This window comes from Cryptomeria japonica, chromosome 5, assembly GCF_030272615.1.
Source record: "Cryptomeria japonica chromosome 5, Sugi_1.0, whole genome shotgun sequence".
Lineage (NCBI taxonomy): Eukaryota > Viridiplantae > Streptophyta > Pinopsida > Cupressales > Cupressaceae > Cryptomeria > Cryptomeria japonica.
This window is the reverse complement of record NC_081409.1, coordinates 408,731,402-408,875,580: the sequence shown is the minus strand read 5'-3', so window position 1 is coordinate 408,875,580 and position 144,179 is coordinate 408,731,402. Positions and strand designations below refer to the sequence as shown.

The 144,179-nt window shown below is 36.6% G+C and overlaps 1 protein-coding gene across 1 annotated transcript; it reads right to left on the bottom strand.

The window, feature by feature from the left end:
* Window positions 1-56,929: 56,929 nt before the first annotated feature.
* On the bottom strand, window positions 56,930-120,223 carry LOC131076476 (auxin response factor 4). Its single transcript, XM_058013683.2, has 12 exons — window positions 119,085-120,223; window positions 118,908-118,964; window positions 118,045-118,203; window positions 117,556-117,640; window positions 117,052-117,142; window positions 116,680-116,844; window positions 82,015-82,134; window positions 81,813-81,888; window positions 59,300-59,462; window positions 57,930-59,206; window positions 57,615-57,805; window positions 56,930-57,456 (listed from the first exon to the last, which is right to left on the bottom strand). Exons 1-12 carry the CDS (start codon window positions 119,373-119,375, stop codon window positions 57,279-57,281), a joined length of 2,853 nt encoding a protein of 950 aa, XP_057869666.2. The 5' UTR covers window positions 119,376-120,223; the 3' UTR covers window positions 56,930-57,278.
* Between the last annotated feature and the right edge of the window lie 23,956 nt (window positions 120,224-144,179).

Sequence of the window (144,179 nt, the reverse complement as noted above, 5' to 3'; positions counted from 1 at the left end):
TAAGCATATGCCAATACTGTCGGTAAAGTACAAGGAAACAAGATTGAAAGACTTTTACCACGTCAAGGAGGCAAGATGCGCCAAGCCCCTAGTGGACTTAGGATCTTACAACTCTGATTGAAAAAGTAAAAGGGAAGATCAAGAAGGGGAGAACCATCACTACAAGTAGCAAAGTTCCCTTCACTATGAGTCATGAAAGCAAGGATACAAAAGATTACAAAGCAAAACAAAGTTCACTAAGTAAATATAAGTATCACAAGAAGGAAAATATGAGCGGAGTGTATGCCCCCATGTTAAAGCGATCACACGCACCTTATCAGGAGTGATTTATTTAAGGTAGGATACACCCAAGAGAGAGAGAAGAAAGGGAGCACGTTATCACAAGGATTTAACCCCCAATCGAGGAATAAACCCAAGGATAATGAACACAAAACTCGAGGTAGTGTTGCTTTCCTTGGGGTCAGTATGTTGTATGATAACTCATGTATATCATGTATGTATATGCATATAATAATCATCATTCCCCAAAGAGGACACTACCTTAGAATAAAGGGAAGAGAGGATGTCTTTTGAGTCAACATGAAAGAGACCAAGAAAAGATATCAATGCTTTGCATCATCCCCAAGTAGACATTAAGAGAATGTTTATGACCTCCTAAGCGAGAATTTATGGAATGGACTAAGGTGTCATGCATGTGGGAGATTGCAAGTTATCGAGCTAGGGAATTGATGCCCTATCTCATGGGCGGTCGTGCTTGTTGGTGCATCGGGGGAGGGCAGTGGAGGCTTGTGCAAGGAAAGGAATAGTTGAGGGTGTTGGGGGTTGAGTGGTGGTGTGCGGGAAGGGGGTTGTGTTGCATGCGGCTGGGGTTCAGGATTCTCTATGGACCTGTGGTTTGCCAATGGATAAGGGGGTTGCGGTTGGCTCTGCCTCTCGGTGGTGTTTGGGAGGGGTGGGGTCTTGGGTGTTGTGCTTTCTTGCTTGCCCCTTTGGGGTGTGGGTTTTTAATTTTTTGTGAGGTCCAATGTTAAGTATTGGTAGAGAGGCCTCGAAGGCACCTCCCGCCATGGATTTTTGTGTTGCGGTGGGTTCAAAATCCCCATCTCAAAGTATGAAGACTTTTAATAATAATATTTTTTCCTCAGATTCAGGGTCTAGTAGTGTTGGTGGCTCTCGGATTATGAAGATTAATGGCTATCTGGAGAGATGCGGTGAGAGGCTGAGGCTGGTTATTCCTCTAGAGATGATAGTCGAAGATGTTGAATACTTTTCAAAACACTCGCTATATTGCAAGTTTTTGGGAATGAGGGTTTCTTTGCGGTTTTTGGAAAATTGGGTGCAAAGGACTTGGGCATTGGAAGGGGAAATGGAGATTATGTTGCTGGCAAACAACTACTTCATGGTTACTTTCAACTACATGGAGGATCACAATAAGGTTTTTGAAGGAGGCTCGTATTTTTACAACCAGGTGGGGTTGTTCATCAAACCTTGGCATGCGAGGTTTAACCCTTCTAAGGAGCTCCCGAATAGGGTTCCAGTGTGGGTTTGTTTACCGCATTTTCTGGTGGAATGTTGTCGAGAGGATGTGCTGCGGATGCTTTCCTCACTGCTAGGGAAGCCAGTGGGATATTCAACGCAAACCCTAAGGAGAAAGGTAATGACTTTTTCTCGTATCTGTGTCAAAATTGATCTTAGTAAACCTTTGCTAGATGTTATACATATGTGTGCGGGTTCTTATTCTTGGGTTCAGCAGTTAGATTATGAGACTTTACCATTTCGGTGTCGTTTGTGTCATGAGTAAGGTCATTTATAGTGCAAGTGCCCTAGATATAAACTGGTGGTGCACCAACCTCAGTAGCCAGCCCATAACCTAGATAAGGGCTGATAAAGGAAAAGCTTCTATGCCAGACGAGGTAGTGGGTGTTGATGGTTTTGTCTCAGTTAAGACAAAGAATAGGAATCAAGGACAAAAGAGGTCCTTGCAAAAGAGATGGGAGGAGGATACCTTTAACAGATTCGAAGCCTTGGATGACCTTAGCCAATAGGAAGTGAATCTGAGGTTAATCCCTTTGGATCAAGGTGCATCAAGGGTGGTTCCGGAAAGAGTGATCGGGGACTCTACCCAGGCTCTGCAAGTGGTTGGAAGCCAACAAATGGAGATGGATCAGCCAGTAGTGGTCCACTTGGGATTCCCTTCTGGTGTAGAAGTGAATTTGGATGGGGGGAGGGTTCTCCGATAGCTCTGAAATTGGAACCGGCTAGGGTCAAAAGCAATAAGACCTCTGTACACCTAGGTCTTCATCAAAAAGATATTAAGAAAAGTGCTTAAGAGAAGAATTTGAATGTTGGCAAAATGAAGGATTTGGATAAGATCAAATTGATGGGGGATAATTTGGTTGAGTCAGGGTTAGTAAAGACTCTAGATTCTCACTTTTCCAATCCTCTGAAATGATTGTGCTATCATGGAATGTGAGGGGCTTGAACAGTGACCCTAGAAAAAAAATTGTTCGGGAATTGATTAGGAATCATTCACCTGATGTCCTGTTCTTGCAGGAAACTAAACTTTTTATGGAGAGTATGATGGGTGTGGTGTCAAAGCTTTGGGGGCGAGGTGAGTGTCAGTGTATTGGGGCAGCTGGCTCCTCTGGAGGGGTGGCCTGCCTTTGGAACCCCTTGAGGATTCATCCTATTTGGTGGGTTACTTCCAGATCTTCTTTGTTCGGGGTTGCCTCTAGTCTTGAGACTGGGGAATATATCTTGTTTACTAACATTTATACCCCCACTGATCTTTAGGGGAAGCAGAATTTATGGTCTCACATTTCTTTTACGCGAGGGCTATTCCCTTTTCATCCCTAGATTATGGTGGAAGATTTCAATGCCATTTTAGAGTTGTGTGAGAAGAAGGGTGATGTTATGTGTTTGGAACCTTCTTCTTTCCTTCTTTGGGATAGTATATCTTCATTGCATCTTGTTGACATTAAGCCTGGTAATGGTTTGTTCACTTGGAACAATAGGGGGGTAGGGGAGCATTGGATTGCAGAGAGGTTGGACCACTTTCTGGTTTCTAGTTTTTGGGTTGGTGGGGGGTGGTCCACATGTTCAGAGATTCTTGATTGGAGAGGATCAGACCACTAGCCCATAAATTTGGTGTGTTCTTCTGCTCGATTCGCTCGCGCTCCTTCATAGAAATTCTAGCTTATGTGGTTGCGTGATCCATCTTTGCAGGATCTTGTTGTGGGGTGGTGGAGGAAAGGGAGGCCAGCTTTTGGCACTGCTATGTACACTTTTGCCAAGCAGCTGCAATTTGTTAAGGCTCATCTTTAATGCTGGAACCACTAGTGTTTCGGGAATATTTTTCATGCTAAGAAAGTTGCTCAAATAGCATTGAATGACATTATCAGGGTTATAAGAGAGCATGGTTTGTCTAAAGCCTTGCTTAGGGAGGAAGACAAGGTTGTCAAGGATTTAGGAGAATGGGAGCTTAGAGAGGAAATCTATTGGAAACAGAGAGCTCGTATTGATTGGCTTCAAGTGGGGGACAAGAATATTGTGTTCTTCTTCAATTCAATGAAAGAAAGAAGACATGATAATTCTATTCCTATGTTGGTCAATGATAGAGGTGAGTAGTGTTTATCCTTGCAGTAGATCTCTAGGGAGGCTTTACATTATTTTTGGTCCCTCTTTAGCGAGGATTCAGAAGAGGAGAATCAGGTTCTTTCTTGTATTCATTCTCTAGTTACTAGGGAGATGAATGAGTAGCTTATGGGTCCTATTTTGTTGGAAGAACTTGAGAGGATTGTTTTTCTCATGAAGAAAGGAAAAGCCTCTGGTCCAGATGGGTTCCCAATTGAGTTCTTTCAAGATTTATGGGATATTATCAAATTGGACATATTGGAGGTGGTCTAGGAGTCTCAAAGGAATAAGCAGATGCTTTGGGCTTTGAATGCAAATTTCATTGCACTAATCCCGAAGTGTTAGGGGGTTGATCGGTTAGGCTAGTTCCACCCTATCTCTCTCTATAATGTGATCTATAAGATCATTTCTAAGTCAATAGTGGAGAGGTTGAAGAATTGGCTTGGGGATTTCATCTCAGAGGAGCATAGTGGGTTTGTGGAAGGTCGTCAAATCCTAAATGGTGTGGTCATTGCTACTGGGGCCATTCATTCTATGGTGGCTTCAAAGGAAAAAGCTATGTTTATTAAGTTGGATATGGCTAAGGCTTATGATAGAGTTCATTGGTCCTTTCTCCAAAAGATCCTTAGTGCCTTTGGCTTTGTTGATGAATGAATTCAGTGGGTAATGAGTTGTACTATGTCTACCTCCTTCTCTGTGCTAATTAATGGAGATCATACAAAGTTGTTTGGTGCTTCTAGGGGTCTTCGCCAAGGGGGCCCCCTCTCCCCATACTTATTCATTCTTCTGGCTGAGGTTCTGGGGGGGTTGATTAAACATAATCTAGGTATGGGTATTATTCAAGGTTGGAATTGGGGAAATGACCTGCATCCTTAATCCCATTTGCAGTTTGTTGATGACATGACCCTGATGGGACTAGCTCGGATTAGAGAAGCCTCGAATCTACACAAAGTCTTGGATGTTTATCTTGTCACTTCGGGCTAGTTGATCAATGAGGATAAATCTTCCATTATCTTCATCAACACACCAGGAAATATTCAGAGGAGGTTTTCTCATATCCTAAGGTTCCAAGTCGGTTGTCTTCCCTTGACTTACCTGGGTATACCTATCTCTACTAGTAACCCTCCCAAGGATTTGTGGCAGGGTATCTTGGACAAATTTTGCATGAAGGTTGAACATTGGACACACAGATGGTTATCCTTTGCTGGGAGGGTTCAACTGATCCATTCGATGGTTCAGGCTCTATCGATTTATCGGTGTATGCTCCAACTAGCCCCTAAGTGATTCCTGAAGGGCTTGGATTCTCTGGCAAGGCAGTTCTTGTGGGCAAGAAACCTGCCCTCCTACAAATGGTGTCTTGTCAATTGGGACTTGGTGTGTAGCCCGAAGCAGTCAGGTGGGCTCGTCTTAAGGTAGTCTATTTTATTTGGAGAGGCTTTGGCAGCTAAATTGTACTAAAGGTGGTGTGTTGAACAGGATTGAGGTTGGGCTAGGATTTTGGCCTGCAAATACATGTAGAGGATCCCGAAGGAGGAAATCCCAAGATATCTACTTGAGGGGAAAGGTTCTTCGATTTGGAGTACTCTCAAGAAAGGGGCTTCTCTTATAAAGGAAGGACTCTTTTGGATATGTAAGAGGGGGGAAGATGTTCTTTTCTGGCTCAACTCTTGGGATGGGTATCCCCCCATCCTTGATCAGTTTCCCAACCTTGGGAACCTTTTCCAGAGGTTCCTAGAGTTAGGGTGGTCTAGGGTGAGTGACTTTAAGGTTTTTTATAGGTGTGGGCATTTGGAGTTGGAGCAGTGGAAGGCTCCTAATGAATGGCCGATTGCTGGTATGGATGAAGAGTGTACTGAGTTGTATGGCATTTTGGTAAGTAGACATTATAGCTCCCTTAAGGGTAGGGATAGACTTTCTTGGTCCCTGAATCCTAAGGGCATTTTCACTATTGCTAGTATTTACCAGGAGTTGTTTTCCCGAAGATTGGAGGGGAGGGAGGTGCTTTGGTGGAAACATTTGTGGAATAATTTTTCTTCGACGAAGTGTAACTGTTTCACTTGGACTTTGGCTTTGAATAGATGTCTAACTTGGGACAACATTTGTAAGAGGGGTTTCCTTGGGCCTTCCATCTATGTTTTGTGTGGTAATGGGGAGGAGGATTCCTCACACCTATTCTTTAGATGCCCTTTCTTGCCGTTAATTTGGCATTACTGGTGGGGAGTGTGGAAGCATCCTTGTGTTCACCCAGATTCTTTGGTGGAGTTTTGGAGCAGTTCGGGCGAGCCTCCTATCTTGTCCTCTTTTCTCCAGACTATTTGGCATATTGGGTCCATTTTCATACTCTAGCAGATCTGGGTGGAGAGGAATAAGAGGATCTTTAGGGAGGTCATATTGTTAGTTTAACAAGTGTGGAATAGAATCATTGGTATGATTCGGGAGACGGTGGAAGCTAAATGTGTAGTAAATTTTCCTCTGGATAGAGGAGAGGCTGCTATTGTGAGTAGGTTGGGTCTACAAGAGATGTCACCCGCCTCAATGTGTGTCGAGAGAGGTAAACATGCTATGAAGGTTCAAAGGATAGGAAGGTGGATGCCCCCTCAGGATGAGTCCATCAAGATTAACACCAATGGCTCCTCTAGGGATAATCTGGGCCCTGCTGAGATTAGTCATGTTGGTAGGGATAGTAGGGAAGAGGTGGTTTTCTTCTTCTTGGTGCATAAAGGGTGGAAGTCTAATAACTTTATGGAGAGATTAGAAATTTTGTATTCTATGGAGCGGGCCTTGGAGTTGGGGTGGCAGAAGGTTATCTGCGAATCGGATTCATAGATTATTGTTAACTTGTTGATTAAGAAGAAGGTGAGTGGAGTTCATTGGCAGTTGGCAGGTATTGTTCACCAGATTCTTGAAATTAGTTCTATGATGGAGAAGGTGTCTTTTATCCACATTCCTCATCAATGGAATAGACTAGCTTATTGTTTGGCTAAGTGGGCCTCGAAACATGATGATGATTGGAAAGTTGAAGGTTGGGAGCAACTCTCCCTGGATTACGGTCAGGACCTGCATAATATATTTGTTGAGGATATGGATAGTTACGAAGCTGGCTGATCTTGGGTTGGGCTTGTGGTTCCCCCCTGGGGCCTTGAGACTCTGGTTCTCTCTTCGGTTGGGCTTGTGGTTCCCTCATGGGGCTTTGAGACTCTAGGTCTCTCTAGTAATCCTTGGTTATGTTCTTTAATAAAGTTTTTACCCCTTTATTCAAAAAAAAAAATAGACATTAAGGGAACAATAGAAGAACGGGGATACAGATAGAAGAATGGTCACAAAAGAGAAAGAAAGGAGAGAGAGAAAGATATGCAGTGCTAATATTGATAATCTAGCATGACATCCACCTCTTGATCTTGTTGATCACTATTTTGTGAAGGTGAGCAACATGCCAGAGGAGTGATATCAAGCACATCAAATGGAGCTATCACAAGATCCAAACAAGGACTATGCTCATGTTGTAAGTCACTTTGTTCGATTCTAGGAACTAGGAACTGGGTTTGTGAAAACTCATCTGATAAATGCTTGTCCACGTTAAGATACTCATACTCACTATAGGAAGCATTAGGAGTTGTATTGTCATTATGAATAACATTTTCACCTATTTCTTCATCAAAGTTTAGAGAAAGAGAAGCAAGAACACGAATAGGAGTAAAACTATCACATGTTTTATGCAACTTATGATGTGGAGATGTTGGTTGAACATCTTGCTTAGGAAAAAAGGGAATAATGTCATTTGTTAGAGTCTGAGGAGATTGAGTATTTTGAGGGATAGCTTCATGAGCTCGAACACGGTGTCTTCCTCAGCGTTCTCTTGCACAATGATTCTGTCGAGTCTTAGTGGAAGGCTGAGAAGAAGGAGGATCACTTGAAAAAGTAGGAATATTTATCTCCTTGATAGTGGAAGGTTTAGGTTGACGTCTTTTTGGTTGAACAATAGGAGAAACGGGCCTCTTCTCTCAATAAGAGGAAGGAGGTGGAATTGCACCATAGAAACGAGGAATATTAGGTGTGGGAAGGAGACCAGATCCATCATGAGGAGGAGGTATAGGTCTAACCTTAGGAAGGATATTGTTGTTCTCCTTAAGAGAAGGTAAAGTCACATCCATAGGTATAGGTGGACGATATTCCTTAAGAGGGAGATTAGTTCCATCCGAGAGGGGAAGAACCTCATCTTGAAGAATAATAGGAATGTCAAGTGTTGGAGATCTATATTGACTTAAGGATAATATCATATAATTCTTCCATTTTTGATAAGGTTGAAAAAGAGCATCGCTCCTTAATGGAAGAGATTGAAATTGTTTAGGCCAAAAGAAATCAATGGGAATAACATGGCTTCTTTCGGATGGAGGAAATAAGCTATGGTTCATGGTTATGATTTCTCCATTGTGAGGAAATTTCAAGCACTTGTGGATTGGAGAAGCAATAGCCTTCATGGAAGATAGCCAAGGATAGCCCAACTTCACACGGAATTTCTTAGAAGAAGGTATGATAACAAAGTCAACATCCAAGGATTTAGTAGGAACTTCAATCAGAAGAATGATAGAGCCAATGGTAGGACAAGAGAAGCCATCAAATAACTTCACAGCCACATTAGAAGCATAATATAGTGGTTTATGGAATCATAAAGTGAAAAGATACTCTTATGTTATGACATTGACCATGCAAGAGGGATCAATCAGGGCACCATGGCAAGGGATGTCCTTAACCTTTGCAACTATGTATAAAGGGCCATTAGGTGCTCTAATGGTCTCACTAGTGTTTAATGTAATACAAGGATCCTTAGGCATATCTTGTGTTTCTACCATATTAACCAAGTTTGGAGCCATAGAGGTGAATTCTTTAGAAGAGAGAGAATTAGGCACAATCTCAATAATGTTAGAGGTATGAGATGGCAAGGGATCAATGAAAATCTTAAGATTTTGATTAGGAGGAGCTACTGATTTATTCCCTTTATCATTCACACCTGCCACAGATATAGTATTATTATCAATCAAGTCTTGAATCTTATTCTTCAATACAAAACATTTCTCAGTATCATGACCAGGTTGACAATGAAATTGACAAAAGGAATTGTTAGCAAAATAAAGGGATGCAAGTTTAGAAGGATAAATTTGTTTTATAGGGGAGAGTTCGATAGCATTTATGTGCAAAAACTGACACATAATACTATGTAAAGATTAATTTGAGGAAGTAAATTGTCTTTCTCTTTGGAATAATTTTGAAATAGAAAGCACACCTGTTGTAACATTCACATTGTTGTTGTTGATTGTATCATTGAACTTGATGAAGCTTTTTGCTGGTTTGAACTTCACAAACAGTTGTTGAACACTCTCCCCCTTATCACTCAGAGCCATAGGAGTGGATTGCCCCATTTGACTCACAACCAGTTGATAATTGTGGAGTGTTGCACACAACTGTGGAAAGGAAGTAAACTCAGACAAAAGAATCTTTTCCCTGATATCTTTTTGCAAATTAGAAATGAAATTTCTTTGAATATCATTATCACGTACATGAAAAGAAATTTGAGCACACAAATGCTTATATCAACCAATGAAATCAGTCATTTTTCTTTAACGCCTTGTTTACAATGCATTAAATCAGTCAAAGTGATTTTAGGACCAATGTTGTTTTGAAATTGTTGGATGAAAGCATTTGCCAATTGTTGAAAAGAAGTGATACAATAAGAAGGCAAAGAGCAATATCATTGTAAAGTTGTATCTCTTAGAGTTCTTGTAAACACGTTTGCAAGCAATCTTTGATCATAAGAAAAATCAATACACAAGGTTTGGAATGTTTTGACATGGGTAAGAGGATCACCTTTTTCAATATAGAGTTCCAATTGAGGGATCTCAACATGTTTAAGTGGCACGGCTTTAACAATATCAAGAGAAAGTGGGCTTGCAACGTCAAAGGTGAGCACACTAAACTTGGGTTGACTCATGGAAGCAATTTGTTGTTGTAAGGAAGGCACTGTTTAAGCAAGATTGTTAATTGTCATTTCAGTAGAAGTATTTATGTTAGACATAGGTGATTGAGAAGGCGGTGTGATGTTATTGAAAGAAGGCATGGACTGTGAATAAGGCGGTGGGACATTATGATAAGTAGTCATTGGTGATGATTGGGTAGAAAAAGGGACACTTAAAGGAGGAATAAAGTTGTTGAAGAAATTTCCCCCTTGTGTCACATTGATTGATTGAGGAATAGTAGGAATATTCATGGAAGACATAGGTAATGATGGAGGATTAAATGAAGAGGGTTTTCCCCCATGACCAATTTTTGTAGGGATGACATTTTGAGTTGAAGTAGCCAATGATGTTGGATTTGAAAGTAGGAATACTAGTCATAGGAGTAGTAAAAGGAATTGAAGGATTGACTTGTGTTGAAGGTTGTGAATAACCTAGGGTTTCGGCACAACTCTTGATAGGAATGACATTAGAATCAACAATATGTGCAATGCCATGCAAAATATCAATTCCCTTCTTATCACTTTGAATCATGCACTTAAGGCCTTCAATTAATGGAAGACCTTCACTATTAGGGTATTCTTGGGACATCCATTGTTGAAAGTTATCAAATTGATTGTCCAATGTGGAAAATTGATCTAAAGAAACCCTAGTTAAACCCTAGTTAAAGCTTCTTCTTCATAATGGGATTCATTAATGGGGTGAATGGGCACATGATTAGGATGAGAAGAATTAGTAGGATCCTCATTAAAGAAGTCACCCAAATTAGGCTCCATCTCCTCGGTAATTAAACCTTGGGAAGCCTTAATTCTAATGCTTCATCTAATGGGGATAGGATAGGTAGGAATAATAGTGGTAAAACTCATGCACTAGAGGAAAAATTTGAATTTTGAATTGTGGAACAAAGCTTACAAAATTGAGTAATGCAAAATTTAAGAAAATAATGATTACACAATTTGAACTTTGTTGGAAGAAGGGAATGACACAATTTCCAAAAATGAAAGGAAATTGAAATTTTAAAATTAGGGCCAAGGGAATACCACTAAATTTTAAAATCATAATTTTTAAAATCAAGGTAGACTATAATTAACCCCTTAATTTTAAAAAATTCTTGAAATTTGAAATGTTGAATTTTGGAGGTATTTCCGATTCTAGAGGGATCAAAGATCGACAAAATCAGCCAATCTTCTGGATTTAGGCTATTAAATACAGTCATAACAATCTCCCAAAATTTCGGGAAAAAATTCGAGGACCGTGGCGGGAACACACATGGTCCAACCTAATTTTTCAAAATTTTCAGGGATGAATATTATGATTATTTCAAGGCTAAACCCAAAAATTGACAAATTTTACGACCTCTAGATGGGCGAAATGAAGGCACCAATGTAAAGATAGGACCCTATTAGGGTTTTTAAGAAAAAGAGGAATTGAATTGCAATTTTGAAAAAGGTCAAACCTAATGGATAGGGACACCTTGGAAAATGTTTAGAAATCTGAATTGGAATGAAATTGATTTGAAGTTCGCACAAAATCCAATTAATTTTGAAAATTAGGGTTTTATGACCTAACCACTTAATTTTAAAATTTGAATTTTGGGAAAAAGGGGAAATTGAAAATTTGAATTGTAGGAATGAAGACAAATTTGAGAACAATCAGAAATCTGAAAATCAAATGGAAATCCAACTTTTGCACAAGTTCAGGATGATTTTTGAAAATTAAGGTTTTAACAAGTAACCTCTTAATTTTATAAATTTTATTTGCAAATTGAATTTCACAAATAGAGCAATTTTTAGATCTAAGATTACAACAAGCAATTTTTACAAATTACAAGTTCAATTTTAAAATGAAAAACTAGGGTTTTTTAATGATTTAACCACTAAGTTTGCAAAAATTTGAAACTTGTAAATGAAAAAGATGCAATTTTGTTCAAAGGAAAGCATGCAAGACGTCGAGTTCACCAAAATGTAATGGTGGAAAAATGGTGAATGATAGATCAAGAGAAAAATTACCCTTTCCCTCAAAGAGAGATGAGAGTTTCACTATTGATTACCATTCAAACACTTTTCACCATGTTACATTAGGAAGAGAGGATAATTCACTAGATTCAATCTCTCCACATGCAGATGGTAGATTGAATTCTAAAGGAATTGGGAATGATAAGCCGATCCCCTCTTCCTTGTTTGAAATGGAAAGGAATTGATTGATTTATGTAGTGCAAAAGTGACAAAGAACTCATTATAACTTGAGATCGTAATATGGGATGAAGTTGTGCACCTGGATCTAGCAGTAATACGTCAAGATGAAGTCGCCCTGTGAATTTGAAGAAAAGATGCTTGGATAGTGGCGGGAATGTACACAGTCCTCCGAAAAATCCGCGAAATGAAAAGGGTTTTTCTGCCTCTGCAAATGAAGCCCATATCCGAAAGTACAGGTGTGCACCTGCAACCTACACATAGATAAAAGAGGAAATTGGGTTGGGATTGGGGGTTTTCCTTTAGTTCAAACCCCAGATTTGGAATTAACCAAGTAATGAAAGAAAGTACTTGCAAGTAGATGTAAATGAAAGACTGAATTGTAAATCACCTTAAGAGAGATTGTGGTAGCAATGTTGATAGAAATGCTTGTGTGCAATTGAATGTTGAAAACAATCTCCTCTGTAATGGTTGAATCCTTAACTTGAATGCAACACCTAGCCTTGAAGGGAGACTTGAGAATGCTCAATGCTGGAAAAGAATGCTTGAATGCTCTTGAATGCTTGATCGCTTATGCAACTTGATCCACTCCAATCTCATCCAACTTCAACTTATGCAAATGAGAGGATGGATGCCCCTTAAATACATGTTAGTGGACTTGATTTTTGTCATAGGCCAACATTGGGGGAGTTTCCCGCTTGATTCACAACCAACAATGCAACCCTAGGAAGGGTCCTACCCCAAAATAGGGTAGGGATAGGGGTGTCATGCCCCTATCCTACCTCTTTCTTCAGGGCAGAGTGTGGACGGGATGATGCAGATGCCAAGGAAGAAGTTGTTTCTAAGGGTTGAGCAATCTCCGATCTCCGATCAGGCTAGAGGATTCGATATCGCGTGCGTGAAGACCCTAATGCAGTCAAAAATTGCTAGGGTCACAATTTTATGACACTACACACCTATCACTTTTGCAAACACAGCAGACACTAATTTGTGAACCTCTTAAATTATTCTAAGTGAAACTACTCTAAGAAGACAAGAGATGCGAAAAAAAATTATTTTTCTGTATGTTGTAGATTAACTGCCTAATTAAACTATGTGAAACAAAATAATTAAATTACAACCCCTACTAATCTAGAATCCTAAATGCATATAAAAAAATACCTACAAAACCACGAGTTAGTAGTTTTCCATTTTCAGTTTTTGACGGTCGAAAGTACCTGTTTCAAATTTGTGAGTCAGGCTAACTCTACAACTATGTTTTTGGCAAATGTGCTAACCTATTGTGCAAATGTGCTAAACTAACAAATGTGCTAACCTATCGTGCAAAAACACCATTTTGATTCATGAATGCGCTATTTTATATAATAAATGCACTACAAAAAGGCACAAAAGCAGTAAAATCTTATGAAGACGCTATAATGATATGTAAAAGTGCTAACCTAATAAACAAAAATGTTGTTGCAATTAATAAAGTGCTAAATAAATGAATGAAGACACTAAACATTGAACAAAAATGCCAAACCGCTAAACAAAAAAGAAAATTTGGAACAAAGGCACAACTTTGCAAAACTTAAACTTGCACGCATGAACAACATGAAAAATCAGAAAAAGTGAGGCAAGAGCCCCATGGTGGGCACCCAAATGTGTAACCTAGAAAATAAAAAATGAAATTTGCAAGCTCCTAGTGTTGTGCTCTGTGAAGTACCTGTATCTACAAACACAATGCACTCAATAAATCATTACAAGCAATGGTTAGTGAATTAAAACAATGAAAGACAAAACCATAGCTAATCGACTTATTGCCTCCTAGTAAATGCGAGTATGAAAATGCTCTCAGATCTGAATATGCATACTCCAGTGACTTGACTACACTTAGATGGAGGATTTGAATGATGGAAATGCATGATCTAGCAAGAATAGCATGATTAACCTATATGAGTTCATGATTGATCTAGAAAATAAGCTAAAATGAAGATGCAATTAAGCTAAATTTGAGCATGATAACATTGCTTGAAATGATAAACTAGAAGCTAGATGCCTATAGTAATAATGCATAAGATGAGAATGAGATGGGACCCATATTGCTCAAATTGAGGTCTATTTATAGGATTTTCAAGGCTAGGGGTGAGGTGGCAGGAATCAATGGTCAAGATTGATCTGAAGATATCAATGGTTAAATTGGAGGAGGATGGCAAAGGGGGTTGGATTAAAGGGAACATTTGTCATCTCTATGGTGACAAGTGTCAAGAGGCTTCTAGAAGAGTTGGTTGAAAGGGAACACTTAGTGACAAATGTCACAAAGGTTCTAGAAGATGTTGGATGAAAGGGAACATGGTGGTAGGTAGAATGGATTAGGTTTAGGAGTGGTATAAGTTAGGAGAATTTGAATTTAAAAATTCAAATAATATGAAAAGGCTCAATAATTTAAACAACTCATAATTGATTTGTTTTAATTAATTAAAGGATTAGAAGATGATTTTGGATGAAGGGAATTAATTAATTAAAGGGGTGAAATGAAATGAATCTATTTAATAAATCCTTGGATTTATTAATAAGTAGATGAAAAGGAAGGATTTAATCAAATAACTTAGTGAATTCAATTAAATTGGGGAGAGAGATTAATTAAATAATTGCTTATTTAATTAATTATCTTCAGACCATTTTTTAGGTGTATACATTTTGCCCCTCTTTGAAGCGAGGTGTGATGACGCGTTGATTCAAAGAATAATCTCATTTTGATGTCGATATTGATTTGATAGGATGCCCCAGCTCTTGATTGCTAAATTCTGGTACGATGATGCCCCCTTGGGATATCAATTGAGATAATTGATTTTTGGAGTTTTGCGAGATTGATATCCTGATAGATTTGATTTGATTTATGCAATGGTGTTTGATGAAAATGCGAGTTCTTCAATTATCTTGATTGTTTATATGGTAATATTGAAAAATCTTGATTGATTAGATTCATAAGATCAAAATTCAGTCTGGTTTTAGGAAGGATTCATCATGTATAAGACAATGATGATCAAAGCATCTGGTGCTGGTAATATTGCATTATAACAGACAATGAAAGATTGTTGGCATTTCATAAGGATATTGAGAAGGTTGTTGATGATTATGGATATAAATGATTAAAGATGTTTACTATCTTGATATTATTATTTTGTCATTGATGTCAAGAAATTGATTTTCTAATTCAGTATGATGTTGCCATATCTTGAGAAGTATGATATGAAGATTATAAAGATGTCGGTAAAAGACACAGGAAAGAATATGATTAATAAGGTATTCAATGGGCAACTAGTACCGAGTCAGATAATGATGAGATCATGATGTTTTAGATTATTTTAACATCATACATATGTTGTAAAATGTAAAGGTTAATACTATACTATGTTATCAAGCAAAGAACCTAGTCAGTAAACCCTAAGGAACCTAGTCGATAAACCCTAAGGTTATCGCTATTGGTTAATGAAGGTGGAATGTCTACCGAGTGAATTTTAGTATTGACCAAGTTGTTACCGAGTTGTAACCGAGCTATAACAGAATGCATTAAATATTTTGCATGTGTTATTTAATGGAGGAAGCTGATGAGCTAGAACTGATTAAATGATTGGTGAGTCGTGGAAGAAGTTTGTTAACAAATCTAAGGCAATGAAAAGTTGGCATGAAGATCTACAGCTTAGATTGAACCACAATACCCTAGCACAAGTTCCAAGACTAATATGCAAGTTCCAAGGCGGGGTAAAACATTTTCAGATCGAAAGATGCATTGAACCTGGACAAGATCGAAGATCTGATGGCTATGATTGATCATGGGAAATGTGATCAAGGAGATTAAGCGATTACCTAATTGTTTATAAATAGGAAACTATTGATAAACAATGTATGCGGGCAAGTGTATGCACAAGGATGCTACATAGTGATTACCGAGCACAGAAGCTTGAAGACTTGTTAGAATAATAGAGTATAGAAGCCCAGCAGATAGACAAGATTAGTTCTATGTCTAGATTGTATTGAACAAATAGGAATCTGCTTTAGCATTTTAGATGTGAAGTTGCAGATAGATTTTATTACTGTTATTTTGTGAAAGTGACATAAAATCTTTTAACCGAGTGGACTTAACAGTCTTATTTGTAAAACGCTCTAACAAGGTGACATTCTGATTGAGTGTTTGAAATCCTTTAACAAGGTCACTTCTAACAAAGTGAAGATCCTAACAGATCTGAGGGAAATCCCTTAACCAGGTCACATCTAGAAATGTGTTTGTAATCTTTAACAGAATTTTCTTTTAACTGAACATACTCTAGAAGAGTATATTTCTTAGTGGGTCCGAAATCCCATAGTGGTTTTTCCCTATTTGGGTTTCCACGTTAAATCTGGTGTTATGAGGTTTATGATGTTTATACGCTTTTGAGTTTGCATGTTTAACAGTTTTGGTTATATTACTGAAATATATGTTACCGAGGTTGAATCTGATGTTTTTATGGATGATTAAGTTTGTATGATTCACTCGCCGCCTCTCATCTTGTTGGTTATTGGATCTGTACTTATATTAAGTATCAGAACTATCAATTGGTATCAGAGATTTAGACTCCGAAAGGAAAGTTTAAAGGCACTTGAGTTAAAGATCCAAAGATGTATAAGAGGGATGCACTGAAGTTGATCAAGTCATGTTTCTCTACATGGCAGAAAAGGATGAAGCTACATCTATCAGGAGTTGGAGAATATGTTGTATACTATCTGGAGAATGATTTTGTCACACCGAGCACCTATCCATTGACTATGGAAGAGATCAAGGCAAAGCAAGAACATATTCAAGCAATGATTGAAATAACATCTGCATTGATCGACTCAGAGTTTAATGATCTAGAAGGCTGCAATGATGCAAAGGCAATGTGGGATAAGCTCATATCAGTATATGGAGGAGATGAACATGTTCAAAGAGAAAAAGTAGATAGTCTAAGAGGACAACTTGAATCTATGAGGATGAATGAAGGTGAGAACATAACTCAGTACAGTACAAGACTAAAGAAAATTGTCAATCAAATCAAAGGAGCAAGTCGAACTATTGAAGAAAAGGATATAACAAGTAAGTTGCAATCCGAGTCTCTACAATCAATGAATTGAGGTTTGTACCTAATATGTCAGTTTCTTTAGATGCTACTATTGGTAAGCTGCATGCATTTGAGTTAAGTAATTTTGATAACAGTGGATCTTTGGTAAATAAAGTTGAATCTACATTTAGTTCTTTTCATCTTGATGAATCTAATGATTTCAATGAAAGAAAGTATAAGTACTCTGAAGGAGATCACAGTGGAGCAAGTGAAAGATTTCGTAAGAACATGGAGGCAGTACACAAACTGTATGAGAAAATTAGAAAGCAAGAAGAGTTTGAAGCGCTATTAGCCAAAAGATTACCTAGAGGCAAAGGTAAGTATAAAGGAAAGTTACCTTTGAAATGTTTCAATTGTGATAAAATAGGACATATGGCTTCTAACTGTCCTGACAAAGATTTTACTAAAAAGAGAGATTACCGAGATGATAGACAGAAAGATAATCATTACAGAGGAATCTAATGATGATAAATCAGATGACACTGATACAAAGGAGGTAGTTTATGTGGCTATCAAAGATGGATCAGATGAAGAAAGGTATGAAGAAAAGGCCCTTATATCTCACATAAACACTAACGATTCTTGGATTATAGATAGTGGATGCTCACATCATATGATAGGAGATAAACACAAGTTTGTTATATTAGAAGCTTATGATGGAGGCTATGTCAGATTTGGTAATGATGCACCATGTCCGGTGAGATGTAAAGGATCTATAACACTTCCTTATAATGCAAGATGCAATGATGTTTCTTGGGATGAAGGTTTGAAATACAATTTGTTGAGTATAGCACAGCTAAACAACACAAGTTACCGAATAGAATGTCCGAAGGGAATTGTCAAAGTTCATGACAAGAATGGAAAGTTAGCTGCTACCGGGACACAAACAAAAGGTAACACATTTCACCTTGACTCAACTCGGAATAAGTGTTTTCTTGCAAAATTAGATGATACCTGGTTATGGCATAAAAGGTTTTGTCATGTCAATTTTGATAATCTGATCAAAATAAGCAAGAAGCACCGAGTAAGAGGTCTACCGAGTCTTGAAAAACCTGAGAATGCTATGTGTCGAGGATGCCAGATGGATAAGATGACAAGATCAAGCTTTACAGGTAAGTCTTACACTTCTAAGGGGATTTTAGATCTAGTGCACACTGATCTTTGTGGTCCTATGAAAGTTCAAAGTTATTATGGTGATAAATATTTCATATTATTTGTGGATGACTATTCAAGGATGATGTCAGTAATGTTTCTAAAAGAAAAATCAGAAGCTTTTCAAATGTTTAAATGGTACAAGGCAAGAGTTGAAAATGAAACAGGAAGACAACTAAAATGTCTTAGATTAGATAGAGGAGGAGAGTTTACATCTGATGAGTTCAACTTATTTTGCAATGATCATGGTATTAAAAGACAAGTCTCTACACCGAGAACTCCACAACAGAATGGAATAGCTGAGAGAAGAAACAGATCTATTGTGGATTGTGCTAGAACATTGATGATTGAAAAGAAGGTGCCACAAACATTTTGGAGGGAAGCGATAAGCACAACAGTTTACACCTTGAACCGAGTTCAATTGAAGAAAGGTACTTTGAAGACACCATATGAAATCTAGTATGATAAGAAACCTAATGTAAGTTATTTTAAAATCTTTGGAAGTAGATGCTATGTTCACAAAGATGATAGAAATGGCAAATTTGATCAGAAAAGTGAAGAAGGAACATTTCTAGGTTATTCTTCTAGAAGCAAAGCATTTAAATGTCTAATCAAATCATCTAACAAAATAGTAGAAAGTGCAAATGTGAAAATTGATGAATTTGCAGAAAGAAATGATGAAGGAAATTCCAAGGAACCAGAAGACTATGATGAATTTGTCTATGTTCAACCGATAAGTCTTACCGAGAAGACTGTTGAAGAAAATGAAGAGAATATCCAATTACCGAGTGATGAAGAAGATCATACAGAGCCTACCAAGCCTGTATTAGCCAAGTATGTCAGAAGACATCATGCACCAAGTCAGATTATAGGAGATAAGGATGATCCAGTGATGACAAGGAACAAACTAAGACAGAACACATGTTTGATATCTGAATTTGAACCGAGAATAGTGAAAGAGGAATTTAACAGTGAAGATTGGATAAATGCTATGACAGAAGAGATTGATCAAATCAAGAAGAATGACACTTGGACACTAATCCCAAGACCAAAGGACAAAAATGTAATTGGTACAAAGTGGATTTTCAGAAACAATCTAAATGAAAAAGGAGAGGTCATTCAAAACAAAGCAAGACTAGTTTACAAAGGTTATGCTCAAGAAGAAGGAATTGATTATGGTGAAACTTTTGCACATGTTGCTAGACTTGAAGGAGTAAGAACATTGTTGGCATATGCTGCTTTCAAAAACTTCAAGATGATGACAAATATGCATTTCTAAATGGAGTATTGGAAGAAGAAGTTTTTATTGAACAACCTGAAGGATTTGTTGAAGACAATAATAAAGATCAGGTATGTAAATTGAACAAAGCTTTATATGGTTTGAAACAAGCACCAAGAGCATGGTATGAAAGATTGCACTCTTATTTGATTAAGATTGGTTTTATAAGGACAAGTGAGAACAGCAACATGTACATGAAGAATGATGAAAATGGAATACTAATCTCAGCCATATTTGTTGATGATATTATATTTTGTGGCAATGACTCTTTATGCAAGAACTTTGGAAATGAAATGAGAAAAGAATTTGAGATGTCATTAATCGGTGAGATAAAGTATTTTATAGGTTTATAGATACTACAAATGGAAAATGATATTTTCATTACTCAATCCAAGTACATAAAGGAAATCTTGAAGAAATTTGGAATGCAGGATTCAAAACCAGTAAGTACTCCTATGAATATCAACTATAAATTATCAAAGAATGATGAATCTGCATCTGTTGATGAGACACTTTACCGATCCATGATTGGAAAGCTACAATATGTTGTTCACAGCAGACCAAATATAGCACATGCAGTAGGTATAGTTGCATGATTCTCTGCAGATCGTAAGGAAACACACATGATAGCAATCAAAAGAATTTTTAGATACTTGAAAGGGACAAAGGATTATGGCTTAGTATATCAGAAACGAAATGATTTTGATTTAAAATTTTATACTGATGTTGATTGGGCAGGCAACATTGATGACAGAAAAAGCACAAGTGGAGGATCTTTCTTTTTAGGAGAAAGACTAGTGAGTTGGCTTAGCAAGAAACAAGGATGTGTTTCACAGTCAACAGCAGAAGTTGAATATGTTGTTGCAGCATTGAATTGTACCATCATTGCATGGATCAAAAAACTGTTGGAAGGTATAAATGAGAAAGTTATCGAGCGAGTAACTATATTCTATGACAATACTAGTGCCATTGATATTTCTAAGAATCATGTTATGCACTCTAAGACAAAGCACATATCTATCAAATATCATTATCTTAGAGAAGAAGCTCAAGAGAAGAAAGTGGTGTTGGAGTATGTTAGCACAAAGGAACAAATAGCTGATATCTTCAGCAAGCCACTACCAAGGGACACTTTTGAATATCTCAGAAGTAAGTTAGGGGTCCTACCCCTATCTTCTACTCACTAACTGAGTTCGGTGAAAGCATCAATCCGATGACTCTATCGAATATCTTTTGGGAGTTGATGCTGATTTATACACTTTAGTATGTTTTCTAAAGGTGTACAGGAAATATTACAAGGAACAGGAATTGAAGACAAATGCTCTGACCGAGACTCAATTGATACACAACAACAGGAAATCACTTCTTACAAAAAGTAATTATGTTTTAGTTCCTTACTTTTTGGCATTGTTGTCAAAGGGGGAGAAGACCTACAAAGGAGGAGAAGACCTATCAGGGGAGAAGACTAAAAGACAACTGAGCAGACTACAGATTGGAAAGAAGACTGAAAACAGGAGAAGTCTAATGTATGGGGGAGAGCATTTCAGAATCATAGCAATCTGAATCTTTTAAGGTCAAATCAATTGGTTTTGCCATTAATGCCAAAGGGGGAGATTGTTGGCAATATTGCATTATAACAGACAATGAAAGATTGTTGGCATTTCATAAGGATATTGAGAAGGTTGTTGATGATTATGGATATAACTGATTAAAGATGTTTACTGTCTTGATATTATTATTTTGTCATTGATGTCAAGAAATTGATTTCTACTTCAGTATGATGTTGCCATATCTTGAGAAGTATGATATGAAGATTATAAAGATGTCGGTAAAAGACACAGGAAAGAATATGATGAATAAGGTATTCAATGGGCAACTAGTATCAAGTCAGACAATGATGAGATCATGATGTTTTGGATTGTTTTAACATCATACATATGTTGTAAAATGTAAAGGTTAATACTATATTATGTTATCAAGCAAAGAACCTAGTCGATAAACCCTAAGGAACCTAGTCGGTAAACCCTAAGGTTATCGCTATTGGTTAATGAAGGCGGAATGTCTACCGAGTGAAGTTTAGTATTCACCGAGTTGTTACCGAGTTGTAACCGAGCTATAATAGAATGCATTAAATGTTTTGCATGTGTTATTTAATGAAGGTTGCTAATGAGCTGGAACTGATTAAATGATTGGTGAGCTGTGGAAGAAGTTTGTTAACAAATCTAAGGCAAGGAAAAGTCGGCATGAAGATCTACAGCTCAGATTGAACCGCAATACCTTGGCACAAGTTCCAAGGTGGGGTAAAACATTTTCAGATCGAAAGATGCATTGAACCTGGACAAGATCAAAGATCTGATGGCTATGATTAATCAAGGGAAATGTGATCAAGGAGATTAAGCGGTTACCTAATTGTTTATAAATAGGAAACTATTGACAAACAATGTATGCGGGCAAGTGTATGCACGGGGATGCTACATAGTGATTATCGAGCACAGAAGCTCGAAGACTTGTTAGAATAACAGAGTATAGAAGCCCAGCAGATAGACAAGATTAGTTCTATGTCTAGATTGTATTGAACAAATAGGAATCTGCTTTAGCATTTTAGATGTGAAGTTGCAGATAGATTTTATTACTATTATTTTGTGAAAGTGACATAAAATCTCTTAATCGAGTGGACTTAACAGTCTTATTTGTAAAACCCTCTAGCAAGGTGACATTCTAATTGAGTGTTTGAAATCCTTTAACAAGGTCACTTCTAACAAAGTGAAGATCCTAACAGATCTGAGGGAAATCCCTTAACCGGGTCACATCTAGCAATGTGTTTGTAATCTTTAACAGGATTTTCTTTTAACCAAGCATACTCTAGAAGAGTATATTTCTTAGTGGGTTTGAAATCCCACAATGGTTTTTCCCTATTTGGGTTTCCACGTTAAATCTGGTGTTATGAGGTTTATGATGTTTATACACTTTTGAGTTTGCATGTTTAACAGTTTTGGTTATATTACTGAAATATATGTTACCGAGGTTGAATCTGATGTTTTTATGGATGATTAAGTTTGTATGATTCACCTCCCCCCCCCCCCCCCCCGCCTCTCATCTTGTTGGTTATTGGATTTGTACTTATATTAAGTATCAAAACTATCATCTGGTTTCAGGAAGGATTCATCCTGTATATGACATGATCAGAACGTCTGGTTTCAGGAAGGATACATCCTGTATAAGACATGAATCAGAATCAGATCGTCTGGTTTCAAGAAGGATTCATCCTATATAAGACATGATCATAATCAATTAGGTTTTGAATGACTGATTTGATTTGATAAGGCTGATAGATAAAGAACTAACAGTTTGTTGATATCAAGTTGCTGAAATTTGTGGATATACTAATGTTGATTCTGTTGAGAGAGATAGCATAAGATTTTCGTTGGGTCGACAATATCTGAAGAGATATGAGTCATTCGTCTGATGGCGTTGTAAAGCGGAAAATCGCGGTCGAACCCTAGTTGGTCTCCCCTCTTCTAACTCCAAGGAGAGAGAAGGGAGGTTCGCTAGGATTCGATGGGTTTTCACTTAGGGGGAAGATTTTACATTCAAAAGAGGGGTTGAAACTCATAAGATCCAATCCCACACAATGTAAGATTGGATGCTAAATGAATTTCAAGGGTTAGGAAAGCAAGGCTACCCTCTTTTGTAAAGAATGTTGATTAAGGAAATTAAGCTAAGGATGCATAGAAAGTCATAAAGATTCGCTTATAAACTGAGTTTAGGTTATAGGATGAAGCTGCGGACCTGGAATTAGTAGTATAATGTCGATACGGCGCTGTCCTACAAATTAGAGCAAAAGTTGTCGGGACGATGGCACCCGGCGCCACGGTCCTCCGACAAATCCGTGAAACGAAGGGGGATCTGTTCATCTCTGCACAAGGATTCCAGATCTTCAATTTCAGCCGCGTACCTGCAACCTACACACAGAAAAGTGAAGACGATTGGCGGGTTAGGGATTAGGGGTTTGCCTTTAGGTCAAACCCCAGTTTTGGAATTAACCAAGAAATGAGCAAGTGCTGTAAATGTAAATGACTGTAATGTAAAACAAGTACTAATACCTTGTTCTAAGGATGTTTGTATCCTTATGTGCAAAGGTTTAGATGTTGTATGTTGTAGTATGTAGCATGTAATAAGTGATCTCCTCTTCAATGGTTGAATCCTTGACTTGAATGCAACACTTAGCCTTGAATGGAGACTTGGAATGATCAATTGCTTGAATGCTTGAATGCTTGAGTATAGTTTCCATGCTTTTCACATATGTCCTTTTCATCTATCTCAAATGAGAGAGAAAAATGTAGTTTATATACTTGTCAATTAGGGCTGATAGACTGATTTTCCCGACCTTAGGCCGACCAGGGAAGTATATTTCCAAATTGCAATCAAAAAGACCCGATATCACTTAGGAAACCGGGCCCAAAATAGGACCCAGGGACCAGGGCGCTGGGCGCCATGGTCCTGGAGGACCAGGGCGCTGGGCGCCCTGGTCCTCAGGGACCAGGGCGCTAGGCGCTCTGGTCCCACCTCCGGGACAGCGGGGTGCAAGGAGGTTCAGGCCAATGGTGCTTGAAAAATGCAGTTTTCAGTGTCGTGAGCAAGTTTTGGGGTCTCCATTCAGGTTGCATGTTGCGTCGCCATCGTGAAGACCGAAATGCAGTCGAAATTGCAAGTGTCGCAATTTTAGGATGCTACATTTAGCCCCCACTTTAGCGGGAGTATGTATGCTCATACTTCCGGTAAAGTACAAGGAAACAACGTTGAAAGACTTTCACCACGTCAAGGAGGCAAGATACACCAAGCCCCCAGTGGACTAAGGATCTTACGACTTCGATTGACAAAGTAAAAGGGAAGATCACGAGGGAGAACCATGACTGTCAGTAGTAAGGTTCCCTCACTATGAGTCATGCAAAAGAAATACCAAAAATCTTCAAGACAAAGCTAAGTTTGCCAAGAAATTTTCAAGTATCTTTGAAAGGATAGACAGGGTGTATGCCCCCCTACGTTAAAGCGATCGCACACGCCTCAACGGGGGTGATTGTTTTAACGTAGTGATACACATAAGAAATGAGAAAGGAAAAGGAGCACGTTATCGCAAAGATTTAGCCCCCAAGTGTGAGATAAACCCAAGGATAATAGACACAAAACACAAAGCACGAGGTGACTTCACTTTCCTCGGGGTCAGTATGCTGTATGATAAGTCATGTATATATATCATATGTATGTATGCATAATTGTTCTTCATTCCCCAATCAAGGAAGGTCACCTAGAAGAAGGGAACACATGTGTCTTTTAAGTCAACATGAGAGAGACCAAAGAGATCTCAATGCTTTGCATCGTCCTCAAGTAGACAACACTAAGGACGACAAATAGAAGAATGAGAATAACATATAGAAGAAGTAACAAAAGGGAGGGGGAGAGAATCTGCCATGCTAATGTAACTAGTCTAGCACGTCATCTACCCACCGATCTTGCTGATCAATGTTTCGGGAAGGCAGGGAACACGCTAGAGGAGGAACATCCAACACAGCAGATGGAGCTATCACAAGATCCAAACAAGGGCTATGTTCATGTTCCAAGCCACATTGTTCTTGTCTAGGAGCTAGGATAAGTGCTTTAGAAAATTCATTAGATAAATGGTTATCAACATCAACAAGTTCATATTCACTATCAGAAGCAAGAGGAGTAACATTTTTATCATGCATAACATTTTCACCTATATCATCATCAAGATTTATAAAAATAGGATCTTTAACTCGCACAGGATCAAGACCATCATGCATCTTATGTTTAGGAGATTTAGGCTCAATATCCGGTTGAGGAGAAAATGGAATAATGCTTGTTGAAGGTGTTTTTGGAGATTGTGAAGTTTGAGAAGCAGCTGCTTGAGCCCTAAGACGACGCTTTCGTCGGCGTTCACGTGCAGAACGATTTCATCTAGTCTTAGTAGGAAGTGTAGAAGATAGAGGAGGAGGAATGTTCTCATCCCTATCACTTGGGTGTTTAGGTTGTGGTCTCTTAGGCTGGATAATAGGAGAAGAAGAAGGTCTCTTCTCTCTATAAAAGGCAGGAGGAGGAACTGCTCCATATAAGGGAAGAATTTTTGGTTTAGGAAGAAGACCAAGTCCATCATGACGAGGAGGTATAGGTCTATTTTTAGAAGATTTATTAGGCATAGACATAGTTACATCCATAGGAACGGGTTGGGAATCTTCTTGAGGAAAGACATTAGTTTTGTCTTTCAAAGGAAGAATTTCCTTCTCAAGAATGATAGGAATGTCAAGTTTAGGTGTTCTAGGTTCACTTAGAGATAGGATCATATCTATTTTCCACTTTTGATAAGATTTAAAAAGATGATCACTTCACGGAGGAAGAGACTGGAATTGTTTGGGCCAAAAGTAATCAATAGGAACACTAGAGGTTCTTTCGGCTGGTTTAAAGAGACTATGATTGACAGTAACAACTTCACCATTATGGGGAAATTTCAAACACTTATGAATAGGAGAAGCAATAGCTTTCATGGAAGATAGCCAAGGATAGCCAAGCTTCACACGAAATTGTTCGGAAGATGGAATAATAGCAAAGTTCACATCAAGAGATTTATTATGGACCTCAATAGGCAATGTAATAGAACCAATTGCAGGAGAAGAAAATGCATCAAATAGTTTCACAATCACATCTGTTTTGTCATAGATCACTTGATTCAATTGCAAAGTAAAAAGGAATTCTTCAGTAATGACATTAACCATACAAGAAGGATCAACAAGCACTCCACGGCAAGGTGTCTTTTTGACTTTTGCAACTATATATAAAGGACCATCAGGAGCCCTGATAGTTTCACTGGAATCAAATGTGATGGAAGGTTCTTTAGGGATTTCTTGCTGCTCTACAAAGTTAATCACATTCGGAGTCATAGACACAAGACCATCAGATGAGAAAGAGGAATCATTAGCCTCAATCGCATTAGAGGTATGAGAGGTATGAGAAGGTAATGGATCAGTAAAAATCTGAAGATTTTGGTTAGGAGGAGCTACAGATGTGTTGCCTTTATCATTCACTCCAGAAATAGAAATAGTATTATTATCAATCAAATCTTGAATTTTACCCTTTAAAGAAAAACATTTTTCAGTATCATGCCCAGGCTGACGATGAAAGTGACAAAAAGATTTGTGATCAAAATAAGGTGAAGTAATCTTTGCAGGATCAATTTGTCTTATAGGAGGAAGAGTAAGCACATTTTGTCCCAATAACTTATTCATAATATCATGCAATGATTCATTCAAAGGAGTATACTTTCTTTCTTTCCTGAAAAATTTAGAAATAGGAGGCACACCTGATGCTGCATTCACATTGTTGTTGATGATGTTTTCATTGAATTTGATGGAATCTCTATTCGGTTTAAACTTCCCAAATGGTTGTTGACTGCTATCACCCTTATCACTCGGAGCCATAGGATGTGATTGTTCCATTTGACTCACAGTCAGTTGATAATTGTGAAGAGTGGCACACAACTGTTGGAAAGAAGTAAACTCAGAAAACAGAAGTTTGTTTCAAATATCTTTTTGCAAATTAGAAATAAAGATTCTTTGAATATCATTATCAGGCACTGGAAAAGAAATTTGAGCATACAAATGCTTATATCTACCAATGAAATCAGTCACTTTTTCTTTAACACCTTGTTTACAATGCATTAAATCAATCAAAGTAACTTTAGGACTTATATTGTTTTGAAATTGTTGAATGAAAGCATTTGCAAGTTGTTCGAAAGAAGTAATAGAATAAGAAGGCAACGAGCAATACCATTGTAGGGCTTTGTCTCTTAATGTTCTGGTGAATAGTTTTGCAAGCAACCTTTGGTCATAAGCAAAATCAGTACATATTGTTTGAAAAGTCTTAACATGTGTTAGAGGATCTCCTTTACCATTATAAAGCTCCAAATGCGGGATTTCAACATGCTTAGGAGGAATAGCTCGAACAATGTCAAGAGAAAGTGGGCTTGCAACATCAAATGTGGGCACACTAAACTTAGATTGATTCATAGAGGCAATTTGTTGCTGTAAAGAAGAGACAGTTTGTGCAAGATTATTAATGGTAGCTTCAGTCGAAGAGTTCATATTAGGTGTGTTAGATTGAGATGGAGGTGTGATGTTATTGAAAGAAGGTAAAGAGTAAGGTGGTGGGACCCTATGATAGTCAACCATAGGGGATGATTGGATAGGAGGAACACTACAAGGAGGAATGGAATGGTTAAATGAATTGCCCCCTTGCGTCATGTTCATTTGTGAAGATGTAATAGGAACACTTATTGAAGGAATGAATGAAGAAATCGGATTGAATGAAGGAATAGGGTTAATTGAAGAAGGAGGATTGCCCCCATGACTAGTGATCACAGGAGGAATGTCTTGTATAGAGGTAGCCATGATGTTTGATGTAAAGGTAGGTAAACTAGCAATAGAAGTGGTCAAAGGAATAGAATGATTGTCTTGTGTAGGAGGTTGTGTATAACCTAAAGATTCAGCACAACTCTTCATAGGCATCACATTCGAATCAACAATGTGTGCGATACCACGTAAAACATCAATTCCATTCTTATCACTTTGAAGCATGCGTTTTAGACCCTCAATTAAAGGAAGAGCTTGACTATCGGGATACTCATGAGACATCCATTGGTGAAAATCGTCAAATTGGTTATCCAATTTGGAAATTTGTTCAACAGAAACTTCATGGGGAGCTTCTTCATCATTAGGAGGATTAGAGGAATTACCCATGTCCTCGTTAAAAAGGCTACTCAAATTAGGTTCCATCTCCTTGGTAGTTAAACCTCGGAAGGACTTAATTCTACGGCTTCGTCTAACGGGAATAGTGTAAGTAGGGCTTACTGTTGTAAAACTCATGCACTAGAGAAGGAGAGAAAATTTTGAATTTAGAGGTAGCAATTTTCAGTAAGATCAACCAATTTTCTGGATTTAAGCTGTTAAATGCAATCACAACAGTCTCCCAAAATTTCGGAAAAAATGTCCGGGACCGTGGCGCCCGGAGTGCAACACGGTCCCTGCAACTTTTTTCGAAATTTGCAGGGATGAAAGGTATGATGATTTTAGAGCTAATCTGAAAAAATTGAGTGATTTTACGATCTGTAGATAGGCCAAATTAAAGTTGTAATCTCAAAATTGAACCCTATCAAGATTGTCGAAAAATGCAAAATTTGAATTTTGAAAAAGAGAGGGAAACTGAAATTTTGAATTTTATGATTTTAAAGGGAATGTCAAAAGCAATGCAAATTTTGAAATTCAAAAATTGACTCAATTTCACGCAAAATTCAATTTTGAAAGCGGAAATCGAAGTTGTTGTAATTAAGCACTTAATTTCAAAAGTCACAAAATGCAAGAATTTGAATAAAGCACTGAAATTTCGAATGACTACAAACACAATTTTCAGATTTATGATAATAAAAACGCAATTCTAACACAAAATTTTAATTTCAATGACTTTTGAATGATTAGAAGCCTTAGACCAAGCAATCGCAAGACCAACTTTGACTGTAATTTTGCAAGTGTTATAATTGACAAAATCAGCCAAAATTCTGGATTTTAGCAGGAAAATACAGCAAGATCTCGCTCCCGAAATTTTGGAAAAAATGTCGGGGACGATGGCGCTCGGAGTGCAACACGGTCCTCGCAACTTTTTTCCAAATTTTCAGGGATGCAAGATATTGTGATTTTATTACAGAATCCAAAGTTACAGCTGATTTGGAGATGTTTTGATCGGTCAAATGGTCAAACAAAGGTTGAATTAAGAGGGTTTCAAAAATTAGGGTTTTGACATTTAACCACTTAATTTTTAGAATTAAAGCACAGATATGAATTGATAATTTATAATAGAAAAGCAGATCTGAAGCAAGCATTAATAATTAAACATTTCGCAAGTTCAATGTTCAAAAAAAGAAAATTTAGGGTTTTTATGCAATCACCTCTAAAATTTTGCAAAAGATCAAACATGGAAATGTAATCAAGGAATCAATTTTCAGATCTAATCATGAATAATCAGAAAGGATGTTCACGTCGGGTTCACCAAAATGTAAAGCAGAAAATCGCGGTCGAACCCTAGTTGGTCTCCCCTCTTCTAACTCTGAGGAGAGAGAAGGGAGGTTCGCTAGGATTCGATGGGTTTTCACTTAGGGGGAAGACTTTACATTCAAAAGAGGGGTTGAAACTCATAAGATCCAATCCCACACAATGTAAGATTGGATGCTAAATGAATTTCAAGGGTTAGGAAAGCAAGGCTACCCTCTTTTGTAAAGAATATTGATTAAGGAAATTAAGCTAAGGATGCATAGAAAGTCATAAAGATTCGCTTATAAACTAAGTTTAGGTTATAGGATGAAGTTGCAGACCTGGAATTAGCAGTAAAATGTCGATACGGCGCTGTCCTGCAAATTTGAGCAAAAGTTGTCGGGACGATGGCGCCCGGCGCCACGGTCCTCCGACAAATCCGCGAAACGAAGGGGGATCTGTTCGTCTCTGCACAAGGATTCCAGATCTTCAATTTCAGCTGCGTACCTGCAACCTACACACAGAAAAGCGAAGACGATTGGGGGGTTAGGGATTAGGGGTTTGCCTTTAGGTCAAACCCCGGTTTTGGAATTAACCAAGAAATGAGCAAGTGCTGTAAATGTAAATGACTGTAATGTAAAACAAGTACTAATACCTTGTTCTAAGGATGTTTGTATCCTTATGTGCAAAGGTTTAGATGTTGTATGTTGTAGTATGTAGCATGTAATAAGTGATCTCCTCTTCAATGGTTGAATCCTTGACTTGAATGCAACACTTAGCCTTGAATGGAGACTTGGAATGATCAATTGCTTGAATGCTTGAATGCTTGAGTATAGTTTCCATGCTTTTCACATATGTCCTTTTCATCTATCTCAAATGAGAGAGAAAAATGTAGTTTATATACTTGTCAATTAGGGCTGATAGACTGATTTTCCCGACCTTAGGCCGACCAGGGAAGTATATTTCCAAATTGCAATCAAAAAGACCCGATATCACTTAGGAAACCGGGCCCAAAATAGGACCCAGGGACCAGGGCGCTGGGCGCCATGGTCCTGGAGGACCAGGGCGCTGGGCGCCATGGTCCTGGAGGACCAGGGCGCTGGGTGCCCTGGTCATGAGGGACCAGGGCACTGGGTGCTCTGGTCGCACCTCCAGGACAGCGGGGTGCAAGGAGGTTCAGGCCAATGGTGCTTGAAAAATGCAGTTTTCAGTGTCGTGAGCAAGTTTTGGGGTCTCCATTCAGGTTGCGTGTTGCGTCGCCATCGTGAAGACCGAAATGCAGTCGAAATTGCAAGTGTCGCAATTTTAGGATGCTACAGGCGTATACCCTTGTGATGATACTTTGATGATTCTTGCGATAGATTTAACCTTGGATCAAAGGATCTTGTAGGATCCCATGCAAGAATGAAATGCAAGCTAAAATGCAAATGAAAATGCAATGCTATGACCGGACTAGTCACTAGATTATTTTGCATTTTTGTCATCATTGAGCTTTTGAAATGTGGGAAGTGAGTGCAAACATCGATGGTATAATTAAACCATGATGAATCAAGCACTTCTTTCCTGGATTTTGATATACCAAGTTAGCACAAGCATCTAGGTATAATTGAACCAAGATGACCTGAGTGTTGCTTGTGTAAACAGACAGTATTAATCATTTCAATACGCAAAGTGGATATGTCTTCAATGATATTCTGATGATCATGTCCCGAGACAAATTTGCACATATTAATGATTAATTTTCAGACATCAGACAAGAAAAAAGTCATGTTTCTTCCTTGTTCCTCTAGTCAAAGACATCCTGGAGTCACTCAGAAATCATGATAGCAAAAAGCAATTATAGAAAAGTTGAACAATCATGTTAAAATCATTATCAAAAAAATATTATCCACTAAAAAGTGTGTGATGTGCTTAGATTGACTTTGTGATGGATTGATAGTTGATAGTTTGATCTCGTGTTCAACATTGGATATGTCTCAGTTTTCACTTGATAAGGGTTGTCTAACTATTGTTCTACCTGTTTGATTAAGCTCAAAATGATTCAGAGTTTTGCCCCTAGCTAAGTGTAGAGTTTTTTTTTTGCCCCAAGCCTAGAAACAAAGTTGTTATGATATATCCAATGATCCAAACCATGGTGAGAGAGCAGATGCGATGTCTGTGTATGTACAAATGCTTATGATGTATATGAATAGCTCTGATGGAAAATGAATGCAAGCGGAAAGAATACATGAACTAATAGACGGAAGAGCTAGCTGACAAATAGCGCCTATTTGCCAGGTTTTCACCGTCTGTTTTTATTGCACTTTTTTTGATATTTTATTTTTTATTTTATTTTTAGAATTTTTTTGCTTTTTCACTGTTTTTTATTTTTCTCTAATTTTTCATTGTTTTTTATTTTTCTAATTTTTCACTATTTTTTATTTTTTCTGATTTTTTCACTATTTTTTATTTTTTTGATTTTTCAGACATAGAATGTCTTCAGGTACATGCTATTGATAGGTTCCTCAAGTTGATCGTCGTCCTGTGTTGATAGTTGGTATGCTCCTGATCCAAATACTGTTGTGACCACAAATGGACCTAACCAATTTGGTTCAAACTTCCCTTTCTTTTCTCGATTTGCCCAGTTGCGTGGATTTTCTTTTAGCACTAATTCTCCCACTTGAAAGATTTGTGGTTTAACCTTATGATTATAGCTCTGGCACATGCTTTGTTGATATACCTTTAAATGATCAAAGGCATTTTGTCTTCGTTCATGAATTAGTTCTAACTCTTGCAATCTAGATACTCGTTGTTCTTCATCTGGGATGAGACCTTTTAGTCACACACGTAGAGAGGGTATCTCTACTTCAATTGGCAATATGGCTTCTGATCCATATACAAGAGAGAAAGGTGTGTCACCTGTCGGTGTGCAAATACTGGTGCGGTAGGCCCAGAGAGAAGGATTCAGTTGAATATGCCAATCTCTTCCAGCATCATTCACTGTCTTTTTGATGATTTTCAGAATAGTTTTGTTAGATGCTTTTGCCTGCCCATTTCCCTGTGGATAATATGGTGTGGATAATTTGTGCTAGATTTTGAATTTCTCACATAGCTCTTGTACATCTTGATTCTTGAATTGTCACCCATTATCAGTGATAATGGTCATTGGTATTCCATAGCGACAGATGATATAGTTCAAGATAAATGCAGAAATTTGTTTTCCTATGATGTTGATGAGAGGTACTGCCTCAATCCATTTTGTAAAATATTATGTTGCTACCAGGATAAATTTGTGACCGTTAGATGAAGAAGGATTTATCTTTCCTACCAGATCAAGACCCCATTGGCAAAAAGGCCAAGATGTTGCTAAAGCATGAAGTTCTTGTACTGGTGCATGAATAAAATTCCCATGGATTTGACATTGTTTGCATGTTCTTGCTATTTTAAAAGAATCTCGTTCCATAGTCGGCCAATAATAGCCCAAGCGTATGAGTTTTTTTGAAAGGGTAAGACCACTTGAATCAGTGCCACAAATGTCATTATGGACTTCATGTAAGGCCTTCTCAGATTCTTCTTGTTTGAGACATCTTAAGATAGTACCATCTAGACCTCATTTAAACAAGGTATCTGCGATGAGAATAAAATGGGATGACTGGTGAATAAAGTTTCTCTTTTGGTTTTTCGATAAGTCAGGAGGTAAGATGTTATCTTTCAAGTATGTGTAAGTTTTGTCATAGAGGGAGGAATCATGTCCAATAAGTTGATAGATGGTTTGGGAATCAGAACAATTAAAGGCGGGATGAAACAACTCTTCAACCAAGAATTCATAACGCTGTTGATTTTCCTGTGTCTGCAACAGAGAAACAAGTGTAGCCACAACGTCTTCTGCTTTGTTGTAATTTCTTGGAATCTGTTCAAAAGTTATTTCTACAAAGTACTTCTTGATATCATCCACCATCTTTTTGTAAGGCATTAGTTTGTCACCCTTTGTTTGATAGTCATCATTGATTTGATTAATGACAAGTTGAGAGTCTCCAAAGACTTGAAGTTGTGTAATATTCCATTCTACAGCCATTTTGATACATGTAACTAATGCTTCATACTCTGCTATATTGTTTGTACACAAAAAGCTTAATTTGTATGCTTTCGGGATTGTATGACCTTGTGGTGTGATGAGTAGAATACCTGCTCCTGATCCGTGTTGTGTTCTATTATTGATGTCTGTTCCTAGACTGATATTTGGGTGATGTATTGTAAGATATGGATCGAACCTAGGAATGTTTGTATATGACCAAGTAAATTGATTTGCCTCCTTTTGAATGGTTTCAATTATTTTTGTCTTGCTAGTTCTGATAGAGAGATTGTTGGATGTAGATCAGTTGTACCAATGATAATTGCCTTTGCTAGTTCTATTAGGATAGATAGCTTCTCTTGATTAGATTCAGGTAAGGTGTTAAATTTCCCATCTTTCGGCACCTCGAGAAGGTTTTCACCATTAGATGTGTCCTTTGTTTTTACTTTTTCTTGGTCTAATGTTGCCAAGAAATGGTTTTCAGCATTAGACCTGATATTGTTTTCTTGATTTTCACTTTTGCGACTAGGAGATTTAGCACCCACTTGATTGGAAGATGTGTTGTTGAAATTCCTAGTGAAATTTGTTACAGGTTTGATTGCGTTAAGGTATATGGATATGGCATGGTCATTAGGTAAGGTATCAATGTTAGTATGTTCTTCATTTTCCCAGTCGATAGGTTCAGGATAGCTTAAGGATAAAGGATCTTCAGGTTGAATAGTTTCAAAGATATTAGGGGTCATGATAGAGATGTCAGAGATTTTAGTATGTATTTCCATGTCTAGAATGATACTCTCATCAGAATGACCTCGTATAAGAAAATCTTGATCGTCATCGGTTAAGTCCATGTCAATCGCATGTGATTCTGATTCAACTAGGCAAGTTCCTAACGTTTGTTCTGCATACGTGTGAACTACATCAACTTCTAGATCTGCTTCTTCTCTTTCAATTTCAAGTTGCTCTTGTATGTTTGTCCATGATAGCAAATATTCTCTAGCCCCTTGATCTCTTAGTTGTATTTGTTCTTCCATGTTTGACAAAATTGATGCAAATGAATGTTCCTTGGATTGTGTGCTTGAAGCTGCTACCTCTCTGTTATGTGAAACAATGACCTCTTGAGCTGATTTTAGATTATTACAACACTACAATGGATTTGAGTCTGTTGATATTGTGATTTCTTGTCCATTGTATGGAAATTTCAGGCACTGATGACATTTTGATGTAATAGCTTGTATGTCTTGTATCCATGGTCTCCCCAAGAGTATATTATATGGTAGGTCCAAGTCTAAAACTTGGCATGTTGTATCTTTTTGCAAGGGTCCCACTCTGATAGGTAATATCACAATTCCTTTGGAGTAATGTTCTTCTTCACCAGATGCTTTGATTTTTATCCTTTTCTAGGGATCGGCTCCATCTTCTAAATAGCCTAGAGCGCGGACAAGACTCAAAGAGCAAATGTTCAAGCTAGCTCCACCATCTATTAGAACACATTTAAGATGCGTTCTATGAATGACTTCAATTTGCAAGAAAGTGTTACGGGGATTTTGCAATGAATTAATGCTTGGATATGAAGGAGATGAGATTTGAACAGGATCCTCTGAAATAGGTTTGATGGCAATATTGTTTGGTGAGGATGCTATGGAAGGTTCTTGCAAGCTTTCAAGAGATGTAGGAATAGATGCCTTTGGAGAGTCAATTTGCTTATGGATGGATGGATCATTGTTAGACATGCATGGACGATTTTGATCTTCTTTAGCCAAATCCTTTAGGGATCTCTTTAAGAGGTGCATAAAAGAACCACTTTTCTTTTGAGATGTATTTAAATCCTTGTGAGGTTTTAACATAATTTGATTTTGAACTTGTTTGATTTCTCTTATATGTTGGTTTGTCATGTTTTCTTCTTGTGTTTTGCTTTGGTATGTCATGCTGATATGATTTTCAGCTATTGCAAATGTTTTTGTTTCCGTTTCAGGGGTTTGATTGTCTAAAAGTTGTTTTGATAAGTGATCAACGGTCAATGTAGATGTGATAGCGTGATATGACACTAAAAGATGGTTCAAGTGTTTAAAGGTTTGCAAGTTTGTTGATCTTCGATTTAGGAGTGCAATGATGGTGATTTGATAAGAACTGAGTCTAGGAGGAATGATATATCCTACGATGTGGGACAAGATTATCTTGACCAAACGTTTCAGTTTCGTGATAAAGCATGATTGATCCTGATGAGAAACTATGTTTGAGTGATCAGTTTACCAAAGAGGGTGATAATGCACTTTGAGATGTTTAGATCTTGAACTTGTTGGGGGTGAGCACTTTGAAAATATTAAGGTGTTTATCTTCTAAAGTTTGATTTTGATGGATGATAACTTGACCAAGTGAACCAAGAAGACAATTTAAGCGTGGATTGAAAGATAACAGGTGTTTATGCTTATTGCAAATTGATCGGACAGAAATGATAAATCTGATACAGGCATGTAGGACACAGCTCTAGACTGATAGATGCAGAGTTTTCATATGACATAATATTTAGCTTAGGATGACACAAGATACAGAGTCATACGACAGAACAGAGTTTTTCTTATAAACAACAGCAACTCGTACAACTTGGGACTATAGACCATACGACAAAACACCTACCTCGTACGACACAAGATAGCAGATAGTACGACAAATGATTTTATGCAAGTTAACTTGTCTAACAGAGATTATGACTCGTGTTACAGAGAATTACAGATCGTACAACAGGTTGCAGAGAATGGTAAAAAGTGTTTGTTTTTGCTGATTTTGATCTTTGAATTCTGATGATGTTTAGCTGATGTTTTCCAATTTTTAGGTGTCTGATTTTCTCATTTAGGGATGAATACACAGCAAACACATGATGTGATAAGTGACTCCAATCAAGCTAAAACCCTAAGGAAGTTGGTTGAGAATGAAAACCTTTGCTTACTGACTTAGGTACACACCCAATAGCTAATCAGAATATGGCCACTGAGTCTCACGCAATGGATTCTCAACGTCATATTATCCGACTCCAAACGCTAATGGGGGAATGATATGGAAAGTGTCTTGGGAGAGTTACTATCTCTCTTGCACAAATATTATCACCCTTTCGGAGGTGAATCAAGTAGCTTCTATTTTAACCGGCACTAGTAAGGGATCTGTTTGGCGCGTCGGGGTATAAACTCAACTAAGAGGTCTCCTAGCCTTGAAAACCAAAGTTTGATATACCCGAAGGTATGGAGGAGAGCTATTCCTAAGCATTTTTGTTGCTTTGATTTTAATCAAAAACACATTTATTTTATAGTGGGTTGGATTACTTGGCGTTAACCATTCCCACTTAGCTCATTCCCCTCTCACTAGCCTTAAGGGCTAAGAGTTAATAACTCCTCGGGAGGGAAGGCCTGCTAAAGAGATGCACTAATGAAAGCAAAAGATGAGTCTAGCTTTCTGATCACCTAAGAAAGGTGAGAGCATACTCGCCTATCATCAAAGACACATAAGACATAGTTGTTCATTTCCTTAAGCCCAAAATGAAGTGTGCCTAAAAATCTTAAAGAATACACAAAGTTTTTGTTGAATCCTTAGGCAACTTGAAAAATAGATCCAATAGTAGTCATGATTGTGTTTTGAATTTGTCTTTGACAAGCGTATCTTTAACAAGCGTCTTGCAGAAAAGAGTTAGGCTGCAAAATTCTCATAAACAGAACAGGGTTAGCATTAGAAAATCTCGGATTTAAAATCAAAAAAACCCTAAAATGCAGTTTGTTAAAAATCACAGAGCCAGAGACTCGTACAACACAGATTTCTAGTTAGTACAACAGAACTTTAGATTTCGTACAGTATCCAAAACAGGCTCGTACGATACAGAAGTATGGTTAGTACGAGTAAAGAATTTGCAAGAAATAGACTCGTACGACACAGCTTTAGACCTAGTATGAATAAAGAATTTGCAACATAAAAGCTCGTACGATACAGAATTATACCTAATACGAGTCAGGATAAGGTGTCGTCCTAGACTGAAAGGAAATTTGTATGATCTAAAAAGGCAACTCGTATGAATATATGAACCAGAGCCGAATAGAGATGAATTTTGCTGAATATTAAGAGGACAAAAGTGATGATTCAGGCCCCATGGTGGGCGCCAAAATGTCATGCTCTGTGAAATGTACCTGTATCTGCAAACACAATGCACTCAATAAATCATTACAAGCAATGGTTAGTGAATTAAAACAATGAAAGACAAAACCATAGCTAATCGACTTATTGCCTCCTAGTAAATGCAAGTATGAAAATGCTCTCAGATCTGAATATGCATACTCCAGTGACTTGACTACACTTAGATGGAGGATTTGAATGATTGAAATCCATGATCTAGCAAGAATAGCATGATTAAGCTATATGAGCTCATGATTGATCTAGAAAATAAGCTAAAATGAAGATGCAATTAAGCTAAAATTGAGCATGATAACATTGCTTGAAATGATAAACTAGAAGCTAGATGCCTATAGTAATAATGCATAAGATAAGAATGAGATGGGATCCATATTGCTCAAAATGAGGTCTATTTATAGGATTTTCAAGGCTAGGGGTGAGGTGGCAGGAATCAATGGTCAAAGTTGATCTGAAGATATCAATGGTTAAATTGGAGGAGGATGGCAAAGGGGGTTGGATTAAAGGGAACATTTGTCATCTCTATGGTGACAAGTGTCAAGAGGCTTCTAGAAGAGTTGGATGAAAGGGAACACTTAGTGAGAAATGTCACAAAGGTTCTAGAAGATGTTGGATGAAAGGGAACATGGTGGTAGGTAGAATGGGTTAGGTTTAGGAGTGGTATAAGTTAGGGGAATTTGAATTTAAAAATTCAAATAATATGAAAAGGTTAATTCATTTCAACAACTCATAATTTATTTGTTTTAATTAATTAAAGGATTAGAAGAAATGATTTTGGATGAAGGGAATTGATTAATTTGAATTAATTAATTAAAGGGGTGAAATGAAATGAACCTATTTAATAAATCATTGGATTTATTAATAAGTAGATGAAAAGGAAGGATTTAATCAAATAACTTAGTGAATTCAATTAAATTGGGGAGAGAGATTAATTAAATAATTGCTTATTTAATTAATTATCTTCAGACCATTTTTTAGGTGTATACACCTAGATTACTAATGAAACAAATACAAGAATGAATTCAAAAGAAATAAACTTCCCTTTGTTGTCCCATTGTGTCTTATCACCTTCTGCTCTTGAATCAAATGATTTGATTGCTCTCAGATTGCACTGGTAGTGGTCTTCAAGATGACAAAGACGAATTGATAGTAGCCTCTTATTGCTACATGTAAGTTAAGTATTCAAATGATACTGTAAAACCATATGGTATCTAAGCTAAGCCGAAGGCACACTATGAAAAATACTCAAATGTTCTAATTGCTCCAAAATGACCTGAGTGCAAGATTACGATTAGTCTCAAACTACTGGAAAAATGCACCTTTTATAGAATTTGCATGAGCAAAATCCCATGTGGCAAAGATCAATGGTTGGGAGTAAATCTTGATAGGTTGATGGATATGATTTGATTGGTTAGGATGTGAGAGAAAAAGGTGGAAGATGTTCCTCCTACACATGCAGGATAGAGGAAAAAGTGAAAGAAAGATCCAAGTGGCAACTTGCTAGGGTTGACCAAAGTTAGAAACCCCAGGAATATAGGATAGTTAGAGATAATCTAGGGAATGTAGGACAAGTGGAGCTTTACCAAGATGATGTGGACACAACCTCCGCCAAAGATGTAGGAGTAGTGGAGAGAATATAGGAAGTGGGAGTTGGAGATAATGTAGCTATTTAAAAATATGAAAAATGAGTTGGCGGGATAATATGATGTGGAAAGAGAATGATTTGAAAAAGCTAAATTATTTCAAATTATTTAATGAAGAAGACCTTTAGAAGATAATTAATTAAATAACAAATATTGACTTAATTAATTGAAAATAGAGGAATAGAATTAATGAATTAAATAAATAAACTTTTCAATTTATTTATTAAATAGAAGAATAATCATTAAATAAATAATAAATATTTATTTAATAAATCATAGCCATTTTTAGGTGTATACACCCACAAACACATACAAACTTATGGCTAGTAAATGTATGAGAAAGTTCAAAGAATAGCCAAAAGAATAGATAAGTCAAGGAAAATATAGCAATGATTTACCAAGAAAAAACCATCACTTTGAAGTGACCAAAAGTAGGACTTATAGGATGAAAAACAAGTGCAACCAACTAAAATAAAACAAAGAAAGAAGGAAGTGGCAATGGGGGAAGGAGCAGTAAGCGGCAATGGGGGAATTCAAAATTCAAATTCTCTGCAAGGCGGGAACTCTGGTTCCAATGATGGGAGCGGTCAGATTGTAGTTGGCCCCATAGGAGAGAAGGATAAGCCTCCGGACTATCCGGAAGCTGCTGCTATTTAGCAGACTGGTGGTACTCTGCCAGAGAAGACAATGGGTTCCTCTGGGCCCTTGGGGGAAGGGACCAGTGGGGGGCCCATCCCACGTGACGGTTCCGGGGAGAGCGGAAAAGAATTAAAAAAATGGTCTTCCCTTTTTGGAACTAGACCAACTAGTAAATCCTCTTTTCCTCCTGTCAAGAATATGTCTAATCCTTCAGGAGGTAAGTTCACTATTTCTATCCCTGATTTGGTTTTGGACCATAATATTAATAGTATGTCGAACTCCTTGGTAGGCAAATTTATGGGACTGCGTCCTAACATTGAAGTTGTTAGGGCCTATGTCAAACAAAAATGGGCCCTTAAGGGTAATGTTGAAATTTTGGCCTTACCCAAAGGCCTTTTGTCCTTTTCTTTCTCTTGCGAAGAAGATAAATGCTTGATTCTTTGTGGAAGCCCCTAGTTAGTAGGAAAGACAGCCTTGGTTCTTCGTAAATGGCAACCGAATCTGAATATGAATGACTCTCTCTTGACAAAAGTTCCAATTTGGGTTAAGTCGTTAGGCTTGCCTCTGGAATATTGGGCAGAAAGTATCTTCTCTGGAATTGCAAACTCTTTTGGTGAACTGCTTTCTATAGACCCAGTAACAACTTCAAAAAGAAGACTCACTCATGCTAGGTTTTGCGTAGGGATAGCCCATGATGTAGATATGTCAGAACAGATAGATCTAGTATCAAAGTTGGGAACATGGAAGCAACATATTGAATATGAGTCTATTCCCTTTGTCTACTTCCATTGTAAAAAAGCAGGGCACTGGGCGAAATCATGTCCCATCAAACCCAAGGCAGAATCTAGGCAGCCTAAGCCCCATTCTGAGAACCAAAGGGCACCAGAAAAAATGGTATGGCAAGTCAAAAACTCAGAAGGTAAAGAAGAAAACTCAAACCATTTTAATCCCTTGGGGGAGAAGAAGGAAGTGCCCTTAGTCTCTATCTCCAATCCTGCAACCCAGGAAGCTCTGAGAAATGATTCAACCATTGTCAACCTTCCAATTACTGCTCAAACAGGGAAGCAGAAAGATCAGACTGATTACCCAAATGATACAGTTGAAGTGGTGGTTGATACTTGTGAAGGAAATGAACTGCAAGAGAAAAATGATCAACCAGAGGAAGGAGAAATCCCTGCCTCCCAAGAAGAAAAGATTGATTCCTCTCTGCTCATGTCTAGTCTTGAAATTCAAGAAACCCAAAAATGTTCAATTTTGGGCCTAAACCTCTCAGACTTAGAATGGAGTTCAAAATCAGCTAATAGTGATTTAAATGATTCAAATGCTTCCAGAACCCCTAATTGGGGAAACGAAGAAGAAATTTCCAAAATCCTAAGCAACCCGGTAGCGGCTCCTAAGATAGATGCTGAGTGGAAAATACCAAAGCAAAGGAATAAGAAAGGAACTACTCCCTCGACTTCTCTTCTAAGGAAATATAGTATAATAGCTCAAGTGGATGTCGGGTATACCTCCTCCTCCCCAAGTCGTCCCTCTAATCACACAGTCAGAAACAAAGAGGCCAGCAAGAACATTGCAGATGGAACCCAGAAGACTCTTAAGGAGTTAGGTATTGGTAAGTAACTATGAAGATTATGTTTTGGAATATTAGGGGACTTAATAACCTCCATAAGCATGAAATTATCACGAACATGATAAGGGATAGTAAACCTAATATATTTCTAATTCAAGAAACCAAAATGAGTAAATAAAAAGTCGAATCATTGAAGTTTTTCAAAAACGGAAGTGTCAATGGTGGCAGTTCTAAAGGTGCTTCAAGAGGTATAGTTGTTGGTGTAAATAAATATTCATTATGGATATTATTACACTTTACTTAAGTTAACTTAGGATAATACATTTCTTCGTAGTTTGGATTTGAGACACTTAGGGAAGTGTGCACATAGGGATAGAGCTTGTAGGAGAAATTTCACCATTTGTGGTCTTGTTTTGTTGTTACACTCCACATTTGGTGGGTCATCCACCTCTTGTGGAATATTATAGTATTTCTCCTACCTACCCCTAGTATTTCTTACCTACCCTTGTTTCTCATTGAACCACATGTCATGATTGTGTGCTCGTACATTCATATGGCCTTGCCTATATAAGCAGGCCAATATTCATTGTATTGGAGAATCCAGTTGATCATTTTCATATTGATGAGAATACAGTTTATTCTTGTCATTCTTTTGTCTCTATTTTTATACTTTTCATTGTGCCCTTGATCTTGGCAAAATCTCACATGGTATCAGAGCCATTGGGGCTTCATTGATTGGTTTTTGTAGACATTGTGGAAGGCTTCTATTTTCAGATCTGAGGGACTGCATTTTTTTGGAGGCATCTTGGAGTGTTTTCGACCTCACCATTGCATCCGAGAGGCCATTTCCATAAAAATCGAGTATAAATTCGACCTATTTTGGCTAAAATCAATTTTTGGGTGTGGAGGAAATTTTCTACCCAATTCAGGGGGTACGGTACGGAATTTTTGGATTTTTTTCAAAAAAAAAATTATTTTTTTCTGAAAATTATTTTCCAGTTTGAAATTTTTTTTGAAAAAAAAAAATTGAAAATTATTTTTGGGATCCGTACCTTCTACCCAGTCAGTGGCGCACAATCAGTGCCTAGACAACAGCACCCAGTCAGCACCCAATCAGCATTTTCTTTGGAAATTTTTAGACCCCTCTCCGTTGAGCAGTTTGCATTTTTGGGTCAACTTTGGAGGCCCATAACTTGCTCAATTTTGCTCCTTTTTGGGTGCAATTGTTTTTTGATTTGGGCCAATTTTTTGTGCTCTTTGCAGTGGTGTGATTATTTTCTAGTTTCGGTGCACAGGTTTTTCGGAATTTTCAGATTATCTCAGCTGCACCTGTCCAATCCTCAATTCTGCAACTTCAAAGGCCTCGTTTGAGCTCATGCGACCTCCTTTTCAGGTGCTGTTTTTTTTGAAAGTGCATGTTTTTTCATCTACTTTCATAATCTATGATCGGATTTCAAATATTTTAAGTAGAAATTGTACTTTCAGATATTGGTCTTATTTGGCCTATTTGGTACTTGTAAATTGTTTGGATCTTAGTTTAGATCTCTTGCATTATTAATTTGAGTCTCTTTTGGCCTTATTGAAGTAGTTGTAAAATTGAAATCAGAAGTCCACTTTGTCATTTTTTGCAAGTGGCCCATTGTACATGCACTAAGTATAAAGTGTCAAATCATCACTTTTGGGGGGATTCTTTGATTGAGTGAATTTGGGGGGGTGTCTTGTGTGATTGTGCCTCTCTTTCCTTGTTCTGTTTCATTTTTGTTGCATTGAGTCCTCATAAATTTCCACCTTTAACTCCACATAATTATGCATCATAGAAAATTAAAGTATGGAGCAAATTAATGGAAAAAGGTCTCACGCATTACATAGATGGAACAATAGCAGCACCACCTAATCCTAAGGCTGATCCTAATGCTCAATTAGAATGGCTCACTAAGAATTGCATGGCTCTTGGAACTTTGCGTAAGTATGTATCAGATGACCTCATCTTTCATATTGAAAAGTGTACTACAATCAAAGATGCTTGGGATATGTTTCAGAAATTGTATGGTCAAGTTGATGAAATTAGAGGTTATAAGATTGACAATGAGCTCACCAACTTGGATCCCAAGAGTTTTGATACAATCCAAGATTATGTCACCAAAGCAAATGAGCTAAGAGCAAAGCTTAAGGATTGTGGAATTGACAAAAAGGATGCTCAGTTGATATTCAACTTGTTGGACAAGCTTGCACCAGAATATGCAGCATTTGTGTCTAGCTTCCAAACTCATCGTTTGATAGTGGGGAATTCCTATGTTATGTCTTCATTTGATGCTTTCACAGAAATTTTGATATTGGAACAATCTAAGTTGTTGAACATGGGGTTTTTCAAGTCTTCAAAGTCCAAGGCTTTGGTGGCTAATCAAGGGAATCAAGGAAGTCAAGGCAAAGATTCCAACAAGAAGAAGAAGCAATCTAAGTCACAGCCACAACAGGAAAAAGGACAATCATCCTCTCCATCACAAGGCGATTTTTCACTAGGTTCACTAGGTGTCATTCCGATCCGAATGTCTACATTTTGCGACAGGATGACTCTCACTTGATACTTGTGCTCTATGTTGATGACTTGATCATTATAGGGAGTACTGCATCCATCATTAGTAGGGTCAAATCTGCTTTGCATGACAGATTTGCTATGACTGACTTGGGTCCTTTGCACTACTTTCTCGGGATAGAGATTTCACAGACACCTTCCGGGATTACACTATCGCTGCCCAAGTATGCTCTTGATCTACTTGCACGCTTTCATATGGCTGATTGTAAGTCTGCCCCGACTCCCTTTCTTTCATGAGTCAAGCTTGAGGCTCATTGTTCTTCTCCACTAGTTGATGCCACTTTGTATCATTAGCTTGTGGGTAATCTCATCTACTTGACCCATACACGCCCTGATATTTCATTTGCAGTTGGCATGGTTTCCCGCTTCATGCAGGAACCACATGAGCTTCATTGGAAAGCCGCCAAACACATCCTTCATTACATCCAGGGTACACATCACTATGGGATTCACTATGCAGCAGGCACAGGACTTCACCTAGTTGGTTACACAGACTCCGATTGGACTGGCGTTCTTGATGATCGTAAGTCTACTTCCGGATACAGTTTTCACCTTGGTTCAGGCCCCATTTGTTGGCAGAGCAAGAAGCAACATGCTATTGCTCTTTCTTCAACTGAGGCTAAGTATCGAGGCACTATTAATGCAGCGACTGAGACCATTTGGCTCCGGCAGATTCTCACAGAGTTTGGGTTCACCACTCCACAGTCGACAGTTCTACATTGCGACAATCAGAGTGCTATTGCAATCTCGAAGAACCCGGTCCAGCACCAGTGGACAAAACACATCGAGATTCATATGCACTATATCTGAGAGCTCATTCAGAAATAGGTCATTGGTTTGCAGTATTGTCCTACAGCAGAGCACGTTGTTGACATATTCACCAAACCTTTCACTGAGAGTAAGTTCCAGCAGTTGCGAGCTCTCTTGGGGGTGCAAGATGTGTCATTAGGGGGGGTCAGCTGACTTCTCCTTCCTCTCTTATGGGGGGGACTTTTTCCTCTTTGAGGTTTTGTTCTTCTTCTTTGAGAGTCTTTTGTACTTTCATCTCTCTTTTAGGGGGGAGTTTTTTCCCACTGGGTTTTCTCCTTTTCTCCATTTGTGAGAGATTGCATTGCCTGGTTTTGCTTGCATTTGCATATTGTACATGGGTACCTATCATGGACTAGTAATCGGGACCCATCTTGCATTGTTGACTTGAGTCTTCATTCCCCTAAGTTGCACTTAAGGGGGGGTGTTGGTGTAAATAAATATTCATTATGGATATTATTACACTTTACTTAAGTTAACTTAGGATAATGCATTTCTTCGTAGTTTGGATTTGAGACACTTAGGGAAGTATGCACATAGGGATAGAGCTTGTAGGAGAAATTCCACCTTTTGTGGTTTTGTTTTGTTGTTACACTCCACATTTGGTGGGTCATCCACCTCTTGTGGAATATTATATTATTTCTCCTACCTACCCCTAGTATTTCTTACCTACCCTTGTTTGTCATTGAGCCACATGTCATGATTGTGTGCTCGTACATCCATATGGCCTTGCCTATATAAGCAGACCTATATTCATTGTATTGGAGAATCCAGTTGATCATTTTCATATTGATGAGAATACAGTTTGTTCTTGTCATTCTTTTGTCTCTATTTTTATACTTTTCATTGTGCCCTTGATCTTGGCAAAATCTCACAATAGCTACCATTTGGAATCTTAATTCTGTCAAAGGGCATGTTATCATTCAGGACAATAATTTCTCTTGTATCAAATTTGAGCACCTAAAAGATGGTACTTCATGGGTCCTCACCAACATTTATGCTCCCAACACCTGAAGGCTAGAAATTCCTTCTGGAAAAAACTTATTCAAGCTAAGGACAACTTCAGGAATCTTAGCTGGCTGGTTATGGGAGACTTCAATACTCCTTTGAGAGAGGAGGAAAAATATGGAGGAAGCCCCCCTCAGCTGGAAAGTAGGTTGGCCCTTATGGATTTCATTAACTCTCAGGCTCTCAATGACTTGGAAATACAGGGATGTAATTATACTTGGACTAACAGGAGAAATGGTACTGATCTTATCCAAGTTCGTCTTGATAGGACCCTCATTTCCGATGACTGGTTTAGTCATTACTTTTGTTCACTATCGGCCCACATTCGGGTTGGTTCAGATCATTTTCCCATCACCTTTATTGCTGATTCCATCAACAGAAGGAGAAACTTCCCCTTTAGATTTGAAAAAATATGGATCCTCCACCCAGACATCAAAAGTAATATCCAGAAATGGTGGAGCATTCAAGTTGAGGGAACTACCATGTATAGAGTTGTTAAGAAGCTTAAGAGTGTTAAGGACAACATAAGAACCTGGAATAAATCCAGCTTTGGGAACATTTTTGAGGCCAAAAGTAAAGTCTAGGAAGACCTCAAATAAATTCAAACTCAAATCCAGAAAGATGGTTTCAGAACTATATTCATTGCGGATGAAAATGAGACTCTCAAAAAATATCATGATATCATTGCCAAAGATGAATCCTTTTGGAAGCAGAGATCAAGATGCATCTAGCTTAAGGAAGGAGATAGGAACACAAGATTCTTCCACATGTCGACTATGAAGCATAAAGCAACTAACAGGGTTACCAAACTTGTGGTGGATAAAGGGGAAATTATCAAGGAGGAGGAAATTAGAAAGGAAGCTAAAAGGTTTTTTTCGGAACTGCTAACGAGGGATAATAGATTGGATGTTGAAGCTCAATCTTCTTTTCTTCTTAACATCCCTCATCTCATTGACGATCATAAGAATGCTTCCCTTTCTTCCATTCCTTCTATTCAGCATATCAAAAATGTTGTTTTCTCCTTTGATGGTAACAAAGCATTGGGCCCGGATGGTTTTCCAATGTTCTTTTTTCAAGATTTCTGGGACATTGTTGGGAAAGATGTTACCAATGGAGTCAGGGAATTTTTCGGGGCTAGGAAACTTTTGAAAGAAATCAATGGCACATTTCTGGCTCTCATTCCCAAATCTCAAGGCGCTGAATCTATGGACAAATTTAGACCTATCAATCTTTGCAATTCCTTTTATAAGATTATCTCTAAGGTCCTTACTTCCAGATTGCTTTCTGTCCTTCCCGCTCTTATTAATCACCAGCAAAATGGTTTTGTCCCTGGTTGTCAAATTCTTGACTCTATTATTATTGTCCATGAGAACATCCACTCTCTTGTTAAAGATAAGAAGTAGGGTCTCATCCTTAAGCTTGATCTCTCTGAAGCCTATGATAGGGTTGACTGGTATTTCCTCTTGAAGGTTCTAATGTCTTTTGGTTTCTCACCCAGAGTTTTGGATCTCATCACCCAACTTATCACCTCTGATTCTTTTGTTGTTATTATCATTGGATCACCTTCTCCTTTTTTCCAAGCCTCTAGAGGTCTTAGGCAAGGGGATCCTATTCCCCCCATCCTCTTCATTATTATCGCAGAATGTTTTGGAAGGAGTATGGAAAATTTGGTTTTGCAAGGCTCCTTTAAGGGTCTCCACCCCTCCTCTATGGATCTTGTTTGTTCTCATCAACAATTTGTCGATGATACTATTATCATGGGGGAATCTAGTATTTCTGAAGCTAAAACTTTGAAGAGTACTCTTTGTAAGTTTGCCTCTGCTTCGGGTCAGCTTATCAATTGGACTAAAAGTGAAGTTTTTTTCATCAATACCCCGGAGAGAAGACAACAGAGAATCAGTAGAATCCTGGAGTGTAGGATTGCTGACCTTCCTGCAAACTACCTTGGTCTCCCTATGGGTACTGCTCCTCCTGACTCCTTCTAGAGTTCTCTTGTGGACAAATTCCAGAAAAAGTTAGCTGGATGGAAAGGATCCCTCCTAAGTCAGGCTGGAAAGCTCCAACTTCTAAAAGCTTCTCTTCTAAGTATTCTGATATATGCTCTTAGCCTTTTCAGAATCCCAGTTAAGTATGTTGATGCTATCGAGAAAATCCAAAGAAGATTCCTTTGGTTTGGGGTTGAGGACAAGAAAAGAATGTCCTTGGTGGCTTGGGACCAAGTTTGTAAACTGAAGAGCCATGGAGGTCTAGGCCTGAGGAGGATCCGAAGCCTAAATGAAGCTCTTCTATCCAAACAAGTCTGGAGAATGTTTCATCTTGACACTAAATGGTGTAAAATTTGGCGAAGTAAGTACTCTCTTAAGTCCTCTTCCCTTTCTTCTTTTATCAATTCAGATATTAGTATCAATGGCTCCCACATATGGAATTATGCCTCTAAATGTAAAGAAAGTATAGCTAAAGGAGTGATCTAGAAAGTTGGAAATGGGAGGAAAGTTAAATTCTGGGAGGATCCCTGGCTTTTTGATAAACCTTTGATAGAAATCAATGAATGGGCCCCATATGCTCCCTCTTGTATTAGATCTTTTGGCTCCTTAGTTGTCGATTACTGGATTGGTAATGAATCACAGAATATTGAAAGCATCCACCCAAGCCTCTCTAAGCTCAAGATCCATTTGTCTGCGGTATGGTTGAACAAAGAGGTTGACTCCCTAATCTGGAAACATGATCCCAAAGGTACCCTTACTGTTTCCTCTATGTATTGTGTTTTGTCCCCTAATCCTTTAGGTAATCCCTTCTGGTCTAAAGTCTGGATTAGAGGCTTAACCCCCAAGATCAATTTCTTCTTCTGGACCGTCCTCCATAATAAATTATTGACCCTTGACAACCTGAAATGCAAAGGCTTTGCTATCCCTAATAGATGTGCTCTATGCCTTCAGGAAGAAGAATCTATGGACCACTTTGCCATTCACTGCCCCTTCTCAGCCTCAATATGGGAAAGATTTCTCAATATTTTTAGCATTGCCTGGGTGTTTCCCAACACCATCACAGACTTGTTTTCCTCCTGGAACATAAAATGGACTAACTCTTTTTTGAGATCTTTGTGGCAGCTCTCGCTTCCTCACATCCTATGGGGTCTATGGAAAGAAGAAATAATCGAATCTTCAGGGATATTTCCCTCAATCAAGATATTGTGTTCCAGAAAATCCAATAGGCGATTCAGGAAAATATAGAGATCATTGAGGGTCCTTGTTTTTTGAACAATACACTGGAAGCAAATATTTTAAGGGTGTAGAATATGAAGAGCACCGATAGTCCAAACCTCACTCATAACAAAAGGCTTGAAGTTAAATGGCAAACCCCCCCTCATGGTTGGTTCAAAGTTAATTTTGATGGTGCTGCCAAAGGTAACCTGGGTCCTTCAGGTTGTGGAGTTGTTCTAAGAGATGACAAAGGAATGTGTAAGGAAATGGTTGTTGTCCCTATTGGAATTCAAACTAATCATAAAGCCGAAGCGATGGCTGCCCTCCAAGGTATCCTCCTAGCAAAAAAATGGAATTGTCCCCACCTTTGGATTGAAGGGGACTCAAACAATATTATTAACTATCTTAAGGGGGTCTCAAAACCTTCATGGTCGATCAACAACATTATCATCTCTACTAGACCTTATTAGCACCTTTACAAAAAGCTACATATCCCACATTTACCAGGAGGCTAATGGCTCTGTTGACTGGGCTGCCACTGCAGCGGTTAACAAGGAAGCAATTACCACGTGGACGGGAGAACAAGGACTCCCCGAAGATGTCAGGAAAATCATTTGCTATGATCGTTATAGAAGTACTCCCAAGATACTTGATGGACAGGATAATTATGAAAACAACTGACTTGAGTACTTCGAGTCATTATAATAATGAGATACTCATTTATTATATTATCAATGCCATAAGTTCCCACGCTTTCTGGGTGACTTTGATAGTTCTGAAAAGCTCACTGACTAATCTACTCTGCAAGTTTCAAAATTTGGTGTTGAACAACGACAATATGGGTGGTAATAGGAGGCGATATGAACCAAGTAGTTGTAAAGAATGGAAACAGAAGGAGGAGGTTTGGGGTATTCTGCAGAAGGGTGGCTTCTCAAAATTTATGGAGAGACTCCACAGCCGCGACAGTATGATCACCAGTTTTTTCTGTAAAAATTAGAAAAAGGGCATTGCTGAAAATGGGAGACCAAACTGTAGAAATCGATGAAGATTTAATTGCTCAAGCTACGGGCCTCACAAGAGAAGGGTGCAACTTCTACAGAGATAGGAAATTCAGTAGGAAAGCAATTGAAAGATACCCGAACACCAAGAAAGAGAAGAAGCGACTAGTAAAGTTGAGCAAAACCTACTACCCGCCCAGAGATTTTGCCAAACCCTGGCGGGAAGTCCTCTTTGTTTTAATGCGATACATCACTCTAGATGGTAGGTTCACTAAAGTTTATGGTTATCACTTTGTTCTACTGAATCACTTTAGGCACAATGATAAGGTTAACTTCCCTTATTTTTTGCTATGTTCAATGAATGCATCCCTCAAGGCCTACAAAGAGAACCCACGAGGTGATACGGCCATGCACCAAGGCCTTATGGTTATAATCTATGACCATCTTAAGGCCAACCAAATTGCTCGGATGCAGCCCTCTGCGGATTTTGAGGATGAGGGGTCTGACCTTGCCTTCTTAGAGGAAGAGGACTCTAAAAGTGACCCCTCGACTGATACTGAGGACAGCATGGATGTCTCGAATTATGAAAGTGGGAAGAAGAGAAAATACATCAAAACCAGACCCACATCCTCTAAGGGCAAAAAGCCTAAAGGTAGACCCCTGATTAGCATTTCTTCGGAAGAGGAGACTTCGGACGACTCTGAGGAGGAATACCCTCAAGGGTGGCTGAAGAAGAAGACTAAAGCTCACACCCAAGCAAGGAAAATGCACAAGAAGAAAGAGGAGATTGTTAAGGAACCAAAAGCCCACAAGTAGGTAAGGGCCCTGGAAGATGATCAGAATCTAGAAAAGGAGACCATGGACGAAGTTCTTAGGGCTATTGACACAACCATCCAGCACACCCCTAAAGAGGAAAAGGCAACCCCTGGAAAAGTTGACCCCCCCTCTAACCCTCCCCCCGAGGGTTTGCAAGGTTTCATGGAAACTATGGAGTGGCTCATCAATGGTTACAAGAAAGTTGTGGACGAAAATTAAAAACTCTATAACAGAATCTTGATCCTGGAAACCATCAATACAAGGGAAGGGAAGACCATGGCCAACTTTATAGAGGACCTGAAAAGTACCATCGCCAAAGCTGAAGACATAAGAGATGCTTTCAACCCCATGTTCGAAAAAATTGAGAAGGATTTGCTGGAAAGAAAGAATCTTGCTGACACTAACGACCACAATCTCACGAAAACTGTCAGCAAAATTGGTAAAATTGTGGAGTGCCTGAAGAACATTGTTGAACAGAGCCTTAGCATCCTGAAGATTTCAGCCAACAACACCAACACTCTCATCAGTAAACTGAATGATGAAAAGGAAATCCTGGACATTGACCCAGAAACGGAAGGAACAGGGGAAGCTCAAGGCCCCAGAACCCGCACCAGAGGCAAAAAGAAGGACAAAAAACCTAACAAGGATCTTGAAGACCTTAAAGCTATCGGGACTTCTTACGATGAGTTGGTGACTAAGGCGGAGGACTTGTTGAAGAAAATTTCTATGTAGTGCCTTCTCAGTTTCTTTGTTGTTGTTAGTTTTGTTGTCCTTTCTGTTCACTGGCTTTTTGCCAATCCTTTTGTATGCGGCTCTTTAGCTCTGATCTTTTTGGTGTCTTTTCTTAATATCTGATGTAAAGGTTTCGGGTTCTGAAAACCTACTTTTTTAATTAATCGGAACAAGTGCAACCAACTAGAAGTTACTATAATTTGATAAAAACCACCCAATGCAACCTTAATCAACTAGAATATAAACCACTAGATGTTAATGTGAAAATTGTAGGGCAAGGTGTCTCGATCTTGTATCCTAATGTTCATAATTACTAATTATTTATATTTATGCATTATTATGTTTATACATGTAAAAGATGGCAACATCTTTTGAGGTGACACTCCTAGTTATGTTTTATGTACTTTGGGAACCATGCAAGAAGTAAGATCATAGAATAGCATTTTGATGTGTGAGAGTATCTTATAACATAGTGTAGTGTCATAAACTGTAATCAGTACAATTCACACCCCATTCTTGTGCCCTAATTTTAGCATGTACCATCCTAGTTCTCCCCTAGGCCATTTTTGGCTCATTTTACTCCAAATATGATGCCACCCTTGTTGCATGGCTAAGTGGACCTCATCTTAGGACCCTACCCTCTTGTTTGCCACCTTGTTTGCCCTGTTCTAGGAGGACAAGGGCATTTGGGGCGCCTCTGTTTGGACTAGGGCACCTTGGCCACCATGGTCCCCTTTAAACAAGCCCAAATTTAAATAAGACCGGACACTTTCTCTCCTCGATGAGTTTTTTGTCCCTGTGCCTCAATGTGGTCATTGGAGGTCAACCTAATGGATGATTTTCCTAGGGACCCCTGTATAAAGACATCATATCAATTCATCTTGATCACCACTTTCATACCCCATCATTCATGCATTCCTAACACAATTAAGATCATTACAAACAATCATCATTAAGAATTCTCATGCATTCAAGGAAGCATTTCATCCCACCATATTCTTCAAGCATCATGAAGCAAATTACATCCACTTCCATGCAAACATGTGTTCATGTTTGAGTATTTTATATGTTGTCATATTATTGCATCAACATTTGTGATCACATTCGAAGAGCATTGCATCATCAATCTTCAATCAACCATTGCAGATATGAGGTATCATGATACAACATTTACTTCAATATTTCAATTGCTATTTCAATTCAATTCAAGGTTAGTTCCTAAACCGAGGTTTGACCTAAGTCAAACCCCCATCAGTAACCTTATTTCTCTCTTTCTATGTGCGCGGAATTGTCTCGGGAGTTGTGAGTGAGGAATCAGGCAGTGTAGATGACGACAATCAGAGTCATATTTTGAGGGCATAAAAAACGGAGGACCAGGACGATCGACTCCCCTCGGTCTCTAGAAGAATTTCTAACGACCTTTCGACAGTGGATTCTATTCATCATCCTAATCCCAAAAATATCCAGTGTATCTACCCCCAATGTTCCAAGGATCAGGGCGACTTGCTCCCCCAGATCCCCACAATTCAGCCTACTCTTCCCGCCACAAGTCTCGATCCATTTTCCCTTCTGAGATCTTAGTTTATAGTTCTGCATGATATTTGGAATATTTTGTTACTATCACTTTATGTCAATTTCTCATTGTTTGTCCTAGATCTAGCATTGCAACTTAGCCCTAATTACAATTCAATTTCAACTCTAACAAGGGAAGGATTAACCTGGTTTGAATTTAGTTCGTTTAGGATTGGATCAATCAAATTCCCTTCCCTTAATGTGAGGTCTCTTCAAGGTTTAATTAACTGGTTTATCATCCCTTGAGGTACTGAAGCCCTATTTCTAACACCTTACACATAGTAAGATGGGAGTTACTTATGATGAAACATGACAACTATAAGCATATTCTATTTTTAACCTAGAAGGCCATTACCAATTTGGGCATTGGAATTCGGCGAGGTATGGCTCCACATTTGGGTCATGGTTACAAAATGCTACACTTATTTTGTGGTTTTATATTTTCTTATTTAATGGATGTAGAGATGGAGGTTTTATAGTGAGTTTTGCAAGTACCATTATGTTGCAAAAATTGCTCCAAATCTCTTATTGGTGATACTCACGTAAAAGATTATACTCTAGTTTTGTCTTGTAATCATGTTGATCACCGAATAATATATTGTTATGCTTTAGAGTGTAGGGTTCTTCTCTTGAAAGGGTTTTCCCCAAACAAAACACTGTATTATAATAAATTAATTTTACGTTTATCCTTTTAAATTATATGATAGATTTGATTTTCACCCATAACTCCTCTCATAGAGTAGTGTAGAAAATGTATTATGAACCATTGTTTCCTTTTATTTGGCATTGAACCTTGATCACATTGGGTCCTAGGTGTTAGGGACGAAATTTTATCTTAGTTTATTTTGAGTGAGAGCTTGCATAGAAGGAGATCTTATTACAAGAAAATGAAAAACACATCGGGGATAGAAATGGAGAGGTTTGCAAATAGAAACTTTGAGCTATGAAAGCTTAATATGGAGGATATACTTGTAGATGGACATCTATGAGCTACTATATCAAGAACCATACAATCAACAATATCATGAGTTGGCTAGGATCTATCAAACAAAAAGGTGAAGGGCCTCATTAGGCTTTACTTGGTAGTTTCAAATTTCTTAACCATACATTAAAAACCCACCTCACAAGATCTAAGTAGGAAGAATATGGGAAACTTACACAAATTCAAATCCCTAGTTAACAAACCTTACAAATGGATTGTGTTGGTTGGTTGATGATTTGAACACATTCAAATATGGTCGTGACTTAATTGCGCTCTATTGGAGTTCATTGATCGTATTTATTAATTAATTAAAAATTGGAGTGTAATGAATTTTGTTTTTTAATTAATTAATATCCATGGTCAAAGGTGCATCTTGTATGTTGCATAGACATTGCCTCATTCTATGACACTTATATTCTTTGGTAGATTTATGTCATCACTTGGTGATGACGATCACATAAGCAATGGACCTAGAGGGAGTTTACCTCAACATTGGACAAGGAAAGAGATCCATGCAGATTTTGTTGAACTACTCACCAATGCCTACTAAACCACTGTCTTGGATGCTCGACAAGGCCAAAATTTGACTCTGAAGAGAGAGCCCTTAGGGCTTCTCCTAAGTTCCAACATCACCCTCAACTTCCCACCCACCCTAAGGTCAAGTCTATCTCCATGAACACTTGCCCCTCTTTCAATTACTACTTTTAGAATGCTTGGTTAACATTCAACCCATTGTAATCACATTCATAACTAAAAGATAGGACGACTCCATGGCCCAACCACAAATAAATGTCGTAGAAATTATTTGTAATGGAAAGGTAGCCCAAGATATAAGATTGTAGGGTCCTCCAATAAAAGCTTCATCAATGACATTAGTATTAGTAATCTTATTGAGTTTTGATGCCCCAACAAGGGTTGAAATCACTCTACTTTTGCCACCACAACCCTCTACTAAATGCACCATCTATTAATATCAGTCTATGGGATCAAGAGTATCATTGTTAACTACTTTCAAGTTCTTTTCACTGTTGATTCTTCTATTGTGGATCTTGATCAAAAAACTCGTAGTTTTGTGAAGTCTTGCTTCCTCAAGTATCTCATTTAAACTGCTCACCTTCAGCTTGTTTTCATATTGTATATGAATATCCTCATATGTTGCACATTCAAAGATGAAATGTTATTCAATTTCCACTACCCCTTTATTAAAAAAAGACATTCTTTCATGCCCCTCTTCCTTACGAACTGCCCATCTACTAATCAAATTAATCTTTTTATTTCACAATTATCTATTCCTTGAACTTTGATAACTGATTTCGTTTCTTTAATTGAGCTAAGATTATTATTTTTAATGTGTAACTAAATGAGTCCATATTTCCTTGGGGCTATATAATTATCGATTTGAAAATGTGGGATCATTTGTTTGTATATTTTTAAATCTTGAATTCTCCTTTCTCATTATATCGTTTTTACCAGCAATACACGCCCTTCATAAATTAATGGTGTCATGCAATTCGTGCGTTACGTTTCTTTGTAAGCCCCCATCGATCATCTTCAATCATACTACTTTTAATGCAACTTTCTGCATATTTATTTGTGATTACATTAAAATACCAGACTTCATTTTCCTTAACAATCAATTTGTATCTCTGCGAATTTAATTAAATGAGGAAGACTCGAATTTTGGTCAATCTCAAGGCAGAGGAAGACAACAAATGGACACCAGAGAGGTCTGTGTCCAACTTGCTCCGAGCATCTGGTTAGGGTTAAGTCCTAACGAATAATCAAGAACAGCTACAAGAGAAAGGCAATTGCATTTACTTTTGTTTCTTAACTTTCATCGTCATACAGCAAAAAGAATAAATCATTAATGCTAGCATTGTTCATTCATATAACACAACCAGCATTCACTAGTTCTAAGCATTGGAAAAATAGAATGTTAGAAGTGCATAAACTAGTGTATATTATCAGAAAAATGGAACTTCTGTAGTTAAATTCAAAAACTATATTTCTTGTATCACTTTTTGCACATTGCAACAATGATAAATAAATTTGACAAAATTCGGTGTTGTATATATATTTTAAAAGGTCATTGTTAATTCAAAGATGTTTTCGGAAGCAACCTTTGAAATCGGAGTGAGGTGCGACCTGCAAAGGATTCAACTACTAATGGCAAGGGAAACTCAATCCTATAACTAGCTATAGTAAAATCGCTCTTTTTAAAAAAACTAGATTATTAAAAACAATGTTAGGTTATAAATAAAAGACAATTATTAGTATAATGAAATGTACAGCTATAATGATTTTTGAATAATTATTACATTTTGTAATGACAAAGTAATGCATGAAATCTTTAATCAAACCTATTAAACAAAGTTAGAAGAACTTATCTTAAAAAAGGAATATTCAAACCACAAAATAGCACTTCTAATCCTATGTCTAGACCCTTTTGCCCAACAAGATATCAAAATTAATCTCCCAACTACTAAAAATGCAAGCCAAGGAATTGGTGTATTTGCTTATAAGATTTGGTATCAAGTGTAATAAAAAAATACAATTCAAAAAATTGAATTAAGGAAAAGAGATCAAACAGAACTAAAAAGTTGAGTTGCAAAATTTTTAAGGCAAAACATTAAAATTCAAAAAAGTCAGGAAAATAAGAAAGGCCTTTTCAGCAGTAAGTGAAAAATATAAAAATAGAGTTTTGGGAAAAATGCCTCTTATAATTCCACTTTTCTTCTTTGGTCCTAATATAGTTGAAATAACGATTGATATGAAAAGTCAATCTCCACTAATGTTCAGCTTTTTTCACACTGCCATTTCATGAGTCAATCCATCAAAAACCACTACATTAAATTTTAGTTCATTCCAGAAAGTTTAATCCCAACTTATATGTGAATAAAAAAGCACTTCACTAAATTTTCTAGAAGCGAAAATAGACAATCAAGAAAACTATTAGAATCTGTAAATGGCATTTCACACATTGTATCTAGAGTCAGTAGCGAATGCAGCGAGGCATCCTGGCTTAAATTCATGTGATTGGGGGAGAGGATGAATCCTGGCGATCAATGGAGGACTTGGACACCTCAATAACAGAAGGGTGCTCCTCAGAGCAACTATGACCATCATCACTAAACATGCCAGGTCTCATTTTCTGCACTTCATCATGGGTGTATATCAGAATTTTGCACGCCATGTTACAGAACTCCCTGTAAGATATGAAAACAATATTTTTGAGAAAAATGTATATTTAAGATGGCAACCCTGAATAAGATTTCTAAGATATGAAAAGTCGGTGATCATTACAAATTTATAATCAGACAAAAATTCATGAGCATATGAAAATCTTAATCATAAAGATACTCACTGCCAAGGATCATCCCCAACCAGCATCATATCATCCTCACTGTCAGTGTAAACAACTTGCCACCCCTTGTCAGGATCATTTAGTAAACCTTCCATATTGAACAGACGCTCTAATTCTCTGATCAGTTGATCATACCCATCAAGCTTTGAGAGATCAACTGCTCTCCCAACTACATTCCCTTGCTTATGTACCTAAACCATATTCATCAGAATTTTCAGAAAAATAGAATGGAGGCATCACAAATAAGGAGGCATAAAAAACTAGACGCAAGGCCAAAGAAAAATTCATGAAATAATAACAGCTAAATGAACACACTTTTGTACATTTGCGCCCCGAAGCCTGAATTAAGTTTGGAACATCAGAAACTGTCTGTACTGTAATTTGCTCCTCTGAACCCTCCAAACCTTTTGGTTGGTCATTCTGCTTAAGAGAATCAGTTGTAGGATCATCAGGATTTTGTAAGGTGCATGACTTGATAGTTCTGTCATTGCCACATGTTGCAGGTGAACCTTCTTGGGTGACATGATCAGAAGGGACACTACTGCTAATAGTGTCAGCCATACAAGAAGGTTCCTCAATTAAAGAGAAACCAAAGAGTTTACAACTTTGCTTTTCTTGAATTCCACCTCGGTCAGTTCCTGTAGAAAGTTGATGCTGTTTCGCAGATGCTTCTGTCAATTTGCTCGGTCTCTCTGAAGAGCCACTAGAGGGAAAGTTAGCTTGGTACAAGGAAGGTGAGGTACCTTGAGAAACACAAGGTAAGACCGAGGTAGACTGCCATCCAACTGTCATTCTAGGAAAATCAAACTGCGCTGAACTGCCATGGTTAAATAGCTGCCAACGATCCCCATAGAGATCGTTTGTTTCAGAGCCTCTCATTGTGTAACCTGGATATTTGACTGATGAGCACAAATCTGGACCATTTTTCTCTCTAGAATCAAAAGGAGAAGACCTTGACGAAGTCAATGGAATCAGTGGTGGTCTTTGACTGTCCATAGGGAGCATGGCAGCATTCTCTCCATGTGATTGAAGCAAAAAACTTGAATAAGGCTTGTTTGTATTTGAGAATTGTGCATATGGATATTCCATAGTAATCAGTCTGTCAGTTCCATATGAATCACCAATATCTTTATCACAGAATACTTCCGGGAAAGGAGCAATATTAGACCTTCCTAGTGAAGGCCAATTTTTATGACCAGCCCATACTCCGCCAAATCCTTTAGCCACACCCTCACGTCTCTTGCAATCCCAGAGTTCATCTTTTATCAAATCAACTGCAGTCATCGTATGAGGGGGCTTTGAAGGCATAATTTCTTGACCTTGCAAGACCTTTTGTAATCTTACAGATTCACTAAAGTCTGACAATCTACTTGGAATCTCAGATCTTCCTTGTGAAGACCAAATTTCATTACCAAGTCGTACTGTTTGAAAACCTTGAGGTACCACATCACGACCCCGCTGATCCGATGCTGGACCTTTCATCAACTCAGCTCCATCACTTCTTATAGGAGCATTAAAAAAAACTTTTTCTTGACCTTGCAAGACCTTTTGGAATCTCATTGATTCCCCAAAGTCCAATAGCCTGCCCCCATCTGCAATAACATTAAAAATCTGCATTACAATCTAGACACCAGAATTTTTATTCCCGTTCCTTTACAATAGAACTTAAATGACACAACTCATACCGGGCAAGGCAACATCTACCGGTGCAGTAGATTGGGTTGTTTTTAATCTCTTCAGTCTTGTGCCAGATGAAACATTCAACCCTGCAACTCCAATAGATGGCTCAATTTCCCATGGAGAAACTCTTTCCTGCCGCTCATTTCCAGTATGTTCATCCCATTTGACCTATATATTAACAACCAAAATGAAATACAAGTTAGAAACTTAACAATCATGAATCACCTCATTAATCGATAAATTAATTTTTTAATGATCATTGTGTAATCCTTGTAAGCAAGAAATAATTCCTAAGAAAACATTTAATATAATTAGCACACACTGTTAAGTACATCTTATACAGGAATACAAAGTGGCCTGCCACATTAAGCAATGGAAATACCTTCTTCAAAATGTACGTTTTTAATAAAAAGTTAAAACCAATTACAATTTATTAAGAATAATGAATGTTAATTTAGCACTCACTAACAAATAGTTGACTACCCGATTTTAAAATTTACTAGAGAAAACTTGATGTATGGATTGGCATCCTAGAGAAATTTCAAAAATCCGTACAAGGAGAAAATTAGACTAGAAGGCAGCAAGAAATACTAATTTTTAACAATCATAAGGTGCCATAAACTCAAAAACTCAAGAATACAAATCCTCTGTCAAATGTTTCTTTTATATAGAAATTTTTTGATAACCTTTTCAAAGCCAAAACCTTCTACGTTGATAAGGAACATCCACTTGAAGATGGTTGCATATATCATGACCAATGCAGTTGATGACTGAAATTCTTTTCACATTAGAAATGTTGTAAATAGACCAATGGAGTTGATGACTGAAATTCTTTTCACATTAGAAATGTTGTAAATAGAAACAAAGGGGAGTGAAAGAATTATAGTTCTTTGAGAATTGACCATACTAAATAATTACTTCATGAGCTGACATCAAACACTTCCAACACTAAATTCTCCCTATTCAACTATGTGAATTGTGCCTGCAGGTAGCACTGCAAAATTTCTTTCTTATGTCATTTCTATCTTGACCCATTATATGTTAAATACTAATTATTTTAGCTAGTGAGAACCCTAAGAAAAGTCATAAAAGAGCGCCCAAAGCATTACAGATTAAAGAGTTGAAGGCATCTATATAGACAGTGAGAAAGGCCATATTTCAACAGTTCCCTCTTGTACAGCCAACATGAATTTCTCCCATCTTTCGACTTACAAAGTTGAAGAAGTTTCTTTTATATATTAAACATCAAGATGATACAAATCGTGGGTCTCTGTCAGGCAACTTGTTATCTCTTGGTTCAACACTAGGTGTCAGCCTTTTAGGTCAGTTTGATAAAATTTGCAGTATAGAAGCAAACCCCTTGCCTGTGTGACTAGTGTTACCAGAAGAATTTGGTTTAGTAAGAGCATCAAGACTTTCTCAGATATCATAGTAAAAGGAAAAGTCAATTTTTGAAAAGACATTTTGTATTTTTTTAAGATTCCTCCTCTCATAGAAAACTATATTCTATGCTTGCTTGCTCTTTGAAAAATATTTGTTTTGGCACTGTCGTGGATTTTGACTCTGAAATCTAGGAGAATGTAAGAGGTTCCTCTCTTCTGGAAATTTCTTCTAAGAGATTATGTATGGGAAACAGTCTTGTTCAAGTCATTGAAAAGCTTAATTCTAAGTGCACCTTCTTCGGCTATCATAGAAGATGGGCTGAGAAGTTTGCAATTGTGTGGGGCTCTTGTATCGAACCTAAAAAATCTTGCTTCAGACGGTCGTGCATCAAAATGTTGTTGCTGTTTCAGCTTTGGTCAAATGTGCTTGCTCTGACTGGCAAAGAACAAAGTTTAACTCAATTTATTTCTGATGCATCTATGATTAAAATGTATAGAAATAAAATATTAATAGCATGCTCTATTTGTTTGATGCTTTCCGCCATTCAGGAGGAAAGCATTTTGTGGTCATGAGAAAACTGATTTTCCTACACTGGCCTCCCTTCTCAAAGACCCAAATCTCCTTTTTCACACTCACAAATTCCTCCATAGAAACAGAAAAGAGACCAGGGGCACAATGAGGAAATTTAATCGTGGCAGAAGTGACATGCTCCCTCAAAATAACAGTCTTGACAGATTTCATCTCATCCCAAATATAATCCTTAGCTGTAAGAAAATTACCTCTCATGGATCCAGTGATCCAGGCCTAATCAAATCCAGTGATAGAAATAGCATTTTGAAAGTATAATGCCTGACATGTGTCATTTAGGGTTATGGATAGGAATGAGAACAAGGGGTTTTAATGGTAATAGGATTCTTCAAATTCTGGAATTTATTCAACATACGAGTGGTAGCAACATGACAATTTCCCAACCAATTTTGATATTGGTCCTCAAGGTCAAGATTGGAATGTTTATCACACTTGGGCAGAATTATTAGTCTAATGAATGAAGAGAGTTTTCAACTTTTGAGCATCAAGAGTAGCCATTGTTTTGCCAGTGGTTAAGTCCCAAACTTCGTCATTCCGATTAGAGAATTTCCTCATCATACCAGATGCAAATAACAAACCCAACCCCACTAAATTTGTTCATCCACTTCTGCAAGCATTTTTAAGTGTGGTCACAGTATTCGGCTCTGACTTGGAAGTTTATCTTGGTTGGCCTAAAACTTAATCCCTCCAATGTTATCTTGGGAGCTTAGGTACCTTCATCGAGGCTCTCAGATTCTTGTTTCAAGGAGAATTTTCAATATTAATGAAATTTTTAATTTGCTAAATTTCTTGTTTACTTCTGGTACTCAGTATTACCAAATGTTGGGTCGATTTTGATGTGTTGCTTTGCTGACTCATTACTGACTACAAGTATGATGATCATGGTCCAAATACTCCAGCCAAACCTTTCAACAAAGTGTTAGCTCATGAGACCAATGATCAAGCACCTAATTTTTGAAAATCTTCCGTTCATGAGATGTTGATGAAGTCTAATATGTCTTATAGTCGACCATTTGCTGCTCTGCAAAACAAGGTACTTAACAGCTTTGTGTGGGCAAAACTGACATGAAACCATGGATAACGCTTTAGATTTTTGCCTAAGAATTTGAATTCCATTACTTCTCACGGTAATCCATTACCCAAAAGCTCATTGGCTCTGCCTAAATGAAGTGGTTTTAACAAAATGAACTTTTGATAATGAAATGAGTTTCTAAAATATACCTATAATGTGTTTGCACTTTTCTAAGGTTCTTTATTTGTTGAATTTTATTGCCAATATAACATACAGAGCCTCCTTGAGAGAGAATTGTTGTTATGGCTAGAATGCAGAACTGGCAGATGGGACCCTAATTATCATACACAACAAGTAACCCACCTCCTCAACTCAGCCCCTATTTTGGCCAATCTCCCTTATAATCTCTCTGTAATGTCCCCATTTTATAGCAATGTTGTTTCATGAGCTTTTGACCACTTTCCTAGTTTACCTGTAAGCTTCTAAGTGAGTCAGGAAAGACTCCAAACTTCTTGGAGGATGCAAGTTCAAGATTTCTATTTTTGGCAATCATCCCAGTTGGCAATATGGATCACTACAACAGTTTCAGAAGTGTTTTCAGACTCTTGGGGTGTTTTCTAAACTTCTTGGAGAATACGTCTATTTTTATTAAGGCACCTGGTTGGCTCCGATCATCATCCTACATCCTCACTATCATCCCAAAGTGATCAAACTTTGATTATGATTCAGTTTCAATGTTTTTTGCAAATTGGCCGAGTTATTGAATAATTAATTAATTTTTCACTAATGTTGTCTAATATTGAGAAATAATAAAAAGACAACTTAGTGTAATAGCTCATCGGAAAGGTAATAAAGTGTTTTAAAAGTTAGACACCTAATTAAGGGAGCCTTTGCACATGAAATTTTATTATTATTTCAAAAAAGTCATTTTTGAGAGAAAAAGAACTATTATAATTTTTGAATTGCAAATTCCCTCTAGAAAGCTATGAAGGAGGTGCCCACTAGAAAGCTATGAAAGGAGGTGTTGGGGCTCATTTGTGGATATGTTATTGACAATTGATATTGTTATGTTGTTGGATTGAATCTAGGGTTCTCCCACAATCTTCTGAGGATGAATACCCTCTGATTTCTGGTTTCGGATTTGAAAGATAATCCATAGCTAGATTAGCATGGTTTCATCTTGTAATGTCCCCACGTTGAAATACAATTTAATGATAAATGATAATAATAAAATTAAAATTAAAATATAAAAGAAATATAATTAAATATAATTAAATTTTAATTAAGTTAATGAATGGTCAAAGGCATGAAATGAAAAGTTGTGACTCCCTCAAACATGAGATATAAAAGGGAGAAGAGAACCTCATTTGAGGGGGATAATAGATCTGATTTTGAAAGGTTGTGTCCCTTTGAAAGGGCAGAAATAATGAAGAGTTGCACTCTTTCAAAGGGTGGTAAATGGTGAAAGGGTGTGTCTCTTGCCAAAGGGCATCCATAATGAAGAGGTGTGACCTTTCCATTGCATTGAGAGATATAAACTATAAAGGAAAAGGAATCAAAAGCATCCAGTGACTGGAACATGGATCAGATCAGATCAGAACTGTTATTAAGTTACAGGAATTGGCAGCCTCCTAGCAGGGGACATTACAAGTGGTATCAGAGCATGTTCTTGCCAACCCGAGGGAAAGAAGTTAATGCAACTCAGTCAGCAAGCAATTAGGGCTCTAAAAAAGGAAAAGAGGAAGGCTAACCCACCAAAACAACATAAAGGACAGAAAAACACATGGAGTTTTGTGGAGGAACAAATCTAGGTGTTACAACACCCTTGTATCCACAAGAAATAATTAACCTGGCAGATTTAAACATTTCCATAAAACATCACATAAATGTGCAACAGGCCCTTATGGGTGAATGCCATTAATGAAGTTAGATATTTCATATAATTGAGTTAATGATTTGGCCCAAGAGATGGTTTTGGTCCTAGTTGGAAGCTCCTGCCTCTTCTGGATTGGTTACTCCAAGAGATGGTTTTGGTTCTGGTTGGACGCTCCTGCCTCTTGTGGATTGGTTACTCCAAGAGATGGTTTTGGTCCTAGTTGGACGCTCCTGCCTCTTCCAAGTAAAGTGATTTGGCCCAAGAGATGATTCTGGTCCTAGTTGGATGCTCCTAGCTCGTGTATTGGTTACTCCAAGAGATGGTTCTGGTCTTGGTTGGACGTTCTTGCCTCTTGCGAGTAAAGTGATTTGGCCCAAGAGATGGTTCTGGTCCTGGTTGGATGCTCCTGCCTTTTGTGGATTGGTTACTCCGAGAGGTGGTGCTGGTCCTGGTTGGACGCCCCTGCCTCTCATGGATGAAATGATAGATTGATTGGCCCAAGGGATGGATCTGGTCTTGGTTGGGCATTCTTGCTTCTTGTGGACCAAGTGAACTATATCTACATGTGTATGCTTGTATCTAAATATATCCATATATCTACTTCGTGTTTTCATGTGTATACTCCGTGTTTTCAAGAGTATGCTCTGTGTTTTGCTCTATATTTTTGGTTAATCTATAATATGAGAATAACAATAGCGAACCAAAACAGATTTGAAGGTCATACATGTGTGTCATGCTTCTAATCCTCTTCTCAATGAATGAGAATTCCACCTTTGTTTGTCTCAAGGAAACAACCAAACACAGTTCTTATGATTACAATTGATGAGAGAAAACTTGTCTTAAGATTACAAATCTTTAGGGGTTAGATGGGAATCATTGAATTAGGAAAATTTAGTTAAATTGATCATTGCTTGAGGACAAGCAATCTTGAGTGGGGCAGACTCTAATGTCCCCACTTTGAAATACAAGTTAATGGTGACTAATAATAATAAAATTTAAAATTAAAATATACAAGTATAGTTATATATAATTAAATTTTAATTAAGTTAATGAATGGTCAAAAGACATAAAATGAAAGGTTGTGACTCCCTCAAACATGAGATATAAAAGGGAGAAGAGAACCTCATTTGAGTGGGGTAATTTGAAAATCAGAACTACAGATCTGATTTAAATGAGTGCAGAACTGATTGTGAAAGGTTGTGTCCCTTTCAAAGGGCAGAAATAATAAAGAGTAGCATTCTTTCAAAAGGTGCTAAGGGTGAAAGGATGCGTCTCTTACCAAAGGGCATACATGATGAAGAGGTGTCACCTCTCCCCCACATTGAGTGATATAAAGGAAAGGAATCAAAAGCCTCCAGTGATATGACCAACAATCAGACCAGATCAGCACTGTTATTAAGTTACAGGCATCAATTAGCCATAGGGAATTGGATCATTTATAATAAATTATATTGGGTTTTAGAATAAGCAGATCAACGGAATCATCAACCAGCAAGTGGGGTTAAATTCTCAGCCATAGACCAATTAAATCATCAATGGAGATGTCTATATTGAACGATCAATGGAATGAAAAGCAAGAGATCAGACCAGGCATACAGATCTGCAATCAGTAATCAGCAGACTGATAATCATAGAAGGGAAACAATTCAATTAGCATCACTGCTCATAAAGAGCAGATCAGTCATAAGGTATAAAGCAGATCAGGTAATCATTCCAGATCAAGCATTGAAAGAGACAAGTGTTAATGTTAGTAGCGGCGGGAGTCATCTCCTAAGTTCGAAATTATCTATAACTATTGAAGCCGACTCTATATTTATGCCAACTCAGTCTAAAAGTCACCTCACTTTGAAAGAGGCCGACTCTTCATGAAGAGTCACCGTAACGGGTATATATATAAGTTAATTTCCTCCTCATTGGGTGTAGACTGTAGAGTGTAGAAAACAAGCAGATCGATAAATAGGCAGATCAAATATACAGTTAATCTGCATTGTACCGAAAAGTAGTGCTCGGGGGAGACGATAGCAGCATACCGTCTATGGTTGGGAGGGCAACAATGATCTATGTCATTGCCTGTGGTTACACGAGCACACCCTCTAACATGGTATCAAAGTGGGCACGATAATAGGGGTTGAAGATTTTGTGCCTATTAGTGTTACAGATTGCAGTGGTAGATTTGTTGGAAGCTTCCAAGTTCTTAGACTCCTTCATTATAGTCTGGAATAAAGGAGGAAAGGCAGCGATAGTTGTTGCTAGAAGTTCTCATTGCCAGTTTGCATAAGGCGTTCCCTTCATTACAACAGATTACATTTGTTTCTCCTTCGTGGCAGATTACCATCGCTAACAGTCTTGTTTCTGTTCGGAGAAATTGTGACGGTCATGAAATAAAAGCAAATATGTGTTGAGAAGGGCACTCGGTCATAATGAATTTGGCATTACCTATCTGAATATTGTTAGATTCCTCTGAAGCGATGACATCCGAGGCTCCATCATTCACTGGCCGATGCCAAATCTAACAATTTCTTGGCTCGAGTTTTTTACCCAGTCACATAAGAAGTGTGTGGATCGGGCCGCAATATCCTGGACTGGTGTGTTATGGTATTATGGTGTGTTCACTTTTGCCTCTTGAACATTAGATTTCCTTTAAATTGTTCTTTTGCATTGCCTTTGACTTGGGCCTTCGCCTATATCAAGGGTGATTCATTCTAGTACGAGGTGAATGTAAGAATGATTTTCACTTTGATAGGGGTGGAATTAAAGCGCCTAGCCAACAGTGAGCCTCATAACTATGAGGCACTCCTGTGCGTAGGATCTTGGAGGAGATTCTTTTTCACCTAGATGAATTTGCCAATGAATGTGGCTATCACTTTTTATAGGCTGTTCTATCGTGGTGACTAAGTGAAATAGCTAGTGCCTGAGAAAGCCGCACAGATGACTTCGATTCTGTGAATTATCTATTTCTTTCACCACTGTATGAAGCCGGTTTTCCTGTACGGCAGAGCCTGTCTCTCTCGTAGACCAAGTCGGATCTTTTTTCATTTCATAGCCGGTGAACACACAAGTGTTGTGCTTGATCTTGAAGTTGTGTGTTTGATCTGCATCAACGGTTTGCATTGTTGGAGGCTTTGATCTGTTCAAAGATCATTCGCCATCTAATTTGCTATGACAGCCTGGAGGACCACATGTTCGACAAAATTCCCAACCTACACAATTCTGAACTTACTCATCTCGAAGGTTAAAACAAGAGTCTCAACCAAGGTGACTTGTGTGACATATATGAAGAACAACGAAGTGGTGAGGATGGGAATAGTGAAATTGTTGAATCTGGTTCTTCTTGTCACAAATTAATTGTCCCACGCATCCTCAATGAATCTGCAAGAGACCATGTGAAAATGAGTTCAGCAGAGGCAAAGTGCCAACAGAAATCAATAAAGGCAATAATTTTGGATCATGGAATTTATGTGGTGAACACATCAAACAATTGACGGACCGAGAAGCATAAGAGATTACATTCAAGGGAGGAAGAGCTTGATGCATCCTGTGAGGAAGTCACGCAAGCTAAAGAATGGAGACATAGCTTGCATCCATGGGACTGAGTTGGTGGCTGGAGACATCTCTCGAAGAGGAAGAACCCATATAGATTGTCATTACGATCAGTTTCTTCGAAGAGGAGGAAATAACATTCAGAGGGACTTTGACAAACCAACAGAGGCAACCTTGGACGATGAGGTTAGGAGGTTGATGCAAGTACTTGGAGCTTTAGAGGGAGTCACATTATCACTTGTTAATGCATTTTTCTCTAAGACGGAGAAATTTGAGGTGAAAGCCCTTGTTAATGCATTTTTTTTCTCTGAGACGAAGAATTTTGAGGTGAAAGCCCTTGTCCATCTCTGAGACAGAGATGTGGTTTTGCCCACCCTCTAGGAGTAGCCATGGTGGATGTCATGTTGAGAGACTCCATGACAACATCACGTTGAGAGACTCTATGATGTATCCTTTATGGTGGTTGTCATGTTGAGAGACTCACATCATCACGTCAGATGCTTCTGCCTCTTGTGGATAAAGTGAATTGGCCCAAGAGATGCATCTGGTCTTGGTTGGATGCTCCTGCCTCTTGTGGATAAAGTAAATTGGCCCAAGAGATGGCTCTAGTCCTGGTTGGACGTTCTAGCCTCTTGTGGATAAAGTGAATTGGCCCAAGAGATGGTTCTAGTCCTGGTTGGACAATCCTGCCTCTTGTGGATTGGTTACTCCGAGAGATACTTTTGGTCCTGGTTGGACGCTCCTGCCTCTCGAGGGTAAAATGATAGATCGATTGGCCCAAGGGATGGATTTGGTCCTGGTTGGACGAACCTGCTTCTTGTGGACTAAGTAAACTATATTTACATGTGTTATGCTTGTATCTATCCATGTGTCTATTTCATGTATACTTCGTGTTTTCATGTGTATGCTCTGTGTTTTATGTGTATACTCCATGTTAGGAATATATACTACATGAATATGTATGATTACTGATTTCTATCATTGTGAATTTTATTGTTTGTTGACCTAGAAAGATGAGTAGGGAACATTACACATCTAGAGGCCACCATTGTGCTTAAACTGGAATTTCAATTTCAATTTGCATGAATGAAGATCTTTGAAGATTTTTGACATTGCAGATCTGTCAGAGTTTGTGAAGTATATCTTAAGTTTTGTAGGTGTTTGGAGAGGCTCAATGACTGTCTGTTCAGTTCTCCTGTAGCTGGTCGTACCCTCATGCTGGCCATACCCTTTATGCCGATTGTGTCAATCCAGAGACAATGCTTCCTACAAGTTTCGAAACAGATCAGAAAGGAGGAAGATTGAAGGGGGCCTACTATTCTGGCAGGCCATGATAGTCACTAGGAAAGGGTGGGTGAACAATGTGAGAATCGCTGCCTTTAATCATGCTATAATAAATGTTTATGTGGCTCCTTGAGTTTATATGTAGTTTTCAGTCACTTGCAAGGTGAATATCTGATGTTTCAGTGAATTTAATTGAGTTTGTTATTGGCTGACCTAGCTGTACAGCTTGCCCAGATTGAATTAACAGATCTGCTGTTTCATACAATACCTCTTACCAGGTTGATATGTCCTTATTCAGTAATTTTCTGAGGTGTCTTTATGGAGTTTGAAGTGGGTTTCCAGAAGTTTACCTTGCTGGGAAGGAGAAATGTCTAAACGATAATGTTGTTACTGTACCTGCCATACCAGCAAATAATATTGGTTTCTAGACCTGTGTGCAATCTGATTTTTTAATATCCGAATGATATGTCTATCATTTGTTCATGTTTAGCACTCATTTTGAGGTGTTTTTACAGTGGTTTTGGTAAGCTACAATTTGGTGCAGTATTTCCCAACATTGGCATGATACTTGGTTTGTGCATTGAGCTGGGCAAAGTTGGCAATGCTGCAAATTTGTATCAGACCTATATCTACAACTTCCCAGATAGTTTTGATTATGAGATAGAGTTGATTTGTTATAGTATATCAGATTTGGGTGTGAAGGGAGTGAAATTGGTGGAGTTCCTTGGACACGTGCTTGCTGTCTAGACTACATCACCTACTACAGCCTTTTTGGCAATTTCCAGACCTGTCCCTGTTCATATCAGCACATATTCTCAAGGTAATTGGTTAGTTTGCATGTTGGGTGTTGGGTATATGTATTTGGGAATCTTGGGGAGTAATTTCATCAGTGCCATTTGTATCAGCACTTGTATCAATGTTGTAATCTTTATCAACACTTAATGACAGTGAAATATCATTGTTGATATGTTTATGTTGAGCTGAAAAATTGTCGAAAAAAAAATTTAATAGTTGAGCATAGTTATTACACTCAATAATTAGTAACTCTCTAGAGAATTTTTAATCTATTATTGAGCCAAAAAAATTTAAGCAGACCACATCTACACAAATGGATGTGTTAAGCTTGATTTGGACAAAGCTATTTCCAAAGGACATAGTTATTGATTATAATTTTATCCAGACCAAGTTTTGGACTATGTGAATGCTATCTTAAATCAAAACTTGGCAAGATTATGGGTATATGGCTGCTGCCTGATGATTAATATTTCAAAGCAAACTGCTTTGGATAAACTCAACAATCACTTGAAGCAACATGAACATTCCAATCTGGTTTTTTTGTCTTTTTGGTGCATTAATTGTGATCTATGGGACCACTCCATTTAAATTAAGCTTAGAAACATAAGCATTATGATTTGCATCAACTGTATATACATGGCTGCAGTGAACATTCCAAAAATCTCAAGGAGGGGGTGTAACTACTTTCTAATCTGCCCTGCTAAACAGCTACGGATTACAGGCCAAAAACATAATGCCTCTCCTGCCCTGCAATCCATCTCACAAAGAAGTGTTATCTGATGATGTAGCAAGGTCGGAAGTGCTCTGTTAAGCCTTCCCATGCTCTCGGAAATATATCAGCAATTAAAAAATAACTTTGCTCCACTGCATGGTTTGCAAGGAAGTCCACTTCTCAGTTAATCTCTCAGTAGCAACGATGCACCAAGAATAAATCTAGGGTGTCCAGTAATGGCTATACATTTTGCCACTTTCCAGTTCTAACAGTGCTGCTCTTTGATGGCATTGACAATAGCCATGTAATCTCCTTCCACAAGAATTAATGAGTCCAAGTCTAGCACAAACCTGTAACCCAAAGTGGAGGTCCTTGTAATGTCCCCATTTTTACGCCTTCCTGTTCTGTCAGTGCTGGCTCAGTTTCGAGGATTTTCTTGGCATATGATGATTATTGGAGTTCAGGTGGTGCTCTAGTTGGTGACAATGAACGCCCTTTGTAGTGTTCTAGGTTTTGTTGGATTTGTTCTCCTCAATCCTTGGAGAACGTTATTGTTTATAATAACTGCTCATCTCGGCACCAACATTCTGGGTTTTTTGGGTTTGTTCTCCTCAATTCTTGGATAACACTACTATTTATAGTAAATGCTCCTTGTGACATCAACATTTTGTGTTTGTTCTCCTTAGTCCTTAGAGAAAATTGTTAATTATAGTAAGTGCTTCTTTTGGCACAAGCATTTTGGGTTTTTCGAGATTTCTTCTTCTCAGTTCTCAAAAAACACAGCTAGTTTTATAGTAAGTGCTCGTCTAGTACCAATCTTTCTGGGTTTTTCTGGATTTGTTTTCCTCAACCCTTGGCAAATATTGCTATTATAGTCAGTACTTGTTTTGGTACTAGTTATCATCTTTAAACATCAGTAGTGTTCTGGCATGATTGATCTTTCGTTTCTGGTATCTTAGAAATTTTTTGTGAGGTGATTGATATTATTTTAATATCTACACTAGAGTAATAAAGTGACATTTAATTATTGACTTTAATGTTTAAATAGTAGTGTTATGTGTTGACACCCAATGTTGGACACTAAGGTGATGTGGGGAGGAAACTTAAGTTGCATTTAAAACATATTGACAACTTTTAGAGGTTGACACCCAATGTTGGACACTAAGGTGATGTGGGGAGGAAACTTAAGTTGCATTTAAAACATATTGACAACTTTTAGAGGGAAGATAAAGTATTTGAATTTTAAAGTACCCTGATTCCCTCCAACCTCTATAAATTAGGGTTTTGATTCTCATTACATAAATTCAAAGTTTGCACACATAACATGATGCTGCTGGGGTGAATAAAGAAGTTCTTCCAAAGTTGATTGAGGACGAAAACCCTTGTAAATGCACTAGTTTCAGTGGTGAAAGATCATCCCTAGCTAGTTTGGGTGTGTTTCTACCTCAAGAAACACAATTGCTTTCACATTTGTAGATCGGGGTTTCAGAAAGAATGAAAATATTCAGAGTATTTTGATTGCAAGTTTGTGGGTTTGCTTTTTTGCAGAGATTTTGTGGTGGTTTTGGAGGTGTTTCAGGTATTCTCTATGCTGGCCATGCAATTGAGGGTTTCAGGCGATGCCCTAGTGTTGAACCATATTTTTTACTTTAAAAAAGAGCTGGAACAAGTTTATAAATTTGGGTTATGTATGCCTTTGCTAGGCAATCAGATTGAAGTCGTTAATCAGAGGGATGGGATTTTGCTGTTATTATTTTATTGGAAGGGTTTGCTGATGGGATTTGCGGGATAGCAAGGGATTTTAATGGGTTTTGAAGGTATTGTACTATTAGAACCAGCACCCAGAAATCTGAATGTTGATGTTTGGATTGCTCTGGTGAGTGTTTCTTCATGTCTCCGGAGTTTAGGTGGTGTTGAATGAAGATAGAGCAGTGGATGCATCTTTGTACAGTGGATTAGGTGTCATATGACCAATGAGGAGTGGTCTCTTAAGTCATTCATGCCTGCCTTATCCAACAAGTTGTGACCAGCAAACCTGTAGCTTGTGCTATTTGATGTTTCAAACCTGTAATGTTCATTTTTATCTCTGATATCATAATATATCTCATTATGGTTTGTAAAACATTGTTTATTCAATGCAATGTTATATGGCTTTGAACTTCTATCATGTTAAATTGCAACAGCAGATGAATGTATGCTGATTTTGATATTAGTTTAATAACAGTAGCATGTTCTCATAAACATAAGTCCATGTTATCATTTTCTTAATGCCAAAAAAAAAAAAAAAAATCCGGGGCGTTAGTACAATCCTGCAGTTCTGGTTCATTGTTTGTTCCCTCCTTCAGTTTTTTTTATAAAACAAAAATCAGAGCCAGCTTCATTTTGCACAATGCAACCAGCACCTCTGCGCACACTCCATAAATGGGAGGAATTTTCAAATTTGACCATCTTTTCGACATATCCCGATCCCAAGCAGAGAGGATTTCTTCTTTACCAGCTGATCCTTCACAGCATTCATCACTACCTCTACAATTGCAATTTCGATTTTGTCTACGAAAAAGGAGGTGAACAAAGATTCTTCTCAAAAGATCCTTCTATTTCTCTCCTTCCATATTTCCCAAAAGCTTGAAAATTTTGAGTTGTGACACCCAAAGCCATAATTTGAATAAATCCAAAATATTGTCAAGCAAGGCTCCTGAGCATCCCAACCTAATCCCTAACCAATTTCACTATGCAATAGCGAAGGGACAGTTATCAAAGAGATGATGAACTGACTCTTCAATATGCTGGCATATGAGACACCTTTATGGACATTTATAACTAATTTTCTTCAAATGATCAGCCTTGAGGATTTTCTTGTTTGAGGTCACCCAAGAGAATGCCCAATATTTCTTTGCAGGCCAGCCCTCTTGGACTGGAGGTGAGGAAGCCATTTTGTACACTAGATTAGCTCTGTAGTAGCAGGAATTCAAACATATCCATTTTATCAAGTCGTCCTCTTCATTTATGAATTCATTCCCACATTTGGGATTTCAAAGACTAGAGCACTCTTTCCATTTCCATTCAGCCAGCCCTATTTCATAAAAACAGAAAAAGATAGTTTCTAACTTTGAAACCCCAAACAAGAGAAAGAATTTTTGTGCTTTCCACAAGATTAAATCTATCCCCCAAAGAAGAATGGAATACCCATTCTAAGTGTCCTCCTAGAAGTTGCTTGAAGTTCACTACAAACTTCTTGAGTCAAGTGTTCAATTATTATGGATCTGAAACTAAGCATAAAGTTCCATATGTGAGAGCCTTTCAGGAGATTGACCACTATTAAAATTCACAAAGGGTACCCTTAATCAACATACTTCTTTTGCAAACGTTTACTCCATTTGACCTTTAGATTGATGAACATTCTCCAAACAAGCTTTGTACCCAACACTTTGTTCTATATGTTAAAATGTCTCAATCTTGCCCCGCCATCCAATTTTAGGGAGTAAATAGTGTCCCAAGCAATGAGAGATATCTTCTACTCTACTATACCTTGCCATTAAAATCATCTCATCAATTGACTCAAATTGTTTACCATTTTGGAGAGCATACCCAACAAAACATGATATAAATAGGAATGGCTGAGAGGATAAATTTTAGCATAAAAAATCCTACTTGCTATGAATAATCACTTCCTTTTTTCTATGAGGACAAATTGTTTTGGCAAGACTCCAAAAGCCTATCCCATAAAGATGATCTTCCAACTCCTTTGAACAAAGATACACCAAAGTATTTAGCTATGCACCCCTACACACATTAATTAAAAAGGTATACAATTTTTCCAAATTTATGCTCTAGGCCAAGGCTAAGGTGTACGAATCAAGGGTGCAGCTGATTGTTTTAGCTTCTTCTCTAAACAATCTTCTATATGAAATAGTGCTTCTGATTGTTTCAGCGTCTTACCTAAAGACTCTTCCAGATGAAATGCTGTCATTAGCAAATTGCTAGAAAGTGACGGCAGGGGTGTCATTTGTAACCTGAATACCATTCCATCTTCCCACTTCATGTGCAGCATGAATAGACCTCCCGAGAGGTTTAGCCAAGATTATGAATAGGGTCTCCTTTTCTAAGACACCTAAAGAGATCAATGCCAGTTAGGCTCCCATTGACCAAAATGGAAAATCTTGATCTTCATATATAACTAAATATCTGATTAATCTTGTCCCTTAGAAAACTATTATCTTCCAAAATTCTCATCTAGAATCGCCACTCTATCATAACCTTGCATCATGCTTGGAACTTTAGAAAGCTGCACCAAATGATTTGTTTCATGGACATAAGGATCCCATCTATAATGGAATGCCTAGGGACAAAGCCACTTTGCTCCTCAAAGAATATATTAGGGAGTACTTAGATTTAGTTTGTTTGCCATTGCCTTTGAGATGATTTCATACATCATGCTACAAAGAGAAATTGACTAGAAGTCAGCAAAGGACTCTTGGTTCATTTTTTTTTGGAATGAGAGCAATGATGGTATCATCGAAATCCTTTTGCATCCTTTTTTAATTTTCTAGATTCTACCACCATCGAGCACACATCCTTACCAAGATTTCCAAACATTTTTGATAAAATACTACCAAAAAAACATCTAGCCAACAAGCTTTGTTAGGGTACATCTAACTGACTGCCAATTTATCTCATCTCCATGCCAAACACCAAATGAAAAAAAAAATCAAATGTTTATAAACAATCCTTGGGATATTTCTCAATAAGTTATTCTAATTGTTCAATTCGAACCATCATCGCATCTCAATAGATCTTCACAAAGTCTTGACACTTTTGTGACAATGTTATCAAGATCAGTATGAAGAATGTCATTTTTGGAATAGAATGATGATATTTTATTTAAAATTATTTAGGCCATGGTGGAGTTGTGAAAGAATATTGTATTTCTATCCCGTTCTTTTAACCAAGTTTCTCTAAATTTTTATATCCAGAAGATTTCTTGACTAGCTAATTTTTTTGTGCATTTTGACAAAACTAGCTTTTTCTCAAAGATATGCATCCTAGTCATTTTGTGGGTTTGCATAGCCAAGTTTGGTGTGGTAAGTACCATTACCACTCATTCTTTCTTGGCAATTACACTTTTGAAAGAGTTCCAATACAATTGTTTTAAGCATTCTTTGAGGTGCACCAATTTCCTTACCAAAATAAACATATACTTCCACTCATTCTTTCTCAGCAAAGATGTTTTTAAAAGAATTCCAATTCTATTGTAAACATTCCTTGCCAAAATATGTGCAAACTTCCACTCATTCTTTCTCAGCAAAAAATGTTTTAAAAGGGTTCCAATTCCATTATGAGAATTCTTTGAGGTGCACCAATTTCCTCACTAGATTGTACATATTCAAACCTTCCACCCTTGGAGCAACTTTCCACCAAGACTTCACCAAGCTCAATAAGCTTAAGTCTTTGAGCAAAAATATTTTCAAATTTCAAAGAGCATCTAACTAGTGGTTTATGTTTTGAAAGTTGAATAAAGATAGTAAAATGGTCAAAGCCTAAGACGGGGAGAATCAAACTTTCCAAAATATAGTTGTTGCCCATCCATGAATTGCTTATTGAGAATTTGTCCAACCTTTATGTTATATTGTTGAACCTCAATCTCATGTTCATCCAAGTATATGCCCCACCTTTTGGAATTAAAATCCATTAATGCAAACTTTTGACAAGTGTTGGAAATCTATTTTGGTTGTATCTTTCACTGTTATCCACCCTTTTGTCCTCAAGGGGAAGAATCACATTAAATTCATCACCAAGATAACCAATTTGCCTTCCAAGATTGCATTACATCTTTTGGAGATAACCACTCCCTTTGTCCTCAATGGACAGAATCACATTAAAGTGACTTGCCAAGATGACCAATTCGTACTCCAAGGATGGGAGGAGGGCTAAAAACTATTCCCAAACTCTTTTCCTGGGAAAGAGCTCAAAATGCCCATGGATATCAAAAATGAAAAAAATCAAATCGCAAATGAGGCTTGCAATTTTACATACCTCCCAGTATCCTTGTCTGATAGAAACAAGGGACCATATGACTCCTAGGCCCCCATGGAGCACCATTTGACTTCACAAATCACCATGCCATCTTTGCTGTCACATCCCAACTTCTTTTTAAATTTGTTTGCTTATTAATAACCTATTTAATTACCATTTAATTATTTCTGCTATCTCTCATAAAACTTGGAGGCCAATTAATTCAATAGTAACATCCATTGTAATATTGTGAGTAATAATGTGGTCACAATGTTGCAATATGTGGTGCTATCTTAATTATTCATGGTGCTGCAATGTATTACTTCCATCACATGTGACTCATAGCATTGTGTTGTGATAGCTCCATTTCGAATGCTGTCTTAATGTTGCAATGTATAGAATATAGGAATGATACTCTTATAGCATCGAATGCTATTAAAAACCAAATTAAAAGAGAGTAATGCTGGCCGTCAACTTTCAGCCATAATGCCTTCAAACCTCAAATAGAAAAGGCGATAAAGGCTTGGATACGTAACAGCCACTACGTGGCACCTACACATAATAAACAAGGCAGGAATATGGTGCTATTTGAAAAAGAGAAACGCCTCCATATAAAGGCGATAGGCAATAATAGAAAACAGCGATATAATAAGTATCATTTGACTTATTTTTCACACGAAATAGAGTCTGAAACAACTGTCTGCAGAATTCATTAGTCATTTTTCTGGGTGTAGCAACTATGCAAAAAAATAGCTTTCCATACAAGAGCCAGCATAGAAACATAAGAGATATATGTATACATCGGTTCTGTCTTTCGTTGTATTGGCAAGCAGCCAAGTTTGGGGAAGGTATTCAAGTCTGATATCTGGGTTTGAACGAAGATTAGAAGCAATAAAAATTAAAGGGTTTGAGCAGATTGAGGCGGTCAAGCCAAGCATCAAGAGCTGCAAACTCAACCCACTTCCAGTTTGAATCTTTTCAGGCAACACTCCAAGTAGGTTTTTCAATGAATGCATTAAGAGAATTTGCAATGGATATACATTAAAAACCGAATCTTATTGCCTTCTTAATTACGCTTCACCATATTGATAATGTTTATATGCATGTTGCTAGTGTTGTGTGTGTCTTAGCCACCATAATTAAAAACTCATAAATAGACTTTGTTTTGCATATTGTATCTCTTGGGCAAACCACACCTCCCTTGTATTTATTGCATCCTCTGAAGGTATTACATGCATGTCTTGCAATTAATTGATCCCATGAGATGACATCTCTTTTCAAGCATTTTTTTCCAAACAATGAACTACCTTGTTAAATTCCATGTAACAGAGGCTAGTGCACAAGAGTGGGTATTTATTTTATTCGAATGAAATAGATCCATGTAAAACTTATTAGATGTAAAAGAAAATAGTTTATAGCGCCCTGAAATCCATTATCCACTGTTGAATCAATTTAGTCTTTATATCTCATGGCATAGATTTCTAGCCATGCTTACATTTTTGCTGTTGCATTCATGCCTTTCATTGCAGCCTCATCTGCTATGAAACGATGCTTCTTATGTAATTTATATGTTCTATTGCCTTTCCAAACCTTGGATCTACAAGTAGCCTAACTTATGTTATATACCCATAAGAATAAGCTATTGATTTATAAGGTTTATATTATTACAATTCTTTGAGGAATTCAATAGGAAAAGTTAAAGTGTATACACTTTTCCCTCTTGGTTTCTAAAGCGCAAAAGCCAGTAATAAGTGTGAAGACGTAACAAGCTCGAATAGTCTCTCTATGTCAACTCAATATAGGTCTATCATTAATGATCTCAGAAAGTATCATCTATTAGTAAATGGAAAAGAATGGTATAGTAGTGACTAACTAAAATCATAGTGCCAAATAGATAACATTTTTTGAGTCATTACTGCAGTATTCAATCTCGAACATGAGACATGATTAGATATCATTTCATTTTATATTAAGACATTATCATCTTGAATTAATCCTAGATTTCATGTTTCCCTAGAATTAGTATGTTGGAGATTACTAACAGGTGGGTAAAGAAAAGGGTGAGTATATATATGATTTGAAGCGATGTGAGTGACTAACAATTATTAATTAATGGTCGTAGACTTATCTATCAATGTCACTTAGGAATTCTTATCTAAAGAAATCTTAGTAATAATGTCCTTGTTAATAATAAGATTTGGATAATCTTAGTAATACTTATAAATCATTAGCATTTTACGTACCTTGAGAGTCATCATGATATTATAGATATCAATAATAGGTATGGGGTTAAATGATAAATATTAAGTTATAGATCTTATAACTCAAAACATTTATACATGCTAACACTATCTTTGTGGGTCTTCATTATGCAATAAAATAGTATTTGCACTAATTAGTATATCTTGAAAAAGTATATTCCTAGTGAAATACATAATCTTCATTGCTTGATGTTAAATGCTAATCCTTTGTGAATTTCATTTGAGATGGATAATGCACCTTAGATTCTATAATTTATATTTAGTAACCATAGTGTTTAGAATCCATATGCATAAATGTACATACAATTATATATGTATTATTTATACATGCATGTGTTATACCTTCTTTAATAAATATATGCTTATTCTTCTAAATGATGAATCTCTATTATTATTTTGTATACTTCTTGAGATGCAATTTAGCTATTGTTCATTGAAAAACATGATGATTGAGGAATATTCATATTTGAAGATCAACTTGTAGATTCCTTCCTTCATGAATAATTGTGTGTTTTATCATTGTGCAAATGTCATAACTCACGTTATCATAGAAGGAAAACCACGCAGCAATTTCATCATCACATTCATATACATTCCTTGAAAGAATCTTCATTAGCTTCTAGAAGGGAATGGCTCCCTCCTAGGCTTCAAATTCATGTAGCTTTTGAGTTCAAAAAGCCTTTGAACTTGAGAAGTCAATTGATTTGTATTCCTTACAGCTATGGATACAACAACATCCTCCTCCTCTAGGAGTTCCTTCGATGAATTATTGTCTATTGGCAAGATTTGGCCCTCCTCTTTGTCATCTCCTTGTGGAATAGCCACATTGAATATCTCTCGCCGGATAAAATTGCAATTCTTCTCTCTAAAAGTCAAATTTTCAAGGCAGGTTTCATTCTTGGGAACCACTCTTCTTATGATCCTATTCAGTCTAAGTGATGTCCAATTAAACAAGCAAAGAAGCTTATTTTTCTCCAAAGAAAGTCCATTTGTAGAGGACCCATCCTTCCTTAGGGTCTCAAATGATTTCTTCTTAGGGCACATTGAGTCTACATGCCCCAACTTTGAACATGAACAACAAAGAAGATTCAGCTTTCTAACTAACTCACATTTGTTACAAACAACCCTATTCTGTTTCCAACTTGATAGATTTTGGCAGCAAGAAGACAAATCAATCTTAACACAAAGGCATGCATAAATGTAGGCCTTGCCTTTTGCCAAATTCTCATCTACCCTCACAAAACTTTTAAAGGAGTCTCTAATCTTTGCAAGGGCATAAACATCCTAGCATTTTCATAGGCAAGTTATATAAATGGAGCCACATTTATGCAAATGTAATCTGAAAAGAGGTTGGATAAAAGTTTGGAACCATGTTTGCAAATACAAACCCACACCATCTAATATCAGGGTTCCACGGAAATGCGTTCCCCCCCCCCCCCAGACCCGTGTTTCCGAGATGGGGATGTTTCTGGGACAGGGAGACGGGGACATGGCGTCTCCTGTCGTCCCGCCACCGCCACCAATGCTCTGTTTAAGATGGGGAAACGTCTCCACGTCTCCAAGAATCGACGTCTCGGCATCTCCAAGAATCTTTGGGAGACTCCCAAGCGTCTCCAAGAGTCCTTGGGATACTCTGAGGCGTTTCCAAGACTCCTTGGGAGACTCCCAGGTGTTTCCAAGGCTCCTTGGGAGACTTGCAGGAGTCTCCCATTCGAACACGTCAAAAAGCAATTGAAATTTCTTTTTTTTAATTTTGAGCAACTTTTGGGGGTTGGGGGTTAACCCTAATTTGACGCGGGCCCCAACCCTTCCCCCAATGCAATACAAAACCACTAAAACTACTGATTTCATTCACATTTCTAATTCTGATTTTTTTTACCAGCTAGCTGAAGAGGAGAAAAAACTTAGAGATCTTCGTATTTAGATTTAGTATTTCAAATTCTGCTATTTTATAATTTTACTAATTTCCCATAGTTTCATTTGAAATGTAATTCTTATACTGTTATACATCTTTTCACAACTAGTTGTTCAAGTACTATAAGTATATGTATAACTATATCAGCACCACCACCCCGCCACCATCCCCCTGCCATCGTCCTGCCGTCCCCAAACTTAGGCCCTTTGTCCCCCCATCCCCACGTCCCCCCATCCCCAACAGCCATGGCACACTATCTAAAATCCACTGATCACTATTCATTATTAAAATAAATCTGATTTATCTGTGAATTCCACCATGAAAAACACATTGGAGAGGAAGAAAAAGTGAACATTGCTTCCCCAATAAATATGGACCCAAGCCTCTATGCATTTGTGCATTGCCCAGTAACTCGTGAACATGACAATCAACGCAATATCTTTCAGGGTTGAACCATGTTTCCCACATTCACATTGTTCAAAATTTGTTTTTCCTTCTGACCTCCTTGATTCTGGTTTCTTCTCTAAAGACTAAACATTCACTCCAATAGCTTTTCTGCTGGATAAGTTGAGTTATGACTTTTTCCTCCATTATTTCCTAATAGCAAGCTTAGAATTTGTATTTTTGTGCCTCCAATCCCTTGGTCCAAAATAATCTTTCCGACAATGCTGCTTTGAAGGTCTTGGATTATTTTGCCGATATCACTTTCTTCAGTCACTGCACTAGAGCTTTACAATATCATTTTGCTTATGATGTTAGCAAATTTGTATGTGAATCTGGTTATTTATTAAAAGTTCCCTTCCAAAACGGTGAAAAGGAAACCCAAAGAGGTAGATGCCTTGATCAGTAACATAAAGAATAAAAATTATTTTACACTTGACAAGAAAAGAAAGAATGAGATCATATCTTTGCAACATATTGTAACAATTTCCTATTAAAACAACCTTCAAACCAATGTTAAGGGCTACCCACTAATGTAGAAAGCCCTCAACGCTAAGACCTCCAAAGCATGAAAGAGACAGTGAAGACTATTCCATAATCATCACGAATGCATTAAATTTAAAAATACCAATATTATAAAATACACTACACCTTGTTAAATAATATGACTAATTTAATGTTGTAGCTATCTGAAACTACCTTTAGTGATCTCCATTTTGAACCAGGCCATCTAGCAGGATCAGCATCACTTATCGCAGTTATTATGCCTGTGTACCTGCAAATTCAGATATAATTTCATCAGAATTGTTTCCAGGTAACTTCTGTGTCACATACCACTATCTGTAATAAGTAGATCATTCAAGGTCTATCTGCTGAGCCTAAGTCTGTCCTGACTCTAGACCTTCTCTCAGCTGCATCTTCTGTTTCAAATCTCATTTTGAACCGCATTCCAACAGACGATGGCTGCTTGCAACTTTTTATATACTTGCAATAAGGTATAATGAACTCTGCTGGACTTGTCCTGAAATTAAAATATATAGCAGATGTTAGAACTTAGATGGATAAAAGGGGATAGTATTGTCATTTCCTCATCTCTTTCTGCTTTCTTTTTTCTGATAAAAACCATCTTGGAATATACAAGTACATAATTTATGTACCAGTTCAATAATGTAAGTGTTTCTGCTGACACTTAATTAATGCACCAATTCAACATATAAAGTGATTCTGCAAAATATCAATTTTCAATTGGACCCTAGAAAGTAGCAGAATACTTTTGTACTATTATACCAGATGTTGAATTGTTTTTTAGGAAAGGATTATCATCTTCTAGACCTATCTTACTAGTATAGTACGGGAAATGTAACTAAAGTCTAAAACTATTTTTACAGTGAAGCCACTCAATAAGCACAACAAAAACCTTTCATTTTCACAGGATAGAAACCTCCAAAGAAACTATGAGAGCAACAGCACAAAATAACTTAGAATAGAAACATGGCATTACTGATTACTCTGTCTATCACCGATAATAACGTAATGTATAGATTCTCCAGATATACGGACAATGATAGGAATCGGGAAAATACAGGCAAAGTTTTAGGAGGTAGGAGATAAGATGACATGCAGTTAGAACAACAGGCCAAGCAAGCATATTGATGCCTCCCAAACAACATACCTTACATGTCTCAAAGTTTTAGGAGGTGGGAGATAAGATGAGATGCAGTTAGAACAACAGGCCAAGCAAGCATATTGATGCATCCCAAACAATATACCTTGCATGTATCAAAGTTTTAGGAGGTAGGAGATAAGAAGAGATGCAGTGATCAGAAGTGAGTTATGTACTACAGACATTATTTGTACAAAATTCTATGGTCAAGGGCATCCAGACCTACAAGTAATCTTGCACGATAAAAAAATATTTGTTTTTTGTTTGTGTTTTGTAGTTCGTAGCTCTTTTGATGTCTTTTTCGTTTCCTGCACTTGGATTTTCCAGACACAATCTTTAGTTTTAGCCCTGAGACCAGCAGATGCAGTAATGCATTTGCATCAGATCATCAAGAGATTTTATCTAAGGCATTAGCAGAGCATTCAAAGTGAGTCCACATGCCCATTTTATATTTCATGTTTTATTGTATGAGGTGTCTTGCCAAATCAGCTTAATGAGGTCTATGAGACGTGTGCAATGATTCATAGCCTTGCATCAAAGCATGATGATGTGACTATATTTCTTTCCACATAAGTGAAGGTAGCCATTTACATGTTTCAAAGCCTTGCATCAATTGCAAAGGGAAAGCAAAGGAGAAATTACTTGGTCCCATGAAGCTAAAGTGCATGGGGGATTGTACCATGTTCTTGGTCAATACAAATCTACTGCATCAACCTTCACTACAGAACGTGGTGAAATTCATTGGGAAGGAAGAGCAGAGTGCAGCAACAAATTTGAGAACCAAGTGGTGTCCAGCACAGTGGATTAGAGCTATGATTGCAAGATCTACCTAAAGAAGCTAGTGTTTGGAACCACACACGTGTTTAGTGTAATTTATATTGCAATTTAAGATTGAGGTCTAGATCTAAATCTAAGCCCAATAGACACATCATTGACGTAATTTCAGACAATGTATGTACTATGAATAAAATATTGTTCAGCTCATTTCTTATGTTTGTGTTGATAATTGAGTTCCATTGTGCAGTGGTTATGAGTGATTATGTTAAGGATGCATGGTTCAATAATCTTCCACCAGACCCTCCATCCTTGACTGCATATTTTGGTATCACAAAAAGGCACACTTCTTGCAAAGTGTGATGATATCTTCCATCACTAGATTGTTGGGTAGATGGTATCAAATTATTCAGTAAGAAAGGAGAATGAAAATGTCTTCAAGTACTGCAGTGTTGGGTAGAAGATGGCCAAGGTCACTAAAGTCATTGACAGAGTGTCAAAGGAGAGGCAATCAACATCACATCATTGAATAATAATTGAGAAGTTTGAGCAAATAGACAATTGACTAAGAGGCAATTTGCAAGAGTGGTAAAGAAAGAATCAAGAAGATCTCTCCTATGATAGAAGTGCCAACAATGAAGCAATTTGCAGTGGTGTATACAACTAAATGTAATAGCGTGATTTGAAAAGATTTGTGAAAGAAGCGAGTGAATAGATAGCCCATCTGTGAGGCAATATTCTTAAGGTGTGAAGATAGAATATCAAGAATAAGACATTAAGAAGTAGACAATATTTCAATAGAGAGTATTTTTTGAAGATGACCAGATTGAGCGCTGATATTGGAGGCAATCTGCAAGTCAGTATTTTTTATTTGTTGTCATCATGAAGATCTGGGGAGTGAAAATGTGACCTAGAGTTAGGGTTGCAAGTTTATAAAGAGTTTTAGAAAAGAAATGAGAAAAGATAGAGAATATGAGAAAGATGCAGCATGTAGATTGGAAAAGTTACAGTTACCAGCAAAATCTGAAGAAAGGATACTATAACGAAAAACAGCTGAAAGAAGGAAAGACTAATTTTGCAGAACAAATATTTGTAAGATGTGAGTAGCACAATGAGAGTTGGAGGATGTGCTGCACAAGAACTAGCATCAAGAAGAGTGGAAAATAAGTTGTTCCATAGACAGTAGAAAATTGAACAAAAGAATGCAGAATTAGGTGATGGTCAAGGTAATGTAGACGATGGTGATGTTGCTGATAAAATGAAAAAATTGTTTGGTTTGCTAAAAAATATTTCGGATAAATTAGCAACTGTTGCCAACAATGAAAGGAAAATTCTTATGTTTAAATCAGATGAGACTGAAGAAAACAAAGAAGAGGAAGAAATGAAGATTATCGTGAGCATGGCAAAAGAAAGTGACGAGTTGGATAATTGTGAGTTTCAAAAAGCTTCTATCAAAGGAAAGTCTGTGACAAAAGAAGATTTGAGACGAAAGATAAAATGATTTACATTTTGAATAACGAATTAAGATGTAAAGAGTTAGCAGTGGAAAAAACATAGAACCAAGAACAACGTAATTCTGGAAATCATGTAGAAGCTAAAGAATTTGTGATACCCTAAGTTGAAGATAGCAGCAGAAGTAAAGAGATTTTCAATGAAGATGTTGAAGATAAGGCAGTTGATTAGAAGTGATTGCAGTAATGCAAGTGTCAAAGATGAAGATGTGGTGAAACAAACGAAAAGAAAGATGAGAGAAGAAACTGTTTTCCAATATTAAAGGATGCCAGAAGATAGATCACAAGTAATATAGTCAGTTGCTAGAGAAGAAATTAAAAGAACTGAGAATCAAAAGATTACAGTGAAAGATGGGAAGATTGTGAAAATTTTCAAAGATGATATAGCACTGGTAGAAGATCAAGGTGATGTAAAAGATCTGCGTGAGATAACGTATGAAGAGCACTTGAAGAATGACTGGAAAGTAAAATGCAATGATATAACAGAGAAAGTAAATTTAAAATCTTTTGGTATATAGGATGTTGAGTATTTAAAAAAATTGTGGAAGTGTGACACAATGTGGAAAATGAAGAGGTTTTTGGAGATATTCTATGACAGGAAAGATTAGTAGAGAAGAAGAAATCTATGAAGGTGTAATTACAGGTATATGTTTGAGGAATGAAGTAATTAAGAGGAACGAGTCATGTATAGTTCTTGAAGGAATGTTAGCTTCAAAAGAAAGCATAACCATTAATGAAGATGAAACAAGATGGTAGAAGAATATTAAAGTCAAGAAAGGTGAAGGATCACCAGAATATATACGTGGATAGGATAGCATACAATTTAAAGAAAGGAAAGTTGAATGTAAGAAAAGAAATACTGGTGAGCAGTTGAACATGGAGTTTACAGTAGCACACTTGAGTAAGCATCAGTTGGAGAGAGATCAAAAGGTACCTTAAAAAATGCAATAGTTATTCAAGAAGGATTCGAATGGAAACAAATAGCACATAGTGAGTGCATAATAGTTGAAGGTCAGTACAAGGGAGATTATTGTAAGTTGAGAATGGTAGTTGCGAAGGATTCTATAAATGATATTCAGTAGAAAATTTATGAAGAATTATATTTGTTGAGATTGTAGAAGCGTATCAGTTTTAAGGAGAAAGTAAGTTGATTGGCAAATTTCAGTAGAAGTTGGATAATCATTGGAATAAAGATAGCAAATTCAAGATAAAGAATGAAAAGAAACAAAGAAAAGATAGAATACTAAAAAAAGATGATTTAGAAGTGAAGGCAGAAGATGGTACATACTACAGTAACACAAATAAGAGATAGGAAGATGACAGAGGCAAACCTTGGTGTGATATATATTTTAAAGGTTGGACAGAAGGATGTTGGATACTAGCACATATTTACATATAGTCAAAATTACGAGGACAGATGGCAATGCAGAAGCCACAATTGGAATAAATGAAAATAAGATTGACTACATAAGTGACATGAAATGGTGGTGTATAATGAAACAGTTAGGAATACAAGTATGAACAGTAATAGAAATTGTTCTCAAAGTGATAATTGGGTAAATGTTAAGAGGTGGATGTTGCAAAAAGTACAAATGACGAAAAAACAAATAATTGAAAGAGGAATGCTGGAGATTAGATATGAAATATCGTTGGTTGTAAAGGTAGAATAGAATGTTGTGTGTGAGTAGATTGACAGAACCATGCAAGTTGAGTGAAAACAGAGATGTGAAGAATTGAAAGGAAATGGGTTGAATTGGATGTCTGTGATTGCAAAAACTTACATAAGAATTGAGTTACTTGCAGATGATAGATTTTTTATAATGAAACGGACATTTAAGTCATTCTTAAGAGCAGAGGAGTGTGCAAGGAGAGATGATAACGAAATAAGATGAAAAATTACTGGAGACTGTGATATAGGACAGGAAATGGAGTGTAGCAATAGCGCAAAGTTTGGGTGGAAGATTGTAAGAAGTGAGCTCAATCAAAATAAGGAGTATTGGAGCTTGGTGATACAGAGACAAATGTTGAAACTCTTACTGCAAACTATGATAGATAGAAGGAAGCGAGAGAAGACTGGATTGATTGGATCATAAATAGCACAACAGGTTAAAAGTGAGGAAGGATGGTAGCAAGTATTGCAAAGGAAATGACATGGTGAAGAGATAAGGTTAGAGAAGTTGACTGCAGTTGGCACACAAAATGTGTTAATAAGATTTAAAGAGAAGAGTTGCAGAACAGGGGAAGTTGACTTGCAGTAGTTGATGAGTGAAAAAAAGAATGAGAGCTGCAGAAAAATAACTTCAGATTGGTTGAAAAAGTTACGATGCAAGAGAATGAGATGGAAGGATCAAAGGAAGGATATTTGGCGATGGATGGTAGTGACAAATGTTCAGCAACAGATTGAACTAGTGAAAATGAAAGGATAAGAGAAAATATGGTGATAGTTAAAGATCAGAATCAGAGCTAAACTCAATATGATATGAAGAAGCAAGTGCAAATAATGATAGGAGCAGTAAATTTGAAAAGAGAGATGTAGAGACAGGTAGATGACACATGCAAAAGAAAATAAGATTAGTGGAAGTGGATGGTATCTTGGTTCATATTTTTGGAACTGTTACAGAAAGGTGAAGAATAGTGTTGATTCCAGAAGCTTATTCATGTGTTGAGGGTATACTGCGGTTGGTTCTTCAACCTGAGGAATGATTTTACCATTCAACCCTTATTTGCAAGCTCTAACTCACAAATCACTCACCCAGGTGTTTATTGCAAGAGCATCAGGCCTGCATGAAATCTTGCATCAACCAAAAAAATTTCCTTTTTGTTTATATGTGTTTTGTAGCTCTTAAATCTTTTGCTGTCATTTGGTTTACTGCAATTGGATATTCTAGATACAGTCAGCAATTTAGCACTCAAACCAACAGATAGAATCATCTTTGCAGTAATGCATTTGCATTAGATCATCAAGAGGTTTTATCCAGAGCATTTAGGATTACCATACCATCAACAAATTAAAACATGCGCCAAAGCTCACCTTCGCAACTTTGAAGATACCCATTCCAACATCTGTTTGCTGGAATCCTTTTAGACAATAGAGGGTGAATGTGAACCTATGAGACACAATTAAAGTTCACTACGGCAGTACTTGCTCAATCTTATCCTCTCAAACATTATCATGATCTATATAAGATTCAATTGTTGAGATGAAGGACCAGTGGAGACCCTATTACACCAATGAGTTCCATGAGCTCTATGCACATGTAAATTTTTACAAAAGAACCTGCGCAAAGCCCCAAAATACATTGGAGTCTTCCACCACTACATGCAAGCTGTTATTGAACTTCTACAATCCAAAACATTGGGGGCCATAGAGATTGAGGAACACACTAAGAAAAAGACTTGATCTCCTTCTCTTGTCTCCTCACACAAGCACAAATCTTCAGGGAATACTAGGTAACAATATTGGTAGTAAGAGTCATACAGTACTGAATTATAATTCACATGGAGCAATTTGTCTGTCTAAGAATCATGTTTACCATGCTTGAAGAATTCCTATTCACAAAGAATTACCACTAATTTTAACAAATGATTAACAAATAACAACCCTCCCAAATGGCTAACTGAAACACAAACACAAAAAAAAGAGTCTCAGGCAGAAAATACTCAACCTGAAACTGATAAAGAACTAAGTGACAGACCATGGAGTGCAACAATCCCAAAGAGATCAACCCTAAGGGTAAAGTAATGTACAGATCTCACCTTTGGAAAGTATTCAAACAAAAGAAAATGAAGAATCAAACAACAAAGAGGGGCAAGATCTAAAAGACAGCCAAACAAAATCAATGTTCAGCAATCCTAAATAAGAAAACACTGATAGCAGCCATTGCAGGATCTTGGGGTCTGAGTCATCCTTGACTGGGAAATTACAAAGAAAAAAGAAGACGGGTAGGCACATGGAAGTAGAGAGACTATAGGAGAAAACTGATGAAGCGTTGGATGCAGGAACCCAATGAATAATGCAAGAACTTATGTCTCAGCAACAAAGAAAGGCCCTCCACCCTCTCAACGAGGATCCTTTAATGCAATGTTAGGGCATTTCAGGTGGAGACCCTAGCATTTCAGGTGGAGACCCTACCATATTGATGATCTTTCCAGTTTATATAATTTTATTGTTCGTCCATCAAACATAGCAAAGAGTTTTCTACTAGAGCCAAATCCGAATCTCTGAATGGTGCATTCAATCCCCTTTGGTCCCTCTTTACCTTGGCAAGAAAGGTCAACAGTTTTGGCATGACAATGTGACCCATTCAACTTCCTTGTTGGGAATATGGATAGTTCCTTGTAGGCAACGGGCTGGCCATTAACTGCCCTTTCGGAATCCCCTCTTCCGCTTGCGATTTTTCTTCCCATTCATGCATGTGCCTGTGGCTTTTCTTGGAACTAACTCTTTTGCCCTTTTCTTGCCAACCATCTACAATATACAGTATTTTCTTGCAATTATTCTCCATGTGGATAAGAATCAATAAACAACCTTCATCCACATCAACTGCCATCAAACTATTTGTGCACTTTGGCAACATCTTGACTACTTCAGCAACCTCACAACATATTGGACAATCACATGACCTCTTCTGTAGCCACATGACTTCTTCAGCAGCATGTCCAAGCACTTCAGAAACATATCAAGCACTTCAACAGCCACACAATATTTTCAGCATATTGTAGACTTAAGGAACCACATGACCTTGCTATAGTACTTTGTCAGCCAGAAGTACCATACAACACATTGTCACACTTGTTGGAATTTTTCTAACCTTATAGTTTTTCTCCACTTGGAGAAAAACTATAGTTTTGCTTGTTTTCTTGCATTGTGCTCTATTTATCTATATGTTTATTATTGTTGTTATATTTATTATTTAAGCTTTTTATCAAGTTGTAGGCACAATAGAATCCAATAGGGCAGATTGATAAGAGTATAGAGCATTGCCGATGATTAAATCCATAGTTGAGAAACCACTAGGGTTATGAAACTAGTGGACTGTGGATCATTGATAATCAATTTGAAGTCTCCCTTGAAGAACTTGAGATCTTTAAGAAGTCACGAATGGTTTGTATCCATGATGAAGAGATTGCATCCCCCAAGGTTCAAAATTAAGGAATGTGGAACAATCTCTAGGTACATTGAATGCCAAGAACAAAAAAGGTGGGGGCACCAAAGCCACCCTTATCTATCCCCAAGGGGATAAAACATACCATAAATAGTGTAGTTGAGTATGAGGCTTTAGTCTGAGGACTTCAACTCACAAAGAAAAAGAGAATTGAGCTCCTAACAATATTAGGGGACACACATCTTGTTATTAAACAAGTAAGGTCTCTTTGAAAACCACAAAGAACAATTCGTTATGATCTTAAAAACATCATGTCTAGGACCTACTCAAGTCCTTTGACACAATCAATTTGCAATATATTCCTAGAGAGAAATACCAAGGCTAATTGTATGGTGTTGATCAAATCCTACTTTGACCCACCAATGTTTTGTTTCAAAAAATCATGAATCTCATTAGGTTTGTTCCCAAGTTTGTTGTGCTTAATAACATCACACATTGGCAAGTATTTGAAAGTGAAACAAATCAACCAATCCATCCAACAAGAAATTGAATTCTCTAAAGAGCTGAATCAAAAGTTGAATGTCATCTATGGTGATAGATAATAACATTAAAGGCTAACAAAATTTTAAAGATCAAAACACTATAGAAAACACATTCCACTCCAATGATTGAAAAAACACAACATGGCACTATTTCTACCCAAAGTCTACAACTAGGAGGATGAATTTGTCAAACTTTCACAAAGTTCAAAACAATTATTACATGAGATAACAATTGCCACAAGGTATACTGGCAAGAGACCATCCACCACATTATCGAAAAGGCCCCTCAACCAAAAACTTTAACTACTTGGGTAGAAGGAACCATTCAAGCTTAAAGAAGCTAGGATAACCTTTACAATTAGATAGTTTATTAAGGAACCATTCAGGCTTAAAGAAGCTAGGATAACCTTTCCTATTAGATAGTTTATTTGCATAGTGAACCCTGTTCACATGCAAAAGAAGAATAGAGACATTTGTTTGTGTGCTTACTTCCAAGACCTAAATAAGGTCTCTCTTAGGGACCACTACCTATTGCCCCTAATGCATCAAATCCTGCAAACAATGGGCAACTCAAAAATTTTATGTTTGTAGGATTGCTTCATACACTATAATAAAGGATGGATGAAGGAACAAAATGCACAAAACTTCCTTTAACACTAAGTGCAACAAATATGCCTCCTAGCAGATGCATTTTGAATTATAAATGTTGGTGCAACCTTCCAAAGAGATGTGCACATCGCCTTCAAAGTTTTGATCAATAAAATAGTGTAGGTATACCTAGAACATTATCACCTTCTCCAAAAAAAAAGGAGCGAGGTACAAGGAGTCTAGCATCTCTTTGATTCCGATGAAATCCAAGTTCATCATCCCTAAGGTAAAGCTTATTGGCCACCTAGTATCAAAGGATGGCTTAGTCATTGATCCAAACAAAATGGGAGAAACATTAATGTTGTCCTTGCCAACAAATAAGAGAGCTCTTCAAATTTTATTTTGAAAGATAAACCATGCAAAAGTTCATCATGAACTTTGCTAGCTGCATAAGGTGCATTAGTCTAGTGTAAAAGAAAGGTATTATTAGGTGAAATATAACTTCACTAAGAAACAAGCCTGCACCTTGATAAAAGCCCTCAAGAAGTTTCAAAAACTCTTCTCCAATTTCATGTACCACCTCATACAATGAAGCATGTAAAGAAGTGGGTATTAAAACTAATATTCTCACACATCTCTATAGAAAATTCATAGTGACAGTTTCAGCTGCAGCTAAAACCATCACCAATGACTATTACATTATGACATCAGCATTTCTTAGTGTCTAGATCACTCAAAACACCTTTGCCTTATTTTTGCTCTAAAAATTTGATGTTCTACAACTCTCTATTCATGTGCTTTTCTTACAAAATGAATCACTAGGGAGTGTTAAATACAAGGACAAGCATTCATAAGAACATTAGGTAGCTAAGTCATCTCATTCCACTAACTTAAATTGCCCATTTCAAATTAACTGATCCACTCAAACCACCACAGCCAAGATAATGTGGGGGAGGCAATACCAGTCTACAATGTTTCGAGATGCCTACCAACTGGTAAAGGGGTGTAAAGCATGCAAGAGATTCACTAGGAGAAGGAGAAATTGATCCACTCCCACTCAAGCTTAACCATGGATGTCACCTTTTTATGATGGTGACTTGATTTTATTAAAACCATTAATCTGCCCTCAAGTGTTGGATACAATTGAGTGCTTACAACTACTAACAACTTCACCATGGAAGCCTAATCTACAACATTGAAAGGAATTACAAAAGGGAAGTTTTCTGACTTCCTTGACGGCATCATGATGAGGTTTGGATCACAAATAAAGCCAACACATTCATTAGAGAATGGATCACTTGCTTTGCCAACAAGTATGAGATATACACAAAGACTTCCCAATTATTACCCTCAAGGTAAAAGTTTAGTGGAATCCACTAATATGAACCTAAAATGGATCATTGGAAGGACTATCTCTAACAACCAAGGGTCTAGCATGACATAATAAAGAGGGCTTTTTGGACCAATCAAATCATGTTGAAGAAAGCACTAGGAACTTCTCCTTATGCTTTGGTGAATGGCAAAGATGGCTTCCCTTGCATATTGAGTTCCTAGGATTAGAATCTGCACACTGACTAGAGTTACAGCATAATGATGCTCTGATCATGATAATGGCATAACTCTTTAGACTTAACGAAGAACGATGTCAAACCTTTGAGAGATTCCTTAGACATCAACGCATCATTAAAAGGTATTTTGACAGGAGTGCTGCTTTCCAAGACTTCAAAAAAGGCAAACCAAGGAAGAATTCAAAATGTGATATTCCATTAAGTGGACCCTATTAGATCATGAGAATGAGGCACTTACCTAAATTAGGTAGAGGAGTCCACCTCATCTCAAATAATGGGATACATCTAAATGATTCTAAAACATTGTCCATGAGGTGTGCATCTCTATGTCAATAATGTAAAAATTGTGGTTTTCCTTCTTCCCTTGTTTAATACGTATTATTACACTTTTGGTGCTCTTGACAAAGATATATTAGTTGATCTCAGCTCAACACTTATATAAGTATTTGCACTTACCCAATGAAGTAGACAAGCCCTCTAGATCCCAATTAATGGGATCCATCTAAAATATTACCCATGACATATGCATCTCTATGTCAATTACTGAAAAATTGTAAAGTTTTTCTTCTTCCCTTGTTTGTTAACATGTATTGTACTTTCAAAGCTCTCCACAAAGACATTTCAATTGGACTCAGCTCAACACTTCAAGTGTAAAGGAATGTATGACAATTGTTGATATATCTACATGGCAATAGATTGCTTTATAGAAAAAGGATTTCAATACTTGCTAGACTCCCAAACAACACTAGTTGTTGATCTTCACAAACAAGTTGATCCAACAATCAATAAAACCTTGCAGAAACAAATGCCTTGTAACAATAAGACTTTCACACATTGTTGATCTCTTTAACTCTAACTAGTGGGACGGCAGGACCTAATATGCAAGAAAGATGGAGGGTCCCACTTCCAACGAAAGCAAATATGTGGCTAATGAATGCTACTTTGAAATAAATGTTAAGACTTGTTAATCTTCAAAACTTTGTTTGTTGTAGATCACCCTAGATCTTATAGTTGGTGAATCAATCAAGGGCCTTTTCAAAATTAAAATTCTCAGTAAGGTTGCAAAGAAAAATTTAATTAATAGGCCTTGACCCAGTACTCAAATACAACCAAATACATAATTTAATGCCAAGGCCTTCATACCAAAAAAAGTTAATTTCTCAAAAGATGACATTGTGACCAAATGTCAAATTTAAGTGACATAGGGGAGTGGCTTGCACTGATTCACATGCTTGCCTTAATGGAAAATCCAATTGTTGCAGCTTTAACCAAAAAAGAAATGATTTTAACGACCCATAATTCCAGCTATAAATCCAATTGCTCCTATCATTTTCTCTTACCTTGCAAAAAAAAGCATTCTACTATAAGAGCCTTTGTGTGAGCTTCATGTGCTTTGCAAATACTCTAATGGATTCGAAAAAAATTAAAGACCTCATGTTTGCTAAGTGCAAGTGTATTTTCATGTGCTCATGCCTTTTGAAAGTTAATTTTGTTAAAGTTTGGGTCAGATTTGATATGTGAGTAGTTTTAATTTATTTCTATTACTTGGTTCACAACTAAGCTATATGACTATGAAATCTATGTGCAGGTTGCTGCATATATGAAGAGAACACGACTTGATTCATAAAGTATTTGCAGGACTGCAAATGAAGGAGATCGATGTCTTATTGGCTTGCACTTTCAATTTCTGTACTTACCTGTTAGAATCGAACTCTATCATAATATATATATCACGGTATAGGCATGTCAATGAATAGACATGCCTCTACGTACGTGGAGACATGTCGATGAATAGACATGCTTCCACGTACGTGGAGACATGTCTCTTTATTGAGATGCCTCTCTGCATACCGATTCATATAACCGATTAGCAAGATAACGATTCTCATAATCATTTGTTATCTATTAACAACAATTAACGATTCTCATAATCGTTGGTTATTATTGTTATCAGCAGGTAACGATTCACATAATCGATTTGGTATGGAGATCGACCATAGTCGATATAAACAGCGATAAATAATATCGAACTATTTAATGTGGATAATCGATTTATATTGATCATTCCATTTGATCAATATAATCGATACTTATAATCATTTAGAATTCGGTGCTCATATTCAATTTGGTATAAACAATGTGATTAATATAAATCGATATTACTTATCGATTTAACATGAATTTAATCTCAATGATTTATCAAACAGCATGATTAATGATTTAATATTTCAATCATAAATTATGCATATATAAATATTCATATATATAATAATAATAAGAACACTTATTATTATTACATATATTAATATGTATATATTCATATTAACAAATCATTAATCATATTGATGATATAATCAGCATTACTTATACATATGATTTGATGAGATTACTCCGACCGAAGCTATAAATCATCAACACTCCCTCTTAGCTAGGGAGGAGGATCACAAGGTACTCAGAGAAGAACTACACATAGTGTGGTAGATATCATTGTATGATATCAAGAGCAATGGTCTACAAATATCAACACTTATGATACTCAAAGCTCATCATATCCATTATAGTATGTGCACTAGCATCAACCATATGATGCCTACCATAGGGATATAGAAGATCGTGGTATACCCACAGATATCAAGCACTTAATATCCACCATGACATATCTCAACAATCCAACCTATTGATATCAACCTTATGATATATAGTTGAAATTGTTTTAAGAGATATGAACTATCATGACATGTTCACAGATATCAACCATATGATATCTATCATGATAGACTGTAGAGTTATTGTAAAGTCGTCACCTTCCAATAACTACTAGAAGTACAAGTGTTTATCATTCAGAAGTTGTCACTTCTTAATGATACACACAGGTGCCCATAAAGTCATGTAATGACAAAAGGAGTTTATATTAAACATCTTTAAAATATATTAGGTCAATAATAATGCTGAGACTCAAACTCAGAATTTACATTTCAATCATACCAAGCTTACCTCTTAAGTATTCTACCTTTGTTTTGGCGAGAGGCTTGGTGAGAATGTCTGTTGTTTGATCTTTAGTACTAATATACCTCAACTGAATTACCTTTTTCTCCACCATGTCTCTAACATAGTGATAAGGTATTTCAGTATGTTTGGATTTGTCATGAAATACTAGATTTACTAAAAGCTTTATACAACTCTGGTTGTCACAGTGGATGATGGTAGGATCTAAGGATTGTCCAAACAATCCTACAAGGAGTTTTCTCAACCATACTGCTTCTTGTGCTCCCATAGATGCCGCAATGTACTCTGCTTCTGTGGAGCTCTGAGTGACTGAAGATTGCTTTCTGCTAAACCAGGATATCATAGCTGATCCTAAACTAAAGCAACACCCTGATGTGCTTTTACGATCCACCACACTTCCAACCCAATCTGAGTCTATATATCCATATAAGTTTAGATCTACATCTTTATACTTTAAGCCATATCCAATTGTTCCACAAAGATATCTTAAGATGTGTTTTGCTGCAACTGTATGTAACTGCTTAAGTTCACACATGAACTGACTGAGTGCATTCACAGCATAACAAATATCTAGTCAAGTATTGACCAAATACATCAATGATCCAATCATTTGCCGATAGAGGGTGGAATCTACTAATTCAGAACTTGTAGTTGCCTCTCTTAACTTGTGTAAGTTTGTCTCCATGGGAGTGAACATAGGCTTACAATCCATAATTCCAAACCTTTTTAGAATGTCAATAGTGTATTTCCCTTGATTTAGGATAATCCCATCAATCTGTTGCCATACTTCTAAACCAAGAAAATAGTGTAGAAGCCCTAAGTCCATGTCAAATTCGGATGCAAGGTCTTGTTTACACTTGATGATGAGATGCTCTTTGCCTGTGATTAACAAGTCATCAACATAAAGGATAAGGATTAACATATCTCCATTTATTACCTTGAAGTAAAGGTTCAGATCTGCATCATTCTTTGAGAAGCCAAGTCCTGATAGATAGTGATCTATTCTTTCATACCAAGCCCGAGGAGCCTATTTGAGCCCATATAAGGCTTTCTTCAATTTGCAGACATGAGAATGTTGTCCATGTACTACAAATCCTTCAGGTTGTTCCAGATAGACTTCCTCCTCTATTACACTGTTTAGGAATGCAGTTTTTACATCCATTTGATGGATTTTCCATCCCTTTGATGCAGCAATAGCAATCACAACTCTGACAGAAGTGTAAAGTGTATCAGGCAACAGGAGCAAATGTCTCTTCATAATCAATTCCCTCTTTCTGGGAGAAACCTCTGGCGACAAACCTTGCTTTGTATTTTTCAATACTTCCATCTGCAGCATGTTTGATTTTGAAAAGCCACTTAGAAGACACTGCTGATTTGTCCTTAGGCCTAGGCACAATGTCCCAGGCATCATTCTTGAGAATGGACTTATACTCTTCTATCATGTCTTCTTTCCAGGCTTGATGTTGGAAGGCTTCCTCAACAGTAGAAGGTTCAAAATTTATGATTTCACTCATTAGTGCAATATAGCCAGAGAATCTATTAGGTCTTTTACTCTCCCTGAAAGTTCCTTTTGGAGCTGCATAATTTTCAGCCTCCTCAATCATCTTCCTAGCCCATTGTGGTCTTTTCTTACTCACATTAGTGTCTCTAGGTTCATCCATATAGTTCATAGGTTCAATGTGATTGTTGCCTTCAATTGATTCGTGAGTCTCACTCTGAATCTCGGAGGAGTGATCTTTTTCACTGTATTGAGGGGATTCATCATCTGTTTCATTAACATCTTTAGATCTTTTGAATGCAACATCCTCTTCAAATATTACATCCCTGCTTAGTTCAATTTGTTTTTGACCTGGAATATAGACCCTATAGGCTTTAAAATTTTCACTATACCCAACAAAGATTCCCTTTTTCCTAGAGGGTTCTAATTTAGATCTTTTCTCCTTAGGGATGTGAATGTAAACAGGACAGCCAAAAATTCTTAAGTGACCTATGTCGGGTTTGATTCCTGTGAATGCTTCTTCAAGAATTTTTTATCAAGAAAGGAATGTGAACATCTATTTTGGATATACACAGCAGCACTAGAGGCTTTAGCCCAGAATGAGGTATGAGAGTTTTGGTCATGCATCATGGCTTTGGTTGCTTCTACTATAGTTCTGTTTTTCCTTTCTGCTACCCCATTTTGTTGAGGGTTGTGTTGTGACGTTTTCACACATCGCCCCATTGCAAATGGGGACCCATGTTTTTTGCTTTTTAGGGTTTGTTTTCTAAGTCTTTTAGGGTTTTGTTAGCTAGCCTTTGCATTTTGAGTGTCGCCCAGGAGATCAATAGGATAGCAAGTCCGGCTTGAGTGATGTCCTGATCTTGAAATTTGGCTAAGTCTGAAAGTCCTGATCCTGAAATTTGGCTAAGTCTGGAATGTCCTGATCCTGAAATTTGACTAAGTCTGGAAACTGAAAAACCTCAAAAAACTAGATTTTGCAATATAACTCCTGGAGGTCTGAAACCACTCTCAAACATCCTGAAAGTATATATGGAATATAACTTAAAGTATAAGAAATGTCACTTATACTTAAATGTTATATTCCATTAAAATTGTCCTGATAGAGAGTTCGAAAAATCAAATTTCGCTCCTGTCCTTCTCCAAGGGTCCAGAGCGAAAAGCGCTCCTATCCCTCTCCAAGGGTCCAAGGCGAATCGCTCATGTCCCTCACCAAGGGTCCAGAGCGAAAAAGCTTAGTGGAGTCATTCCTGACCTTGTTTGGACAAATTGAGACATCAAAGGCATGGTGAAGGACGAAATGAGCATTATAGAGCATCCAGACTTGATCAAAAACAATGAAATGATGAAGTTTTTGCCTAGAAGGTCAAATTCGCTCCTGTCCCTCACTGAAGGACCAGAGCGATTTTATTCATATACACATTTTTAGACCTTTTTTGGACATTAACTTTTATTCATAGCATGAAGTAAGATGATATCTTCCTTAGCCAAGACATTTTTTGATGAAAATTGTAACGATTTGGCCTAGAGAGCAAAATTCGCTCCTGTCCCTCACTGAAGGACCGGAGCTTGAATTTCAAATTTGCATTGTTCTTGCAGGATCAAGACAATTTTATGATTTGAAGAGACCAAGGAAAACATGATTTATCCATTGAATATAATTTGGAAGGCTAACAAAGGACGGATAAGCTTGGATTTGCAAAATAGCTCCTGTCCCTCTCCAAGGGACCAGGGCGAAAAACTTAATATCCAATCCTTCTCGCCAAGTTTGGACAAATCTAAGCCAAGGCGCGAATTTGAAATGATGTTTAAAATGCCTCGAGGTGGAAAGGAGTTACAAGGACCACGAATTTTGATGACAATTGGCAAAAGGCGCTCCTGTCCTTCACTCAAGGACCAGGGCGAAAATCTTGGGAGAGCACGTTTTTGCCTTGAAGAAGCGGGTTGAACATGCATTAAAGGACGAACGAAGATCATTGTTTGCCTCCAAACTTGAAGTGGCGATTTGAAAGACAAAAACCAAGGGCAAAAGGTGAAATCGCTCCTGTCCCTCACCAAGGGACCAGAGCGATCTTGTTAATAGCCATTATTTTTCATGATTGGGCACCAAATATCCTTCAAATTACATTAAATGCCAGATTCGATAAAACTTTGAAATATTTTTGGCATTTAATAAAAGCGCATGGTATTTAATAATTAATTTTGAGCCTAAAAAAATCGAATTTTTTAATTATAAAGGCATTTAAAATTAATTATTATTATTTTAAAAAAATAAAATAAAATTGGAGCGCTTGGGGTATTATTTAATGTTTTTATCAAGTCGGCCTCTTCTTTTATTAATTTTTATTTATCTTTTGGCCTATTTTTTCCAAGTCGGCCCATGGAAATAAAATGGTGAGCGTTCTATATATTTGAGGCATGTTTTTCATTATTCAAATCATTCACTCATCATTTCAAGTGTGATTTGGAAGAGCAATTTGAAGGAGCGAATTTCTACCAGGAGTGGAGACTAAGAAGGGCGAAATTCACATTGAAGGCTATGGGAGAGGCGAATTTCTTGCTACATTTGAAGGCGAATTTCCAGATCTTGAAGAAGCTAGCTAATGGAGGCGCAATTTTATCCAAGGGAGAGCTTTGATCTACATTTTTGCCTAGCAAAATTCATCTATTTTTACATCATTTTTAGAATTAATTCCCAAGTGGAGGTATGGCGTAATCACCTTGGCACAATTTTTGAAGATTTAAATTTTGCTTTGAAAATCCTAAATTAGGAAATGATAACTCAAGATTTATCATGAAGTTTCCTAATTAAAATCTTGAATCTTCCTTTTAAAGTTTAATTTTTAGATTTCAAGATATATTACTAATTTTGAAATGTTGTGTAGGCATCAAATGGAGATCCCGGAGTAGGAAAATCAAGCCAGATCAAGGACGATCAAGCAAGGACAAGGACGACCTTCTTCGATCCAGCCTAGCAAGGACAAGGGCGACCTCCTCCAGCCTAGCACCGACAAGGACGACATTCTTTGGACTAACGTCATCAAGGGCGACTTCTCCAATCCAGTATTCCAAGGCAAGGTACATCAATCGTCCTGCACATCAAGGACACAAGAAGTCAAAGCAAAGGGTTCGTTGAAGAAGCAAATAGTTCCAGAAGAATTAATTAAGGCTAACTTCTCAACGTTACCAAATTGAGTATCAACCAAGTGTCAGACGAGGTGGCATCCCAGTCATCACTCCTCCAGTCGGATTGATCCACCTCAGCATGTCCAGATTCGATGTACCTAACTCATGGGAGGTGGCACAAACTCCGATGTACCTACCCCGGCTATTCATTGGTGGAATTTTCCAGAGAGGACATGTGTCCAAGCAATACAATTATTTCATTGGTCAAGCATTAAATGTTATGTAATGGTTGTAACAAACCCTAATTAGGGTTTTCATTGTAAAATCTTGGCCATTGATCTCGAATTGATCTAAGCCATCGAATTGTATTGAGGGCACTATATAAGCCCTGGCATTTCATTTTGTAAAGGCAATTAGCAATAGCTAGAGAGTTAGAAGATAGTTGGAAGAGTTAGAATATAGTTGATAGAATAGCAATTAGAGTAGAGTAGAGAGAGAAGGCAAAGATTGTTGCCAAGAGGTTGTTGTAAAAGACTTGTAACTTCATTGAAGAAATGGTGAAATTTATGGGTCGATTCGACAATTTGCATGGTCTTTATACTTCTCGTATTTGATTTCATGTTATTAGATGAGTGGAAGAAATGTGCTTGATTGATGGTGGAATTCGTACATCCATACTACTAGCAGTTTGTTGATTGCAGACTTGCCTTGCGTAGTCAACTGGAATCATTCAGCTTAAGCCTAACTTCAATTGTCGCTTCTTCATTGATATGCATCAACCTGATGGTGTCTATGCCTGCAATGATGATTTGAACATCATAAAGCTTCCCTTCGAAGATTGCACTAGCCTTGTGGAGATGGTCCTGCGATGTCAAAACAAGACCTAGTTAGAGTTTCATCAAAGATCAATCATTGCTCCTACATTCTTAGTATTAAGATTAGATCCTCTCTTCGCCCTCATCCTTTTTCCATTTTTTCAAATCTAAGCTAGTGAAAATCTTGTGTTCCAGCAATATTCAAAGCAAATCAGAAGTTCAATCATCAAATGTAAGTCCCCTTGTGATTCCAGCAAATCACATCATACCACTGGAGCTTATCCACACGTAGAGACCCTACATCAAAGAACCTTGGAGTCATCCTGATTGATCCTTTTTCGCGATATCTTCAGCAATCAGAGGCTTTATTCAAGAGAGGATAAGGTACCCTTAGGTATTTTATTCTGTGTTTGATAGTGTACAAAATACACGTCAACAGGTTGTAAGGAACAATGAACTCCCTCTTAATCCCAACATTATTACAAAAAAATTTAAAGTTTTCAGAGATGTATTCCCCCCCATTATCTAATCTAAGGGTCTTTATACTTTTACTTGATATATTTTCTACTAAAGCCTTGAATTCCTTAAACCTTTTAAGGACTTCATTAGACTCTTTACACTTTAGAAAATATATCCATGTCTTCCTAGAATAATCATCTACAAAAATAACATAATACAAAAATCCTCCTAAGGAGGGTACTGACATAGGTCCACATAAATCAGAATGAACAATTTCTAATACATTTTTGGATTTACTTTCACTATTATGAAATGTGCCCTTGGTATTCTTCCCTAAGGCACACCCTTTGCAAATTCCTTCATGTTCTTGAGTCAGCTTAGGTATCTCTGTCACCATTTTCTCTATAGAGGGTAAAGCACGAAAATGAAGATGCCCTAATCTTCTATGCCATAATTCACAAGTGTTAGAAGATTCATGAATAAGTGCTTGTGAAGGAGAGGTGTAAAGTTTGTACAGGCACCCATGTCGAATTCCAATGGTGTGTGCCTTCTTGATGTTTGAGTTCTTAGGCCCGGCTAAGACTTTTCCATCCATGAAGGTGATTCTGTATCCTTTGTCTTCAAGAGCTGATATGGAAATCAGGTTGCGTTTGATGCCTGGCACAAATAGTACACCTATTAATTGAAGGGTGATGCCTGATTTTAGTTGAATGGTACAGGTTCCAATCCCATTCAATGGGTAGTTTGAATCATCCCCAATTGTGACTTCCTCATCAGACTTTTCTATCATGGTGTCTAAGTGCTCTTTGAATCCTGTTATATGCCAAGATGCCCCACTATCTATTACCTAGGTGTTAAGGTTGGTTGATACTTGACTGGATAGAGCTGAGTAGAATACAAGTCTTTCAGAGTCTGTGTTGGCCTCACTGACTTCGGCAATCGAGGCTTGAGGCTTAGGTCTGTCAGGCCACTTTACAGCAAAGTGACCATATTTATCACATCTAAAGCATTGTACTTTAGATAGGTCCCTCTTCCTTTTGAATGACTGCTTCCTAGTTGAGTCCTTACCTCTCCTCTTCTTGGAGTTATTTCTCTTTCCTCTTTTGTGAGACTGAGAGTTTAGGGCTTGCATCTCTTCATTTTGGGAGTTAATTCCAGTCCCTCTAGTGATCAATTTGGATTCTTCTTGTATACAATCAGTTTTCAACTAATCAAATTTAAGAAGTTTGGATCGGGCACTAATTCCTTGAATAAACGATTCCCTAGAAGTAGGAAGTCCGTTGAGTGCCAGCATGGTCAACTCCTTGCTATCAAATGTGTGACCAATTGTAGATAGTTGGTTTCTTAGCTCCGTTATCCTCATGAAATATGAAGTGATAGTTTCACCTTGGTTCATTTTGATGTGGTGGAGTTGCTGTTTTAGAGCAAGAACCCTACTAGTGTTATTTATCTCAAACATGTTCTCTAGTGTTGAGAACATTAGATAGGCAGTATCTAATTTTGAGATAATAGGAACAACATGATCTTTTACTCCATCCACCAATAGTTTCATAGCTTTATTATTATTTCTTGTCCATAGGAGTTTTTCATCTTCTTCATTGGGCATGGGTAAGGCCTTTTCCACAAGAGTGTTCAATTCATGTTCCTTTAATGCGAGCATCATTCTAAACTTCCATGATACAAAATTTGCAGCTCCGTCAAGTCGCTCCTCAAGTCTAACTCTATTCACCATTTTGTCGAATAGAGAATTCTAAAACATTTAATGGAGGTTAGTTGTTTCCCTTTTACAAATCTGATCGGATCTTTTCTTCAAACTAGCTATATGATATGTGAGTAGTTTGGATCAGATTTGATATGTGAGTAGTTTTAATTTATTTCTATTACTTGGTTCACAACTAAGCTATATGACTATGAAATCTATGTGCAGGTTGCTGCATATATGAAGAGAGCACAACTTAATTCATAAAGTATTTGCAGGACTGCAAATGAGGGAGATCGATGTCTTATTGGCTTGCACTTTCGATTTCTGTACTTACCTGTTAGAATTGAACTCTATCATAATATATATATCACGGTATAGGCATGTCAATGAATAGACATGCCTCTACGTACGTGGAGACATGTCAATGAATTGAGATGCCTCTCTGCATACTGATTCATATAACGGATTAGCAAGATAACAATTCTCATAATCGTTTGTTATCTATTAACAACAGTTAACGATTCTCATAATCGTTTGTTATCTATTGTTATCAGCAGGTAACAATTCACATAATCGTTTTGGTATGGAGATCGACCATAGTTGATATAAACAGCGATAAATAATATCGAACTATTTAATGTAGATAATCGATTTATATTGATCATTCCATTTGATCAATATAATCGATACTTGTCATCATTTAGAATTCAGTGCTCATATTCAATTTGGTATAAACAATGTGATTAATATAAATCGATTTAACATGAATTTAATCTCAATGATTAATCAACAGCATGATTAATGATTTATCAACAGCATGATTAATGATATAATATTTCAATCATAAATTATATGTATATAAATATTAATATATGTAATAATAATAAGTGTTCTTATTCTTATTACATATATTAATATGTATATATTCATATTAACAAATCATTAATCATACTGATGATATAATCAGCAGTACTTATACATATGATTTGATGAGATTACTCCAACCAAAGCTATAAATCATCCAAAAAAAAAAATTTACAAGAATGATGAGTTCAAAGGAGGATCAAGAGTTTACAGGAATTTTTCAAGCATCTTGGAAAGATGGGCAAAATCACACTAAAAAGAGCATAATCTTCCACCTCCAAAACTTCTAGCTTCAAAAGCAAGCAAAGCCACTGAAGCTTCTAGCAAGGCTATTTACGGTTCCTCTAAAGTACCTCAATCCCCTTCTCCTATATCCACAAATGGTGCTATATCCACTCAAAAGGCTCCTCAAAGTCAATATCAAGGTACTTCTCACCCATCTTATGTACCTCAATCCAATTCTATTATATCCATCCATTGTGCTCCACCCAATCAAAGAACTTTTAGAGCCGCCCAAATGTTACCACCTTCCCCTCTTTTCATAAGAACGTGGTTAAGGCCTTTTTTCTCAACCACCCCAATAATACACAAACCTTGTTAGGCTCAACCCACCTCCCCCTCCCAACAAACCATTTTTTTTGGATGATTTCGTTGATGTTTTCATGTTCATAATGGTCCAAGAACCTTAAGACATAGGGCCTTTAACCAAATCCAAGTAGGCAGCAATCAACAGTCTACATTGGCCTAATTCTAGACCAGGGAGCTAGGACCAATACATAACTCACCCTAGTTACCATTGCTTGAAGTTTGTTGAAGTGTACGTTGCACACTATAACCCAAACAACAAAGTGATTGTAAATTTGGTCAAAAAAGCAATGGCCACTATTAACATAGACAAGATCGCTAAGATATTATGCATCTTACCAAAGAACCCATGCATTGCACTTTCAGCCATGATTAAGAGCCTTGATGAAAAGAAGGATACTGTAAACAACAATCAAGGTTTTGTCCAATGGGTCCTCAAATTGATTCCAATGGGAATATTTTTACCTTCTTTTGCCCACAATTTTTTTAAGGATGTGCCTATAGACATCTTGAGTGTGTTTGCCTTGGTTTGTGGAACAAATGATGATAAAAGAATATACAACCACTAATTAGACTTTTCATATGGCATCTACATTGCCTCAAGGGATATTATCTGACATATAGGTTTGTTGTGGAGATTACTAATAAGAAAACTCATGAATAGTTTGCAAATTTTGCCTCCATCAAAAAAATCAAGTACTCAACATATTTGGTATACCACCTATCATTACATCAAAAGTTGAAGATTTCAAGACTGCGGTTGAAGTGTTAAACATTATGGATCCAATCAGCACTCCCTTGCCTATAGCTGACTAGACCCCCTCTATAGATATTAACATCATATATTCTCTATTTGTTAAGAAATTTATTGTGATGATAAAGCACAAGTTACCAACTTCCTAATTCAAGAAAAATTGATAGTCTTATCCACCATGAAAAAGGATTAGTTATACTCAAAGAGCATCACCTTTGGCTTCAAAGCTTTAGCTATCTAGTAATACTCTCTCTACAATCATCGCAAAGAGTCTTCACAATTAAACTCTCACATTGCAATGCTAGCAAGAATGAGAAAGCACTTTAGTTTATTACCCACTCCTCCATTTCCATTACTCTAAAAGAGAAAAGTTATGGAGATGAAGCTAAAATTAGAGGATTTAACCATTAAAGACAATGCCATGCCCCGCCTAAAGAGATCACAACATTCATAAATACTAATCGCAGTCTTTAATAATAGTAAACCTGGGTGATGTAATTAAAAAGGGTTAGCAATTGAATGAGGAGGGCCAACTAGATTGGATGAAATTAAAATGGTAATAATTTATTTAAAGAGGGCCGGCTAAGAGAATATAATTATCAGTGATTACTAAATCAAAATTAAGTTAGGCTCAAAGAGGTGCAACTCTTGCATAGGCAATGGGGTTTATGAAAAGGTATGACTCTCCAAATGAAAGATATAGAAGGGGATATGATTCATTCGAGGAGGGAAGATATCATCGACCACAAGTAACTCAAAAATAAATTTCAGATTACAACAATACAGAGTAGAAATTCAGAGTTACGTTCAGAAAAAGGAATTCATCTCAAACTAAAGAATCAAAACAATGCATTGAAGCAGTCAAGCCTTTCAATTCAGATGTCAGCAACGATCAGCAATGAAAATAAAATTCAGTAAGTCTCACTGGGATGTACAGCAGTTGAAGAATAAATGAACAATATTTGTTTAAAGAAAAGATCAGCAAAGGGGAACTAAAGCTATCAGCAAGAAGAATATAAATTTAAATTACAGCAGCAAAGAGAAATTACTCATTCAAGCATAAACCATTGAACTTCATTCATATTTTATCTTGAATATCCATCAAGAAATATCAATCAGCATTAATCAAGAAAATTCATCAAACAATCATTTTGAATTGGAGGAAGTGAGTCTTGTAGGAGTTAGAAGAATGTAATCTTTTCATGCTCTAGGCCTAGGAGTTGGAAGGACAAAAAACCTTTCACGCTCTAGGTCTAGGAGTTGGAAGGTACAGAGACCCTTTCATGCTCTGAGCAAGTTGATTCCCAAAGAATTCACAATTTGATTGATTTTGAGGATTGTGCTTTGACTTGTTGATCTGATTATTATCTTGAAATTCCAATGTTTGACAAAGTTATTATTGTTTTTGAAGTAAGAATTATTGTTTTAGGAAAAAAATAAGGAATGTACTAGAAAGGGACATTACAAACAATGAGGATAATTGGATCTGTGACTTTGAGGACCAATTCAGGGCTAGACTCAAGTCTATAGGTGTTAACACCACTCACGTTCATGAGCCACAACTCAAAAAATATAAAAAACTTATATGACAAATAAAACCTCATAAGCACCACCGTGGCTTATGAAAGAGAATGAGGTTTATTGCTCCACCATGGCTTTCATTTACTCAAGGAAGTTTGTCTACAACCCCAACCTCTATGAGCACCACATCAATGTGAACCAATAGAAATTTCTTATAAAGAACAAGTGGAATGTGGCAAAGATTGAAGCATAGTGGCAATTTAGAGTCGAGCAGCCACAAAACTAAGGCTCTTTGAAATATTGAAGAAGACATTCAATTTGAGGAGCTCTAAAATAATGAGCAAAAGGACAAGGTGGCTATCTTTGAGGAGTAGGAGGTTCAAATTGCACTAGTCCTATAAATGAGGATTCTCCTCAATGGGCAACAAAAGCTAAAGATGTCCTCATAGAGACATATGGCAAGCCTTGTGCAAAGAATACAATATTCCAAGATCAAAGGCCTAATCCCACAAGCACTAGGGATCAAGCAATTGTTGATTCCTCGACCAAATCCTCCATGTTCACATGACAAACCCAAACTCAGTTTAGGCATCCCACCTTTCCCTTTCATCTCAAGATAGATTTCTAGTAATCCATGCCTAAGCTATGAGAGAAGCATCACCAATAAGCACCAATGAAGCAGCTCCATCTTCTAATGAACAAGAGACTCCAAACAGTAAATAAAAAACTTAAAAAAATATGCAATCTCCAACTAAGCAAGAACAACAAGGAATTGAAGAACGAATGTTCATTGAACAATAGCTATATATTCAAAGTATATCTTCTAGGTCAAAAAGTAACAATAGAGAGGAAAAAAGCAATAAAAGAATACAATGCCCAAGTAGCTCCTTTTCTCTACATTCAAAGAGGCCCAAACCCAAAGAGAAAGAAAATGACAAGAGCCCACCAACTTTCAAGAATCCTAACACCTTTCAGCTCAACTACTTGCTGCCACAATAAGTAAATTTGCCCACTTATACCTGTAGCGATTTGAGCTGGCCATTTTTTCCCAAAAGATGCACCTTCCATGAAACTGTTACCATTCTAGTTAAGGATCTCATAGGAGGCTGTTAAACCATGTCATGAATCACGAGGGGAGACACTAGACACGTTCCAACAATCTCCCCCTCAGCATTACCCGAGGGGATTGAACCTATGACCCCACTTAGATACCACTTGTAGGGAGTTTAGTTGGCCATTTTTCCCAAAAGATGTACCTATTCAGGAAAACACTACCATTCCAATTAAGGATCTCACAGAAGGTTGTTAAACCATGTCACGAATCTCAAGGGGGGAGACACTATACACATTCCAACAGTATGTTCTCTTTCTTCTTCCACCTCTATTTTTATTGCTTCCTTACTTCAACTTCTATGTCATTGTCATCTCCCTTTGTGAATATGTCCACTATTCCTCTCGTGCAAGTTTTCTTCATCCCTTAAAGTAGCTCTATACAACCTCCTCGTGTAAATATTCTCCTCATCCATGCTTCAGTGGTTGTAGGCAATTTTGTGGATTCTCAATCCCTCCCTCACAAAGTAGTTCTACCTTTGTTTCCTTGTTTTCCTCATCTCCCTTGCCTTCTATGATAGTTCCTCTAATCCTTGCTTAACAAGTCCCTCCCCCCATAGTCACTTCTTCTCAATCTATCACTTCTCTTATCATATTGACTTATAAAAATTCTCCCTCCCATCCCCATTCACTTCCATTTCTTCAAAACAAACATCATCACGTCATACTTCCTCCATAATGATCATACAACACATTTACCTTGTCTTTACCTTCATAATCACTTCTCTAATTTGCCCCTCATTTTCCTCCTTCCCCTTCATCTACTTCTCAAATAAGGCCCATAAGACAATCCCTAGCCCAACCATGGAATATTATGCACCAATTCCAGCAAAGACAAGTCAAATCCTAATAGTGTTACACAATAAGAATCACTACAGCTACACCCAAACAAGCAAACACGAAAAATATCGACCAAATATGAACTAAAAGCACAAACAACACATTTCATTGTTTCAAAATTTTGATCCCCAAGAACCAAAACCTAATGAACCAAACAACTCCAAATGATAACTATGCCTCAATGATCTTCATTATGTTCAAAGAACAACAAATGAAACTTAAAGACCTAACAAACGCCTCTTAAAAAGTCCAAAAGAATGCAAAGAAACTAAGGCGGTGGAAAAAATATAAAGGATATGCAAACAAGGATCAAAGAGCTAAAAAGGGAGGTCAATGATTTGAAAAAGAGGTCTAACTTAGGATCCCATGTAGGCATGACTTAAAACGACACACACTACTATAATGGCAAGGCAAATGATGATCCATATAAATGCAACAACAAAAAAACAAAATATGTGTGCTTGAAATAAAATAGAAAGAGGTAGAGGAAAAGGCTGGGGTCTTTAGAAGTAAATTGATCTCCATCAAACTCATCAAAAAGATCTATATGTGTCCTAATGAGACATAATAGTCAATGTCATACCTAGTCTAAAAAGGGCATTAAATCATCAAACAAACTATGGTACAAAGCTCTTTGGAACATGTCTTCAACCCTTTAGAAAATCTGCAATCAAGTATTTTGTCTTAGCATTTTACTTGTTTTGGATTTTAGCGTATTCTCTAGCCTTCAAGGCTCGATGTAATTGTGTTCTTTAAAGAGCTCATGAAAGATTTTATGGTTATCTCCTATTCTCTATCTACCATTACTTGTGGATGGCTAATTTGTTAAGCATGTTGTTAGTTTCTCACCTTTTACATATAAGATGAGTTGAGCTTTCATTGCACAACTTGCAAAACAGAATAGAATGTTCTATGCTTTCCCTTCTTATCAAATAAATTAAAATTTGACTGCATTGTTCTTATTTCTTTTTTGTTTAGATTAGATTTTATAACTCTTTTATGTAGCAAGTAGGACAATCATGCATTTAGGTAGAGGAATTGACCTACTATGAAGCTTGCGCAGATCTAAGGAGAGCTACACCTAATCTACTCATTCATGAATTTGAACTTGGAGGCACATCAATGGAAGTCTAATCCACCTAATCAACAAGAACCAAAGACTAATGGAGGAAGCAACCAGCTTTCATGAAAGACTACTTGCTAGTGATTAACGATAAAACAAAATGAGGAAAAGCATAAGTTTCCAAATTAATTCTAAATCTTCTCGAAAGCCAACATGAAGACATGTTAAAAACTTTTACAAAAGAAGTAAAGGTAACATTATTGCTAACGAAAAAGGATATTGCTCTAGAGTTGGATACAATCCTAACAAAATTTCATGAAACTTTCTCGAACCTAATGGTATTAGATATACTACAATGCTCAATGAATCTTGAAAGTCAAAAAGGATTTTTAGGAATGAAATTGTACCTTCCTAGCCATAGTTTCAAAGCAGCCAAATCCTACATTTTATTTGTTCCAAACCAATATCACTCTACAATAAAATATACAAAGTAATAATGGAAACAACTAATGAAATATTATAAGGGATTTACTATGAGAACATGTCAAATGAACAAGGTGGGTTTGTTAAGGGGAGGCAAACCTAGATGACAAAATCATTAGCCATGAGATTCTACATTCACTTAGAGAGAAAATGAGAGATGTCATAAAGCCTAGTATCAAGCAAAATGGTCTTTTCTAAAGATCTTTTCTAAAAGAATCACTCCTAGTGCTTGATTTCTAGTACCTAGGTAGAATATTATGAATGCAATCTTCAACGTGTTTTTCTCAATCTTGAGAAGGGTGCCTAACATGATTTTTTAGAAGCATCAAACAAGGGGCCAACACTCTTCCTATATCTCTTTATAATAATAGCAAAAACATCAAGATGCTAGATGACTCACTCCAAGGCAACTAAAACAATTTAGGGTCTTTAGGTAACCCTAGAAAAGGGAAGCCTCTACTAATCTTAAAATTGTAGATGAAATTATATTTTTCAAGTCAAAATTATAGGAGAAAGATAATTCAAACAAGCTTTGAAGACATATGAGGCAACTTCTAGCCAAGCAATTAACAAAGACAAATCTTAATTATTTCATTAACTCTCCCTGGCAAAGGAAACAAGGAATCACAAGTACACTTGGTTTCCAAATTGGAGTTCTACTAGAGAAATATCTTGGGATCCCTATGCTCACTAGGTTAGGTCATATAAAAAATTAGTAGGAAGTAGTTGAAAATGTTTCATATAAACTAGCCAATTGTAAAGTTGGATGGCTAATTTTGACAAGTTTTTGGGCATTTTTGGTCAAAAAAATGTTGCAAGAAACCCAATACACATGTTTTCCATCCCACAGGTCCCAAAAGGATTTAGTTAATATCAAATTTTCTAAAGATTTCCTTTGGCAAAGACAAGTGAAGAACAAAAAATCCTACTCATGAAGTGGGATAAGGTATATGGACCAAAAAAGGAAGGAGACACAAGGATCAAGGATCTTATCCCAAAAAAGGAAGGAGACATAAGGATCAAGGATCTATCAAGCTCTAGAAGTGAAGCTATTGCAAGCAAATTATCAAAAAAGGAACAACATTGGAGTAAATTGATGAGAGATATTTGGATTCAAAAGATCCAAAGAGAATCTTCACAACTACAAATCTACCTTCCAAATCTCACAAATGAATTTTATTGCAAACTCACATATCTGTTAAGAAATTACCTAACTTGGGACATAGGAGATGCAGTGAAGCCCCAGTTTTGGTGGGATTCAAGGATGGTGCAACAAGCATTGAAAGAGGTCCCAAAATCAAGGATTTCCTAAAGCTAAATTGGTGCGAAATAGGTGTGCAATTACCAGGAATAAATTTTGAATAATACTAGATCAGTGGTTTGAGCATATCTTGGAAACCTCTACACCACTATCTAGTCCAAGATGAACAAAAAATCAGATTATAGGAATTACTCAAAAAATGAAGAATTCCCCTAGACGAGGAGTGCACCTTAAGAACAAAAACAAAACAAGAGAGGTTAATGTAAAAGTTGTCTTTTAGATTTCTAGGCCATAGGGAAACAACAGTCCTAATTGTCTTGATAAAATCATTTGGATTGATTTTAGTTAGACAACATCAAGTGATTTTGTTTGGTTGGCAAGTCAAAGACAAATCCTCTCTCAATATTGACTATGGAGAATAATAATGTAGGGCCCCTCTATATGCTAATTATATTGAATTCTTGGAAAGAAGAAGAAGCAAATGATCACCTTCTATTGAATTTTGAATTTGGAACCATTTGTTGCAAAAACTAAACCTATGTTGGGTCTTTCAGACACCATTAAAGAGGCTCTATCCTCATGACCCTTAAGGACCAACAATCTTCAACATCTTTGGCAAATGATGCCAATTTGTGCCCTTTGCAACATCCAGATTGAAAGGAACAATAAGAGTTTCAAGGAGTAGAATTCTTTGGATAACAATGTTAGGGCAAATTGAGTTCATGATCATGCACTAAGCTCCCTAATATTAGAATACCCACCCTCCTCCTTGACCGTTTTTGAGAAAAGCATGCTTTCAAAGTGGAGCAAAATTAAACCTCCCCTCGTTGTAGGTATATGAGTTAAGAATGCAAAACAAAGGAAAGTCAAATGGTATCCTGCTCCTGATGGATATCCTACTCCTAATGGTATCCAATGGTATATGAGTTGTAGGTATATGAGTTAAGAATGCAAAACAAAGGAAAGTCAAATGGTATCCTACTCCTGATGGATTAGCAAAGGTGAATTTTGACAAGGCATCCACAAGAAATCCAAGAAAGGTGAGGACAAGTTTTCTTTTTAGGGGCAATATGAGCACCCTTTTGGAAGGTCTTCAGACCTAAGACTACAATCAATGAAGCAAAAGCTATGGCCGTTATGTAAGGCTCAAGGTTAGCAAAATTAAGGTGATGCAAAGGTACTCATAGGAGCAATGAAAAAATAAAAAATCCCATGCTAGAAATTGGATAGCATTATGGGTGAAGCAAGAGAGGTGAACAAATCATTCAAAGAAAATAATTTCTAGCATCGCTTCACATAAAGCAATATGAATATGCTGATAAATCTGCTAGCCAACACTAGGCTATAATTTTCCCCTTCTAGCTTCACAAATCGATACAAAGCAAGAATTGGAGGGACTCCCTCTCCTCTCGCATGAGAATCATTTGGGCCTCTTGTCAATGGAACCAAGGGGTTAGCTGCACAACAATAAAAATTAAAATTAAAATACGGAAAAACTAAAAGAGAGAAAGAAGAAAGACATCATTCAATATTCATCTTACAAGGAGTCAAATGTCATTTTCCAATAGTACCAAAACTTGGTTAATGAACCAACAACATTCTGAGTAATGAATTTGAAGAGTTATCCCACACTCTAATGTGTGCAAAATGCACATAGCTCACCCGCTAATTATCAAAGGGCTGTGTCTAGGTTAAAAAGTAGATGGAAATGCAAGCCTACTAAATCCTAATGGCCAATTTATGCAACAACTTTTAAATTTTCTATCCTTGAAAAAAAAAACTTATTGTCTTCGCAACCAAGATGAGAGAAGATTTCTTATCTGCAACCCTAATGGCAGAAAAGGGATTAGGAACAAGTAGTATGCAAGATCAATCTTCAATAGACAATTAAAGAGGACATTTAAGATTGACAATGGAGAAACACTAGCTATGCTTAGAAACTTAGAAATGTCCTAGGAGAAGAGAGCACTGGTACACTAGAATCACACCTGCCTCCACTGAAACTGACTTTTTAAGTAAATTAGATATGGTGGAATGAATGAGGAACTGTTCAGTTGGATTAATGACTGGGTAACTCACAGTGAGCGTTATATACCATGACATGGTACAAAGGAGGACAAAGAAGAAGCAGGTGTGCAAAAGGAAGTGCCAGCCTTGCTTCGAGAGATATAAACAGTTCAAAATCAGTTTCAAGCCCTAAAGTGCCATTTTCAAGATTTAATCAAATATGTTAAAATCTCAGAGACCCATAGAGAGAGATTATTGTGTGCAACCAACTTGATCTCCTTCCCAGTGCTGAAACAATGAAGTGCAATGCGCACCTTGGCTAAGAAGCATGAACCTAGTAACTAGGAGTCTGGTTGGGGCCTTTTGCAATGTGCCTAGCGTCCCTGTGAAAAAATGGGTCAAAACCACTGGAAAAGGAGTCTCTGGCATCTAACACAGATGGATCTAGTTCAAAAAAGAAAGATATGGAGAGCTTAATCAGATAATCTTCATTCAGATAATTGGGGTCCCCGGCTTAGGAAACAAGAAACCTTTTTTCTTTCAAAGATTATGGACTCTGAGTAGCATGGTTACCTGGCACACTTTTTGTTAAGGAAGAACTAAGAAACTACAGTATGGGAGCATCTAAATATCATGTTTTGTTACTGTAAGTGGAGAGGATAGTTGTCAGCATGGGTGTAATGTAATCGGCCGTTCAAAAAAGAAAGATATGGAGAGCTTAATCAGATAATCTTCATTCAAATAATTGGGGTCCCCAGCTTAGGAAACAAGAAACCTTTTTTCTTTCAAAGATTATGGACTCTGAGTAGCATGGTTACCTGGCACACTTTTTGTTAAGGAAGAACTAAGAAACTACAGTATGGGAGCATCTAAATATCATGTTTTGTTATTGTAAGTGGAGAGGATAGTTGTCGGCATGGGTGTAATGTAATCGGCCGTTCAAAAAGAAAGATATGGAGAGCTTAATCAGATAATTTTCATTCAGATAATTGGGGTCCCCGGCTTAGGAAACAAGAAACCTTTTTTCTTTCAAAGATTATGGACTCTGAGTAGCATGGTTACCTGGCACACTTTTTGTTAAGGAAGAACTAAGAAACTAAAGTATGGGAGACTCTAAATATCATGTTTTGTTATTGTAAGTGGAGAGGATACTTGTCGGCATGGGTGTAATGTAATCGGCCGCACAGAATGGTGCACGATCATCTCCATCTTGTATAGCTTCCAATCCTGATTTTTGGCAGCCATTCCGTGTAGCACAAGCCAATATAGTAACATAATAGCATAACAGCATCTTTCAGAAAATTGGCAATTAAATCCTACAGTTTTCAATGTAATATCATTTCAATTTATTCCAGTTTTCATGTCCAGCTGTCTAGGTTTTTATGGGACTGGACCAAGTACAATCCCTACTTTACCATCAGAAAACACTATGAACAAATTTGAGGATTCCTTCATGAACATCATATTAGATAAACTAGTAATTACATATATGGAAACATTGAAGAAAATTATAGAGTTACCATTTCAAAATAAACATGTAACATTGAATGTGTTAGACATGACCAAAATGTGGCTGAATACAAAGGAAGGAGTTACCAAATCACGCAACTGAATTGCAGTGCAGCATCACTTTTATCTATCAACAAATATTTAAGACTTTGTGATAGAAGTTGAATGCAGTTCATTGAAAGACAGAAGTGAATCTTTCATGTCAAACAATTGAGATTCTTCAAGAATTTTGCATACATGTAAAGGCATTCATACGTATTCAATAGCAGAATTTATGAATCAACATGCCAAACGATGACCTCCTAATTTTGTATCTAACGAAGTTTTTTGACCAGCGACTTGAGCTTTTTTAAAACCCATGAAGACCAACAGGTTTATATTATCTCCTAGTTGGGAAGGCTTAAACAAAATAAATTGGCATTACTGCCTATAAAAACATGAATTGTCTTTGCTGTTTCAGTATACATTCATTACCTTTGTTTTTGACATTTTATTAGATGCTGTTGACAGTTTGTCAGCTTGTGCAGAAGTTATTAGCCAAGGTTTCACTTTATAATAGCATATCCTTAGACATAGCAAAAATTCAAGCCCAGAACTCCTCCAGTTCATGCAGAAATTTAACTAAGGGACTGTAAGACATTCCATTGCCAGGGCCAGTGCACATGATGGCAGCATAACCAGGACATTGATTGGTTTTAGAGATCAATTTACTGCAGTTCTCTTGATGCTCAATAATGTAAGGCTCCTCCAATTAAGTAATGGCCTACAATGTTTGTCTCCAACTAAATATTCATGAAGATTCATCATGGTGTGTATGATCATAAAACAAATTTGTTGCCATTACAGCACCAAGTAATCAGTTAAAATATCCTCAAAGATGATCAAAGATTCAAAAGCATGTAGCAACTTTGGCTTAAGGGAAACATAAATATACAAAATCAACATGTACAGACATGCAAGCAAAAGCTGATAGAAAATACTTCTGCATCCTTGAACATGCAATTTTAATGGAGATGAAAAGTAATTAAAAGATTTGAAAATCAAAACTCTAATCCTATTCCAAGAACAATGCATTCCTAATTCTCAATCAAGATGCCATAATTAAATCTTTCATTAAAGAGCCTTTTTGATCTGGAAGAACTATTAGTTACTCTAAGACAATTCAATTGTTCCATATAAACTTCAGCAAAATACCTATTTATCATAAGATACCTTGGGTTGTAGAAAATGTGAAACATGCTTTTTGTGGCAACAGCATTAGCAGCAGCAGCAAGGACACTAAGATGCATATTCTGACTAGAAAGCAATGAAGAAGGAACAGCACTTTGTTGTCGAGTAGCTCTTCGAATCCCTAATCTCAGTTGTCCATTTTCATCTCTGTTCAAAACAGTGTTACAACATATAGGGAGAAAACATAAAACTTGCAGCAGAATTTAATTAGAGTATATAATGTTTTGATACTTGTTTGTGGGTTCAGGTGGGTGCTGAGATATGGTTTCTTAGCTTCCCTTTATTAAGACAATTGTTTACAGAATTAATGTTCTTTCCTTCCAACGGCAGCAGTCAACCACTGATTTAACATACCTCAAGAAGAGTACAGCATCTCCTGATACAAGTCCTTTATGGCTAACAAAAACACTCCACCCAGTTGTAAGCAAATGCCTTCGTGGTTGGCCTGCATATTTATATGAACCACATGTGGGACTCAAAATGTCATATGTCACTGCCAATCAAGTCCCTCTGAAAATGCTAAGAAAAATACTTAAATTATTACGTGGAGCTCAGTAGCATCTCAGTTCTTCAATGAGAACAATTTTAAACCTAATCAAGATTTATATTGTAAGAAAGAAAACAGCTAACTCTTAACAGATGCAAATTGCATCTCACGGCAGTGATTGTGTGGAAAATAAGTAAATTTCATAATGCGAAATGAAGAAAGAATTTTGAGATTTCATCTAAAAGGAGTTATCAGTCAAAAGGGATATCATTCTGGATTTGGTTTATAGGTTAATTAATCCCACATTGGAGTCACCCTTCAGTTATATTTTATAAATATTTTATTAAAGTATGTCACCATTATGTGCATACCCCTGTATATATGCCGAAACTTCCATTCAACTCCATGCAAATCCTTCGCCAAAAGCTCCTGTGAAGGCCGCTGCTGGTTATAATCCTGCAAAAACAACAATGCCAATGGTTTCCAAAACTTACTAATCTTATGGGTATTCAACAGTTCATGAGTCACTTCATATTTATCAAGTCACATTGTCTACCTCTAATCTAGTTATCATCTGGAGCTTCAACGCAACCCCTAAATGTGGACTTGTAACTAAATGGACATAAAGTGGGAAGGTTTCTCAACCATAAAACAGGCTCCAGGATTAAAATGTTGAAAATTAACCCATGACTGAGAATTTAAAGCCTGACAGACAATCATGCTATCTACCATCAAGTCACTTAAAACAGCCAAGCAGGGCACTTCTCAAATTACCATGATAAACTATGTTCTTTACACATCTGCTTGTCAACCCAAAGAAAATTGTTTTGAAAAATGTATAGTTAGAGATCAGAAAATACCAGAGGAGGGAAGCAGTCTTCCGCAGCCCTTCGAGGAACTGAAAATCCACCATGGGTGCTTGTGTCTGAAGCAGTCAGTGTTTTACAAAACATGTGTGGAGTAGGTTTGTCCTTTTTAACTTCCTCATCTTCTTCCCCTCCAACATCTTTCCCCAGTGGCTGCAGAGATACATAAACTCAATTACCAAGTTCCCTTTTGAAATCTGTAAAGACATCCTATGTTGTAATACATATAAGCGATGCAAGAGGAAAGTTTATTTTATTCGTTTATGATCCTGATCCCAAAGTGAGGAAAGGAGCAATTTTGAAGAAAGTTTGAAGTTTAACGAAATACAAGCATTCTAGTATTAATATAAATTATATACAAGTTGAAGAGCTTGCCACCATAATGAATCAGATTCAAATCTTTGCAAACGTACTCCTCGCCATCAAGCGAAAGTTGCGCACAGTTTCAATTGATGTGTGGGCTAAGGAGACAAAGTGATATGTGTATTATGGGGATAATACTTTCTGATGTCCAAAGAAATATTTTTTCCCCTAAAAAATGAGTGCAGGTGGTAAACAAGCCCAATGTAGAAAAGGATAGAGAGTCGCGGATCCACTTGGAAAGACTTGTATGAGAATGCTAATAAATTGCAGTCCTTAACGTTTTGAAAACTGGAATACGCGGTTATTAAGGGCCTTTGTTCAGACAACTCGAACTCAAAATTATTTCTCCAAAATGAACTCCAGAACAAATTTGGTAAACCGAACTCTGAATCTATGTGTGGATAATTTACATTATAAAAGTCATGAGAAGTGAACCTAAATTGTCAGAAAAGAGTGTATAATGCATACAGTTTTTGTAGGGGAAACATACATACCTCTAGTTCAGGAACCAATGTTACTTGTGCATACACTTCGTCAGTCTCCTGGTCTGCCTGGTAAAACAACAACACACCAACAATTTTATGTGTGCCCACAAAACCAAGCAAATAAAAAAAAAAACACGGCTGTTGATGTTTATGTAATGAAGGAAAATTCAAGTAACGTTCACCCACATGGAGATTCACATTGAGCACACGGCAGAAAATCTGAGGCGGAAGATCGTAAGGGCGCACGTGTTGGTGATACTGGTGCTTGATAGAGGTGGACACCTGCTCCATGTGACCCTGGGGAAAATACACCACAAAACTCCCCTTCCTTGGTAGAGATATGAGAGGACCTGCACAGGCATGCCATAACTCCATGCATATTGAACTCTTGTGGCTGCCTGAGAATGCCATCTCTTCTTCATTAAATAGTCTCCCATCATTGTTATATTCATCTGGGCTGTTAAGATCAATTTCCATGAAAGAAAACAGACAGAAACCACCCGAGAAAAACTAGAAGCCAACGACACCCACTTCAACACCAGCAGCCTCCTGCAGTTGGGAAAAACCTGGCCATTGCAAAGCAGAGCAGAGATAGGTACTTAGTCGCCTAATACTGGTGGTAAAAAAGCATTGAGGATGGGTCGTCCCTCCAAGGACATGTAGCAGCTGCTGGTTCAGAAACGTGGTTCCCAAATGACCAGGCACTCATGTTTCCCTGCACTATAACAGACAATTACACTAAGGATCTTTAACCATCCTCCCCCTCACCTGGTCAAACAAATGACACTTGAGTCGACTACTAGTATTAGTAGTGGACAGTAGTCATATCGTCCTTGCGTTCAGAAATACAGAGCAGACTGACTCACTGACTGTACCGTACAAGTACTGATGCCCTCCCTCCCCAAAGCTCGACTACACAGACAAAACGGGTAATCATTCAGTGCATATCTCAAAAGCTGCACTGCCCACATACAATTTTACTCCTTTGTCCTTGATTACCCTTACCACTTCCCCACCACCCCATTCTAAAACCTCTACTAGTCTACCCCATCCCCCACACTCCAATAATAAAATGACATGAACAGTGAACAGTTTTTATATATATAACTCCAGTGGTACAAATCCATACGCCCCAAAAACAGTATCAATAGTTAATACACCCGCAAGTCCACTGAAATCATAAAGACCCACAAACTTGAGGAACACAGTTCAATGCTTTAAGACCTCCCATTAATTAGTACCATTGCAGATTATGATATCTAAACCAACGGAGGAATATATGCTTGAGGGCTTGCTTGAAACAAAAACACCCACCTCACCCCAGCCCATCCAACTGCCCAGGATGCAATATCGTGCATCAATTGTGCTGTCTTAATCTCAGGAGACACAAACACATCACCTACTATCTCTTACTTTTAACTTTTAATTTATATGACACTCTTGGATTTTACACTGTATCTAAAATTTAGAGTTGCAACAAACTGTACCGCTAACTCCCTTTTCTTTTGTTTTTAATAGACTTTCTCTATTTGAAAATATCCACATCCAGTTATAATTTCTCTGTTTCTACATTATTTCCATTCCTATATTTTCCAAAATCACCACTTCACCTTTTTTCTCCCGAGTTTACTGTTGTTTTAAATCATTGCACTGTTTTTTCAAAATCCTACACTTTTTTATCATTGTACTGTTCTCTACTTACCCCAAATACACACTTTTGTGCTAGCTTTACAATCTTTTATCTTATTTTGAACTCTTTGGCCTTTAATGTATTTAACTGCTTATACATTGCACACTTTTGTGCTGGCTTTATGGTACAGAGCAGTGTGCAAGAAATGCACCTTCTGTCTTTGTTTTGGTGTGCAGTTGTATTGAGTAGTCCATTTTGGAGCAGATTTTCAGATCTCTGGCTTATGTTGTTTCTTTAAACCTTCTGATGGTGGATAAATGTGAAAACTCTCTACTTTCTTGTATTATTATTATATCAACTACTTCCCACTCTCTGCACTCCTGTTCACGTACAGGCATGCTCTGTACTTTTTTAGTGCGGTTAGTAGACCAAATTCCCTAGAGACCAACTTGTGTTCTCTGTGTAGTCATGTGCCTTGTCGATTTCACATGTAAACATTCCAATGTTCTTCCTTTTCTATTGAATAACATCATGACACCTTGTCTAAAACTATTCCTTTCAGTGTTTCCCGGTTGAAGTTGAACACTTTTAAATAGATTAAACTATATATAATATCCATAAAGAGTTTTTATTTTTTTAATTATTAATCAAAAATATATAGACACATTAGAGCTTCCATTAAAAGAGGACTCTGAGCGGGCACGACCGAACTTAAAAGCAAACACTATAAAAATAAAGATTTGTATGACGAAGTACACTTTGAGAATTCAGGTACTAAATCTTGGCCATAGCTATCTTGGCTCCAAAACGGCATGCCATGTCATGATGCGGCTCCAAAATTGCATGCCCCTGCATGATATCATGAGACCCACGTTTGGGATCCACCATCGGGCTTTTGATGATGTGGAGTAATATTGCCATTTTGCAGTTGACGGAAACCATTTGTAAGCGGCTAACATTTTTCGGCCGCTCTCACGGTCATGGCAAGCTGGAAAAACAGATAACAACACGGGAATTCCTAATTTAAATTCTTTTCCCGCTCAACCTATTTCAAAAATATTTCTCCCATTTGTGATGCAAGCCACAGCGGTGAAAGGAAAGCCATGAGAGAAAGATGCAGCTTTACTGTCGCCAATTGGGTGCCTAAGATTTAGGTATTATCTCATCATTCTTCAACTTATCACATTTTCTAAAGAGATTGGAAATGATAATCGTAAGGGAATTATATGTTTGTAGAGAAAATGGGTGATGTGCAGAAAACGGCTCCTTCCTTAGAATTTGCAAGGGATGCAGCTGTTGTTGCCAATACACGAATCGACTGAAAGAGAGTGTTGATGCTCATATTTTCAAGGTTGATCTACCAAGTAGCGATTTCATTAGGAGATTTTCCTTGATCTTTATTTTTCGTCTTATATTTTGGTCGTTGCATTTGCATTTGTGTTGATAGGGTTTAACTTTTTTATTAATTATCAGGTCTGAAGAAAGAGTAGGTAAAAAAAGAGATGGAAGACGGAAGAATTTTGCAGATAAGCGAAGAATGCAGTAAAGAAGAGGAGCAAAATAAAGTTGATTTATAATAGTATTACTCCCAAGACTCGAAACTTATTCTACATTTATTCTACCAGCGAAAGTGGGGTGAAATTTCGTCCATTCAATTTTCCACACTTCTTTGAATTTGTGGTGTTTAATGAAGTTATGTAAATGTGTGATGTTTATTAAAGTTCTGTAAATTCTCGTTCTTGTTCAAAGTCTATTGGATAGTACAATGAATATCGTTTATTAAATTTCTCCAAATTCCCGCTCTTGTTCAAAGTCTATCGGATAATACAATGAATACCATTTAATTAAGTTATGCAAATTTGTGGTGTTTATTAAAGTTCTGCAAATTTCCGCACTTGTTCAAAGTCTATGGGATTATACCATGAATAACGTTTGTTTTACGGCTTTGCTCGTTTTCACTAACCCAGAAAATCACAATTCCTTTTCCGCAACTCATTCACTTAGAATTATAAGGAGGAAGTATGGGCTTCTCAAATCATTAGTTGTTTATAATTATCTCATCTTTAATGTTTGTTTGCTTTGTCAAATTTCCTTCCCATAAAATTACAACACCCTTTTACTCGCCTTCTCTTCTTGCCATTTCAGTTTGAATAATTTATTGTCAGTGTAATAAAATCAAATCACTACAAATTTTTGATGAAAAGAGTTGTTTTAATGAAATATAAAGTATTTAAATTATGAAAATTATAGGCTTTAAAAATATTTGAAAATCTCGATGTATATTAGTTGCTATATTCTATGAAATATGTATATAAGATTAGGGAATTAGGTTTTTTTTAATAATAATTTAGCTGTTAGTTATGATTTTAGCATAAATGTTATTAAAAAAATTACATAATAAATATGTCATATAGAAATTTGAAGAGGCTTTCTTTTTAAAGATAGTGATAGCATCTTTGATAATATGTTTTATATATTTATCTTAAATTTTGTGATTTCTTTTCTATTGAATGTTTGCAAAAATGTTACAACAATTGTTATGCAATTAAACAACTTGCTTCATTTTATAAATAGCTTTTTTTTTTTAAATGTATTTTATTTGTTAAATTTTGTGAAAGTTTGAAATTAGATTAAAGAAATTTGAGTGTTTTAATAAATTTTAAATATTTATAACAACTAGAATATATTTTAAAAACTTTATAGCAAATAAAATATATTTTGTATGAGGAAATTTAGAGACAGTTTAATTTGAATTAAAAAATAAAATGACTTTATTTAATGTCTTTGCTAAAATTATATTGTATAAATGTTACAACTAATATGATTTAATTAATATAATTTAAAATTGTATCAAATTTTCTCTTCAATGATTTTTGTGTTGAAATGATCTTTAAATTGTAGATCATAATCAATAACTATGATTAAGAATAAACATATCCAATCATTATCACCCAACAAATGTGATTAGGGACAAACACATCCAATTGTAATTAGGGACAAACACAACTAAAAACAACATTAAAAATTTACCTAATTCCAAAATTATTATAGCATTATTAAAGTCTTCAAATTATTGAATATAACAAAGGCCCATAGGATAGTGGTTTTAGTTAAGGCTAGTATACTTTGCCTCAAAGAGTTTTTCTAATACTTTCTTTGATGATTTATAAATGGTGTTTTCATAGTTAAATCTTAATAAATTTTTGCCTATTAGGCCTATAATTTATTGGTAACTTAAGAGTGACCCTGAACACCCATCAAGAAGGTTTTGAATAGGGAATGTTTCTAATACAACCTTGTACTTGATAATACATTGAGGCACATTTTATATATTTTATATGCTTTTACAAGCACAAGTCTTATTCACAAAGGGTATGTGCACCAAGTTGTAGTACCAAAAGGGGGTCTTAAGATGCCACTTTTTTCTCAAATCAGCAAAGTCTGAACTTCAACGACAAATTGAACATAGTTACACTCCAAATTTGAAGATGCAACAAGAACAAGAGTTGGAGTGCTTCGAGTCTACTTTCTAAACTACAATTTTTTTTTGGAAATGGTGGAGATTAAGGGCTTCAAAAAGGGGGCCACAAAAAGTGGTCTTGTTTTTATGCAAAAAACATAACATAGCGTCTATTGTGGCCCCCCCTAAAATGTTAAACTTTTTTTTAAAATGTTTAAAATCACTTTAGTGAGAAATTAGCTAACACCTTGTAGTTTATGCCAGAATTTTTGGGTAATTTTTAATGAGTGTATGATTTTTTACTAGTTTTCGAAGTAGACACATCTTGAAAAACAAAAATTTGAGCGTGCCCCCCCTAAAATCATTTAAAACTAATCCAAAATCAAAACTTTTTTTTAAAATTGTGTAGAATGGAGTCTAGTTTCTAAAAATGTAAGTTTCTTCAAAATCCGATGAACATGTAAAGAACTATACTCAAAATAGTGCATGTTGGTTTTTGACAAAAAAAGAACACACTAACAAAATAAATTATAGATGAAAGCCTTAACAAAATCAAAATGTGAAAAGAATTACATGCTTGGATATCTAAGAGAGAGATTGAATTCGCTATGGTATTTTTTTTAGTTTCATTGAAACACGTGCAAACCCACCTCTCTCTCCCCCTCGAGGTTTCTCACTTATCTAATTATCCACCCTCTAGTTCTCTCCCTCCCTCTCCACCTTTCTCTCCCTTCCCCTTACCCCTATCTATTTATGAACTCTCTCCCTCTCTTCTCTCTCCCCAAACCTAGATCTGTCTCCTTATTGTCTAGGTCTCTCAATCCCCCCATTTCTACCTCTCCATCCATCCCCTCTTACTCATCTCTTTGTTCTTATATCTCTTATCTTCTCCCTCCCTCCCCTCTCTAGGTCTCTCCCTTCCTTTCTTCCCCTCTCCATCTCTATCTCCCTTCCCCACTGTCTCATCATTTCTCTTCCTCTCTTATTCTATATCTCCATTGTCTAGGTCACACTCCCTCAATCCCCTCATACTCCTCTCTCTCTATATTCTTTCATCTCTCCTCTTATCCCCCCCTCCCATTTCTAGGTATCACCCTTCTTTTATTCCTCTCTCCCTCTCTATCCCCCTCTCCCCATTATCCCCATCTCTCTCCCCCTTCCCTACTAATTTGTATTCTCTTTACCATCAATATCATTAGCTTTCCATCACACCCTCTCTACCCCTCTCTAGATTTCTCCCACTTTCTCTCTCCGCCTCTCTACATATCCATCCATATCTCATTACCAACCTCTCTCTATCATCCTCCATCTATATCAACCCTCTCCCCCCCCCCCCTATCTAGGTCTCTCATGTCTCTCTCCTCGTCTAGGTATCTTATATCTCTATATAACCCATCTCTAGTTCACTCCCTCCCTTTTCACTTCTCTCCCTACCTTCTTACCCCTCTCTCTCTCTCTTCCTGAACTTATCTATCATTTCCTTCTCTTTATCCCTCACCTATCTACCTCTCTAGGTCTCTCACTCCATGTATGCATCCCCCTCTCCTCCTCCTTAGCCCTCTCTTTCTCTTTTCTCTCTCTCTCCCTCCTCTTCTATCTCATTATCCTAATTCATCAACTCTCCTCTTCTATCCCCCTTTATCTATCTCACCCCTCTCTTCCCATCTAGTTATCTAGCCTCTCTCTTGCCCTCTAGGTATCTTTGTAGGGGCAACACGTGTTAGAGTAGATGAAATAGAGAGAGAGTATGAGAGAGTAGGGGAGGAAGGCATATATGAGGGTAAGGAATGGGGAGATAGAGATGGAGGGAGAGAGAGAGAGAGAGAGAGAGAGAGAGAGAGAGAGAGAGAGAGAGAGAGAGAGAGGTATCAATACCGCTGCGCTACCCTCAACCCTATCTACCCTAACAATGTGTCCATCAATCTTGTATACCTAGGTGGGAGAGAGAGGGGAGACATACATACAAGGGCATAGATAGAGGTGCCTAGTGAGACATAGATGGAGTGGTATAGAGGTGGAGAAGGGAGGGAGAAACCTAGAAAGGCAAGAGAGGGAGAGAGAGAGAGAGAGGCTAGGAGGAAGAGGTGACAACCTAGACAATGGAGAGAGAGAGAGAGAGAGTAGGGGAGGAAGATATATATGAGGGTAAGGAAGGGGGAGACTGAGAGGGAGGGAGAGACCATGGTTCATGGAGAGAGAGGTGAGAGAGAGAGAGAGAGAGAGAGAGAGAGAGAGAGAGAGAGAGAGGGAGAGGAATATGGAGAGATAGAGGGGGGAATCAATATGACCACTACCCTTAACCTTATGTTCCCTGAACTATGTACCATTAATCTTGTACCTTATATTATAAATACTATATCCTACAACCTATTATTAAAATACTATATTGGTGAGGGAGAGAGAAGAGGAGAGAGGGAAGAATAAAGAGAAAGAGAGATCTAAGAAGAAAGGGAGAGGTGGGTAGGGAGTGGTTGAGAGACCTAGAGAGGGAAGAGGTAGATAGGTGATCGAGAGAGAGAGGAAAATAAGAGAGAAAAATAGTTATGGAGAGAGATGTTGGGAGGGTTAGGTAGTGATCAAGAGAACAAAGAGAGGGTGGAGAGAAACAATAGGAGGAGAAGAGAGATGGAGGGGGGAAGGAAGGAATGATATGGAGATAAGGAGGGAAGGTGAGAGAGAGAGGGAGTAAGTACATGAGAGACCTATAGAGGGGAGAGAGAGAAGAAATAGAGAGAAGAAAGGGAGAGTAAACCATTAATCAATCATCGATAACCACCGGATGAGTGTCAATTGCCAACGGAAACATGGCGTTCCTAGCATACACACCCCATATTTCCAAAAAGAACAATGAATCCCAAGTTATTTCTACTCAAATTTATTGTCAAATGTTATCTTATATTTAAATGTTCTAGTTTTCCTTGGTTCTTGACGAGTCAATTAGATTGTGAGATCTAAATTTTATAATTATTTTGATATAAGGCATTAGTTTTGTGTTAACAAAGTTTGACTTGGGTCCTCATTATCATCCTCTTGTTTGTGTTTTCTTTCTTAGCTAATTCCTAAGTTACTATCATTAGAATTCTTGATTTGAGTGTTTAATTAGAATTTTTTATGTTATGTTACTATCATTCTATAGTGTTGTAAATTGTAATCCTTTACAAGATTCACAATCTACTTGGGCCCCAACTTTAGTATGCCTTCTCTTGGATCATTTTAAACCTATTTGGGCCCTATCCTATCCTACTATTGTCATATACTAAATTTGAGACTAGATCCTATGTTCTGGATCTTGATACTATACCACCCCTTTCTCTTGTCGATGTTTGAGAGGACTATGGTGCCCAAAACCCTAGTCTGAGTGGACTAGGGTGCACAAGACCCTAATCCCTCCAAAAGGGGCCTCAATTCAAATATGTGTCAGTTATGCCTTTGTTACTATGGCTCAAAGGGAGCATATTGTTTTACTGTTTTTCTTCCTTGAACCTCACGTTTGTCTCAAGGGGAGTTTTGAAATTTTTGTAAGTAGTATTGGCACTTCTTTTTATATTGCAACAATGGTTCTTCTTGCTCATCTCTACAATATCACGGGTGGAGAATGCATGTTTCCAGCAGAATATTAATCTATTTTCTTCTTTGGATCACACAGGAAGAGTGAAATCAGGCCCTTTGCCATTGTTGTCAAAGGGGGAGAGAAGCACTTCTTGGTCTATGTGTTGACATCAATGCCAAAGGGAGAGATTGTTGGCATTAGATTGTAATTGATGTCAACAATTGAGAAGATCCAGTGGAGAGACTTGCAGAGATCATATTTGACAGAGATGGTGTTGTCCCAAGTTGGTAGAAGTATTATTACAAACACCATATATATAACACATCGTGTTAGTCACACCAGGAGAAAAGCATGAGGAATGTTTGCCATGTATGAAAGACCGAAATTTGATTGGTGCCTTAATTTTTATTTTTTTTCATAAATAGTAACAATATCAGTGGCCTTTTCAGATATTGTATTATCTCTAAAAGGAGTTTTTGCTCAAACGCACGAATAAGTTTTTGCAACTGATAGTTTAACATCAAATATGATTGAATTTGTTCAGATAGTGAGCTGTAAGTGTAAAATCATTGTGGATACTTATATTATTCAACCGTATTCTCTATCTATTTGTGGCTTTGATAATGTTGGTAGATAATCTCTAGGTACAATAACCTTGCCTATTAAGGTAGGTCTCAATATTTACTTAAACCTATCCATGTCCCCTATACCCTCACATATAATCTTCTCCTACGAAGACCTTGGATTCATCCTATGCACGTAACTAATAGAAAACTTAATTTCATTAAGTCGATTGCGATATTGACTAACACGACGCATTATGCACTTTCGCAATTTCATGCATGACCTCTTCAATGCATTCTCTACTATCGTGAAGCAACAATGAAGACTAACATGACGGGTAATACACTTTCATAATTTTGCAACTTCACGGGTCAATACCATATGATGACATGTGAGACGTCGATTGCGACTAACACATCGTGTTAGGTGATTTCGTACTTTCATGCATGACCTGTTAAACGCATTCTCTATTATTGTGAAGCAGTGATTGCGACTAACATGATGTGTGTGTGCTTTCAAAATTTTGCTACTTCACAAGTCAATAATATATGTTGACCCGTGAGACGGCGATGGCGACTAACGCGTCATGTTGTCCTCATTCGTAGTTTCGTGGATGACCTTTTAAACACACTCTCTACTACAGCAAAACGACGATTGCAACTAACACGACGCAGGTGCTTTCACAATTTTGAGACTTCATGGGTCAATACCATCTGTTGACCCGCGAGATGACATTATTGACTAACACGACATGTTAAGTGCTCTCAGACTTTCACGCATGACCTTTTAAACACATTCTCTACCACCGCGTAGACAATGATTGCGACTAAAACGATGTGTTAGGCGCTTTCGTAATTTTGCGACTTCACGGGTCTATACCATCTGTTGACCCGCGAGACATCAATATCGACTAACATGTCATGTTAGGTGCTTTCAGAGTTTCGCGCCTGACATGTTAAACGCATTCTCTACCACCACGAAATAGTGATTGTGACTAACACGGGTTGTTATGCGCTTTCGCAATTTCACGACTTCACGGTTCAAACCATATGTTCACCTGCTGGACGACGATTGCGACTAACACACAATTTTAAGCGCTTTTGCAGTTTCACGTGAATAGACACAACTGGTTGCAACTTTCATCATTTCGCTACTTCGCAGATTAAGCCCAATCTGTTTACCCACGAAACGACAATTATAACTAACACGACCTGTATTTTGCGACTTCTAACCCTAACGCGACCAATCAAAAATCTAATGCGTCTTCTAACCCAATCTCAACAGTCCAATAAAAAATCTATGGTTAAAAAGATGGGACTAACATCGTGTGTTAGTCCCACTTGTTCACCATTGCGACTAACACACAGTTTTAAGCGCTTTCATTGTTTCGTGTGAATAGACACAGCCGATTACGACTTTCATCGTTTCACTACTTCACGGATTAAGCCCAACATGTTAACCAACAAAACGATGATTATAACTTACGCGACCTATTTTTGCGACTTCTAACCCTAACACGACCAATCAAAACTCTAACTCTAATGTGACCAATAAAAAATCTAACACGACTTCTAACTCTAGTGCAATCTCAACCGTCCAATCGAAAATCTATGGTTCAAAAGGTGGGACTAACATCGCGTGTTAGTCACGCTGTAATTTTTTTTGGAGCCATAATAGACGCATCCCATGATGTGTCTAACCCTAACGCGACCTGTGTGTATAGCCATAATTTATCAAGCAACCTGTATGTGTATAGCTCCTAGCCGACGTGTCTAACCCAAATGCGACCTCTGTGTGTATAGACATATTATATCAATCGACTTGTGTGTGTATAGCTCCAAGTCATATTATATCAAACAATATAAACTAACCGTAATAGCTTCAAACTAAAAATGCAAACCGCGGTGATTTTAAACACAAAATCCAAACCATATCACACAAATGATAAACTAACCTCAATATAACTTTTCCTGCGTAGGTACATCAAATCGCACCATGTTAGTCTTTTCTCTGACAAATGTACCAATTTTTGGAGCTCACGCCCTCTTTTTTCTGTCGGGATGCCGTCTGAATGCGATTTCTTCATTCACTTGCTTTTAATGTGCATGTTATGCACAATAAACCGTTGGTAACCACAAAGCCAGCCACAACCGTCCTCCGACATGTCCATGTAATTTTGTGTGGGCCCTGAGGAGTGAAACCGACAACTCGATGAACTCCATAGGCAACTCCACGTCACATACCATGGGTGTGGGCGCTGCGGCAAGTTGGCATGGTATGCATATCTCAGACATGTATGTCGATGCATGTCATTGGTACTACAGGTCCATTTTGGAGCCATAATAGACGCGTCCCTAAATCTTGACCACAATAAAGATTGATTTGCAATTTAAAGGGGCAAAGAAGGAACTCCTACCACGTTAGAATAGAACAAGGATAATAGAAGTACAAATGAGATTTTTTAATTAGTTATCTTTTAGTGGAAACAATTTGGTTATTATTAATTTTTTTTTAATGAATAAGTATATTATAACATGATCATTAGCGGAAGGGGTTTAATAGTTGATCATGTTCTAATGATCATTCATTCCTTGTCCACCAACTTTCCAATTATTATCTTTAAAAAGAAACCAACAAAATGATAATTAAAAGTTCATTAATAAATTTCATATGTACTAATAGACACCCACTTTTTACCCCCAATAATTAAAATTTGTAGACTTTGATTGGAGGAGTTGTGCAACTTTACTAGCATCCATAGCGCATTGGGGCATTTGTGCATAAGTATTGGCAATTTTTGATGTGTTTGTACTGCACGATTATTGGGGCATCTTTACGTAGGTATTGGGCAACAGTTCTTACTGACCATTTTTCTACCCTCGCGTGCATAACGAATCCCATGGTGTTCGTCTTTACCACTCAGAAGCCAAAACAATAGCTTTAAGTAGTTAAGTCGCATACAAAGACAACCAAAAAAATTGTCGAAATCCAATCTATCGTTTAAGATTTGTGGGTGCACAAAGTTAGTTATAACGACTACTAGTGCTCTTTCCCTAAGTAGTTACAAGGGGATCTCATTTTCAAAATAATCAAAGGTTAAATTCGGTTCATCATATCTTAGACGATCTGAATCTTGGTAGATGACATAATCAAGTAACATGCTATATCATCTTTGATCAATTGTATTCAATTGATTAAACTGAAATATTTTGACTATATTTTAATATTCTAGATTGCATTCTATGATTTATCATTAGAATAAAAACAAGTCTTTATTTTATTTTATTTATTTTACAATGACGGCGGTACATTCTAAGTTGATGTAGTTTCTAATATTAAGTGAGTATTTAATTAAGTTCGACATATTCACTCATTCATACCTTATGTCTATATCATACTCGTTATTCTATTATAAATGGATCAACTTATTTTACTCATGTATAAGACTTCGAATGAGCTCTCAATCATATAGATTTTGCAATATAATCCTTTATAATGTTTTATGAAAATGATTATGTTCCAAAAAAAGTCTTGTTATCTTTCCTCATTAAAATTGATTAGGTATAAGATATAGAATGAGCTCACAATCATATTGATCTTGAAATATTTATAGAAAGGATTATGTTTCTAACTTGCTAAAAAGAAGGCTTGGCTTGATTGGCGAGAGTTTCTTGTGATATAGCACGAGGTCATGAGATCTAGTTCCCACTCAACTTACATAATATTGAAGAACATATCATGTCAAAAATATTTTTTAATGTAAGAAAAAAATAAAAAGATTACATTAAAATTTTAAACTTATTTCAATTTCTTTATTAAATATAAGATTTCTTAATCAAGACGATTCTTATGACTAGATTTTTTAAGACCAACTTTTTGAATAAGATGATACTAGAACATTACATATAGATAGAGGTTAATATGAGTGGCTTTTTCTATATAACTTAATTAGAGTGCAATCCATAGAAATAGATTATTTAAACTTTTGAAATCTCCTTTTACAAAATATATTAAACAAAAGCCAAAGAAATTGACCTTGGAATTCGGAAGATCTGCAAAAGGAAAAAGGAAAAGGAAAAAGAAAAAGAAATGGTTGAATGAGAGGTGGGGCCAAGGAGACAAAGTGAATGTACTTGGGCACCAAACAAGGGCAATGTCAGCGTCACTAACCATTCTTGTTTTGCTTTGGTTGTATTTTAGAGCATTAGGTGTATGCATATAATTTTTTGTCTTCATTTGATTGTTATGTGGTTGCGTAACAAGGATGAGGTTGCGTGAGTAGAAAAGGCAAGGCAGGCTATCACGAGCTAATGTAATGTAATGCTTCACTTCCCACTTTCTCAATGCTAGTATGGTAACCCATTCTTTTCAATGTCCTTTTTATTGTCTTTTCTATTTTTTATAATATGCTCTTACCAAATCTAGAGTAACCCAAATTTTAGGTCAGTCTAATTGGGTAAGTCTTTTCTATATCCAAAACTATGTTATAAATGAGAAATGGTAAATATTATCCATGTTTAAGTTTTCTATTTGTATCATTAAAGGTTTGACTAACTTTTGATTGAGGTAAGATAGTTTTGAAAGGATAATAATCTTTACAACAATAGTTACACTAATAAAACAAAGACTTGATGGTTAAAAATAGTTGTATAAGGTTATACCAAAGTTCAAAACAATAAAAAAGAATATTAGATCTACATTCTAGACCAACAAACAAAAGAGACAAAAGCCACAACTAATAACAAAACAAAATAAAAATGTTCACCAGTACTCACAAATCAAAAGGAATAAGAAAGAACAAATTCATTATAGTGAGTGAAGGCCCTTAAGGGACGTAACTATTCTAGCTCCAAAAACATCAAATCGTACATCGTGTTAGTGACATGTTAGTCAATCGCAGTCGTTGTTTGCAAAATCTATGGTGTAAAACGTGCGACTAACTTGTGTGTTATGCACACCGTACTGTCGTTTTGGAGTTAGAATAGTTGCAACCGACCCTTAAGCTACCTCAAACTCTTCACAAAGAAAGGTTTGATTAATGTTAAGCGGTGGTCGATTAGAATTTAAGCTAATTTATTGAGTGAATGTTTTAGTAAGTTGTGAAGGTGTATGGTTGTTATATTATTTGTAAGTTGTGATTTATATTTTTATTATGACTATGAAGATTGTCGTTCTTGTATAAATCATATTTCTAATGTCATTTTATTTATTTTTAAATAAATAGAATGTTATTTATACATTTGAGTTCATCTCAGTGTGAAGTTTATGCATTACAATGGAATGGTAGATACTAAATAGGGATTAATACATGGGCAATTTAAGTTGGGGATCACTAAAGGGTATGTGGTGTTGCATAAAACTTAATTTGTCATGGAGATGGTTTTGTCTTTTGAATATTTTTTGATATTGTATAAAGTCATATTAGTTGACATTATGCATATAAGAATTATTGGCTATTTTTTATCCCTATTAATAATTAATACTAACATACTTGATCTTTATACATGTCGTACTAATAACCAAATATGTCAACATCATAAATTAGATGAAGTGATCTATTAAATACAAGTTTCCATAAAAAATAAACTAGATATGTTAAAACATTAAAATACATGGCTAATTTGTTAAATATGTATTATATTTAAAGTTTTCAAAAATTGGGATACATTTAGGCACACATGAGATTTAATATTTTGCTATCCCATTTGTCAGCGTATTACATATGACCAACTAATGGTAAACTATGTCAATTTATGTCATTAATGACATGTAAAAATTAGAAAAGATGTTGCATCACATAAAGATTAGAAATGATGTTGCATGAAGTACTATAGTGTATTAAAATAATAATAATCAATATTTCAAAGGATGTCATTTTAGCACCGACATTTGTGTTTGTTTTATTTTTTCATATTTTCTTGTGGTCATCTATATTTATCCCTTGCCATTTGCATTTTCTTTCATATTCAAGGTTATATCTACAGTCATCAACATTTTATTTATGGTTGTGTTTGAAAGTGTTCAAATACGAGTCATTGTTACACGATGAGATCTTGTGCTTTTTAATTATTTTAACATTGATATTGCATTATAGTTGTCAATGACCAAACATTCCTAACAAAAACCCAACATTGGGAGGACAAGTCATTAGCTCAATGAGTTAAGAAAATGTAATTGGAGACATTTATAAGCATCATTTGTAGCATGATGGAAATAAACTTCCCAATTAATCCAATGACATTTGATCATATAATGTTGAATTTGAACTTGATAAAGATGTATAATCATATATATTTGAAATTTGAACAAATAAAAAAGTTCACTGGTACTTACAAATCAAAAGGAATAAGAAAGCACAAATTCATTATAGTGGATGAAGGCCCTTAGCTACCTCAAGCTCTTCACAAAGAAATGTTTGATTAACGTGAAGTGGTGTTCAATTAGAATTTAAGTTGATTTATTATTTGAGTGATTTTTTTAGTAAGTTGTGAAGATGTATGGTTGTTATATTATTTGTAGTGATTTATATTTTTATTATGATTATGAAGATCGTCGTTCTTGTATAAATCATACTTCTAATATCATTTTATTTTTTTAAAATAAATAAGAATGTTATTTATACATTTGAGTTCATCCAAGTATGAAGTTTATACATTACAATGGAATGGTAGAAATTGAATAGGGATCGATACATGGGTAATTTAAACTGGGTGGTCACTAAAGGGTATGTGGTGTTGCATAATACTTTTACTTTGCCATGGAGATGGTTTTGTCTTTTGAATATTTTTTGGTATTGTATAGAGTCATATTAGTTGACATTATACACAACAATTATTAGCTAATTTTGACCCCTATTAATAATTAATACTAGCATATTTGATCTTTGTACATGTCGCACTAATAACCACAAAATTCAACATCATAAATTAGATGACGTGGTCTATTAAATACAAGTGTCCATTAAAAATAAACTAGATATATTAAAAAATTAAAATATGGTTAATTTGTTAAATATGTATTATATTTTAAGTTCTCAAAAATTGGGATGGATTTAGGCATACACGGGATTTAATATTTTGCTATACCATTTGTCCACCTATTACATGTGACCAACTAATGGTAAACTATAGGTCAATTTATGTCATTAATGCCATGTAAAGATTAGGAAAGGTGTTGCATCACATAAAGATTAGAAATGATGTTCATTATGTACTATAGTGTATTAAAATGATAATTAATATTTCAAAGGATGTCATTTTAGCACTAAATTTTGTATTTGTTTTATTTTTTCATATTTTCTTTATGGTCATCTACATTTATCCTAGGCCATTTGCATTTTCTTCCATAGTCAAGGTTCTATCTATGATCATCAATATTTTATCTATGGTTGTGTGTTTGAAAGTGTTCAAATGCAAGACATTTTTACATAATGCGATCTTGTGTATTTTAATTATTTTTTAACATTGATATTGAACTATGTTTGTCAATGACCAAATGTTTTTAAGAAAAACCAAGCATCCTTGCTTGTTAATGGGCGTTAATAGGTTCATCCATCCCTATCCAAAGAAAATAAAGCGGAGTGGAATAAATCAGAGGAGGTTTGGATTAAAATAAACTTTGATGGGGCATCCAAAGGTAATCCTGGACCTTCACGGGTAGGGTGTGTGGGTGGTGATTGGACGGGAATATTTTAGCTTTGGGAGCACAAAAACTTGAAGATGGAACTAATAACAAAGCAAAGGTGAAGGTAGATTTTCTCACCATAAACTTGGTGAGAATCTCTCATTATCTAAGCTCTATTTAGAAGGAGATCCCAGATAATCATAAATGAAATTATTAATGGGGAGGCACAATTATAGAAAATTAAATTTATTAAAATTGTTAAATCTAAATTATCCTCTTTTTAGGATTTTAAAATCTCTTATACCTTCAGAGGGGGGAACGAGGTTATAGATATTTTTTCGAAGTGGGCTACACCATTTAATAACAATAATCAATGTTGTGTGGGTGGGGGGGGGGGGAGGGGGGATTTACAAGGAGCCAATTTAGACAATGTATGAGTACAAAGGGTGGGCGAGAGATATTGAAGGTCAAAGGATTTTCAATGAGTTTTAAGCATGAGATGGGTAACATAAGGCGAAGAACGCATTGACATTCATCATCATTTGCGATTTCCATTAGTTGTAGTATCTTGACTATCGATAGTGTAACATGTTACTGCTATTGAGCTTAACATAAGCAACTAAACAATGATAACACAAGGATAAGAAAGAACAAGAACATTCTAGATATGTGACAAAATTTTTTTTAAAAATGTAATAGAAACATTTAACTTTTCTACAAGATTGTAATATCAACATTATTATTCTAGGGCAAATAAAGAGCACATAACGTTAAATTGAATTATCCTATTTATAAGAACATAACATAAAAATACAAAAGGAGTTTAGAGTTTACAACATTTGATAATCCATTTGGTTCCCTTAATCTTGCAAACTATCTAACAAGAGGAAAAGCATCATTAGGGTGATTTACCACCCAACCTTAGACCTAGCAATCTCTCACACAACTTTCTCCTGAAAGCGACCCTGCCCTTCACAAGGGTGTAAATAGTTAAATAGTCTAATGCCATCTGAGACTAGTGTTTTGACCCAACACAACTCTAGTCAGTCACACACCATAGGATCCTCCTAACTATCATGACCTCTTACTAGGTGGTGTATCTGGGTCATGTGAACTAACAAATGCTTGCTCAATGCAGTGTCACCTTGGCCAAAGGTTTTTATTTTGCAAACATGGTTAAACGTATTGTCTTTGTTCACCACCCTACTTGGTTAGAACCAACTTATGGGTTTATTCTTACTAACCAATAAGGTTGTCTCTTATGCTTACTACATACTGACATGACCTAAAGACTCGTTGACACTAAGTTTAATTACCATTCTAGGTGAAGACTTGTAATGAAAAGATTTATGAACTTCTACCTTTTGCATTAAGGTCATAATAATAAACTTATTTTTTTGTTGTTCTATGCATAACTAGCTCCATACTTGTAATCATGAGTAGCATTCTACTTGCCTCCTTATGAATACAAGAATGAGTCTCCACTCATTACCTCGCTGCTATTCTCTTAACTTTGAGATATTGTATCATGTTTTACATAATGTGAGTAAGAGTTGTATACATGCTTACATCAGTTAAGATACTCTACATATTATCTTTTGGTATTTCAGATTCACTTCTTTGAGTCTTGTTATTTATGATTAATGTTCCCTTCTTAATAAACTAATTTAGGTAAGTATAAGTCTGATTTTAATATTGTTTTCATTTCAAGCGAGTCTCCGTTAAATTTCTAAGGCTATCATGAGCCATGACTATTCACTCAACACAAAGAGGGTTTCCACATTATTATTGTGATAAAATTTCCTCTTAAGAGGAATTCAAAATACATACATACTCAATGCAATATTTGAAATCTAAAAATCTAGTGTCATTTTTAATCACCTTTGTCCTTTACATTCTGCTATTTCATAAAAGACTCTACAAGGTATGTTTTGTTGCTTTCACTTAATAAAATAAAAACGTAGTATGATTTACATAGCTAAGCTTTAACAAATTCATAACAATAGATGAATATCGTGCTTAATGAAGCTAATGCCTCTCTTTATGACAACACTTGAATTTAAACGATTATTTTCAAACAAAGGCAGAACTACAATGTGTAACCTGGAGTGAGCTTATTCCTTGACCGAGGTTGACCTATGAGCTTTTCAAACCTTTCTCTTAGCTTGTCATTGAATTCCTTGGAAAGTATTTCCTACACTTAGCTCTTTTTTAGTAATGCAGAGCTAGTTTGTATTTTTCTTTTTGTTTTCATAATGTTTTCAGACAAGGCTCTTTTCCTCTTTTTATCAAATGGACTTCAAAATTTATCTTTTAATGCTTATTAAAGTAGTTATGCTAATTATAATTCATTTGGAGTAATTTCATTTCATCTCTATGAATTTACATATCGTATACCCAAGATTTCATTCACTCACATTAGTGAGTTTTCAACCAATTCCATGTTTATAGATTAGTGACAATAACCTTGTTTACTTTATGCAATATGATTAAGCTCTTAATATATTTATATTCACTTTGTTTATGGACAAATTCCAAGAGTATAGTCATTGCCTTATCATGCTTGCAAATTAACTATAGAACACATTACTATCATTGCCTCAGATTTGATAATCCACGTGGCTCGGCTTGCAGTGCTTTTTAATATAAATTATGGTTGTCCATTTTAATCTATCACCACTTAAAAATAATATGAACAATATTGAGTTTAATCTTCAAAAGATATATGATCTATATGATTAAGTTGCTCACATAAGTGAGAATGGCCTTTGGCCATTGCATTTAAGTAATAAAACATTAATAAGTTCTTGAGTTTCAATAAAGATATTATATGACCATGTTGGATACTACAAGGGGTACATATTATAGATAAGTATATGTATATGTATAATTGTCTCGCATTAATGTGGCGCACACGTATATGCATATATATACATGTGTGTGCCTGTGTGTGGTGTAGCCCTTATAGTATGCACTCATAGTCAAATGCAAATCTGATAAATTGCAGCAACAACAAAGATAAGCAAATTGATAGCACAATACACAACATCGAAATTTTGACGTGGAAAACCCGGTTAAGGGAAAAACTATGGTGGGAACCTACCCACAATAAGATGATACTCTGCAGTAGTATGTGAAAATATTACAATGGGGAATGCACCTGCATTCAACCTCACTACCTAGAGATCACTTGTCAAAATATGATAACCTAGAAGGCTACAACCCTCAGGGAAGTATCAGTGACTTACAACAAGATTCAGACTACAATCCAGAAGGAATGAACTGCAATGATAACATCTGCTAATGCCTGATGACAGTTCCAGTTAAGCACATATGTCTACTCTGCAACCCTCCAAAAATTTGCTCAATCTCACTACCGAAGGACGTATTCACTTGTTCGCACCTTTACCACTCTCTGGTAATGCAGACACAACAACGATACACAATTTACTTGACTATACCATTATATATACCGATCATCAACCTTGACAACAAGGTCGACCAAACCCTCAACTCACAATTACAAAATTATATTATATGATACAAAGATCAACCACCGGACCAATAAAATGATATACATGACATAACATGGACCTAAATAAAATATCCAAACACACAGCACCATTGAAAGATCAACCGCAGCATGCTACACCATCGAGAATACCACATAACACGAAGAACATCACCAGATCATGAAAACCACTAGAAACTCACACAATGATCAATGCGGATCATCAAAACAAATAGGAAATAATTAGGAAATACCAACAAGCATGTTAGAGTCATCAATAATAGTTGTACCAACACTACTCATCAAATCTTCATCAATCAACATCTGAACCTCAAGAATACTCAAACAACAACAACTGTCACGAAGAAAGATAACCTGTGGAGCACCAAATCACAAACCATTTGAAATGAAGATACACAAGAACATCCCAAACAATCTCCCAAAATCATAGCTCAAGATATAATCACACCAAAATATACCGAAGGAAATACTGAGCTCTACGAAGCACTGATCAGAAAAACCAATCTGCAAACCGGATCATATGATATGATCAATTAAGCTTCCCGGATCATTGAAACCAATACCAAAAGATGTAATGACACTGGAAATACTCCATAAATCAAACCATGATCCCAATAAAACAATTTGCAATCACCGAAGCAATAAATCACAAGAATATGTTGACATCAATGACAACAACATATCCTAGCAGCAATAATGTCCAACAGAAAGAACCCTAACCACTAGACTAACTAGCTAGAGTCAATTGATTAGGTACCTAGTACTCAATTCTTCATAATTCTTGGCTCTATCAAGAGAACACATGACATGACCAACTTATAGGTTAATGTAACACCCACCAATAAAATCTTAGAAAAATAAACCAACTATCCTCCTAACTAGATAACTTAAGTAATATGATACAACAACACATTAAGCTTAAAAGTAATACATACAACAACACGTTAAGCATAAAAGTAATACATACATTGAATTAATATGATCACGTAATCTTAAGTGCACAAGAAAAATTAACTCATAGCATCTAACTACCATTCCCTAGGGTATCCTAATGACATTACTAAGAAGCAACAATAGTATAGATATGTGCAACATTTATAATAATACATGATATTTTCGCTACTTAAGTTGATGCCTTTCATTACACATAACATAGGAAAGTAATCATTTAAACCTTAGAATTATGATCATGAGATATAGCATATCTAACACTTCTAAGGTATTAAATCCATTTTAATACACTGAAATCAGATGTTTGTAAGTTAATAAACCTAACATACATGATTAATCCATACATCCCTAAAATATAGCCAGTATCAATTCCACATAAAATAAATCACATGAAATGATATCACATTACATAGTACAACACATACATGGGTTACATTACATAATTATTCCAATCATGATAAATAGAATGTCATGATATATTGATTACATGAGTGATACCCAATTTACACATTACAAAGATATTTCTTTTACATATGTTAAAGATCGAATATACACCATGAATCCATAGCTTTAGATTGAAGCATCCATGATGCACACAAATAACCACAAGGAATCCCAATGGAAGAAGGCATCAACCACCCGACCATGTGGAACCAAAAAGGTCCAGCCCCATGCTCCAGATAATGACATAGGGCCCCACACACACTCTAGACCTAGGCCAACACCTACTATAATAACCCACTATACTTAACCCAACAAAATTTTGACCCCTTTTTTTTTTCATTTGTGTTGATTCAATCACATACTCTGGGCATCTATCCATTTGGATTAGGCATTCATCCATCCAGGATGAGCATCTAATCATACCAGTTAGGCATCTATCCATATGGGACAAAAGGTTTCATCTATCCAATACGGGATAAGCATCTACCCATACGGGATAGGCATCTATCCAACTTGGGATAGGAGGTGCTCTGGCCAGAGACTTAGACTCATCGGGACCATTCGGGTCCTGAGTCACTCAATCAATACTACACTCCTCTAATAGGAGTGCACATAGGTTGCCATCCTTAGGAGAAATCAAAATAACATAATGCAAGCTTGAATTCCGCCTCAGAATTTGGCTTAAAGCCTCGAGAAGTCAAGCGAATCCATACGAGATTCCTTCTGAGTATGCATTGAATTACTTTTTCTTTTATTACACTTATCTTTCAAATTAGGATTCTTTGCAATCCTTCTTCTTACCAAATCCTAGACCCCATCCACGAACGCCTGAGTACTAGGGACAACTTCATCCCTAGACTACCTACATACCCATTTCGGCACAGGATCAAGGCGTAAAGTATGTAGTTCTATTTTATAATCTATAGTTTAATGTAAACTGTTTGGTGGGTAGGCAACCCTTTCTAGGGTCAATGTCCTAGACAGTTTCTCTGCGGTTGCTACCCACGATGGTAGCACTTAAGCAAAGGTTCAAGATGGCCTATTACTTGTGGCCTAAAACAACTAGATCCAATTGTCAATCGTCATAAGCGTCACCCTTGACCCAATTGTCAATCGTTAACAACTCTTTGAGATTAAATCAAATTTATAAAAGCATTTCACTCAATCAACCCTAAAGGGGTTTACTATGGTTTAACTCAGCGGATGTAAAATCATTTAAGGATTATCTTATTAGATTATCGATCCAAGGGGGATTACCCTCCCCTTGGATTTTAACTTCCAAGTGTCCCTTATTACTCCCTGACAATTTATAGGGACGATCCCACAAACGTCGTTGATGCAACTTTATTAGGTGTTAAGTGCAGTAGTTCAACACGACGACATTACCCGTAAGCATGACCCAGAGGCATCGTAAATACCGAATGCTGCTAGGTTTTTGTTTTCCAACTCCCTTTGTTTAGTTTTCTAACTAAGAGGCTATGAAAACTTTTAATTAGCATCATGCTTGAAACAATTATGAAATGAACGTGCATAATTAGACATTGCAAAGCTTAATTAATTGAAATAACTACTTCTATGGGATTCATGAACCACTTGAAAAAAATACCATCCTTCTACAACTAAATTATTTAATATTCAAAACTTGAAATATAACTTGCACAATAATGACAATTATGAAACTCGCATATTGATAATTAAACGTGTAACTTGCATGAAGATGATGAAAATGTAACTTGCTCATCAATAAATGCAAATAATGTATAAGTAATTCGCATGATGCAAGAATAGTGTAATTTACATGCAAGATTAAGCAATGTTTATTTCTATCACGAGAATAATTAATTATAGAGTCACTAGCTCAAAATAAGCAATTAGTTTAGACATTAGACAAATTTTGGATCAAATCATAATAATATAAATTAATTGTTTTTAATGAATCTAAAATACCAACTAAGTAACCCAATAAATCTCAAATAAATTGAAAGATTCCAATTATAAAATTAGATATAATTTAATTTACAATTATAAATTTACTAAAGATTGATTTGGTAGTATTAGATAACAATGATCCAAATTATTTATAAATTTATCTAAGTTTAACTTTACTAAACTAAAATTTAAATTAAAGAAAATATTAACAAATTCCAATTTGCATATTAATTTTAGGTATAACTTCTCATCGAATTAAACAGTATTAACTAGTCCTTTTTTTTCCTTTTTCATTTATTATGTTTATGAAAATGTAAAAAAAATCTAAATTAAGAAAAGAAAAAAAATTTGATACAAAAATAATTTAAAATATGGCTTTTATTGCCAAGTGGGGAGTGGAGGGGCCCACGGTTGTCCCATCACCACTGCGGACCTGCAGGTGCAGGCCCGCAGTGATGAGGGGACAACCGTGGGCCCCTCCACTCCCTCTGCAGCCACTGCCGTAAATAGTGACCGAAAGTAGTGGAGAGTACCACTCCCCGGTGGGTATATTAACTCCGCCCCTCCCCCCCCCCACGTTGACCATTTAATTTATTTTATGCAAAAAGATTTTTTTTTTTTGAAAACTACTTTATTTTATTTTATTTTTTCTTTATCGTATAAATTTAATATTGCAATATATATATATGGTTTTATTCCAGTTCTATTAACAATTTAAGAGGGGTATATAAAAATGTTATTATAAAAATAAAAATAAGAATCTACTCACAGGTATGAAAGATAATAGAGAAAATTGTTTCAGATGTTTTCACGGGAGCCCAAAAAAGATACATTGTGCTTGAAATTGAGGCAAGCAATACAATAGAGAGGAGATTTTATAAAATTTCTCTCATGACAACCATGTTCATTTACAGGGAGGAATGAATTAATTAAAGGTTTTAAGAAGATCAAATCAATATTAAGAGAGGGAAAAAGAAATGGATTTACTCTCAGGATTTAAATAAGTTTGGGTACACACGAACAAATTTAAAATCAAAGGAAGAGATTTTCATATGAAGAACACAAGATTCTTACAGTAAGTTTTATTCACAGGAAAGAAAAGAATAAAACAAGAAAACGAGATTTGAAATTAATCTTTAATCCCAGTAAGTTTTCATTCACAGGAAAACATGAGAATTTTAATTTATTTATTTTTATTCGTAGTAAGATTTACTCCCGGAAAGAAAAGAAAACAAGAAAACAAGATATGTAATTAATCTTTCTTCCCAATAAGTTTCATTCACAGGAAAACAAAATTTCTTACAGGAGAAATTAATTAATTTATTCTTGTTCACAGCAAGATTTACTCACAGGAAAAAAAAGAATAAAACAAGAAATGAGATTTGAAATTAATCTTTATTCCCAATAAGTTTCATTCATAGAGAAATTAATTTATTTATTCTTATTCATAGCAAGATTTACTCACATGAAAGAAAATAAAACAAGAAAACAAGATTGAAAATTAATCTTTATTCCTAATAAGTTTCATTCACAGGAAAACAAGATTTCATACATGAGAAATTAATTTATTCACAACAAGATTTACTCATAGGAAAGAA

Bases quoted from the DNA above. Each gene is read 5' to 3' on its own strand.
- LOC131076476 (XM_058013683.2), bottom strand. From the start codon at position 119,375: ATGGAAATTGATCTTAACAGCCCAGATGAATATAACAATGATGGGAGA. The intron at 117,143-117,555 runs GTATGCACATAA...ATAAATATGCAG, and splicing joins GTTTCGGCATATATACAGGG to GCCAACCACGAAGGCATTTG. The intron at 59,463-81,812 runs GTAGTTTCAGAT...GTTAATATATAG, and splicing joins CAAAATGGAGATCACTAAAG to GTCAAATGGGATGAACATAC.